The following is a 144,179-nucleotide window of genomic DNA, read 5'->3' on the forward strand; positions in this document are numbered from 1 at the left end:
TTCATTTGCAGCTGTCACCATCGTTCCTTTTACTGCTGTGACTTGGAGAGGGTGTGGGGAAAACCGAGAGTCGATTTCCCTGACCATTGTTTGTTGCACTAGCACTTCATCTCCCATCTGAAATTCTTTTGGTCGTGCCCCTCTTCTTTCATCTGTCTCTATGCGGGCTCGCTCCTTTCGCTCTGCATCTCTCCTTAAGATCTCGGGATCTACTTCTGGCTTGTTTGTTGGATGTCATATTCTTGTGCGAACTTGGTATTTCACCTTGAGTTCTGCTGGGGTCTTGTTTGAGGCCTTGTGCGGCGTGTTGCAGTAATCGTGAAGAATCCGCCATAGTGCTTGATGAGGTTCAACATTCTCAATTCGGGCTCTCTCTAACGAATTTTTGATGGAGGCCATGAACCTTTCAGCCATCCCATTGGCTTGGGGCCAGCGAGTTGTAACTTTCTGGTGTCTGAACCCCAAGTGCTTGGCGAATATTGCTAATTCATGCACGTAAAACGGCGGACCATTGTCTGACTTGATGACTTCTGGTGTCTCCATTCACTCACTACTTCGTCAAAGATGGCTGCTACTTGGGCAAATGCCGTAGACGTGGTGGACCGCTTTACAATCGGGAACTTGGAGTGTTCATCGATGAATAACAGTAGGTATTCACCTGATTCCAGTGGTCCATAAAAGTCTACTGAAACTTTTTTCCCATGGAAGTTCCGGAATTTGTGTTGGCTGCAGAGGTATAGGGGCCTCTGCTCTGGCTGTGCATTGACATACTACACAGTTTTTTACCCACCGGTCCACCATGGCATCTAGGAAGGGGAACCATACGTGGTACCGTAGCTGCCGTTTGGTATTGTCTGCACCACAATGGCCCTCATGAGCTATCTTGATGACTTCTGAACGTAGGGTGGCTGAAACCACCAGCCTGCATCCCCGTAGGAGTATGGATTTGTCTTTTATGGCCAATTCTGTATGCACTTTTGCCAATCTCTCTAGTTCATCTCTGCAGGCTCGTGGATGTGTTATTAGTGCTCGCCGATAGTCTTTCCACCTGTTGTTTTCAGTGAGGCTGATCGCCAGGGCCACGGATAGGTCTGCTGCTGATGCTGAGGCAATGGCTTCCAGTGAGATCGCTGGGGGAAGCGCATTGGTGGTGATGTAGCTGATGTACTCAATGTCACCAGGTCGTGGCACTGGCTTTCCTGTGGGGTGTCTGGATAAATAATCAACTGGGTTGTTTTCACCCCCCGGATGATGGATGATCTGGTAATCATATTCTTGCAGACAAATGCCCCATCGTTCAATTTTGGGGGGCATCTTTGTTCTGGGGTTGCCAAATAATGAAAGTAGGGCGTGGTGGTCGGTGATGAGGGTGAACTTTTTGCCTATTACAAAGTTGTGGAAATGTTCAAATGCCCATACAGCTGCCAAACTCTCTTTTTTGGCTTGGGAATATGCAGACTCGGGGAGCGCCAACGCTCTGCTGGCGTATGCCACAACATGTCTTGGGTGGGCGTCAATCCCATTGGTTTGGGCTAGTATGGCCCTTAATCCCACTGGACTGGTGTCTACAACGATTTTGGTATGCCATTCCGGGTCTAAGTAGGCAAGTTTCCTGGCCTCGGCTAGGGATTGTTTGATGATGTCAAATGCGTTCTGCCATTCTGCTGACCAGGCAAAAAGGATATATTTTTGAGGCAACCTCCTGAGGGGTTCTTTGATAGTGGCGTAGTGCGGTATATACCCGGTGCAATATCCTGCCATGCCAAGATATCATCTGACTTCCACAACTTGTCTGGGCTCCTGCAGGTTGAAAATTGTGGAGCCCTTATCAGGATCATGGGCCATGCCGTCTGCAGAGAAGATGTGCCTGAAACATTTTAATTTGGACTTGCTGAAATGTCACTTGTCGACATTGAGGGTGAGACCTGCCTCTTGGATGGCTTTGCAGGTAGCTCGAAGGGCTCTGTCATGTTCCTCCTTCGATCGTCGATACACAAGGATGTCGTCACTATAGTTCAGTGCTCTTTTTATTGGTCGGATGATTTGCCTGATGGCCTCATGAAAAATGTCCACGGCTGATGATATGCCAAAATGTAAGCGTTTGTAGCGGAAGAGACCATCGTGTGTAGCGAAGGTGGTGGTGCCTCTCGATTCCGGGTGCAGTACCATCTGGTGGTACCCTTGATTTAGGTCATGTTTGGAGAAGAGGATGGATTTATTTAGTTGGATTATCATGTCCTTGATTCTTGGACCAGGGTGTCGCTCCCTCTGGATGGCGGTGTTGGCCATTCGCATCTCTATGCAGAGTCTGAGACGCCCTCCTTCGTTTGGCACAATCACTAATGGTGAGACCCATGGGGTCGGGCCTGCTGCTGGTTCAATGATTCCGTCTTCTAAGAGTTGTCTGAGTTCAGCCGACACTGCAGCTTGCAGATGAAATCCAACTCTCCTTGGGTGTTGTGGAACAGGCCGGACTATTGGGTCATTGGGCCTCATTAGGATTCTGGCGCTAAACCATGGTGCTATTAGCACCATGGTCCATGCCGGAGTACGCCATGACAGAATGGGGAATTACCACCCCATTCCGAGGTTGGTGGGGCGGTAATTCCCCATGCCGCCATGGCCCTTCCCCATTCCCATTTTTGCCCCATAAGGCTCAATGGGAATGGGGAAGGCGCTAATTACGGTACCGCAAATTGCGGTACCGTAATTAGCACCAAGGTCCCTTTGCGGGTCCCTACTTTAACGGCTGGTAAAACCAGCCGTTAAGGTCGGGTCCCGCAAAGGGACTTCGTAATTAGGTGCTAGGTGTTTGACGGCGCTGCAGCCTTTTACGGTGCCGTTAAACACTTAGCGCCTGGGTCATAATGAGGCCCATTATGAAGTTTCACGGTCATGCCTTTCATTTTCTCTAGGCCCTTGCATATGAGTGGAAACTCGCCCATTATGGTCTCTTTTGTCATGGTACTTGTTTGAGAAGGCCAGTTCTGAATGTTGAATATGTGATCCCTTGTGTCAGGTGCTGGTGCTGTTGAGCATATTGTGTCACCTTCTCGGACATGTATGTCTATGAGCCCTAAGCAGGAGGCGGTCCGATATCTCAGGAGACATCTCCCTTTGGTCGGACTACGAATGACATCGATGAATGTCATCGTGGAGTGATTCCCATGGATGAGTCTACGTCCAAACGAGCCAATGGCGTGTAGGGGGACTGCTGCACCCCACTGAAATATCTTGGAGGCCAATGGGGTTAAAACTGTTTTTTCAGGGATCTGGTGAAACTCCTTTTAACCCATTATGTTTACAATGGCTCCCGAGTCGACTAGAAAGCAGAATTGTTTACCACCTATTTCCAAGGGTTTTGTGGGCGCTTCTCGTGCTTCCCTTTCATCCATGATGAGATTGACATATTCGTCCTGCGAATATTGGTCATATTGGTCAGCTTTGTAGTCAAATCCGTGTTGTTCTATGTATTAGTAGATCTGGTGTGATGGGGGTCCATCATATTTGTCTCTTATGCGTGAGACTTGGTCATGTATCTCATTGTCCTGCATCTCAGCGTCTGGGTAGATGTCTTCGACCACTCTGACATATCTTCTTGGGTTTTGCTGATATAGGTGCATTTGATAGACCTGTGCTTGTGGGTTTCTGTTGAATGTTTTGTATTGTGGGGTCATCGGCATTCGTGGTGTCGGAAAAGGTCTGCCTTCTCTGCAAACCGTTTGGAAATGTCCTTCTCTGCCGCAGTTTCGACTTCCCTGAAAAGCCATCCCACAGCGGTATCACTGTCGTTGTGTTCTTGGGGTAGCCGTGTAGCTGTAGTTGGAGGGTCTCTCAGTTGTTCTGGTGTTTCTTGGTTGTATTGCCACTATCAATTCGTTCTTGTCTTGTTTCGTTGAGAAGTTGCCCACAATCTGTGTTACCTGCTTATCAACCCTTTCTAGGATTCTGGACATCTCACTGACCTTATCAATGGTGAGTGGTTTCTTGAGGAGTTGCTTTTTTAGGGTTTGAGATACACGCCCCAAAATCACTCGTAGGCGGATGGCCTCCTCTAATGAGAAGACATGAATTTGGCAGTGTGCACCTTTTATTCATAGGCAAGTGATGAATTTGTCGACTGTTTCATCAATTCTTTGGGTGCACTGATTAAACATGTACCTTTCATAATCCCTGTTGGGTTCAATCACTAGCCTCTTGTTCAGAGCTGTGATGAGCGCTGGAAAGTCAGTTTGTTCAGTGGTTGGGATGGTCTTTATGAGTATTTTAACCTCATTCCCTGCTAGATTGAGGAACATGCTGCATAACCTTGGTAAGTTCTCTTTGCCTGCATCTGCAATGAAGGTGTTGAAGTCTTCTAGCCATTCCACCCACCTCTGACCTTTGTCGGCTTGCGGCATCATGGAGAAGGGGGGTGCATGTGCCAGGCAGTGGCAGCCATGTTCCCAGTGGGGGCCGGAGGAGTTGAAGGTTGTTGCACTGGTGGAGGGCTCATGTCGGTGGTGGTGGTGGCTCTGGTGCTGGGGCAGCGATTGTCCTTCTGTAGGCTGTGGTGTGGTGGTACTGCAACTGTGTTTGTGTCCTGTGAATCCTAAGCAGGTTGCTTTGTGGTTCTCTATTACTTGTGTCACGTGAGGTGGTCGGGGTAAAGTACACACTTGTGGATCCTTTATGGTCTTATCCCTCTGCTTGCTGTTATTGAAGAGCAATGGGAACAAAGGGGCGGTACCACCCACCTGAATCTCTGTTGCCTTTGTGTTGGCTGGAGCTGGATTGCAGGATTCCGGAGCGACCGCTGGCGGGTTGCCACGCAGGCGTAGTGAGGTGTGCACTCCCTGTGCACGCTTCTAGGCAGGGTTTGGCTGTGTGCCACAACCGCCGGCGGACCGCTGCGTGGTGTGTTGTGGAGGAGGAGGAGGCAGGCAGCGTGTTTCAACAGTTCTCGCCGGCATGCGTTGTCTCTTTGTGGCCACGGGGGAATGAGGAGGAAGAGGCGGGGCCCGGGATCGGGCGGTGTCACTGATGAGGCAGACAGCATGTAGCAGGGATCCCCACCGGCACGCGTGGACTCTGGGATCGGCTGGCAAGGCACACTGGAGCAGGATCACTCGTGCGGAAGGAGGAGGAGGACTCGGCGGTCCTGGAATCACCTCATCACCTGTTGTTAGGCCTTTATGGGCCGGATATAAATGAGGGACACGCCGAGGAGGTTTAATGTCTTCTTTATGCAACATACATGCGTAAACTCAAACTTCCCTTTCACCGTCCCCCTTTAGTCACAAGTCACTTGGTGAGGCTCATGTGACTCTGTGTATCTCTTAAAGGAATACTAACCAAGCAACAGGAGCTGAGCACCGCTTGGCAGTATCAACCCACAGAACAGATAGCAAAGGACATCCTGCCCCTAATGATCCTCACACGAGGAATGCAGCTTTGCCATGCTTTTCATCTGATGAGCCTGCATGCCCATTCCTGTATCTGCCAGGTGCATTGTTACTATCAGAAGAATAACCTTGTGTGTCAGAGTAGCAAATTAATTGTTAGGTCAGCTCACCGCGGATCATGAGCCCAGCAGCACCCACGTGAACAAAGATGGACAGATGAAGATGCACCAACAGCCTGGTATCCCATATGGAGAAGGTCTTACATCTATCAGCCTTAGCCAATCCATGTTGTAGAATTGTACTATATATGTTAACGTCACTAGTGATGATTATAACTTACCACACATGCCAACAAACCTGAGAACATTCTGCGGCAGCAGAGTTCCTTGTTGGTGTTTTTCTTTTTGTATGGAAATAAACACTTGTTATCCATGCAAGAGTATCTTGGGCATTTTTCCCTAGCGTTATTTTTTTCTGGTGTGACCATGCAGGGGCGTGCCTTCATTTGGTGATCCAACATGATCCCAGTGACCCCCGCACTGACAGAGGCTTCCAGGCCCCTTCTGTGAGGGTGCCGCGCCCACCTGGAGCAAGCAGTCCCAGAGGTTTGCAGGGGCCATCTTTGCAGAATTCCTGCCTGCTCTTTGAAGCAGGGCCTAACTCCGGAGAGAGTTCAGGCCAGTCTTGGAACCCTGTGACGGAGGAGTTTGGGTGAACACGCTTGTGTGAGTAGCCCCAAGCAGCCACTACAGTTTTTGAAAAGAATGAGGTCAGACAGAAGCTTAGGTGGAGACCCAGGTGAAGAGGGGTGGAGTACAGTGGAGGAATTTGAGGATAATGGTAAAGAGGAAGCAGAGCAGGCACCGGAAAGGACACACTGGGTGGAGAGTTTATGGGATGAGTTGGTTATAAGGTTTGGCCAGATGGCAGTAGTAAGGATAAAGGGAAATGCGAAGAGAAGAGAAAAAAGTAGGGTTACAAATGCTGTTGATACACAAGTGCGTGCATAGAGCACAGTATGTATCCGATTGATAAGAACAATTTGATCAAGATGCTCCCATAGTTGACAGCAGGAGCGAGAACATGGATATACGCATTTAAAGAGGTGTGCCACTCGCTGTGCGTGGTGTGAGAAACTCATTGTGAAAACAAGTAAGACAGACCGAAGTGATCACAGTACAAGGGTGTTTATTGAACAATGAATTTGGTATGTAGGTTGGAAAAATGCCTAATCTAAACCTAAATCTAAGATGGGAGCAAGTGTCAACCATCAAATGAAAAATAAAGCAGTCCTAGTGGCGGTGTGTCAAAACAAAAGTGCATATACTAAGAAACCTATTGCCCAACCTCACAACTAATACAAAAAGGGGTGTGGTATAGTTCTCAAGAAAAGAAAGAAGTGTTCTTAAATAATATGTCGGGAGGCGTTAGCTTGGGTCTCCCTTCCCCATGTTTCGAGCGCAGAGTAAGATGGAAGCTTGGAACACAGAACAGACTCGGCTTTCTCCAGCACAAAACGACAGTTCCAATGCAGCTCTCAGGACACACCTTTCGGGCACTCAGTTATCACGGCCTTCGATGGCCAAGTCTTGTTTCATTTGAAAGTGTCTTGCTTTCGAGGACCTGACGTGTTAAAACAACAAAACAAAATTTCCTTTAAAAAATGAAAGTTCTTTTCCATTGTTCGCTGGGGGATGGCATCACCCCTGGGTCCCTCACTTCTGTGTGCTGACCGTTCTCAATCGTATTCCAAAGTTTCACCTTGGGTAACAACTTCACCCCTGGGTCGCCCTCTTCTGTGCGCTGACCCTTTTCAATTGTTTATCTCAGTTTCATGTAGGGTGATGCCCTCACCTTGGGGTCACCCTCTTCTGGGCTGGCCCTTTACGTATCGTACTTCACCATATATCACAGTTATTTTCTTTATGAATTTTTGGGTGATAGCTTCATCTCCCGGATCTTCCTCTTCCAGGCTCGGACCACTCTTAACTTCAGTTCTTGGGTGATGGTTTCACCCCTGAATCTCCCTCCGTCGGGCTCGGACCTCTCCTGACTGCCAATTCTTGGGGTATAGCTTAACAGCCAGATCTCCCTCCATCGGGCACAGACCCCTCTTGCCTTTTATGGGACTCAATTCCCTTGGTTTCTTGATGTCCTTTTCCCTTTCTTTCATAGTGATTGTAGAACCAAGTCTTTCGATTGTATGAGGATTTTGCTTGACCTTCTGTATGACCACTTTGACCTATTTTGCTGGCCTTTCCTATGGCCTTCTGGTACTTGTTTATCTCATATGGGCTCACCTAGAGTCTCTCGAGTTAACACCCACGTGGTGCCAAATCCCATCTGCATCTGGTCTAACAGTTCATTCAAAGTTCAACAGCATGGGTTCAAAACATGCCACTTTGCGATTCTCACTCATCACAACCCGGTTCTTATTGGTTCTCCCCTCCACTCACTGGCTGTGTCGTACCGCTTGGCTTTCGGCTTCTCTGGAGTCAAGGCTGGTACCACAGGCGTGGGAGCTTCTCTTGCTCCTGCTTATCGGCATATGGTTGCTCCGTATACCGTTCACATCTGCTTCAAGACACTTGTGCTGTTGTTCGCGTTTTAGGCTCTTCTCCATGAAAATTCTGTTACCCTGGTACGAAAAGGTCAAGGTCACTTGTCTCCTCGCCTCCCTCTCGATTCCTGACGCCTTTCTCTTTCATTTGAACTGCTGCATGGTAGCTGTCTCACCATGCTATCTGCTGTACTCGCCATGCTCATCCAAAGCTCTCTGGCTCCACCTTTTATCCCTGTGGGGAAAAGGAAGGGCCATCAGGTGTGTGTGATTTAAGTCATGTGCCTGATTGTGCCTGACCCTTGTGTCGGGACATGTCAGGTAAACAGGTTTTACAACAGTCCATTGTCTAGGATGTAAAAAAATATTTGTGTTGGAGGGGTTGGAGTGTCAGAGTATCCCATGGGACGGGATAAGGAAGGTTTGTGTAATGGAAGATAATGACCGGGATGCAGAACAGAACATAGGATATGGTAGGAACAGTAATGTTCTGTTGTAGTAGGTTGAGATTTTGGACAATGACAATCAGAGGGACAGGATTGGTAGGGTTTGCAGGATAAGTGGGAATAGCTGGCGTCATGATATGAACAAAGGGGATTGTTGGAATCGTAGTGTTTTGTCTGATTAGGTTGGGAATGTGGAAAATGATAATCAGAGGAACAGAAAGAAGGAGGATAGGGAGTATTCGAATGGAGACCGGTGGAACAAGGATTCTGGGAGTTATGCTTTTTAGGTCTAACCGGGTTTAGGACCTTAGAGGATTGATTATGTACATAGTGGTTGTTGGATCTCGGCCGGAGAAATCTAATAGAAGGAAAGGAGGCAGATGCAATACAGCCCATGAAAGCCTCAGATATCTTGCCCTTCTCTCCTTCTCTGGCACAGTACCGCATCTCACCTGGGGTATTCCCCCTAGCATAACCATGGGTTCCCCTACCTAAGGTATCCTGCCCCACTGATCCACCCCCAGGAACTGGATCAAATAGCGATAGCCATGTCCTGGCCACCTGAATAAGGGACTCTCGAGGTCTTACTGGGAGAATACCCTCAGGTTTCTCACAGTGGTATGAAAAGTTTACTAGTAGCGAGTGTGGGGTACCAAGCAGGAGATATATGTAAGGTAAAATAAACAGTATTTTACTTGCTGTATAAGCGCCTAACAAGCAAACAATAAATAAATACAATTAAAGCTGGGTTCCCGGGAGTGAGGTCAGATGATGAAAGAAAGCGTCCCCAAAAGGCATTACCCTCCCCACAAAGAGAGGCAGTAAAGGACACACCCCAGGAGGGAATGAGAACAAGACCAAGTGCGGGTGAAAGTAAAAGGTTTTTTTATCTAGTCAAATAGGGCATGCAAAGGACTCTGCAAGCTCCAAGAGCGCTTTGTCTGACAATAGCAAAGACAGTCTTATTTATTGCAAAACCATGTCATGAGTCCTACACACTATAGGGGGCACATAGTCTTGGGGATTGGGTGGCGTCGACTAACTATAGGCGCAGCAGTGATCAGCAGCTCCAGGATTGGTGGACATCAGCGTGGTTCCAACGTGGGGCGGATGGGTCAGCTGGGCTTGTCGAGTGGGGCTGCCAGGCCAGGCACGGTCAGTGTCGTTGATAGATGGTTGCCCTAACATTCTGCCCTTGTGGCCACATACACAAACACTCATCCGTTTAGACAATTCCAGTTGTCCTGCAAATCCTGCAATATGTTACTCTAAGGGATAATAGGATACTGGAGAAACACATGCAATGTGAAGCTTTACCAATGCATCAGGGCACTGTTACTTCTGACCTGTTGACCGGGTGTCATAAACTTGGGTGTCTGGTCTAAGGGCATGAGGTGAACTGCCCTGTCATTCTGATCTTGTTAGATGCAGTGAAGAATTACTTTATGATATGTTAGTACAGGCTTGTATATCTGCTCTCCAAAGCCCATTAACTTGGGGTGAGCCGGAGTACTACTGGATCAATGAAGGTGCACCTTTGGCCCCTTGAGGCGGTGGGGTTTAGGACCAGGTTGTAAATACTTCATTTGGCCGACCATGGTGGCCTTGGATATGGGGGAGGTGAATACTTGAAGCAGGTCTAACAGAATGAGGGGACGTGAGGCTGTGCTGCCCGCGCACGAGCTAGTCCTGTCAGACCTTGGTGGGAGGAGGGGGAGATGGCCTTGTGTGTGTGTGTGAGCAATTCTCTGTGCCTGGGCTGCACACTATGCAGAATGAGGAGACGGTTAATAAAGTTAGTGGTTACACATTTCTAATGTCTATACATTCATGTAATATTTCACATACGACTATGAACGTTTGGTAGTGTTTCATACATCACTGAATATTGGAAGACTACATTTTAGCAATCACACACGGTAGCAGTTAGATAACACATGAGGTAACATTAGGTTTGGTGGTGTACTCAGGAGTTTAAAAGCAATACGTTCAAAGGTGGTAGTACATTTACATTCTTGGTCATGCATTTAAACGTGCCCCACTGCACGACACACACACACATATTCTCGGTAATGCTTTTTCTGCCTTCCTTTGTATTTTACAGCATTCGTTAGTTAGCACTAGGTGGGCTGTATCAAGCCCTGTCATTGAGTGTTCTAGGCACATGGTATCTTACACCGGCTGAGGTCATTCTTACTTTACCAATACTATGAACTTTTATCTCTTCCCCAACACGGGTGTTTATAATTAACATAGCAACCCTATGAATCGTTAGACTTTGGTGTGTGGTTGACACTTCATTTGGGGAACATCGACAGGGGTTCACACGAGGAGGGTATTGACACCATATATTTTACATGTTAGGGGTTAGATGCGGGGTCGAGGCCTGTTCTATTAGGATGTTTTTTTTTTGTTATTTTCCAGACTTGAACCACGGGTCAGGTCACTTCGGGGACAGTGATGTACTCCGGAAGGTAAATGATACAATGTTTGTTCTGATACTTGTTTGTGTCTGGTTGCTCGTGAGAACAGGCCCTCAGCGGATCTACCATGGAGTGGAGGCGCTGGGGGAGGGCATGGCTCCCTGTGCACAGTGAGTGGGGGCCAAGCTGCAGCATTCGCAGGCAGGCTGTCTCATTGGGATTTAGGTCGCTATTATCTAAAATGGAGTCCTGATGCTTCCAAAATGGAGTCCATTGTCTGTCACAGTACAACACGATTGGCCCTGTGTGTCGATCAGCAGCCACCCCGCTACCTGGGCCCTGGTAAGGGGGGGCCCCTGACAAGCCACAAACCTCACAAAGGAGGGATATGTCGGGGAGGGGGTCTTATGGACCTATCCTCCCATACATTTCCCCCTTTCGTTACTTAAGCAACAAATACTGTAACTCGCCCAACCTCTCTGCTCTTTTTCATTTGCAACAGCCTCATTCCATGCTGGTGTACCTTTTATTGGCATCCAGGCTCTACACACCCCCCTCAGGCGTTCCACCCTCCTAGCATATTCATCTGGTGTGCAGGTCATGTATATACATCCCTCATTTCCTTCCAAGTCCACCCATACCTCTGTATACCACTCCCGTTCTTGGGCTCCTTTATTGTGGTGTGGTATATAATCTACTATGTCCCCATCATAGTATAAAGGCACCATTCTATAATTTGGTTCAGGGTCCTCACCTGTTTGTACTTGAGCTGTTTGTATGATCTGTGCGACTCCTCTAGTGTTGCCCATTGTCACCATCATCATTGCGCCATTAGGCACTGCATTTGCGCAACATCGAAGACCCAGCTGGCACACGCAAAAAATCAAAAGTAAAAATACCACGACAGGCATCAGCATTTTGACCGTCAATCCAAGCCATGATGGTACCCAGGAGAAGAGGTTGTCGAACCAGGTGCTGGCGTCTGCTCTGCCTTCGTTTTTCATTCGTTCCCCCAGGATGTGTACTGCTGAGATAACATGTGACAGTGCACCATTATCAGCGTCTTCAGAAGGTACAAATGTGCAACATGCGCTCCCAATTTTTCGGCAAACACTGCCGTCCATCGCCGTTAACAGGTCTAGGACATACCTGCTCTGCATGGTCATTAACCGCAGGGCTCTTAGCTCCACCTTGAACACGTTAAACCCTTCTACAGTGTCGTTAGCCAGCTGGATCAGCTGCCAGCGTGTGATTTGGAGCCATTTTGCGTTTTCCCGTGCCTGGATGCTTGGAACAAGTGAGGCGAAGAACGTTTCTGCAGAATTGAACAATCGATACTTGTCTGGAATCTGTGCCAATAATTCTGAGGAGGCTTTGGATATGTAGTTGGATGATCTTCGCCGCCTTGATAACACCTCTTGCATATTTCCGGGGGACAGGGCATAGAGTTGTGGCTCTTCTTTTGGCTGGGTGTTTTGTTCACGTGGGGCATAAGGCACTCTTTTTCCTCCATTGATGTGGCTCTCCAGAATCACCATCAAGGCTGAATGCAACGTTTCCAAGGAGCATGTGCCCCTCCAGGTTTGCGGGAGGTGGAAATACGCCTGTTTGCCACAGACCCAGTAAGTGTCCATAAGTGCTGCTGTTCCTTTCTTCATGTCTGGGATAGTGAGTGTCCGGTTACAGTTCTTATTTACACCCATTGAGTTTTTCCCTTCGCCCTGGAAACACAGATCATATGATATTTCCTTCTGCAGCTTGAACGGCTTTTCTATGGCGGTCACCAAGGTCAGTTTCATGATGTGCTCCTTCCAAACTGGTGTGCACGTTTTCTCGATCCACTGTAGTTTTTCAGCCGCCAGTCATCGCAGTGCTTCAGCTTTGCATGATATTTCTTCGTCTTTCCATTTATTGTCCAAAAAAAATGTCCCTTTAATCACGAAAAAAGGTTATTTCAAAAATATCACTCCTTTGTCTCTTGAGTTACAGGTTTTCACATTTTGCAGCATTTCAAAAGATACTTTGTGTGCCTGAAAAGTGTTCTTAATTCTGCACAAAATGAGATGAAGGAGACACTGGGCATCTGCAAGAGGCAATTCTTTAGGCAACAGAACTTTAGGTGTACCCGAGGCGTGGGGGATCAGGGAACAGACATAACAACTCTCGTTAGTTGTCTGTCTTGTGGTGGAACTCATGTCTGCATACCACTTGTTTGACTGGTGTGGATGTCTGGGGTCTTCTATTGTGTCTAGGCCCAGGTCGGAATATTTGTCATATTTACTCCTCCGCACCTCCCTCTTCCTCCTACTGCTTCTAAGGTAGCTCTTTGCTTCTCGGGCTATATGTGATATTGGTCCCCCTTTCCCCGCGCCCCCCTTTTCCCATTCATCATATAGAGACAGAAACCTCCCTGCCGTTTTTTCATTCTCTTCCTTTCTGCCTATAGGTGGTCTAGTTTCCGCTGTTGGGGTAACTTCTGGTGAGGGCAGTATGGCAGTAGTATCGTATAACCATGATATGACAGAAATGATACGATTGTTTAGACTGTAAACATTATATTCGGAGACATTTCAGAGGGGAGTTGGATTTGTACTCAGGCTGCTATTGATGTTATTTGAGGGCTGTGCGTTGGGCGGGACTATACAATAGACCCATACAAGCTGGAATCCGTTCCATATTAAATAATCGCCCTCTTTGACCACCTTGGTTCCATTTCCCATGTTGGTTCCATTCCCTCCCCCCTCATTCATCTCGATAGAGATTAATGAAATGAACCAGTAAGTAATAAGTCCAAACATCATTGCAAAGAATAAAACAGCACACACAAACAGGCCACATTCATACCAATATCTACGTAAGTCAAATACATTTCTAACTGCCCTAATGTTATTCGTTGCAGGCTGCCCGTTCGTTGCCATGATTACTCCTATATGTTAAAACATAAAAGTGCATTAAGCATAGTAAAACAGTTGAATTCTTAATTTTATTATATGATAGAGAGAGAGGGAGAGAGAGAAAGAGAGAGAGATTTCATAATTGCAATTCAACCTTATATACATTTTCATTTTTACTTTTCATTTGGCACCAATTATTTACATTACTGTATATTTTCTTGGTATCATTCTTTTACTCTGTACCCGTTTTAATGTTAATCATTTTGCTCTCTATTTTACTCTGATATCTCTGCTGTTGTCTGTGCTTCTCCTTCTTGTTCCTCTCTGACACTGTCATATGCTTTGCGTACGTCGGTCAAATGTATCCAATATCTCAAGCCCTTTACCTTTACTGCAGTTGGGGTGCAAAATATCACCTCATAAGGGCCATGAAATCTTGAGTTATTCCACCTTCGTACGAAACTTCGTACAAAAATCATATCTCCTGGTAATAACTGCCCTTGTGGGTTTTCCTCAACAAATGTTACTGCCTCATTCGCTTCTTCTCGAGTAAAGGGTGGTGAAAGCTGCCTTGATATCATGCGGGCTGCTCTGGTGAGTTTTGTCAGATATTCATTAATTTCTTCTCCTAGTATCGTGGCGCTTTTGTGTACATCTGAATGTCTGCAGAGCGGGGAGTGTGCTGTGTGCATGCGTTTTCCCATCACGATCTCGTGCGGTGACAAATGGTGGTCCTTGCTGGGCTGATTTCTCAGCTCGAACAAAGCCAGTGGCAAACAATGAACCCAGTTCTTTTTAAGGGAAAAACACAATTTTGACAACCTACCCTTCAGAAGGCCGTTGATTTTCTCAACCACACCATTTCTTTGCGGATGATAAATCGAGCATAGCTTATGCTTGATTCCTAATAGAGCTGTTACTTCTTTAAAAAGTTAATTAACAAAATGTGTGCCATTATCCGAGCGAATCACGTCGCAAATTCCCCAGCGTGAGAATACTTCCCTCACTAAGAACTTTGCAGCACATTTGGCATCAGGTCGTGCACATGGCCCTGCTTCAACCATCTGGAGAATGGACAAACGACCACTATCATGTAACGTGCACCACTACACCTTTCTCCCATATCTGCATAATCAACATGTAGTTCTCTGAAGGGCCCTACTGGTTTGGGTATTGTTCCTCGCAGTGTCCTTAGTGTCATTCCTGAATTGTATATTTGACATGTTGTGCATTCCATTGCTACTTTTGAAATATGTTCCTGGAGGCCTGGTACAAACCAGTCCTCTTGAATCTCTGCTGCTATGTGTTGTTTAGCATTGTGGGCTGGGATGTGTAGTTTCTGGAATGCTATTTCTAAGAGTTTTAGTGGCATTACCACCTTCCTGATGGCGTTTTGATGCCACAGAAGATCTGTTGCTGATTGGCTGCAACCTCTCTTTTCCCACAGTCCTTTTTCTTCCTTACTTGCCCCTTCTTGTAACTCCAGTATTTGTAACACGGGCATGGTGTTGTATCCGTCTCGGGGCTCTTCCCCTACATTTTGCTGCATTAGTTAATCCCCTGTTAGTTCTTTCACTAAGTAGGAGGCTTTGTTGGCTGCAGCGTCCGCTGCTGCATTTCCCAAAGAGATAACGTCCGTATTGGACGTATGGGCCTGGCACTTCACTATGGCTACCATGGTAGGTTCTTTCAATGCCCCAATAAGTTATTTCAAGAGCTCTGCATGTTGTGCTGGTGACCCATCTGCTCTGTTGAACCCTCTCCGTCCCCACCTTGCCAACCCACTGTGTACTGTAGTGGTCATGTAAGCTGAGTCTGTGTAAATAGTGACTGCGCGCCCTTTCGCTGAACGTAATGCCTCAATGAGTGCTATAAGCTCTGCTGCTTGGGCTGAGTAATGGGATGGCAGGCGATGTTGTACTATCACTTCGTACTCACCTTCTTCCAATCTCACAACTGCCACCCCCACATGTTTTTCCCCCGTGTCTGGGTTTATTGATGCTGACCCATCTATGAAGAAAACTTCTCCTTCGTTTAGGGTCATTTTCGCTTACCACCGGGCCTTGCCCCCCCTCCCCCTTGTAAGTGGTACAGTCGTGTTCCTGCATGTCTTCTAATGTGCATGGTTCTGTAATGAATCTTGCTGGATTTACTGTTTTACATTGGACGATGTGTATGTTTGCACTGGACAAGATTATTTCAAAAGCAGCTGCTCTTTGAGTTGTCAGTGTGCTCTTTGATCTTTCTAATATAGCGAATAGGGAGTGTTCCACAAACAGTGTCATGGAGCAGCCCATCACTATTGTCGCACTTTTCTCAAAGGCGAACGCTGCAGCTGCGAGAGATTGCTCGCAAGCGAAATGTCCTTGCATTACTGCATCTAATGTGCCACTGTAGTAAGCAAGTGGCTTGTGCCCCAGGGATGTTTTTTGTGTCAGTACTGCTGTCATGAGGATCCCCTTGCAGTGGGAGAACAGGTAAAACTCATGTTCATAATCAGGGTTCGCGAGCACTGGCGCGTTCAAGATCAATTCCTTGAGGGAGGTAAATGTGTCACCCATTTCTGCTGACCATTGAATTTCTGTGTTCTCCCGTTGGGCCTCTTTGAGTTCCTGCAATTACAGTCTAGTGTATGCTGCGTAATCTGATATCCATGCTCAGCAGTAGTACATTCTTAAGAATTTCTGCATATCTTTCACTGTGTTGGGCCGTCTTACTGCTGTAATGGCAGCTACCCTGTCTTTTATTATCTTCTTGCCATCTTGTGAGATTAGCTGTCCCAGGTACAACACTTCTCGTTGGCAGTACTGTAGTTTTCCCCTGTCAACCTTGTAGCCTTTGTGGGCCAACAATGTCAAGAGGGCAATAGAGTCTTTTCTACATTCTTCCTCATTCTTTGCGCAGATGAGTAAATCATCTACGTATTGAATAATTGTGCTCTCTGCTGTCATGTTCCCTAGATCTTCATGGAGTATGCGGTTGAATATGCTGGGGCTCTCACAGTACCCCTGGGGTAACCTGCAATGTTTGTATCTCTTTCCTCCCAGTGTAAATGCTGTTAAATACCTGCACTCTTCTGCCAATGGTATGGAGAAGAAGGTATTTTTCAAATCAACTACTGTGAAGTGTGATGCATTCTTGGGGATGCTATACAGTAAGGATGCAGGATAAGGGACCAAAGGGAACTCTTTTTGAATGACGTCATTAAGGGGGCGTAGGTCTTGGATCATCCTCCATGCCCATCCTTTTGCTTTTTTGATTGGGTAAATGCAACTGTTACATGGCGAATTTTAAGGTACTATTATTCCTTGTGTCACCAATGCGCTTATTGTCTCTTTTATACCTTCTTCTGCTTCTCAGGGCAGAGGGTACTGTTTTACCCTTGGCAAAATAGGTCCAGGTTTGAGTTTTATTTTAACTGGGGTGAATCCATGTAATAATCCCACGTCATGGGGGCCTGTGGTCCACAAACTACTGGGCACTAATTTCATATCATCATCAAAGAAGGAAGGCGGTGCCCCCACCACTGCCATCAACTGTACTGGCACCTGCCTCTCTTGTATCATGATGTCACAGGGTATTGCTATCTCCATTATTATTTCACCATCACTTTCTGAATCTGAGAAAAGATATTCATCTAACAGGTCTCGCAATGCAATGTCGGCATTGATGCACAACACTGCGCGCCACTCGCAGCCATGTATATCCATTGCAATGACGGCTATTCGTTTAGTTGAGATCTGAACTGCATGCAAATCTAAGGACATCACTGTCCCTGGCACAATCTCTGGGCGTGCTATTGGTCGGAAGATGAACTCTGTTTTTACCCGCCATTCTAGCTTTTTCAACTCTGGCACTACCCGTGCCAATGTTTTCTGTCCTTGAATAAACACATCAGGATCTACCGGTATGCCACGCACTTCTGGTGCTGTTGCTCGCGCGTGCACCACCAGCATTACGTGCATGACAAATCCCTGGGGTCGAACAAACTATCCCTCCCTCTGTGAAGGAGATAGTCATATTAAGCTTACTGAGAAGGTCCCTTCCAAGCAAGTTAATTGGGGACTGTTCGTAATACAGTAGGGGTGCCCTCACTGTCTTACCCCCTACGGTGACATCTAAATCTTCTGTGTAAGAAACATCAACAACAGCCCCAGGGAACCCCTGCGTCTCCAATTTACGATTAGATAGCGGAAACCGGCCTTCACATAAACATGATTTTTCAGCTCTCGAGTCCACCATAAATATGAACTGTTTATTCCATATCTGCGTCCCTATCAATGGTTCCTCTGCTGCATTGTAGGTCGTAGATCGAACAGGACACGCAAGTGCTCCCTGTGGGCTGTCCTATGCTGGATGTCTCATCTTCCCCCCTTGACTGAAGACATTCCCTGATACCACCGCCACTCCGCCATACGGGGCAGGTGCACCGTTAGCGGTCATGGCGAAGGGGTTACCTTGTGTGTATTCCATATGATTGCAGCTTTGTGGATGCTGTTGTGCATTGTGAGGAGGTTATCTTCCCTGCTCTACATACCCCTGCTCTGGCTGCTCTTGTGCCCCTCCATGGGTAATCCATATGGGCTCCCCGGTGCGGATGACCACATGGTTGATCGTCTTGATATACATTATTTGATCTGCTTCTGCATTCTCGTGAGAAATGTCCCCACCTCCCACAATTCCAACAGTTCCCTTGTCCCCCCCATAGGACCTTGTCCTCCATACCCGCCATTTCCCCCGTATCCCTGACCACCTCCTCTGCGGCCCCTGTACCCACCTCGTCCTCCGCGGGGGGCCCACGCTTGCCACTGCGGACCTCCGTATTGCTCCTGTCCATTCCACTGTGGCTGCCCGTTGCCTGTCCAATTTGCTGCCATCCTCCCTTATATCACTACCAGCCCTTTCTCCTCTTCCCCCTCCCTGTCTTGGGGGAGTGCTGCTACAGCTGCAGCGACCTTTACCAGTTTCGTTTGAACTAATTTAGCCTCATCCGCCAACCTTTTATGGGCAATTTCTTTCTTTCTTTTATTCTTTTGCAGTGGTGCACTATAATGCTTTGTATTTCTGGCCACCCTTTTGCTTCGATCTCGGCTATTTTGTCGAGTGCTTTCTGTACCTCTTTTGGAAGCCCTCTCTTTATTATAAAGTAAAATAGGGATGTTGACTGATACCAGGCCGTTCCCGTTTCGACTCTCCACATCTCCTGCACCCTAAAAATGTAATCCATAACATCCTCCCCATCATTCATTGTGCACTGCATTACTGACTGTAAATCTGGTGTGTCTGGAAAGGTTTCCCTTAGTGCATCCCATACCCTTGTGCACACTGTGTTAAAGGATGCTCCATCATGGCGATCACAATCCAATGTTACTCCCGGGAAACCAGCTTTTGTCCACACTCTATCTGCCTGATCACCTACTGCCGATACTAGCAAGCTTTTAACATCCCCTACCGCCAATGGCACTCCCATGGTATGTTTCTCAAATGCATATATCCACTTACTTGCCCCCCCTGATAGCGGGGGCAATGATTTTAACAAATTGGCTTTATCCATTTGAGCCCAGGGTATGTAATTTGGTCCCCCACCTCCCCTATGTATCAATGGGAGTTGTAGTTTGCTCTTTATCGTTCTGCCAGTACTCACCTTCAATCCTTTCTTTCCCAACGGTGCCATTCTCCCCATTCTATTCCTTAACCTTCCTGTCCATTCCTCTTCCATTGTCCTTCCCAGAGGTGTTTCCTCTCGCTCCCATCGCCACACCCAGCCTTCCACTTTCTTGTTCTTCATCCTCAATATCGCACCACAGTTCTTCCATTCCCCCGGTAGTCATTCCCTCCTCACCTGTGTTTTCTTCCATCTCCTGTGGCCCCAGTTCTGTTATTCGAGTTTGCTCTTCCTGAATCCGGAACAGTATAACAGTATTTCCCCTTTCTTCAATCCTTCTTCAGATGACCTGTCGAGTGCCTGTGCTCTAATTTTTTGCTCAGTTCTAGCAACACTTGTTCCACTCTGCTCACATATATTTCTTATTCTAGAAAGCTCATTTCTTGCCATTGAGAGCCTAGAATCTAGGTCCTCTGTTAACTTCTCAATATCTACTGCTGGGGTGCTTACCTGTCCACGCTGTCTGGGGCACTCATATGGTGGTGGTGCAGTTGGTTGTGGGGTTGTCGTGGGGGCTGCGGTGAGCACATATGTGGGATCACTATATCCTTCTGCTGGCAGTGGTTTGTTTAGGAGGGGGTACAATCGCGTTACCTCTATTGATCCCTCTATTCCTGTATCCTCCATTTCATTTTCATGCACTGTTAGGGGAGTGTCAACGGTGGAGGGCAGGTTCGGTACTGATTCTTTCTTTTTTAGTGGGGGCACTTCTTCGAATGGCCTCCACAAATCTAATATTTCTCTTCTATTTTGAAACTGCTTCCCCTTATATTTCATAAATATACATGTGGCTACCATATCCAGGACACTTTTATCGAATGATCCGCCTTCTAGCCATACCTGGGGTAATCCTTCTCCTTTTAATTCTGTTACCCACTGATCGTGGTACTTTTTTATACGTTCTGCATAACGAGGTAGATTTTTACAAATGTGGGACAGGGATGTCTCCGCCCCCATATTATACTCTCAGTTTTTATCTTTCTGTACTATTTTGTGTCTAACACTGTGGATTATAGGTGCGGATGTGTGTGTGTGCGACCCTTATCTTAAACAATTCATGAACATATACAAAAGCACTTGCTCACAATATTCCTACCTTCAGATTTTACCGGGTCACACTGCAATGACCATACCACAGAACTACGCAATGTCATCAATTCAACATTATCTTTTTACAACTCACTGAAACATTGTTAATTTAGCAGGTGCAGCATGGGACAGACGTTTAACATACTTTAACATACAACACATAAAGTTTATCCCTCCCCTTTTTCCTTGCCCTGTACTTCTTTCCCTGATAAGGTCCCCTTACCCTAGATCATCACTTGCCCCTAAACCTTTTTAAAAGTTTTTATCTTTTGTTCACCACTGAGGTACCCCGACTGAAGTAGAAGAAGAAAGAAAAATAGCAGTTTCTAACGTATACACTGTGTCTCCCAATTCTCAGACACCTTTATTTTATTCTCCACTTTTCACTTATTCCCAGCACTAGTTAAGATAGCACTATGCTTTCTACCCCTTTGCAGAGCTAGGTTCCCGTCCTTATCTTCTCTTATTTCACCTTTTTTGTCCTAATGGCCATATGCAGAGAAAGTAAAGTAAATACAAGTAGCATTAATAGTTGAAAGTACCCCTTAAATGACCTTGTGTAACCTGGCTCACTTCCCCTTCTCCTTTTATAATCACTCGCACTTAATACTCACGTGCCCGTCTTGATCCGAGATTCTCCGGACTAGGTCCGTCCAGGCGGCGCTGCCTCACACTCAATGGCCGCCCCGCGGCTCTGGCGAGCGGTACTAAAGGTTTTTTTTTGGAGCGGGACCCCGTACCCTTTGTCCTATTCCGTGCACACGTCTAAGAATACCAGTTGCTGTAGTCGGGCAGCTCTCTTGAGCGGGCACAGCGTGCGTCTCCACTGCCACCCGGAATTTCTCATGCCAGAGGGGACGATGAAAAGAGAAAAAATTCAAAATGTAATCACGCTTTCGTGGTCACCACTGAAAGCCAGCGTCCCCAAAAGGAGCGTGGTAGGAAAAAATCCCTTCATGTTCCCCGGATCAAACACATACCCAGACTAGGACAGCCCACAGAGAGCGTTTCCATGCCAAGTACTATTTATGACAGTTCACCCTGATGCGGAACCCTTGGTGGACGCAGAGATAGGAAACAAACACTTAATTTTTATGGTCAACATCGGTGCCACAAAATCATGCAACAGTGAGGGAAACCTCCAGCTATCGGGCCACATTCTTGAAATGCAGGGCTCATCTGTGGCTGTCTCCATGGTTCCATACACTAATGAGGTTGACATCAAAATAGGGGGGAGAGTAGTGTGGACCCCCTATTATATTCAGAAACTTCGCCAGTGAATTTGTTGGGCAGGGATCTGGTCAGCAAGTTCAATATGACAATATCATTCACGGACAGTGGCATGGTGTGCGCAACACCAGGAATGTGCGCCATCAGGGCAATGTTGATTATTCATGCAAAGGGAACAGATGTGATGTTCCTATAGATTCGGACATGTTTGTGTATGGAATGTCAGTGCTTTTGGAGGCGGTGCTTCAGATTGATAAAGCGTGTTGGCGAGTGCCCACAGACTTTATCTTTCACCCTGTTGTGGCCCCTTAAATGGTGACAAGCACAATACTGTCCATACATTTGCATGGACTGGTGGTTTCGGCAAAGAGGATTGTTGTGATAGGAATGACCAGGACGGTTGCGAGTGGCACAGAGTATTTTGCATTGACCCTACAATATCTCTGAAAGAGGTGACTGATGCAGAATTGTTCGAAGGCAGGCCAGATGACAGAGAAATTGTACTAGCAATATGTATACCCTGTGACATAATGGTACATTACAGAAGAGTCCAGTGTCCCATGATGGCCCTTATAGTCGACCCCAGTTCGGCAGATTTGGAGCAAGGGGACAAGAGGCTATGGACTATAAACCCCCAAGACATATGTTTCCTACATGCAGTGACCCCAATACACATCACATTGAAACCAGGAGCAATACTACCTAGAGTGAAACAATACCCGCTCTCTTGGAAGGTGGAGGAAGGATTTAAAGGCGCAATTACTGCACTGCCTAGGGGTAATTTTGCCATCCACCTCACCATGTAACACAGCTATTTATCCAGTGAAAAAGGCTACGGGGCAATTGGAGAATGATTCAGGATTTGTGTCCCCTAAATGATGTTGTGCAGCAAGAGTTTCCTGTGGTTCTTAACCTTGCCACAATTTTGTGAAGCATCCCCAAGGAGGCAACATATTTTTCAGTTGTTGATCTCAGGAATGCCATCTTTTCCATACCATTACACTCAGACTCACTGTACCTCACCACCTTTACTCATGGGGGGATGAAATTCTGTGGGTACTCAAGGGTACTGTGAGAGACCTAGTATCTTTAAAAGAATATTATATGCAGACCTAGGCAACATTCAAGTGTCCATCTAATACTTGGACGACTTGCTGGTTTGCAGCGACTCTGAACAATGCGCAGACATGACTCGATAGCACTACTACAGCTTCTGGTGCATAAGGGGTATAAGGTTGACAAGACAAATCTACACTACTGTCTGTGAGAGGTTCTTTATCTCAGAGAGTTGATATCAGCACATGGCAAACGAATAATACCTGACCGAGCTGCCTCTGTGTGCTACAGCCCTAGCCCACGACAGTGAAGGAGATGCAGAAGTTTCTAGGGTTGTGCAATTACTGTAGGGCATGGATCCTACAAGGCATACACAAGGCCGCTCTTACAGGGTCTTAAGGAGGCACAAAAGACTGACAACAAATTGCACGGACTGAAGAGATGTTACAGAATTTTGACGAGCTTAAAACAGTGATCTCAACTGCTCCCATGTTGGCGACCCCAGACTATACACAGGAATTCTACTTGTACTCACACTCCAAAGGCCTGCTCATGACTGCCGTGTTGACCCTGAAATGTACAATGGGCCACAAGCCATTGAACAATTACAGTGGCACGTTAGACTCTGTAATGCAAGGGCAGTTTCCTTGGAAACAAGCACTTGCAGCTGCAGCCTTTGCTATTGAGAAAAGCTCCACAATTGTCATGGGCTGTTCGATAAAACTGTACGTGGAACATGCCGTCTTTGCCATGGTAGAAAGATCAAAATCTACACTGAATACTCAAAGAGCATCTGCATAGGAGATCATTCTCTCAAGCCCAAACATCCACATTGTAAGATGCCTAAAGGTGAACCCTGTATTGTTCATAACAGAAATGTGCACTGATGAAGACTTAGACAGACATGACTGCATCACCCATGAGGGGGAGGAGGATGGCATTCCCAAAGCAAAGGACAGACCACTTGAGGGGGGGTAGGTCCTCCATGTTGATGGGTCAGCGACGATTGACCAAGATACAGGTGTCCGTCATACTGGGGCAATGGTGATGCGACTGGTGGATGATGAATATTTGACATTAATTCTAAAAAGACGACCCATGAATTATTCGGCGCAAGCAGCAGAGCTAATCACACTAATTGAAGCATTGCAATCGTCCCAGGGGTGCCACATGACCATTTATTCAGATTCGGCATACGTCTCCACCACAACCGTGCATGCTGGTCTTTCAATGTAGAAAAGGAGGGGCTTCAGGAGGGTGGATGCATCCCCAGTACAACATGCTGTGTTATTAGACAAGCTAATATTCACACTATCCCTGCATTCTGTAGTGGCGGTCGTTAAATGCACTGCCCGTGCAAACAACACAGACAAAGTGTCACTGGGGAACACTGCCGCAGACACCACAACCAAAATAGCAGCATACCTCCCAGTTGCAACTGTAGTGGAGTATGTCATCTCGACCCACGCCCTGACCAGCCACCTATCTCATACAGCGCCTTGCCCATAGCACACATTATCGAGTTGCAAGGAAGGGCCACAGAAAAGGAAACACATTTGTGGATCAAGAGGGGGTGCACAAAATCCCCCAATTATGTATTATGGAGACAGGAATGTACAGGAAAAGCAGTAATGACACACAAACTGTTGATAATAGCATTTGATCAGCTCCATCACCCCTCCCACAGCTCCAAGCACCACATTGCTGCTGACATTCAAGAGGATTGGTTTATTCCAAACATCCAGCAACACTTAACTAGTTTAGTGATTAACTCCACCACATGTCAAAGTTTCAGCAGAGGCATGACATTGCACACACTGAGAGGCACACTGCTCCGCTCCATTAGGCCATTCCGCGAGTTGCATATCGACTACGCGGATATGGTAGAGAGGTGCAATGGTTCACAGTATTTGATCATTGTTGGCTGCCCCTTCTCACATAGGTTGGAGACGGGTCCGGATGCCAAATGCGTGGCCACATTTCTGGTCTGCAAAGTGTTCCCCTGATAGGGCATGTGTGATGTATTAAGGTCAGATAATGGCACACATTTTTTCAATGAGTTGTTTAAGGAGTTTACTGCACTGCTTTGCATTAAACACCGGATGTGTACTATTTATGACCTCCAAGCCAACGGGAACCTCAAAAGTAAACTATCCAAGCTTTGCACAAGGTTGAAGAAAAACTGGGTGCATTGCTTACCCTTGGCCCTGTTTAGCTTGAGAACACACCCCAGCAAGGACCACCGTATATCACCCGATGAGGTGGTAACTGGTCGCTGCATTCACACACCAATATCCAGCATTAGAAGAGCTTCAGACGCACATATGGCAGCAGCTGTTTTAGGAGATGGGTTGAAAGACTATTTGACAACACCAACACATGCCCTCAAATGTATTTCCCGACAGATCGCATCACCATGATCAGAAGATGTCCCAGGCTCCACAGTTGAATACAGAACTATTTCCCCACCCACTTAACCACTACTGCCAGGTGACTTCTTCTACGTACAATCATTTGTTCGCAGGTAGAACAGCTCCTGATTCAATGGACTTTCTGAGGTAGTGTAAATGGCGGTAATGTTACGGGGGCTCCGTTACAGGGTCCACCTGTCTGACGCTCAGAAGGTACCTCTGAACATTGAACCAGCATTTTAAAAGATTTGTAGTGAACATCTACCTCACTTCCCTCCACACTACCATAGTGCCCCACCATAGTGCCCCACCCACCCCAACCCGTGCAATTACACGGCTGCTAAACCAGAAGAAATTACAGTTGTACATCAGATACTTTCGAATGGATTGTGTCCTCCCACGTATTCCTCATCTTATGATAATTCGTTATCTCCAGCTTCGCTGCTTCGGAAACATTTTTTCTCTCTTGGCAGAGGGCGCTGTGCTCGAGGTCGTGGCGTCGATTGTCCCTCGACGGACTCCGTACTCTGTCGACGTCACCGATGGTATAAACAGCTCGAGCCGCACCCGTTGCTTCAGTTCCATTTTTCTGATCGCTTCGCTATCGAGAACGGCGCACTTGAGATTTTCTGTGAAGAAAATGTCGTCACCTTCGACTCCTTCGACACCCAAGACTGGGTTCAAGAAGTGCGTAGATTGTGGATCAAAAATGTCGATCACAGATCCTCACTGGGTTTGTTTCTGGTGTCTCGGTTCCAGTCACCGGACCGATGACTGTGGTTCCTGCCAATCCATGACCGAGAAAGCTCTTTGTGAGAGGAGAGGTAAACTGTCGGTGGGGAGGGAAGCCTCTAAGAAGGCTACGTCCAAAAAACATAAGAAAGCGACTGATTCAAGGGAATCAGATCACCATAGGCACTCCAAGAGATCTCGATCTAGGAGTAGATCGAGACACTCTTCTTCCTCGTCCAAAAAAATGAAGAGGAGATGTAGATCTCCCTCATCATTATCTTCAGAGTTGACCAAAGAAATTCGATGTCCAACAAAATCGGATTCTCCCAAAAAATGGGAAGAATTTCGTAAAAAGATGATGGAGGTATTCGAGAATGCGGCCCGACCCCCTTGAATGAACTTCGGAAAAGCCATACCCCTAAAGTCGTTCCATTGGACGACAAAGGGAAGTCCAAGACTACCATGGTAAAAACCATTAGTGTCGAGGATACTCGAAAAACTCAAGTCGACGCCAAGTCGTCGGGGACTCTTCGAGAGTCGAGCACCTCTCCGGTGCCATATAAAAAACATAAGTCGTCGAAGGCTTCGACGATTTGATCGACGCCGTCGGCGTCGACTGTTTCGGCATCAAAACCAAAAACAATCTCGATGCCCGTGTCGAAGTCATCTTCGAAGCCATCGAAGATTCCTTCGACAACTTCGAAGGATTTCTCTATTCCTTCGACGTGTATGGTAGAGGAAGAAAGAAGATTCACTCCGTTGCCCAGATCAGACTTTTTTAAGTCCACGTTCTTAATTTATGAGGAATATGGCTCAGAGGAAGACAAAGTTACTCCTTTTGGAGTTTCATATGGCACAAAGCAAGTCCCTGAGGAGCTTATTGATCAAGAATCTAAAATGAGAGACCTGAGTGACGCTCTACATTCTGCCAGTGGAATTGACACCTCCCCAAAATTAGAGTTTGCCAGACTTGATCCTGCAGAGCATGCAGACGCTGGGTATAGGAGTCTTATGACCAGAGTAATTGAGTATATGGGTTGGGGTAACACTTCACCCGTTTTTGAACAGGATGACATGACGGATATAATTGTCAGAGGTCCTCAAAAAGATCCAGTTCTCCCCTTTCGCAGGGTTCTTCAGAGGACGGTGGAGAAAAACTGGGAAAAGCCTGAGAGCGTTGCTGCAGTAATTTTCCCAAGAAATACAGACCAGCTGGTACGGATCCCGAATACTTAAACAAGCATCCGACTCCAGAAAGTCTAGTCATTCAGGCAGCATCCACATCAAAGCATACTGCATATCCCACTATCCCTCCAGATATAGAGGATAAAAAAGTTGATGCCTGGGCACGTAAAGTTTTCACGTCAGGCAGTATGGCCCTTAAATCTAAAAATGTCACCTGTACCCTGGCAGGGTTTACCCATACCCTGTGGGACTGTATTTCGGCGACGGCTGATCATATTCCAGAAGGCGAGGAAAGGGAAGGCTTCCTGAATATAGTCAAAGACGGGCAGGAGGCAATGGGGGAATGTCTCCAGTCTGGACTGGATACTGCTGATAGTATCAGCAGATCCATGGCTGCAAGCATTGTGCTACGCAGATTTGCCTGGTTGAGGAAGTCGGGTTTTGCACCAGACGTGCAAGCCAGACTCCTTAACATGCCCTTTGATGGCTCGAGGCTGTTTGGCAGCAAGGCTGATGAAAGCCTAGAAAAACTTCAGACCTCGAAAGCGGCAGCTAAATCACTTAGCGCCTCCATGCGCCAGCCTCTAAAACCCTATTCCGGCTCATCTTCCTGGAGGGGTTGTTCTTTTCATTACTACTCCTCATTTAGTAGAGGAAGAGGACAGGATTCTCAAAGGGGCAAAAGAAACTTCCCTCGTGGAGCATGAGGAAGAGGTGCAAAATCAGCCTCAGGAGCGGCATCTGTACCCACAGCCACTTCTGCAGCCGCCTCCAAATCCCTCTGAGACCTTGTTGCACAAAACACCAGTGGGAGGCAGGATCTCTCAGCATCTGAAGGAATGGCAGGGCATTACCTCAGATGCTTGGGCACTGGAAACAGTAGCCCAAGGTTACTGTCTCCCCTTCCTAAAAAGCCCTCAGAATCATCCACCGGGAGCCAACTCCGTCAAAATTCCAGATCCACTCCTGTTGCAGGAAATTTTAACCCTGCTAGAGAAAGGTGCCGTAGAACAGGTACCTGTAGCGGAAAGGAACAGGGGTTGGTACTCCCCATACTTTCTCATTCCATAAAAGGACAGAGGACTGAGACCCATCTTGGACTTGAGAAATTTGAACAAGTTCCTCAGGAAGGACAAGTTCAAGATGGTGACTCTTTCTCAGATACTTCAGGATCTCCAACTCCAAGATTGGTTGGTATCATTGGACCTTTAGGATGCTTACTTTCATGTGCCAATCCATCCAAAGCACAGAAAGTACCTGAGGTTCACGATTGGCAATTCTCATTATCAGTTTCGAGTTCTGCCATTCGGGTTGACCTCCGCCCCAAAGGTTTTCACCAAACTGTTGGCGGTTGTGGCAGCGAGTCTCAGGAGAGGAGGTATTCACATATATCCATACCTGGAGGACTGGTTGATCAGAGCAAGTTCTCCAATACAAGCTCAGGAACATCTTTCCATCACCTGCCATTTTCTCCACAAATGAGTCTTCTCCCTCAATTTCAAGAAGTCCCATATGATACCATCCCAAAAACTCCAGTTTATCGGAGCAGTCTTGGATACTTCCTCGGGAAAAGCCTCGCCTCCCGAAGTGAGAGCTCTCCACATCCAGCAGATGGTAACAAAGTTCCAGAATGCCCAACGTCTACCGGCCTTCGATTTTCTCTGGTTGCTCGGCCTCATGGCATCCTGCATTTTCCTGGTACCAGAGGCCAGGTTGAGAATGAGATCCCTTCAATGGGCACTCAAAACTCAGTGGTCCCAGTTCAGGGAATATGTCGGATCTTCTGCAAGTCCCGAGCGCAGTTGCTCAGGATCTTCTATGGTGGGCTTGCAACGACAACATTCTCAAGGGAGAATCTTTTTGGCAACCATGGCCGGAGATAACAGTAGTGACGGACGCCTCACTCACGGGGTGGGGAGCACACACCAACGATCTGACAATTAGCGGACGTTGGTCTCCATCGGAGTCCAAACTAAACATCAACCTTTTGGAGCTGAGGGCAATCAGACTAGCGCTGAAGGCCTTTCTGCCCTCTGTACAGGGCAAGAATGTCCTGATAATGACGGACAATACAGTGGCCATGTACTATCTCAACAAGAGAGGAGGTGTAGAGTCACTACCACTGTGCAGAGAGGCAATGCAGCTCTGGTTCTGGGTAATACGAGAGGGAATCTCTCTATCGGCAATTCACGTAGCCGGAGAGAAGAACACAGTGGCAGATGCTCTGAGTAGGCAGAGCGCAGTCTCCCACGAGTGGGAGCTAGCTCAGGAAGCCCTTCTGGAGATCTTCGCCCTTTGGGGAACCCCTCAAGTGGATCTGTTCGCCACCGAGATCAACCGGAAGTGCGATCAGTACTGCTCAAGGGAATTTCCTCAAAGAGGAGTTCTGGGAGATGTATTCGTAGTGGAGTGGAAGTTTCCACTACTGTATGCGTTTCCCTCAGTCCCCGTGATTCCTCAAGTAATCACGAGGTTGAGAAAGTTCAGGAAAACCATGATCCTAATTGCCCCGGATTGGGCCAGGAGGATGTGGTACCCGGACCTTCTAGACATGTTCATCTGCCCTCCAATATGTCTTCCGCAAAGAGAGGATCTTCTCTCGCAAGAGGAAGGTCGTGTTCTCCATCCAGAGGTCAAGACACTCAACATTCACGCATGGTTTCTGAGAGGTTGAGATACAAGGATTGGGATCTTCCGGATGACGTAATGGAAGTTTTGCCTTCGGCCAGAAGGCCAGCAACAAAATCTTTGTACCGATGTCACTGGAACAGGTTTAGTAACTGGTGCAAAGATAAGGATGTGGACCCTTTTCAATGTGGCACTCCAGTAGTGCTCTCTTTTCTATTACATCTAGCCAATCTGGGGCTCCAGATAGGAACAATCAAAGGATACCTTGCTGCGCTGTCCATTCTCAAGCGCACATCAGAAGAGGTTTCATATTTCAAAATACCATTAATATTTCAATTCTTAAAAAGGCTTACTAACGTATACCCTCCGGTACCTTTTCATGTCCCAATTTGGGATTTAAATTTAGTACTAAAATTCTTGACTTGCATACCTTTTGAGCCTCTGCACTCCTGTCCATTGAGACTTTTAACACTAAAAACTGTCCTTCTTGTGGCTCTATCATCAGCCCGCAGTGTTAGTGAACTTCAGGCTCTCTCATGCAAACCATCATATACTATTTTTTATAAGGATAAGGTAGTCCTTAAAGTTAAACCTTCCTTTTTACCAAAGGTAGTTTCGGTCTTTCATTTTTCACAAAAAATAATACTACCAACATTTTATCCTCCTCCTCATTTGGGCAAGGAATAGGAGAGACTGCATAGACTAGATCCCAAGAGGGCTCTTAGTTTTTACATCTCGAGGATGTCTAAATTACAACAAGATAACATATTGTTTGTGGGTTATACTGGTCATAAACTGTGCTTATCAGTAACAAAACAGACCATATCCCGCTGGATCATTTTGCCCATAATTGAATGTTATAGATTGACGGGAAAAGACCCACCAGATGGGCTTCGAGCTCATTCTACAAGGGGGATGGCTACTTCTGCTGCTCTAAAGAGGTGAGTCCCGGCAGCAGATATTTGTGCAGCTGCAACTTGGAAAACAATGCATACTTTTATCAAGCATTACTGCTTGGATACTGCCTCCTCCAATGAGGGGTTATTTGCCAAAGTAGTTCTGCATTCTGTACATGAAAACTGTAATTAGTACTCCCACCTCCAAAATTGCCACTGCTATGGGAGTCTATCATAAAATGAGGAATACATGGGGAGACACAATCCATTCGAAGAACAAGTTACTTACCAACTGTAACGTTCTTTCGACTGGATGTTCCTCCCACGTATTCCTCATCAACCCTCCCATCCTACCCCACAGTACAGTTTACATTTTCTTACACTTTCCTCTCACGAAGAGTGTATCAGTTATGGGGCACGCCTGGGTGTTCCTCCTATATGTTTCATCGAAAAAACAGAACTGAAGCAATGGGCGCGACTCGAGCTATTTATACCATCGGTGACGTCGACAGAGTACGGAGTCCGTCGAGGGACAATCGACGCCACGACGTCGAGCAAAACGCCCTCTGCCGAGAGAGAAATCTTTTTTCCCGAAGCAGCAAAGCTGGAGATAACGAATTATCATGAGATGAGGAATACGTGGGAGGAACATCCAGTCGAAAGAACGTTACGGTTGGTAAGTAACGTGTTCTTTCGTGTCTGTCTCTCTCTCTCTCTCTCTCTCTCTCTATCTCTCTCTCTCTCTCTCTCTCTCTCTCTCTCTCTCTCTATTTCTCTCTCTTTCTCTCTTTCTCTTTTTTTTTGTGCATTCATTTTGCCTTTCAGGTTCTTAAGAAAATGGAACCAGTGCTTTTAAATCACTCATTATTTATTAGAAAAGATTGTAGTTATAGTTTTGAGTTTAGATATTTGTATTTGTATTCGTATATGTGTGCAATGCATTATATAATAGGTTTATTTGCCCGGTCAATGTTTGGTTTAGTGATTTATTTAGGAGTATCTTTTATTTAAATTGGACATATAAAAGAGGGCGGGGTGAGATATTTCAATATCACTGTAAATAATAGGTCAAATGTCCACTTAAACAAAACTGAACATCTCTTAAATGAAAAGGAATATGTGGTGTCCACAAAGCTCAACTGTATGCATCAATAGGTCATTGATTCTGAGAATGGTAAAACTCCACCCCTTCGTACTGAATTGTTAGAAAATGTCGCTAAATCCAGCAATGGATTGCTGGAATATGTTCCTAGGTTTTCAAACTTTACGCTTCTTTTTATAACACAACTTCTATTTTGATGTAAATGAAAATGGTGATGTTATAAATGGATATATTTTATTAAAATGTATTTAGTATTATATAGTTAAATTAATAACTTTTAATACGTAAGTCATCTTTACAAAGATTAAAACTTTCAGTCATCATCAGTGTCAGAAAAGTATAAGAAGATACATTTTATGCTTCCATAGCTGTTATTATTACATATATTTCTTTGAACGGTTTAGTAAAACCGATAATACATCCCTCGTGGTTCCCAGACATAAAGATTTCACAGAGCTCATTAGGGCTAGCTGGTAAGTCAAGCCCTAGAGCTCTTGTCACTTTTGCCTGTAGAACCGTCATTGCACAGCAGTCAAAGAGGAGATGGCGGACTGTTTCCAAATGAAATTCAACACAAAACAGATAAAATCTATGGTTTCTAGCAACTTTAAGCCACAGCACAGTAAACTCAAAGGTTTTAGCCACATTAAATTAGAGGCGTAGGTAGTCCCAGATGAGGTGATTGCCAATAAAATTCGATATGAAGGATGGAATTAGCTGTCTTTCTGTAATATATGGGAAGAAGCACTCTGCTGATGATTTCAAATCAAATTGACTATCAGCTGGTCGTGGCAGTGGGCCCCAGGAGATATTCCCATGGTCCTTTTAAATTGACCTAGGGTAATTACTCAGGGGTCACCCAGAGATCTCCTGATCCATAAGTCATACAAATGTTTTAGGTTTCCCAAAGCAAACGTTTTCATGAAAACAAGCTTAGTAGAAAATGCCCCAAACAGCAACCCCATAAGAGAGCAGTTTGGTGCATGAGCTAACTTCCAATACAATGACATACATGTGTAAGGAAAGCATGGCATCAACATTAAGACAGACACAAGTGACCACAGCTCAACGGTGTTTATTGAACTTCAACAATGGTGTGATAAATGCCTATCTAACCCTAAATCTACAGATGAGAGCAAGCTATGACTATCAAATAATAATAATAATAATAATAATTCAGTCCTAGTATAGAATCTCGTCAAAGTTAAAAGGTCTATACTAAAATAAAATGATTGGCAATCATTATCGCTAAATACAAATAGTGTGGGTTAGTGTTCATGAAAAAGAAAGAAGTGTTCACAAAATGATATGTCAGGATTTTCAGGCCGTTTGCCTCCCTTCCCCACGTTTTCAGCACAGGACAAGGCAGTTCACTCGAGCAAAGCACACACTCTGACTTCTTCAGCGCGAGGATACAGTTCCATTACCAGCATCAGGGCCTTCTGTACCCAAGTCTCTTTACTTCAAAGTCTCTTGATTCAGAGAGCCTGATGTTACAAAACAAAACACAAAGCTCCTTTCTTGTTATACATACTCAATTCTTGTGATTCATCCTGGATCCCCCTCATCCGAGCTCGGATCCCTTTTATATCATGATCGTGACTGTGGATCCCCTCTTCCGGGCTCAGATCCCCCATTTTATAATGTTCAGAGAATATTCTTTCTCGAGTGACTCAAGATTCACCCTGGATCCTCCTCCGCCGGGCTCAGATCCTTCCTCTTACACAAATGAGTCTCCCTCAGCCAGGCTTAGACCAATTTCAGTTTGCATTAAATTATCAAAGACTTTCAAATGTTCACAGGGTTTAGCTTGACCCGTTGCAGGACCACTTGAATCTCCAGTTTCCCTTTTCACAGTTGCCAACCCGTTGGATACCTAACAGAGACCTTCAAATGAGCACCCACGTGGCGCCGGACCACTCTGTCAATGGTATCTTTCTAGGCTTCCAAAAGTTCAGTCACTCCTCTAGTTTTCAATTATATTTGGGTCACTCTATACATACTTTTCACACACAGTTCTCTTTAGATTTCTTCATTCAATGTTGCCGCTTGCAACCTTGGTTATAACACAGGCTGGTCTCGTTTCAGTCTCTCTGACTCACCTGTTGTGCTGTATTTACTGGCGCTGTTTTGTTGTAGGAGCCAAGAACAGTACCACTGCAGCAACTGTTCCTCCGCGCCTTGGTTATCGTTGTGGGAGTGCCTGGGTATCTCCGACATACAGTGCAGGCTTCTTCAGCTTTAATCCATGGTCTTAGATTTCTTATTCTTCAAGGTTCACAAAAGTAACGGTCTGAAAAGGTCAAGGAAACTTCTCTCCTTGCAACCCTCTGTGGTCTCACCGTCGTTCTCCTTGTATTAAAATGCCATCTTGGAACCGCTGCTTCCTTGTGTGCTTAGTATTGCTCAGAGTGTGATTTTGTGCTCTGCCTTTTATCCGTGTGGGGAAATGTGATGGAAGTCAGGTGTGCGTAATGATTAGTAATTGCCTGACCTTGCCTGACCATTGTATTGGGACATGTCAGGAATACAGATCTGGTGTTATTCCATTTTTGCTCACGGTGCGATGTCCGTGAGAAAGTGTCTGTGTCGGTAAGGGGGAGTTTGGGAGGGCATTGAGTTCCTAAGTATCCTACCTGGTGGGATGGGGAAAAATGTGTTATAGGGAAGGGAATACCTCGTCTCACCATCCGGTGTCCCACTCCCCAAAGACCCCTCATACAGGTGATCCTGCCACACTGGTCCACCCGCAGGAACTGGATTCAAAACTGATGGCCGTGTCCTGGCCACATGGATGAATATTCCCAGGGACTAGCAGGTGAGGCACCTTCAGGTTTCTCACACATGACAGCATGATTCATTCTCTTATCGGTAGTAGCACATACTCCAAATAAAGCATTTCAGAGGAAACATATAGCAGCAATCTTAATATCCTTTTAAGAGATTTCAAATCAATTCTGTAAATTGCCTCCAAAGATCCCAAAGCCCATGCTTTAGCAGCATAACAAATAAGAGGAGACATATTAATGCAACATAGTTTGACCAAAGAGCCTACAGAATACCCCCTCCTTTAGAGGCAAAAGACCAAATAGCCCCAGTTGTTTGGGCACAGTGAACCTTATGTTTATTCAAATGAGGGGGCCTGCAAATTTTGCATCAGACACAATGCTCAGATAGATATATTGGTTGACTACTTCTACAGGAGCTCCCTTAAGGTTCCAGGGAGCACAGGCCACTCGTTTCCATGGTGCTCAAATACCATCATTTTAGTTTTCCCAATGTTGATTTTAAGTGAGTTCTCTGTCAAACAAAAATGGTAGTTTGTCCAGTGAAGTGTATAGGCCTCGTGGGTGAGACTGAGAATAACAATATCATCAGCGTATCCGAACCACTGTACAACTTGGTCCCCTAGTTTGGGTGGAATACACATTAGATCTGTCAGAGCTTTGCCCATAATTGATAGATATAGATTAAACAGTGTAGGGGAGGACTGGTCCAAGAAGACCCCCCCTCGCCTACGCTTTCTCCCCAGGTGAGGACTATGGCTCTCTTGGGCGTCCCCTCATGCCACCCGGGCCCAGGTGGTGGAGGGTTCACCCACTGGAGACATTGCCCGCACGTATTAATTGCCCACATGTATTAAAATTTAGCTAGGCCTAGAAACCATTTTGTCTGATAAAGATGGTGTGAGCTCAGCGCACTGTAGCGCGGCCCCCACCCTTGGAGGGTTTCAGTCGTCCTTGTTGCCGCAGCACCCTGGCAGATCCGCTGCGAGCACGTTCCCACGAATAAGACGGACATAAGCTAATGTAATACACTAACATTGTAACAGTTCACCTCCCGCAGTGTATCATCGCTCCCAGCATGACCCGGCCAGCAGGCCTAAACAATGAAAAGAACAGTAAAATAGTCATTGGATGACAGACAATCTTTATATATTAATGTTGAGACTACTTGCAAAGGATGCTTTCTTCGACAAAATCCTTTATAGTACAAAAGCCTGTAAGATGTAGAATTACAAGAAATCATGCTTCCATGATATAAGCGATGGTGAGCCCACACCATTGCAGTTGGGTGCTAATAATAATTGAACGCACCAGGAATCTATTTGTTACGTGTATTACTGGGAAACTTACACCCCATGGGCTCGCGCCATAACTGAACTAATGCTGCTAGAGTACACGAGAAAACGAAATGTAACCATACTGTGGAACTCATGTGAAGGATGCGCAAGAAATGCACTTGTCATGTGTGTATGTCTAAGCCCCTTATGTGCCACCACCGTCACGTACAGTGGCGAATCATTTCCTATGTACTCCACCAACCCGACTACTACCTCACTTATTGCAACTGTATATGCATATAACTAAATACTGTAGTTGTTAAAACATAGTGTACGAATACAGTGTTCAGACTGGGTATAATCGAGACACATCCAGCAAAGTTGAAATGCATGTTTTAAAATGATTTGAATAAGTATTATAGAGTGTTCAAATGGTTGATGTTTTTACCTAAATCGGCAACGCACGAGGGAGATACCTTTGTGAAACACGTGCAAGGCCATTCCCCCTCCCACCCTACGAAGGCTGCCAAGGCATGAGAGCAGAGACCGCGCCGCGCTGCGTTACCTCCCCCAACCAGACTGGAGTCGCTTCAAAGATTTGTAACCCCCTCTGTAGCACCCAAGGCCACCGCCTGCCACATGCATTATTTACAGCACAGCAGTAAACCTCTGCCTGACCACACGCGCCCCCTCGTAAACCTCACAACCCACCGGACCATCCCAGACTTATGGCCCTGTGCAATCAAGACACCCAACACTTTGACATCACACAGCGGAACATCCATAACAACTTCTAACAAGGCAGAAAGACATGTACCGCCCGTCCCAGGCCCTGAAGCTTAGCCCCTCGACCTATGGCCCCGGTCAACAGGACACTGGTAACCATGCCCTGACGTATTACCTCCAGTCCCCTCACAAGGTGCATTCCTCCTGTGTTGCATTAACCTGTTGTATAACCTATTGTAAGATTTACTAAAGAAGATAATACCAAAAAATGCTTGAATGACTGCGGTGTGCATGGCCTAGGGCTAATAAGTCAGGAGAAGACATTCATCTCTGCCACTGGCCGCGATGGCCCCACAACACCGCCTGGATGAACTCCGCCACCCTGCCAGGCCCAGCCCAACCCACGAGGCTGCCCAGTGACGTCTTCCAGCCAAAGCCAACCACATCACAGCAGCACCTATAGTTAGTCGTCGCCACCCAATCCCCATGAACTTGTGCCCCCTATAGTGTGTAGGTTCTTATGACGTTTTTTGTAAATATATACGCCTGTCTTTGCTATTGTCAGACAGAGCGCTCTCGGAGTTTGCAGAGTTCTTTGCATGCCCTATTCTGATTGATAAACTCCCATTTACGCTCACCCGCACTCTGTCTTGGCCTTATTCCCATCTTGGGAGAGTCCTTCATTGTCTCTCATTGCGGGGAGGATCGTGCTGTTTGGGGACGCTTGCCTTCAGTGGTGACCCCGATAGCGTGATATTATTTCTTCCTAAACTCGTCATAACCGTCCCCTTTTGGCACGAGAATCTCCGGTCGAAAAGGGATACGCACGGTGAGCCGGCTCCGGGAGGCTACCCGCCAACGGCGACCGGTACACTAAGAAGTGCGCACTCAATAGAGAAAGGGTACGGGATCCCGGTTAAAAAATCCCCTTTGAGTACCGCTCGCCGGAGTCGGGGCTGACTGTTGAGCTGACGGCGACACTGCCTGGACGGACCCAGTTTCGGAGACTATCGGTTCAAGGCGGGCACGTGAGTACTGAGTGTGAGCGATTGTAAAGGGAGCGGGGAGAGAAGTGTAGGACAGGGAACGAAAAGGGGGTACGAAGGGATACTAAAGATTATTCTAAAAATGTCCTTTTCTTTTTCTTTGCATATGGCCATTAGGATCACGAGGTGAATAAGAGATAGAAGTGACGGGAACCTAGCTCCGAAAGGGGGTGGAAGGCGGCGCCGCATAGTGCTATATTGACTAGTACTGGGAATATATGACGAAGTGAAATACAAGATAAAAGTGTTCAGCAAAAGGGGACACTGAGAATATATTAGTGCTCGCTATTATTTCTTTCTTTTCTTTTTCTTTAAGGGTAGGGGGAGAATAAAAAAAAAAATTAAAAAAAAAAAAAAAACAAGTTCAGCACGAACCTGGGAAGAAAGTAAAAGAGAAACAGGTCCTACGAGAAGGGGGGAGAACAGGTTATATATATAAATATATGCATATGCGCATCCATCTATCTAAGTGAGACGGACAGGGACAGCCGGCTAGGGAGGAAAGGGAGGGAAGCTCGAATGGTGAATTGAATACTACCAAGAGGTGTGTGCACCTCGTATGTGTCAGAGAACGACTTTGATGTTGCGAATGTGTGAAACGGCTATAAATGTATAATTGTTAAATGGTCATGGTAAGTGTGACCGGATAAAACTTTTTGAAGGCAACGTTGATACAGTGACGTGAGTGGGTGCTTTTTCATTTCCGGGTTGATATTGTCAAAATAAATGATGGGTTGCTCTTGTATGTGTCCCCCAAAGAGAACAAAGTAGAAATTGTGTACAGTCAGTTTTGTATTGTGCAGCCAAGGGAGGGAAAGCCCAACCGAGCATAACATTGAATGTGAAGTAGAATACGAAAAATAATATTGATACTACATTCACATTGGAGTTGCAGACACACAGAGACACATAAGCACTAGGAGGGCACACAGAAATGGGGGCTGAAACACCCTTATCACATATTTGTAAAAGTCTTCCAGGGTACGCGGAGCGGATTAAGAAATATCACGACCAATGGGTAACTGAGTTGAAGGGAGAGGGGCTACCCCAGATATGGCCAGAGGGAGGGTCATTTGACAAAAGCGTTCTGGATATGGTGATGACATGCATTTTCTTGAAGTACCGAGGGAAGCAGCTGCAGAATAGGAGGGAAATATTAGATCTTTGGCGGTTATTTGAAGAGGTACCACCGCCTAAAGCGCCAGCATCAAATCCTGATCTCCCATCCACTACAGACAATCCACTGATGATACATAAAGATATCAAAGAAGTGCCAGGTGTAGCGCCACCAGTAGAGGTAATAAGTTTATATCCGATATTAAAAAAACCTGTACCCGCAGAAGGATACAGTGATCCAACGTATGTACCTCCCCCGACAACTACTACACCCCACCGGCCCACTGCACCCCCACCATATGAAAGTACAAGGGAGCGAGGCCAGGCGAGTACACAAAGGGTGGACATAGAGAAACTCACAGATGATTTAAAGTCAAGACTCTCAATAGCAAAAGATGAGCTCTCAAGAATAAAAGACATGTGCGGACAAACAGCACTTAATGCGACTAGATCAGGGCGCACGTCTAGAGCGCCAGGCGAGACAAGAAGAGCTGAAGAGGGGTGGAAGAAAGGTGAGATACTGTTCAGAATTGAGGAAGAACCAACCCGAATAATTGAAATAAAGACACGTGAGGGAGATCCTGACAATGATGAAAGGCCTATGGGGGATAGAGAGGAATTACTATGCGATATAAGGGACGAGTTAGAAGAAAGTGACAAGTTGAGCATGGCTATGGGAGAGGGAAGCGAAGAAGGGGATGGCACATGTTCAGTGAGAACACTGGACGATGAGTGGTCGGGACGACTAAGGAACAGAGTGGGGAAAATGGCATCACTAGAAGCATCAGCACCCACATCGGGTCCGGGTGCCATAAAGAAAGGGAATCTACAGCTCCCGTTGATACACAGAGGAGGAGGGAGACCTAACTATATCCCATGGGCACAAATGGACAAAGCGCTATTGCCCCCGTTATCAGGAGGGGCAAGTAAGTGGATATACGCCTTTGAAAAACATACTGCTGGAGTACCCCTAGCTGTAGGAGATGTGAAAAGTCTGCTCGTATCAGCGGTGGGCGACCAGGCTGAAAGAGTATGGGTTAAAGCCGGTTTCCCGGGAGTAACGTTAGACTGCGACCGCCATGATGGGGCCTCCTTTAACACAGTACGGGCTAGGGTGTGGGACGCCTTACGTGAAACATTTCCAGATACACCTGACTTACAGTCCGTGATGCAGTGTACAATGAACAACGGGGAGGAGGCTATGGATTACATTTTTCGGGCCCAAGAGATGTGGAGAGCGGAAACGGGCACGCCTTGGTATCAATCGACTTCTTTATTTTACTTCATTATAAAAAGAGGGCTCCCAAAGGAAGTGCAGAAAGCGCTCGACAAGATAGCAGGTATTGAAGCAAAGGGATGGCCAGAAATTCAGAGCATAATAGTACACCATTGTAAACGAATAAAGGAAAGGGAGAGGGAGGTAGCTCAGAAAAGATTGGCAGACGAAGCAAAGTTAGTACAGACAAAATTGGTGAAGGTCGCAGCGGCAGTAGCCGCACTCCCACACAGCAGGGAGGGAGACGATGAGGCGGAGGGGCTGATAGCAATACAAGGAAGGATGGCAGCTAATTGGGCGGGAGCAGGACAGCGGCAGTGGAATGAGCAAGAGCAAGGTGGAGGTCCGCAGTGGCAAGAGTGGACCCCTCGAGGGGGACGAGGTGGGTACAGGGGCCGAAGAGGAGGCGGAACGGGGTATGGGGGAATGGGAGGAAATGGATGGCAAGGCCCTAGAGGTGCACAAGGAAGTTGCTGGAACTGCGGGCGATGGGGGCACTATTCTAGAGAGTGCAGAAGCAGACCCAATAACGGGTTCCAAGAGGTAGAACAATATGGCCACCCCCACCCGGGAAGCCCATATGGCCTCCCAATGGGACAACAACAACTAAGAAACCCAAGCCAAGGTAATGCCGGCCAGCAACAGGGACCCCAATATAGAATACAGAACCACCCACAAAACATGCAAAACAACGACAGTATGCAATATACACCAGGCAACCCTTTCGCGACAGCAGCAAACGGGGCCCCCACACCAGCACCTTACAACGGCATGTCAGTGGTCTCAGGTAATGTATTCAATGAAGGGGGGGCGATGAGACACCCCGCATAGGACAGCCCACAGAGAACACTTGCGTGTCCAGTTCTATCTACCACCCACAGTGCAGCAGAGGAACCATTGGTAGGGGCGCAGATAGGAGACAGGCAATTTGTATTCATGGTTGATTCGGGAGCGGAGAAATCATGTGTCAGGGAGGGCCGGTTCCCGTTATCTAACAGGAAGTTAGAGACGCAGGGGTTCTCTGGGGCTGTAATTGAAGTTCCTTACACAGAAGTTTTAGATGTAACCGTAGGGGGCAAGACTGTAAAGGCACCCTTACTGTATTATGAACAGTCCCCGATAAATTTGCTGGGAAGGGACCTTATGAGTAAACTTAACATGACCATATCATTTACCGAAGGAGGAATAGTGTGTTCTACACCCGGGATATGCCCCTTGCGTGCAATGTTGGTAGTGCAAGCCTACACAACCACACAGGAAATACGAGGGCTGCCACAGAATGAAAAGATGTTTGTTGAAGGGCTAAAGACTTTGGCCCTTATAGTTCCCGAGCTAAAAAGCATGGATTGGAGGATTCCAGCAGAGTTCCTCTTCCGCCCCATAGTGTGTCCAAACGCAGCACCAGGATCAGTGGTGTCGTTGGATTTGCACGCTGTGCAGGTATCAACGAAACGGATCGCTGTGATTGGAATGGACAGAGAAGGATGTGAGTGGCGCACAGTGCTGTGTACAAACGCCAACCTCGTCCTACGCGAGGTAACAGATGAGGATCTCTTTTCAGACACAGAAGCAGATGGTGAGATAGTAATGGAAATAGCGATGCCCTGTGACATTTTGATCCAAGCCAGAGAGATCCCCGTCCAATTGATGGCAGTGGTAGGAACACCACCGTCATTTTTTGATGCCGACATGAGGCTAGTACCAAAAAATTTATGGACAACAGGCCCCCATGATGTAGGGCTGTTGCACGGAGTACAACCTGTGATAATAAAACTAAAACAAGGAGCTATCTTACCCCGAGTCAAACAGTACCCATTGTCCCGTGAGGCTGAGGAAGGGATAAAAGAAACGATAAAGGCACTACTAATACAAGGGATAATAGTGCCCTCAAACTCCCCATGTAACACATGTATTTATCCAATCAAAAAAGCGAAAGGGGGATCGTGGAGGATGATACAGGACTTACGCCCCCTCAATGATGTAATCCAGAAAGAGTTCCCTCTAGTCCTGAACCCGGCATCAATACTATGCAGTATACCAAAAGCAGCATCACATTTTACACTAGTGGACTTGAAAAACGCATTCTTCTCAATACCCCTGGCTGAAGAGAGTAGATACCTTACAGCGTTCACACTGGGGGGAAAAAGATATGAACACTTCAGACTGCCACAGGGATACTGTGAGAGCCCGAGCATATTCAACCGCATATTGCATGAAGACTTAGGAAACCTATCAGTAGAGAGTACGATTATTCAGTACGTGGATGATTTATTGGTGTGTGCACAAGACGAAGCAACATGTAGAAAAGATTCAACAACGCTCCTGACTTTACTAGCCAACAAAGGATACAAGGTAGACAGGGAGAAGCTACAGTATTGCCTGACTGAGGTCCTATACCTGGGACAGCTCATATCAAAAGACGGAAAGAGAATAATCCCTGACAGGGTGGAGGCAATAAGGTCAGTAGGAGAGCCCGCGACAGTGAAAGATATGCAGAAATTTTTGGGGATGTGCAATTATTGCCGAGCATGGATACTAGATTATGCAGCATACACCAGGCCCCTCCTACAAGCACTCAGAGAAGCACAACAGGAGAATGTAAAAATAAAATGGTCAAAAGAAATGAGCGTATCGTTGCAATCACTGAAAGAACTAATTTCAAGCGCTCCAGTACTAGCAAACCCTGATTATGGATGCGAATTTTACCTATTTTCACATTGCAAAGGAACACTTATGACAGCAGTACTGACACAAAAGACATCCTTAGGACACAAGCCCCTGGCTTATTATAGTGGTACTTTGGATGCCGTGATGCAGGGTCATTTCGCGTGCGAACAATCACTCGCAGCAGCCGCATTCGCGATTGAGAAAAGTGCCACAATAGTAATGGGGTGCCCTGTGACATTGTTTGTGGAACACTCATTATTTGCAATACTTGAAAGATCAAAAAGTACACTGACCACACAGCGGGCAACAGCATACGAGATTATATTGTCCAGCGCCAACATCCATATAGTGAGATGTAAAACAGTAAACCCCGCCACATTCATTACAGAAGCGTGCACATTAGAGGATATGCAAAATCACGACTGCGCAACCCACACAGGAGAAGGAGGGGAGGACACAGTGGTGTGTGAAAACCCTCTCAGCGAGGGGGAAGTGTACTTTGTGGATGGATCCGCATCAATTGATATGGACACGGGAGAAAAACATGTTGGCATGGCGGTAGTGAGATTGGAAGAAGGTGAGTTTGAAACACTAGTACAGTACCGCCTCCCGTCGCATTACTCCGCACAGGCAGCAGAACTGATTGCGCTCATAGAAGCACTACACGCAGCAAAGGGCTGTGCAGTAACAATATACACAGACTCAGCTTACATGACGACGACAGTACATGGAGGTCTAGCAAGATGGGGCCGTAGGGGATTCAGACGGGCAGACGGAACACCAGTGCAGCATGCAGAATTGTTAAAAGAATTAATTGAGGCCCTACAAAACCCTACTGCTGTAGCAATAGTGAAGTGCCAGGCCCATACATCCAACTCAGACGTTGTGTCTTTAGGGAACGCGGCAGCGGACGCTGCCGCCAAGGAGGCTTCCTATTTTCAGAAATACGACACAGGTGAGTTTATGATCAAGACCACAACAACCGAAGAACTGTCAGAAGGGTACAACATGATGTCCTTATCACAAATACTAGAAGTACAGCAAGGAGCGAGTGCAGAAGAAAAATTGACGTGGACAAAACGGGGATGCAGCCAATCAGGAACAGACCTACTATGGCGGCAAAATAACTCAGGGAAAGTGGTAATGCCACTGCAGTTACTAGAAGTTGCATTTCAACAGCTGCACTTCCCAGCACATAACACTAAACAGCACATTGCAGCAGAAATACAGGAAGAATGGTTTGTGCCCTGTCTCCAGGAGCATGTGTCTCGATTGGCAATGGAATGTACAACATGCCAAATATACAACTCAGGAATGACATTACGCACACTCCGGGGAACAATTCCAAAACCCATTGGCCCCTTCAGAGAACTGCATATAGATTATGCAGACATGGGGGAAAGGTGTAATGGCGCGCGGTACATGATCGTGGTTGTGTGCCCATTTTCAAGGTGGGTGGAAGCGGGACCATGTGCGCGACCTGATGCCAAAAGCGCCGCCAAGTTCCTAGTAAGGGAAGTGTTCCCGCGCTGGGGAATTTGTGACGTGATTCGCTCAGACAACGGCTCTCACTTTGTGAATGAACTTTTCAAGGAAGTTACCACGTTATTGGGTATAAAACATAAATTGTGTTCGATTTATCATCCCCAAAGTAATGGCGTAGTGGAAAAGATGAACGGACTGTTGAAGGGCAGGTTATCAAAACTATGCTTCTCATTAAAGAAAAGTTGGATTTACTGTCTACCCCTAGCGCTATTTGAACTGAGAAATCAGCCAAGCAAAGACCACCATTTGTCCCCGCACGAGATCGTGACTGGGAGACGAATGAACACAGCACACTCTCCACTGCGCGAACACTCAGATGCTCACAGAAGCGCCGCAATATTGGGAGATGAGTTCACAGACTATCTAAGAAAATTAACAAGGGCAGCGCGCGCAATATCAAAGCAACTCTCCCCACCCTTCACTAGAGAAGAGTGAAACGTAACAGGATCTGTCACGGAGCCAGAGCAACAGCTACAGCTGATGCCAGGTGACTCAATTTATGTTAGAAGCTTTGTGCGTCGGTGGAATGCACCACGATTCCATGGCCCATACGAAGTAATATTCTGCACGCCCACAGCAGTGAAGGTAAAGGGCTTGCGGTACTGGGTGCACTTGACCGACGTACGAAAAGCATACAGCAATGTACACGAGGAGATAGATGAGGAGGCACAGACAACAGCAAACGATGCAAATGAGTAGGATGTCTAAATATCGACTTGCGTGAGTGTGTGTGTCAGCACTGGACTTGAATGGAATAATGTCAGCACTGGAATTGAATGAAATAATGACTGACAAGGATATTCCAAAAAAAAAAAAAAAAGTGTGTGTGATTTCTTTTTTTATCTTGTTGAGTGGTATGTAATTAATGAAATAATAATATTATAGCTTGTATATACCCTTGTCTGTGAATACCCCTCCCCCGCATCCCCACCCGCTTCCATTCCCCGTCAAATGTATTGGCACAGATGGTGCCAGCAAACGTTTACATGCATGCACTTAATGCACTTTTATATCTCAAACAGGAGCTTCCATGGCATCTAACGGGCAGCCTGCAACGGATAGAATTAGTAGAATGAGAGAATTAGTATATGAGAGATGTAGATATTCGTATGAGTGTGGATTATCAGTATGCATCACATTGTTTTTTATGATAATGTTTGGCCTGGTTACATATTGGTTTATAGCGTTCATCTCTATCGAGATGTACGAGGGGGGAGGGAGTAACAACACTACTGGACCAATTAACAGTACCACCGGGCCCAATGCAACTGCAGGTGTCAATACCAGGGAAGGTCATTTTTTGATATGGGACGGAACTAAACTTGTGTGGGGGTATCATACCACACCATCCAGTGTTGTGACCTCACAAAGAGAAAAGCCACAAGGTGGAATACAGAGCAACACAGTGTCTCCACCAGGGGTATCCACGTACAATGCCCACAGTCTCAATGACCGAAACCCGTCTGCCATATCATGGTTGTATAACACCCCCACCAGCCAGCTTGCCCCCATCCCAGAAAACAATCTGCCAGATAACGTCAGGAAAGAAGACGAAAAGCTACTAGAAATGCACGAAATATTATATGATGAATGGGTCAAGGGGGGCGGGAATGAGAAAGGGGGGTCTAGTTTGTCCACTGCCCAGGGGGGTGGGAAGTACATGAGTAACAAGAACAACAGGCGAAAGAGAGAAGCAGGGAGGAGAAAGTACGATGAGTACTATGGGCTAGGTCTAGATGAGATGGAAGACCCACGACACCCCCATCAAACAAATAAGTGGTATGCAGACATGAGTGCCACAGCTAAACAGACAACAAACGAAAGCTGTTATGTCTGTTCCCTCATCCCCCATGCATCAGGTACACCCAAAGTGTTGTTACCCAAAGAGTTGCCTATTGTGGATGCCCAATGTCTCCATCATCTCACGCTGTGCAGGATTAAGAACACCTTCCAGGCACACGAAGTGACTTTTCAAATGCTGCAGAACGAGAAAACGTGTTACCCAAAAACGGCAGGAGTAGTATGTTTGAAAGAACCATTTTTTGTGATAAAAGGGACACTTTTTTCTGACAACAAGCGGAAGGATGAAGAAGTACTGTGCAAAGCGGAAGCACTAAGAGGTGTGGCACCGGATAAATTGCAGTGGATAGAGGAAACATGTACACCAGTATGGAGAGAACACATTTCAAAACTAACTTGGGTAACTGCCATTGAAAAGCCGTTCAAACTGCAGAGCGAAATGGACTATAAACTGTGCTTTAAAGGAGAAGGGAGAACCCCCATGGGAACAAACAAGAACTGCAACAAGACCCTCACCATCCCAGACCTAAGGAAAGGGACAGCGGCCCTGATGGACACGTACTGGGTGTGCGGCAAGCAGGCATACCTACACCTCCCCCAGTCATGGAGTGGCAGCTGCTCAATGGCCACTCTGCACTCAGCCCTAATGGTGATACCAGAAAGCCACGTCGATGGGACGCAGGAACACATGCAGAGTGTGGCTCAACCAACTGCAGAGACACAAATATATGTCCTGTCTTCTGGAAACAAGGAAGAAGTGCTGACCCGTAACAGGCGAGCATCAAATTACATATCAAAGGCATCATCAGAACTATTGGCTCAGATCCCAGACAAATATCGATTATTCAGCTCAGCAGAAACATTTTTTGCCTCACTCGTCTCAAGTGTCCAAGCAAGGGCAAACGCAAAATGGCTCCAGATAACACGCTGGGAATTGATTCAGCTGGCAAACGACACTGAAGAAGGATTCAATATTATCAAAGTGGAACTAAGAGCTTTACGACTAATGACCATGCAAAACAGGTATGTCCTGGACCTGTTGACGGCGCTGGACGGTGGTGTTTGCCGAAAAATAGGAAGTGCCTGCTGCACTTTCGTACCTTCTGAAGACGCAGAAAATGGCTCCCTGTCCCATGTGATTGAAGCAGTCCACAACCTAGGAGAAAAAATGAAAATGGAAGGCGGAGCAGAAGCGAGTACATGGTTCGACAACATCTTCTCCTGGGTTCCCTCATGGCTTGGAACAACTGTGAAATTTTTAATACCAGCTGTTGTGTTCCTCCTTCTACTTTTTTGCCTGTGCCAGGTGGGTCTTCGAGTTTGTGCTAATGCAGTACCAAATGGTGCAATGATGATGGTGACAATGGGCAACTCACACGGTACAATAAAAACGATGCAAGAAGCACAAGTACAAACAGGGATAGATAACTCGCCCAAGTACCAACTGGTGCCTATGTACCACGATAAAGAGATTGTAGATAAGTTGTGGCACACCACCATCAAAGAGCCCCGTATACTAGAATGGTATGAGGAAGTTTGGGTAGATTTGGAAGGAGATGGTGGGTGCATATATCTAATCTGTACCCCAGATGAATACGCCCGGAGAGGTGAGAGCTTAAGGGGGGTGTGCAGAGCATGGATGCCCATCAAAGGAACTCCTGCATGGGATGAGGCGGTGATGAACGAGGCAGAATGTAGGAGGATAGAAGATTTGAAGAATTCGTTACTTTAAGTAACGAAAGGGGGGAAATGTAGGGGAGGACTGGTCCAAGAAGACCCCCCCTCGCCTACGCTTTCTCCCCAGGTGAGGACTATGGCTCTCTTGGGCATCCCCTCATGCCACCCGGGCCCAGGTGGTGGAGGGTTCACCCACTGGAGACATTGCCCGCACGTATTAATTGCCCACATGTATTAAAATTTAGCTAGGCCTAGAAACCATTTTGTCTGATAAAGATGGTGTGAGCTCAGCGCACTGTAGCGCGGCCCCCACCCTTGGAGGGTTTCAGTCGTCCTTGTTGCCGCAGCACCCTGGCAGATCCGCTGCGAGCACGTTCCCACGAATAAGACGGACATAAGCTAATGTAATACACTAACATTGTAACAGTTCACCTCCCGCAGTGTATCATCGCTCCCAGCATGATCCGGCCAGCAGGCCTAAACAATGAAAAGAACAGTAAAATAGTCATTGGATGACAGACAATCTTTATATATTAATGTTGAGACTACTTGCAAAGGATGCTTTCTTCCACAAAATCCTTTATAGTACAAAAGCCTGTAAGATGTAGAATTACAAGAAATCATGCTTCCATGATATAAGCGATGGTGAGCCCACACCATTGCAGTTGGGTGCTAATAATAATGGAACGCACCAGGAATCTATTTGTTACGTGTATTACTGGGAAACTTACACCCCATGGGCTCGCGCCATAACTGAACTAATGCTGCTAGAGTACACGAGAAAACGAAATGTAACCATACTGTGGAACTCATGTGAAGGATGCGCAAGAAATGCACTTGTCATGTGTGTATGTCTAAGCCCCTTATGTGCCACCACCGTCACGTACAGTGGCGAATCATTTCCTATGTACTCCACCAACCCGACTACTACCTCACTTATTGCAACTGTATATGCATATAACTAAATACTGTAGTTGTTAAAACATAGTGTACGAATACAGTGTTCAGACTGGGTATAATCGAGACACATCCAGCAAAGTTGAAATGCATGTTTTAAAATGATTTGAATAAGTATTATAGAGTGTTCAAATGGTTGATGTTTTTACCTAAATCGGCAACGCACGAGGGAGATACCTTTGTGAAACACGTGCAAGGCCATTCCCCCTCCCACCCTACGAAGGCTGCCAAGGCATGAGAGCAGAGACCGCGCCGCGCTGCGTTACCTCCCCCAACCAGACTGGAGTCGCTTCAAAGATTTGTAACCCCCTCTGTAGCACCCAAGGCCACCGCCTGCCACATGCATTATTTACAGCACAGCAGTAAACCTCTGCCTGACCACACGCGCCCCCTCGTAAACCTCACAACCCACCGGACCATCCCAGACTTATGGCCCTGTGCAATCAAGACACCCAACACTTTGACATCACACAGCGGAACATCCATAACAACTTCTAACAAGGCAGAAAGACATGTACCGCCCGTCCCAGGCCCTGAAGCTTAGCCCCTCGACCTATGGCCCCGGTCAACAGGACACTGGTAACCATGCCCTGACGTATTACCTCCAGTCCCCTCACAAGGTGCATTCCTCCTGTGTTGCATTAACCTGTTGTATAACCTATTGTAAGATTTACTAAAGAAGATAATACCAAAAAATGCTTGAATGACTGCGGTGTGCATGGCCTAGGGCTAATAAGTCAGGAGAAGACATTCATCTCTGCCACTGGCCGCGATGGCCCCACAACACCACCTGGATGAACTCCGCCACCCTGCCAGGCCCAGCCCAACCCACGAGGCTGCCCAGTGACGTCTTCCAGCCAAAGCCAACCACATCACATCAGCACCTATAGTTAGTCGTCGCCACCCAATCCCCATGAACTTGTGCCCCCTATAGTGTGTAGGTTCTTATGACGTTTTTTGTAAATATATACGCCTGTCTTTGCTATTGTCAGACAGAGCGCTCTCGGAGTTTGCAGAGTTCTTTGCATGCCCTATTCTGATTGATAAACTCCCATTTACGCTCACCCGGACTCTGTCTTGGCCTTATTCCCATCTTGGGAGAGTCCTTCATTGTCTCTCATTGCGGGGAGGATCGTGCTGTTTGGGGACGCTTGCCTTCAACAGCAGGGCAGCTAAAATACAGCCCTGCTTGAGGCCCAATTTAGTATGAATCCACATGAAGTTCCACCGTTACCCTCTAACTGCAATTTGACAATTGTCTCGTTGTGTAGCGTCATTATCATCTTCAAGAGACACGATGGAATCCCCCAAATATACAACTTCCCCCACAGCCTAGCACGGCCAATCGTATCAAATGGAGCACTGTAGTCAACAAATACGGCATAGACAGGGCTACTGCAAATCTGCCATGATTGCTGAATTATGGCTGTGAGGACTAACATGTTGACAGAGGTGGAACAACCCTTTTTGAACCCAAGTTTGATTCCAAGGGATAATGTTGGGAGCATCAGCCCAGCTGGTTAATTCCTCAAGAAGGATCTTAGCAAAGATCTTTGAGGGGACTTCGAGCATTGCCAACAAGCAGTCATTATGTGGGTCAGTGTGAGAGCCCTTCTTTAGCACCAGAAACAAGATGATGATTTGCCAAGATCGTGGAAGAGTTTGCATAACTGTAACAAAGCAAAGGAGTTGATGCAGTACATTGGCCCATAAACCAACATCAGACTTTATGAGTAAATTGCAAAGGCCATCAGTGCCAGATGCCCAGGAGGACTTGCTAATTTTGATCAATCTGGCCACTTCCTCCTTGCTTTTTCGATATTGCCAAACTCCAGATAGTGGGAAGATGTTGGTAGGTTTCATGTTACAACCTCCTAGCATGTCAGTGATAAACATAATACAGTCAGCTCAGAGAGACCATTAATGCAAGAGTGATTCTTGTTGTTTCCATTTACAATCTGCCAGAATTTCCTAGAGTCATTGGTTAGAGTAGCATAAACCATAAATGGATATATAGATACCCCCACATTTACAAAGAGACAAACACTAAGGGCAATGTACGATGCCTATCATGGTCTTGACGCCATAGAAGACATGTGTCACACAGAAATGTCTAATAGTTGGTATACGGACAAGAGCAATAAAGTGAATGGTAGCTGTTGTGTTTTCATTGATACTGCATGCATCAGGGGCATGTCCTAGTGCCACAGGAAGTACCAATTCTAGAGGCACAATGCCTAGTCCATCTTGCGCTATATAGGCTCAGAGGCACTTTCCAGGCACACAACGTAAGACTCGAAGTTGCAGAACCAGATCACCAGAAATGTAACGACAATCCAAAAAGGAGCCAATGCCTAAAGAGGCCCTACCTGGTGATACAAGGACTATAATATACAAACAACAAATGGCAAGAAACAACAGTGAGCTGCATAGCAGAGGGCTTAATAGGGTCTGAAGGAGGGGTTCTGGCGAGGGTGGAAGCTGCATGTGCACCATTCTGGACTGAACACATCACAAAACTAACCTGGACTGAAGCAATGGAGAAAACAGTAAAAGTGCACTGAGAAGAAACATATGAACTTTGCTTTTACAGTGCTGGGACGATATCTGTAGGGACCAATGAACATTGCAAAACAACTTTACTCATTCCTGATCTAAAAAAAGGCAAGGCAGCAGTGGGAGTGTGGTCAACAGGCGTACTTGCACATCCCACCATCATGCAGGGGCTATCGTTCACTGGCCACACTGCACTTAGTCCTACTTGTAATCCCAGAAGTACATTTGCAAAGGTGGGGTCAGCAGACACTTTTGCCCCTACGTCCCTCCCAAACCATGAAGAAGAAACAAAAAAACCATTGTCAGCACCAGAGTTCCACACTCTGCCTGGGAAAGAAAAAGCTGTAACACTGTGGAGAAGAAAAAGATCTAACTATCTTTCCAAGGACACATCAAAGCTTGATTGAGGAAATACCAGATGAACACTGTCTCTTCACCAAAGCAAAGACCTTCTTTGCCTCATTGTTTCTGCCTGGTATGCAAGCTGTGGCTAATGCTAAATGGCTGCAGATGGTTTGCTGGGAACTAATCCAGCTGGCTAACGACACTGAACATGAGTTCAACATCATATGGTGGAAATCCACGCCTTGAGGCTGCTGACGATGCTGAACCGCTGTGTCCTCGATATGCTAACGGCCATGGAGGGAGGCACGTGCAAATGATTGGGGACTTCTGTTGCACATTTGTGCCTTCCGAAGATGCTGAGAATGGCTCCCTGTCACACATAATAGAAGCTGTACACAACCTGAGAGTGTGTATGAAGAAAGAAGCTGGAATACAAGATGGGGACTGGTTCAATTTGACTTTTTCTTGGGCTCCATCCTGTCTGGGGCGGGTGTAAAGATGCTGGTACCCATCATCATCTTTATTTGGGTTACTTTTTGCATGTGCCAAATGGGACACCGATGTTGCGCCAAAGCAGTGCCCAGTAGTGCAATGATGATGGTCTGAATGGGGGGCGCCCAAAGCACTTCACGGTACCACAGAGCACGATACCCAAACAGACGACCCAAACAAACCCTGCATGGTAGAGATTTATCACCTCCTATGCCCCGTGGCACTGTAACAACACCCCCACCACCTGATAATTATACAGAGCACTGAGCAGATTTTGCAGGAGGTGGGGGTTTTATTTATACAACACACACCCCAGAAGAATATGCCCAGTCTGAGTGAGTTTACAAGATGTTTGTAGAGCATGGGTTCCAAAGGACAGATCACCATCATTCCTGGAAGCTGGAAGTTGCCAATAACACTGGGAGTTTGTTAATATAGTATTAACAAAGGGGAGGAATGTTAGGAAGGCGAGAGGGTCTTGCCACCCCCCTAGGCTATACTGAACAAGAACTAGATGCTAATCCAGCCAGGAGGCAGGAGGGAGGTGTACACATAATGGGGTGTGCGATCACCTTGGTGCATGCATTATAAGTTATCTGGTAGATGAGGGTATGAACGCCATCTTGGGAAGAGGCAGCCATGTTAGAAGTTATGCCCAAGCGTGGCAAACAGTATCCTGTGCAATAGTATTAGGCCCCTTGCATCAGCGTGAACGCCACCCTCACCCTGGCCAAATCTGAGAGATCTACGACCTCCTCCATTGTTCAGAAAATTACAGGCCCTCAGAAAGAGGGAGGCATTCTCCCTGCAAGGTCATGTGAAGGGAGCCGAGCACCTCTTGGCAGTATCATCCCACGGAACTGATAGCAAGGCCCTCCTGCCCCAACTATCCCCACATGCGAATTACAGCTTTGCCATGCTTTCATCCCATGACCCCAGAAGGCCATGGCACCGTCCAAACCCAGACCAGCAACCATAACACTTTTACACCCCTTGATCGATCACTAAGATCAGAAGGCAATGCTATTTGGCCTTCAGAAATGGGTCATGTGATTTGTGCAGCAAGGTGCAGAGTGGCATCAGAATTTTAGCCTAAAACTAATGTGGAGGACCGTGGGGGTTGCTGATCTGTCTGGGAGTGAGTAAAGTGTGTGTGAGTTAGTGTGACCTCGGTTCTCCCCTAAGCCCATCCTTGTATCTGTCAGGTGCATTGTTATTATCAGAAGAAAACATTGTGTGTCAGAGTAGCTAATTAATTGTTAGGTCAGCTCACGGCGGATGACTAGCCCAGCAGCACCCACGTGAACAAAGATGGACAGACGAAGATGGACCAATGGCCTGGCATCCCTTATAGAGCAGGTCTTACATCTATAGAACTCGGCCTATCCATGTTGTAGAATTGTACAACATATGTTGTCGCTATTGACACATTTTGTGCTTATAACGTACCACACATGCCAACGCAGAGTTCTTTGTTGCCATTTTTGTTTTTGTATGGAAATAAACACTTGTTATCCTTGCAAGAGTTTCTTCACCCTTTTTCCCTAGCTGTTTTATAAAAAAATAATTTTCTGGTGTGAGCATGCAGGGGCGTGCCTTCACAATGATAACTGCTTGACAACAAGCTCCAGGCAGCTTAGCATAGAGACAACTAAGTGATGTGGTCCCCCTCTTCCTCTTAGCTCGCAGACCCCTCTCTCATCCAGCCTAGTCAGCTGCACTGAGCATACTTCAACCAGCAGCACAACTTCTGCGCCTGAGAACACAGTGAACTCCACCATGCAGTACATTTTGTAAAAATATTTTGTACATTCGCCCAGAGAGGTGACAGGTTGAGAGGTATGTGGATATCTTTATTTTGGTGGTGGACGGTTCTGGGGTCAGGGGTGACTGGGTCTGAATGTGATGGGTTCCTCGGTGGAGTGTTGCAAATGCCTTGTCGGCATAGAGTAATGGAAGGTCTTTGGTGTCTAGTGGTGAAATATTTTTAGTTTGGGCTATTAGGTATCGCTTACGACACCTACAAACCAAAACTATTCAATTGGTGTACAGATAGAGAGGAATGACATATGAGGACGGACACGTCTATAGGTGTTGTTTCGAGTACAGGTAGGGAAACATGCCACATGAGGAGGGACACACCGTTTGTTGTTGTTTATTTGCACACCCATTGACTGGCCATGCTAATCCATATAGTCATTGACATCCAGTTCCTACGCCTCCCTGTCCAAAACACCTCCTCGCGGGAAGTCTTTGAGCTAATTTTATTCCAGCCTTACCATCAAACTTTGTGCTCGAAGTGCCTGCCAGGGTTTTTTCAAAACGACCATGGGAGAGTTCATGGCTTAATTTGGATTGTAAACCCACGATTGGTGTAATAATACCAGGTCTGCTTCAGCTACTCAATTTATGCCCGTCTCTGGAGTCTTGTTCAAACATTGCCAAACGCCAATAGTTTTGGCTAGTGTAGAAGAGTTAGGCATTTGGCAGGTAACAAAAACCCAAACTATTAGCATTGCCAATGCTTGTTTTAGTTATTGTAATGATTGTTTTGCACAATAAAAAGCATTTCCATCCCTGTTTGGTGAATGGAAATCTGTGGCTGTCACGCTTCAAAAGAAAATCATGGCAGTGTCAGAAATTACCCAGCCACGATTTGTGCACCCTTGCGTCTGTATTAAAAGGCGCAGTGAGATGCACCTTATTTCAGGGCTTTTAAAAGTGCATTCCATTTGTGAATTCTGGTCTGACCAGGTGTTAAGGACAGGAGCCGCTAAGGGACTTCAGAGCTAATAACGATACTGCAAATTGCGGTACCGTTATTAGCTCCTTCCCCATTCCCATTGAGCCCTATGGGGGCTCGAATGGGAATGGGGAATGGTATTTGGCATGGGGACTTACCGGATCCTCCAGGGTCGGAATGACCCGGTAAGTCCCCATACCGCCTACCCGGACCCGGCATGCGGTAAGGGAGTAGCCATGCCGCTAATAGCGGCATTGGTTACCTCCTACCGTGTAATGAGGCCCCTTTTCTTCCTGGAGCCTATCTTATGAACCTTTGTGGCTTTTTAAAAAAAATAAAAACTTCCCAAAAAGGTTTGACTAAAACATTCTCTCATTGTGGCCAACACATGTTTAGCACCTTACAATACAAATAACCCATTACATAATCGAACCGAACAATATATGAAATAGGATTGTTGGGTAACTGAGACTTCCTTTTGTGTTTCCCTGCCTGTGGGAGGCAAAGTGCTGTTGGCCAGGTTGTAGAACCAATGGCTTCTTGCACCAGGGCACTTCTCTGTCCTCCAGCAATGCTTTCAGTGGAAGATAATATAAGCCCTGTCCCACAAAGGGGTATTCATTTGAAAGAACAGCTCTTTGACATCTTTATCCCAAACAGTCTTTTCAAATTGTGGGGAAGGGCGAATTGGCACCGTAGTGTTGCTGTCCCACTGAAATACCTCTTTTGAGCTAATAATCAAATAACCAGAGGGTTGGTAAACGTCTGCAATGACAATGAGCAAACAGCAAGCAGACAACAAAAGGACAGAATGACACGAACACACCCAGATCCGGAGTCCAGATCACACTAAAACGAATGACCTCCCTCCCGCTCTTATAACTTCTCATACCAAAGGTCTGTAGGTAACACGTGGCCATGTATATAATAAAAAAGGGTACCTGGTATTGATCTAAGGTCCTCCAGGTTAGTATACACATCAAGCAACAAATGGACCAGTAGATAAAATATGACAGGATTTTATGTTAAATGTTATCAATTCTTAACAATACTTAATGTTTATTTCATTTTCTGATATTGATATTCCTATTTTATTTCTATCGCACTCAAACACAAGTGTTTCAGAGCGCGACAAGGCAAGGGAGGGGAACAGGGGAGAACAAAACAGCGATCTTACTAGGACCAGTGACATAGAGAACATGCAAGTGCATGGGAGAGGGGGAAGGGAAAAGTGCATGGAAGGGGGGAGAAATGGAAAGTGCAAAACAAAGGAGAAACAGATAAATAATAATAAATGAATAAATAATATAGGCAACAAACAGTGGTAGTGCAGCCAGCAATTGGCAAGTGCTCTGTTTAAGGCAGCAGACAGGGTAGGTCTGATAAGTGCAGGAAGAAAAATGGGGGGGGGCTGTATGGGTACAGATACAGACCCCAGTGCAAGGGGTGGCCCGGAGGCAGTGCAGGACAGTGGCAGGGTGAGCAGATATCTGGGCCCGGAGAACAGAGGGTGGCCAGGTGCTCAGCGCCAAGAAAGAACAGATCAGCAGGGGAGAGCGGGAGACGGGGAGTGAAGGCAGAAGAAAAGAGGAAGGTCTTGAGGTGCTTCCAGAACCGGAGATGGTTCTCCTCAAGTTTTAGAGTGGCAGGGAGGCTGTTCCAGACGGAGGCCCCAGCTGAAGACAGAGATCGACCCCCAGCTCGTTTCTTTGAAAAACTACTGACCCTGAGGGAGTTAGAGATAGAGGAGCGAAGAGCTCAAGAGGGGAGGTATTTGCGGAGGGATAGCTGAAGGTATTTTGGACCCAGGCACCAGAAAGCCACGTGAACAATTCAGAGGGTTTTGAATTTAATCCTTGCATCCACTGGGAGCCAATGGAGAGATTTCAGAGCTGGAGAGATACAATCCCAGGGCTTGAGGCCAAGGACAAGTCTTGCAGTCCTGTTCTGGATCAGTTGCAAAGGGCGGAGAGTAGAGGCAGATAGATTTAGAAAGAAGCTGTTACAATAGTCCAACCTAGAGAGAACCAGAGCTTGGGATACTATGAGCTTCTGGGGGAAGGAGAGGAAAGGCAGAGTACCTCTGAGGAGGTGCAGTAGGAATTTTGACTTTTTATAGACTTCAGAGATGTGGGCGGAGAAGGAAAGGGTGGTGTCAAAGATGACCCTGAGGGGGTAGGAGGAAGGCCAGGGGAAGCCGGCCAGAGAGTGAGGGGAAAGGATGGTAAAGGTGTGCCGATGAGGAGGATCTCCATCTTCCTGGCATTCAGACAAAGATCATTGGCGGCACACCAACCTTGAATGGCAGTTAGGCAGTTAGGCAATCAGAGATGAGAGAGGGAGAGGAGGTGGCCAAGTGCAGCCTGGAAACGAGTTGAGTGTTATCAGCGTAGCACTGGAAATTTGAGCAGAAAATGGCAATGCAGTGGGCGAGAGATGCCAGGTATTGGTTGAAAAGCCAGGGTGAGAGGTTAGACCCCTGCGGAACACCACAGGTAGAGAGGAAGATAGATGATAGGAAGGACCCAAGTTGGACCTGGGATGGTCGATCAGAGAGGAACGAGGCTAGCCAGGCCAGAGCCAGGAGTGGTCAAAGGGATGGAGAGGGGGAGGTCAGAGAAGATCAATACAACGAGTGTGTGCCCTGCACAGTGAGTTGGGCCAGAGGGGAGGATGGACAGGGAGAGGGAGTCTCAGAGGTCACGGAAGAGCGCAGAGGAGGAACAAGGAGAGTCTAAATGTATATTGAGGTCACCAAGGAAGAGGAGTTGAGTGGTAGAGGCTAGTAGGGAGGAGGAGAGGTCCACCCACTCAGAGAGAAATGAGTTGATTTGACCAGGAATCCGGTAGAAGGTAGCCACAGTAAGAGAATGGGTAGGCGAGAGAGAAGCCTACAGACAACGCATACAAAAGAGGAGTAGGTGTTAGTGGCAATGATAGAGGCAGGAATACATTCAGGAAAGATCAGGGCTCCCCACCAGTCCGGGAGAATCTGGGTGCGGAGAGGATCTTGTAGCCATCAGGGAGGAGAGTGTCAAAGCTCGTGACAGAGCTGGCCGTGAACCATGTCTCAGTAAGACCAAGGACATCAAGGTCTAGTTCTTCAAGGAGGTGGCAGATGTCAGAGGAGTGTTTGACAGCTGAGCGAGAGTGGAGAGTGGCAATATGAAGAAGGTTGCCAGCCTTAAAGACTTTCCGGGAAGGGGTACAGATCAGAGGTATGCTCTGCGGAGGGGAAAGAGCCCTAGGAGGGGCAGAGGAGGAGGAAATAGAGGGCAGGGTAGCCAAGGGGGGAGAGGAGGGATAAGCAGGAGATGAGAGGAAATTGATGAGGTGAGGGAGTGCCTATCAAAGAGGAGGAGATTGGCCTGAGGGCATTGGACCATGACAGTGCCATTTAGGTAGACATTAATTATGACTTTAGAGGAGTCGAAGGAAGCCATGAGAACCTCCCTGCGAGTTCCACCATTATTGGGAGAGGAGGAGATAGGACAGAGCACAGAGATCATATGAGGAGTCCGTAGATCTGGCGAAGGAACGACAGAGAAGATGTCTGTGAGGGTCTGTCTGGAGGAAGCATTGGAGTAGGTGTCAGCAATAAGAAGACCAGGGTTAGAGGCCAAGATATCCCTTTTTAGCTTCTTCCTAGCAAACTTAGTGAGAAGGGAAAGATAGTCAATGGAGAAGCAGTTGGAAAAGATAGGAGAAACAGAAAGCGCCATGGGGGTGGAAGTGAGGAGAGGATTGAGAAACTGGGGGGGCTAAGGCAGGTAGGTGTGGGACAAAAGAGAGTGGTGAGGTCACTGGGTTGGAAAGTTACAGAGAAGAATCAGTATATAAGCAAAATACAGAGAATTTCGCAATGGGGAGCAACAAAACAAAAACAGCAAGATTTGACTTTTTCAGCACAAAGCAAAAACAGTAAGATTTGACTTGTTAGCACAAAGCAAAAACAGCAAGATTTGACTTTCCAATCAGGGATTCAGATGTTAGCAAATGGTTTTAGGAAACACTGTGCATCAGGATGGCAACATTGGAGTAACAAGCAGAAAGAACAGTGATACTCAAAGGTCGTAGGAGTGAGTCCATAACGAGGGAGCTAACCCATAGTTCTGGAGGAGGCAAAGTCAAGGCAGTCGGATTTCTTAGAGGAGTGAGTGATCACAAACAGTTCATTAACAAATCACAACAAAAAACTCACAACTTTTTCCCATCATTCAAACTCATTTGCATCTCATACATACCATATTAATTCCAACAAATGTTCCTAAAATAGGTGTCTATTGTCACCACAACATAATATAAAACCACAAATATGAACTTAAACTCATTTGTTTTTCAGATGTGTCTCTCTGTATGATTTACAGGAGATATATGTCTGTCAACACGTGTTTCGGTTGTAGTTCACTGAGGGCAGTAGTTCCCTGCCCAGATAGTTTTACCCAACCTTCCTCAGGACGGAGGATAACTGACAAATGTGTGTTGCCTCTGGGATGGATAGGGTGAGCCCCGTGATCTAGAAACATAATGGCAAGCTAATTACTATTTATTTCTGCATCCTTGTCATCTTATATGATTTCCTAAATACACTCAATGGCCCTCATTACAACTGAGGTGCTAAGTGCACCAACTTTACCACCATGGTGTAAACTACGTTTACACCATGGTGGATGGCGGATTTACCGCCCCATTACAAGGTGAGTGGGGAGGTAAATCCCCATTTCCCATTTTCCCTTCCCCATTCCCATGTTTGCCCCATAGGGCATAATGGGAGTGGGGAAGGCGCTAATTACGGCACCGTAAATTACGGTGCCGTAATTAGCACCAAGGTGCCTTAGCACCATGGAACTTAACGCCTGCAAAAAGCAGGCGTTAAGGTGGGAATCAGGCGTTAAGGGTTAATGGTGGCGTTAACCCTTAACGCCTGAGTTGTAATGAGGGCCAATGTAAGAACAGTAACATCTCAATAAGTTACCAATATCGAGCAAATCTCTGCTAGTATTACTGGAGTCGATGTTGATTTAATGGAACAAATCCCTGTTTAGGTTCTGTGAGCTTATAATCCGTATAGCCTTTTGTGTGTGTGTTCACTCACAGAAACCAAATATGTGTTCCAACACGGAAACATAAAATGGGAACTCAAGAACCAAACTAACTGCCTGACAAACAACGCAATACGTATCATCATGTGCCCTTGCAAGTTACTCTATGTAGGGAAAACAATGAGTAACAGCATTCAATTTCAGATTGATTGGTGGTTGGTCATCACTAATACGCATATGCACAAGTGTTTCAGATGTAACCAAGATAGGGAGGGGAGACAGAGGGAGGACAGGACAAACAATCTTGCTAGGCCTAATACATTCAAGGTCATGCAAGTGCTCAGACAGGAAGAGCAAGGGAGGGGGACAAGTGCGCCCAGTCCAGCTGTGGCCAGGGGTAGGTGCAGAGAGGTTGCCCCTCTCAAAGAAACACATTCTGAGTGCAGTAGTGCCAAGCAGAGTGCAGAGGCCCAGAGGCAAGTGCAGAACTGGCAGGGGAACCTGGGACCTGTGAGGCTCTGGATGTGCACCAGGAGACCAGTCAGTGAAACTGAGCAAGTTGGGGAGGAGAAAGAAAGTGGGAAGCAGGAAAGAAGAGAAAGGAGGTTATCAGGGGAGAGGGAGACAGAAAGAGGACGAGAAGAGGAAGGTTTTGAGGAGTTTGCAGAACTTAAGGAGGTCCAGCTCAAGATGGAGAGAGGCAGGGAGGCTGTTCAAGAGGGAGGCACCTGTAGAGGATAAAGATCTACCCCCAAATCTCTGTTTGGAGAGGAGCTCACACGTAGGGATTTGGAGGAGGCTGAATGAAGGGCTCTAGAAGGAGAGTATTTAGGAAGAAAGCATTGTAGATAGTGCGGACCCCGGCTCCAGAAAGCCTTGCGGACTATGCAGAGGGACTTGAACTTGATGTTTGCAGCCATGGGGAGCCCGTCGAGGGATTTCAGCACCAGAGAGATGTGGTCCCTGGGCTTGAGGCCAAGGATACGTCTTGTCGTTCTGTTCTGGATAAGTTGAAGAGGTTGGAGAGTAGAAGTAGGAAGATTGAGAAAGAGACTGTTGCAGTAGTCCAGTCTGGAGAGAACCAGGGCTTTGTAGATGGTGAGCCTCTGAGGGAAAGTGAGAAAGGTGAGGAGGTGCAGCTGATAGTGGGACTTTTTGGAGATGTCCGAGATGTGAGAAGAGAAGGAGCGTGTGGAGTTGAAGATGACCCCCAAATTATTTGCCTCACTGGTGCGTGAGGGTGGAAGACCAAGGGATGCTGGCCAGAGTGACAGTGGGAAAGCGGGAGCAGGGGTCCCAATGAGGACGATCTCTGTCTTACTGGCATTAAAGCAGAGATCATTGGCAGCACACCAGGACTGAATTGCAGACAGACAGTCAGAAATGAGCAAAGAGGGGGAAAAGGCTGAGGGTAGCCTGAAAGGGAGCTGTGTGTCATCTGCATAACACTGAAAGTTGGAGGTGAAGGCAGAGATTGTGTGGGCCAAAGGGGCCATGTAGACATTAAAAAACCAGGGGGATAGATTAGATCCTTGGGGGACACCACAGGTAGAGAGAAGGATATCGGAGAGAAAGGAACCACGTTCCACCTGCGAAGGACGGTCACAGAGAAAGGATGCTAGCCACGCCAGGGTATCACAGAGATGAGAAAACAGGATGTTGTGGTTTTCTATATCGAAAGCAGAGGAGGGGTCAAGAAAATTGCGGACAGAGGGAGAGTTGGCGTCAAGGTTTGAGAGCAGGTCTTCACGGGTGTTCAGAAGAGCAGTTTCTGTGCCTCAGTATGCTCTAAAGCCAGACTGATAGTCATGGAGAAAACCAACAGATTCAGTCGTTCTCCAAGAGTTTGCCCAGGAAAGGAGTGATGGAGATCGGGTGATAGTTTGCCGGAAAAGAAGTGTCGGCAGAGTTTTTTTTTTAGCAGAATGTGCACAAGAGAAGGCTCGAGGGAAGTGGGGAAAACTCGAGTGGCGAAGGAGATGTTGCAGAGGTCTGCCAAGACTGGAGATAAAGAGTCAATGTTATCCTTGATGGATTCACCTGTTTGGAAGAGGCTTTCATACACCGTACTTGTCTAGAAACCTTCTCAGGTGTGAAAGGGGAGAAGGAGGAGAGAAGAGGGGCAGTGGTGGGTGCAGCTGAGGGGGCCTAAGAGATGATGGTGCATAGGTAGGCACTGAGGAGAGAGAGGACAGAATGGCCTGTGTGTTGGCAGTGAAGTGGGCAGCCAGGGCTTAGCAAAGGGCCTGGGTGGGTGCAATAGAGGATGAGGCTGCAGTAGGGTTGGCCAGTTCCATGCAGACTTTGAAAAGTTTGGCCATGTTGTTGGATGCCACAGAGATGCTGGCTTGAATATGACCGGATGCAGAGTCTATATTGCCTTTGCAGAAGGCAGCAGGCCAGTTTGTCAAAGCGTGCACCTGAAGATCCCCACTTCTTTCTGCTGCCCTGCACTTGTGTTTAAGGTCAGCCAAGTCAGAGTCGTACCAAGAGTTGCACTTTTTGGCATGCTTCAGTTGGACCCTCATTACAGGGGCAAGGATCTCCAGAGTGTTGGAGATGGAAAGGTGAAAGTTAGAGAGGGTTGTGTCAGGGTGGGAGTCAGCCACAAGGGTAGGAGGAGGGAGAGTAGGTGGAGGTAAAGGCAGCCAATGAAACTTTTTTCATGGGCCGGGTGACCTTGAAGGTGGGAGGCAGTGCAGGCTGTGCCAGTGCTAAAGGAGAAGAAAGCTTCAAGTGAGAGGACAGCCAAGAGTGATCAGTCCAGGAGAGTGAGGTGGTGAGAGAAATAGAGAGAGGGATGTCTGTGGAGATGAGAGCATCCAAGATGTGGCCAGCAATGTGCGTCGGGCCAGAATGTACAATGGAGAGAGAGAGTCGCATAGGTTGCGGAAAGCTCCTGAAGAGTCAGGAGAGTTAAGGATGTTAAGATGCTCCAGCAGGAGGAGTTGGGAGGAGGAGGAACGGAGAGAAGAAGCCAGGTCAGCCCATTCCAAGAGGAAGAGGGGTGACTGGCCCGGCGGCCTATAGAAGGTGTCCAGAGTAAGAGAGGAGACAGGAGAGAGAGCCTGCAGACCAGGCATTCGAAAGAAGAATAGGCCTGTGTGGGAATGATGGAAACAGGGATCCACTCCGGAAAGATCAGGGCAACTCCCCCTCCTGGCCCGTTGGGCCTGGTCTCAGATAGGCTCTTGTAGCCTTCAGGGAGAAGTGTGTCAAAACTGGTAACAGAGCTGTCCTTAAGCCATGCCTCACTGAGAGCAAGAACATCAAGGTCCAGGTGTTCAAGGAGGTGGCAGATATCAGAGGAATGTTTGACTGTGGAGTGAGAGTTGAGCTTGGCAACGTGAGCAGATTGCCATTTTTGAAAGACTTATGAGGTGGGGAGGGTACGGGGGACAAAGGTCCCCCCTGTAAATGGTGCAGGTACCTGAGGGATAGTGGCAAGAGAAGGCAGAGGGACTGAAGGGAGTGCAGGCAAGGGACCCGGGACAGTGGGAGATGGCAAGGGAGCCTGCGAAGGAGGGGCTGCAAGGGGATACAGAGCTCCAGATGCATCAGCAGTGGGTAGCAAGGGCAACAGAGTGGGAGAGGCTGACAAAGTTTTCCGTGCAGAGAGTGAGGGCAAGGGAGCCAGGGTAGTAGAAGACAGCAAAGGAGCCATAGTAAGAGAAGCAGTGTGACCAGGTGGAGGCAAGGTAGCTAAGGTGGGCCTAGCAGGCAAGGACGCCAATGAGGCCATAGGTGCAGATGGCAAGGGAGCCAGTGAGGAGGAAGGTGGAATGTTGATAAGGCGAGAGAGGAGCCTTTCAAAAAGAAGGAGGTTGGCTTGAGGCCCGTGTACCAAGACGGTACCATTTTGATAGACATTTATGATGACCCTGGGGGTCAAGAAGAAGGCAAGAAGGACCTCCCAGCCAGTGCCACCATTGATGTGTGAGGAACAGTAGGGAGACAGCATATCAACCATATGTGGACTCCATAGATAGGGAGAAGGAACAACAAAGCGGATGTCGTTGAGAGTCTCTCTGGTAGATGCACTGATGTAGGTGTCAGAGATAGGAAGGCCTGGGATGTAGCCAAGTGTGTCCATGTTAAGTTTCTTCCTGACAGACTGAGCGGTGATGGATAGGAGATAGAAAAGCAGTTAAGATAGGAGAGATAGAGAGCACCATTTTGAGTAGGCACAGAATATGGTACACTTAGCCAGGCTGAGCAGCTGAGGTACAGGGGAGATAGTTGACAGGAGGGATCAAGTGCACACGGAAGCTAGCAATAGGAATGTTAAAAACTGTGGGAGCTAAGGGGGGGACAAGGGAACGAAGAACAGAAGCAGTACATAGGGCAAAGGAGTAAGTTGGATTTTTAGCAAGCTAGCAGAACAAAACAAATTGCATGAAGTGAGCACACCTAAATTCTATATTTAACTAGCAGAACAAAACAAATGCAAGATGTGAGCACACCTAAGTTGGATTTTTTAGCTGGCAGAACAAAACAAATGCAGGATGTGAGCACACCTAAATTTGATTGTATTAGGACATCCATGAATTGCAGTACAACAGTACAGAAGTGTAGACATTGGAAGTGAGAATGAGAGGATGGTATGAGAAAGTTAGAGTTTATGACCACACAGTGCAGGGCAGAAATGCCATCTGTGAAAGATTAGTGTGAATGTCAGCAGTGGCCCAGGCACAGAGTTAATGCAAGAATGAGGCGGGCAAACAGAGCAGCGGTTGGCACTCACGTAATAGCAGATGGGGGAATCCCATAGCCAAGCGGTGCGTGAATGTGGCACCCAAACTCATGGCACATATCGTTGATTGTAGTATGTTATGTGGCCCGCAAAGCCCAGACAGGCCCAAACAGGCACAGACAGGGCCTTAGCAGTAGGTCTTTGTGTGGGGGCCTGCAGATTGCCTGCTGGCTTCCGAGAGACCAAGATCAGGAAGGGCAGGCCAATCAGGAGCCTTGTTTGTAGGGCACCATGGTAATCCTCAGAGAACTCCGGTGCCAGGGAGGGAAGCCATTTTATGCAGGAGAGTGAGCCTCTGCATTGCCCACAAGGCTTCCTGGTGCCTGGGTCCAAAATACCTTCAACTATCCCTCCATAAATACCTCGCCTCTAAAGCCCTTTGTTCCTCTACTTCTATCTCCCTCAGGGTCAGCCGTTTTTCAAAGAAACGAGCTGGGGCATATCTCTGTCTTCAGCTGGTGCCTCCCTTTGGATCAGCCTCCCGGCCACCTTGAAACTTGAGGAGAGCTATCTCTGGTTACGGAAGCTCCTCAAGACCTTCCTCTTTGCATCTGCCTTTGCCCCTCTTCTCCCCTGCTGATCTGCTTCTCTCTCTCGGCACTGTGCACCTGGCCACCCTCTGACATTCGGGCCCAGGTTCCTGCTCACCCTGCCTCCCTCCTGTACTGTCTTTGGGCCACCCCTTGCACTGGGATCTGTATATGTACCCATACAGTCCCCCATTCTTCTTCTGCACTTATCAGATATACCCGATCTGACTAATCATGAACTTGCCACTTGCTGGCTGCACTACCACTTTTCACTGCATTTTCTTATTTATTTCACTTATTATTTATTCTGTTCTCTCCTCTGTTCCGCACTTTCCACTTCTCCCCCTTCCACGCACTTCCCCCCCTTTTCCCTTTTCCATGCACTTGCACATTCTTAATGTAACTGGGCCTAGTAAGATCGTTATTTTTGTTCTCCCTTGTTCCCCTCCCTTTGCTTGGTCGCACTCTGAAACACTTGTGTATGAGCGCAATATAAATAAAACATAATATCATATCACACGTGGGACTGATAGAGTGTAAATGTGCGCACTGTTGGAGCGCAATGAATTGTGCAGCCAGTAATTATAACAAAGTTCCAGAGCATGTCGCTGTACTCCAGCGCTTACCAAAAAGAAAGCGCTCCGCTGTCCTGGAGTCAGGAAACAACTCTGCTGGGTCGGAGGGGTTGAGGGAGGGAAGTTGCAGCCTGCAAGATCGAAGAAGTGGAGATGAATGATGTGGTCTCTTTGTGAGAGTTTTGAGGAGAAGTCTGGCAGCTGTGTTCTGCATTCATTGCAGTTTCCTCAGTAAATATTCTGTCATTTCAAGGTATAGACTGTGGACATGATGAGTGAGATGATGGCCAGTGGTTTGTGCGTGAAGGATGGGAATGGTAGAATCTTTTTGATCGTGTATAGATGGGAGAAGCATTTCTTAATTTTCTTAATTATCCTGTTTACTTGCAGTTCTAGGGTTAGCTTGTTGTCCATTATGATTTCAAGGTTTTTGACAACATTGGATGGTGTGGGTGGTGTTCCCAGTTCTGTGGGCCATAGGATGTCCTGGTTGTTCCTTGGTTGTCTGATGTAATCATGATTTCCGTCTTTCCCGGGTTGATTTTGAGGTCATTAGTGTTCATACAGTGGTTCCTTCATATGTGGCATAGCCAGAGTAAATGAAGGTAAATCCATTAGCAAATGTGAAAGTGACACTGTTGATAATCACACTGGTGCTGATAGAAAGATAATATTGACATTTAATAACTCAAATGAACATTGAACCCTTGTGTGTGTAACACAAAAGGCCTATAGTGGGAGCAGAAAGATTAATCGAGGCTGGTTATCATGAAAGTGTATCAAGGGAGGGAAAATTTGGAGGGCCAGTATGCAGATATTCGCAGGAATGATAACTATTACAGGACTTGGGACCACAGGACTGGGAAACCAGTTGGATGTCTCTGAAGACATCTCCCCAATCAAACATGACAGGTAAAATGGGAAATCCAGAGGTCAAATCAAGATGCACATGGGCATAGATCCCGCCATCAAAGACATTCTGGATGCAGGGATATTTCCAGGCTACATGATGAAAAGTATACTCATTGTTTGCCCACAGGTGGTTGTTTGTTCTTTCGTAGTCTTGGCAGGTGGCATTGAACCTGGAGACGACAGTTGCAATGTTAAGGAGAATCAGCAATGGCACACATTGGGTCATTGTATAACAGGCACACAAACACAATCAACTACAAGTTCCAAAGTTCCAAAGCAGTTCAGCCAGAGATTTCAATCTGAGGTTACACATAGTTCCACTTTCCAGGTGTCAAGAGTCAAACGTCAAAGGTTCCTTCTGTTCCAGGCACGCAAAGTGAGTCACCAGAGATCAAGCGAGAGAAGTATTCACCCTGAGTTAAAGAGTAATAACTAACGTTTTCCTTCAAAAAGTGCTGGAGGCAGACACAGTCAGAGGCACCCATATACCCAAAGCAGAAAAAACAAACAGCTCATGATGAAAACAATGCTTGCAGGAAAGCTGTAGCAAAAAGGGCAAAGTTCTTCCACGGGTTTCCACCAGAAACGCCCTTGCTCCTTCTCAGTGGGATGAGACATTTGGTGGAAGGGGAGGAAAAAACCTCAGCAGAAATAAATCTCCTTCCTATTTGTTACTCCCAGCTTCAAGGCCCCCTTTGGGCAAAGGTTATGTCTCCCTTGAGTGGAGAATAAATGGTTCCCGTAAAACAGTAACAATACGCTGAGCATCTCTATCGAGATTTGACTTGGCTTTTACTTGGGTGGGGAATACACTGCTTGCTGGAGTAGATGAAACAGCACTTCTTGAAGGAATCCCACTAAATTGAAAAGGTTCATCAACTGGTGGTCCCGATTCAGGAACTGGGCAAAGAAATGAAGTGAAAGTAGTGGAGTCAGCCTGTACCCCTGTTGCAGAATAGCTTGTAGGATCAGGCATAGACGATAGTGAGGCAGACTTTGTCATCTTGGGTCTTGCTGCATCAGTTCTTGCAGGTGTTGGTTGCTAGCAAATCAGTTCTGGGATTGAAGGTTCGGGGGGTCTCCCGCTCCAGAATTGGTGGCTGGATTTTCTGGCAGAGGGAAGCATACATCCAGGACGTGATTCCCTGAGATTTCACGCCCCGCTGAGTGGTGAGCTGGACCAGGTGAGGACTGTGCCTGGGGGGCTTTGTTGCTGACATTAGCTGGTGTACTTGAACACAGGCCAGGTCTCCCTGTTGCAGTGGATGGCAGGTACCAGTCGATGGTTCAGGCAAGGAAGCTCTCACCTGTGAATGGAAAGAACCAACAGATTATACATGAACCTGACTGTATTTCAAAACCATCTCATTTTCAAGATGTAAGTTTAGGCAATGACAGACAGGTGGTGATGTGCCCTTATTCATCAGGCGCCCAGTGAGAATCTCATTCCATAACAGGCAATTTTTACGGTGTGGATTGTGCACACACTTTATTTATGTCTTTACATGCATTTTTCATTGTTGCAACATAAAGTATATCAGAACTAGTTCAACAACCCAACTTCTGTCCCTAAATAAGTTGCCAATCTCCCACCACCTTGCATCCCCTCCAAAACTGGTCTGAGGCTTGGTGGAACATTGCATGGATCTTTTGTGGTGTATAGTGCCATTGTAGAAGAACTTTGATCCACATTTCCCTTACCTGAATAGAGCGTGTTCATTTTGGGATTGCTCCCCTTAGATATTTCCACTGTCTTTTTGTGATGTCTCCCCCAGTGTTTTCCCCCCAGTTCTTCATATGATTCCATTGAACTTGCTCTACTTGATGGTTCAAGAATTTATAGAGCTTCGAGACCAGGCTTTTTGAGCATGTGTGGGTGGTTATGTATTGTTCAAAGGGTATAAGCTGTCTTGTGGCCGCCTCCTTGATTGGCTGGGGTATTTCACCAGTGTTTCAGTTTGTTGTATTTAAACTTTTCAAAAACCTGAATCTGAGGTCTCGATAACGACCGGTACCGATGTCACCCAGTGGGACGTCCAGATGGAGCACGATGAAATCGTCTGTGCTCTTAACGCCTTAAAGATCTCACGGGCAGCCGGTCCAGATCTGATTTCAAATGTGGATTTAAAAAAAAAACCCAAGTGAGTGTGCACATTTTATTCAAAAACTGTTCCCGAAAATCAGCCTGACCAAAAAATTGCCTGAATCATGGAAGACTGCAATAGTGGTACCAATTCATAAGCGGGGCAGTTGGGACGATCCGAACAACTATCGGCCAATTGCCCTGCTAGACACGATTGGAAATTTTTTTGGGTCCAATCTGCGTATCAAACTTGCAAAATGGGCTGAAGACTCACAGATAAACGACATACGACAAACTGGATTCACGAAGGGTGTCGGAGTGGATGTAAATCTACTAATTCTGACAATTCTGAAATTGGAAACATTAAAGAATAATGGAAAGATACACTTTGCATTCATCAATATGAAACAGGCCTTTGATGGTGTGAATCGTAGTCGATTATGGGCGAAACTGTCAAAATGGTGCTGTCCGGCATCCATTCTAGAGCCAATTATCGCCCTTCACGACCACACATCAATCAAGTGCCGATTAAACAACAGCGATGAGCTATCCAACACCATCTTAACCCATAAAGGCGTCAAACAAGGATGCCCCTTAGCTGCAGAGCTATTTAAATTATTTCTGGCTGATTTACCATACGACCTTGCACAAGTTTCCTGCTTCTCACCCAAGATAAATCAAATTCCGATCAATTGCATCATCTACGCAGATTATCTGGTTCTGATGGATAGAACTCAAATTGGGCTCCAGCGTCTGCTAACAGGTCTACAATCGTACATGGCTCGGAATGAATTATCAATAAACACCTCAAAAACAAAAATCGTTTCAATTAGAAACGTAAGAAGCAAAAAAGACAAAGCATTTAAGTGGAAAATCGCTGACTCCAATATCGCTTCCGTCGATTCAAGAAGATACTTGGGGATACAATTTAATAATTCCATCTGCGAACAGCAATGGGTCGACGAACTAACATCAAAAATGACGAAGCTAGCTCTGCAAGGTGCAAAAATTAACAGAAACTACGGAAAGTTCTCAATGGAACCTGTCCTCAAATTTTATCAACAAAAAGTGGTCCCAATGATAATCTTTGGGGCTGAGGCTGGTTGGAACATAAGAGAGCAAACTTGGCATTTACTAGAAGGTCGCTTCTGGCGGAAAGTCTTGAGGCTCTCACCATCAACATCGACAACCCTACTGAGACATGAATTAGCTATAAATTAATTGTATATGAGAGTGGTTTGGAACTCGATTGCCACAATGCGCAAAATAGCCTTAAAATCATTGGCACCGGCATACAAAATCTTTGTCAACGATCAGTCCACAAACAACCAAAGCCTACTTAACATATGGTTCCACAAAATAATGGCTTTTCTATCGGCAGCAGACATAACTAACTACGATATTCTAACTCGCCCGCATCAGGCCAAAAAGAAATTTGATAACCGGGCTTGGATTATTAACAACGAAGCAAGACAAAAGCTGAAATCAATAAAATTGATGGGCGCCGATCATAGGAAACTAAATGAACCAGCGCGATACCTATTGAACTGCCCGTCTCATCACCATCAAGAGCAATTTCTAAGGTTTCGAGTAAAAACTCTAAAAACCAAAGAAATTCTTTGGCAAAGAAAAGATAAATCTTTACATGATAATCTCTGCCGCTTTTGTGGCCAGTCGATCGAAACATCTAAACATCTGCTAATTGAATGCTGTCAGACTGTCAAGCAACGTTCTCTACATCTCGGAAAATGTGCCCCTATAGATGAAGACATGGAGGGCTGGTGGGCTAAAATCATTTCCGGAAACAACATAAAACTCGTATGTGGTACCACGAACTACCTTGATATGATTTTGAAAGCAGATGTTTAATTCTTTGGAGTAGCTGCGCTGGTCCTTTTCTTTTTCCTTGTTCTAGAAACAAAAGTTTGAAATTTTGTGTTCAAACTGTAGTGTTTCTATAAATAAAAAAAAAATGAAATTGGTCGCTCTCCATCAGGCCTATGTCCTGGACAAATTCCTCAAATGATTTAATGGTCTGAACTTGGTACATGTCCCGTATCTTTTGACATCCCACCTTTTCAGATTTTCTGAATGCCCCTTTTTCCATCCCTGGTGGGAAATCTAGATTTCCAAACATTGTGTAGACCGGAGATGGCTTCACTGTCAGTGTCCCCCGCTCGATGGCCTTATCCCACAATTCTACCCCAACTCCCAGTATCTCACAGATCTTAACATTTGGGTGTCTATTCTGTTTATTTAGCCACATAAATCCTGAGAGGGAGGATCTCCGGTCAGCCATTCCCTCTAAACCCACAACTTGGCTGCCTCATAGTATCTATAGAATTGAGGGAAAGCAAGGCCTCCCTTGTTTATTGGGGATGTAAGTGTGGACATTGCCACCATGGGGGGTCTTTTTCCAGATCTATGATGAGACAGCTTTGTTAAGGGATCGGAAAAATGTTTTTGGGATCCTGATGGGTAGTGCCTGAAAGTGATATAAAAGCCTCTGCAATACCACCATTTTTATCAACGTTATTCTTCCCCACCATGTGATTGCAAGGGGATTCCATTTCATCAGATCGCTCTTATCTTGTCTAGCAACTGAGAGTAGTTTTCTCTGTACATTTGTTTTATTTTCTTTGTGAGGGTTATGCCTAAATACTTTATACCTTCTTCCGTCTGTTTTAATTGCACCCCCTTCCCTAGCTTATGTATCACTTTGGGGTCCACCGTTAGGTTTAGGATTTCCCATTTCTGCCTATTGATTTTTAGCCCGGTATCGCACCAAACGTTTGCAACTCTTTCAGTAATATCGGTAATGATCTTACCGGGTCTGATAGCGCTACTAACATATCATTGGCAAATGCTGTTGCTTTATGAGGCACACCTGCCATTCCTATTCCCGTCAGTCATTCCAATTCACAAATTCTAATCAATAGGGGTTCTAAATAGTTTGCATATAGTAGCGGGGATAGTGGGCAGCCTTGTTTGTACCCTGTCCTAGGCTTACTTTTTCTGACACTACTCCATTGAGGGTTATACGTATTGTTGGTAAATTATAGCTTGCCTGCACCATTTGTAGGATTTCTGGGCCAAATCCCATATGTTTTATGTGTGGACTAGCAGGGACCATTCAACTCTATCAAATGCTTTTCTGCCTCCAAAGATACTAATATTGCAGTGTCTTGTGTTATTCCCATCTTTTCTATTAGATGGCATATTCTGCGGGTTCTATGGCCCTCATTACAACTCAGGCGTTAAGGGTTTAACGGCGCCGTCGGCGCCGTTAACCCTTAACGCCTGATTACAAGTGTCCCTTTGCGGGTTGGTGTTTAACGCCTGCTTTTAGCAGGCGTTAAAAATCCAACCCGCAAAGGGACTTTGGAGCTAATTACGGCACCGTAATTTACAGTGCCGTAATTAGCGCCTTCCCCATTCCCATTATGCCCTATGGGGGCAAAAATGGGAATGGGGAAGGGCAAATGGTGAATGGGGAATTACCGCCCCACTCACCTTGGAATGGGGCGGTAATTCCGCCATCTACCATGGCGGAATCTTAACCTTAGGGGCATGGACCAATAGCACCATGGTCCTCCGCCAAGGTTGTAATGAGGGCCTATGTCCTTTAATCGCCTGGCATTTCAAAGCCTGCATTTTAAACATGCATAAAATAACCAAAAACTCATCACCTATTTCTAACTATACCTGACCCACCATACCCCTTATCTGCGTAATTGCCCCTTTGTTTTAAATTTATTTAATAATTTTGTGAGGATCGAGGTCAGTATATCCCTAAACTTTTTATAGAATCTTGCCTGATACCCATCTGGCCCTGGGGCTTTTTATTTGGCAATTCTGCGATGGCCTTGTGTACTTCTTGTTCCCTTATTTCCCTATCCAGATATGTCCTTTCTTCCTCTGATCGCTGTGGGAGAGGATGTCTCACTAAGTATTCCTGTTGTTTAATTTCCAATGGGCTATCTGTCTTATATAGTGTCTGATAGTATTCTCTAAATATTTCCCCCATTTCCTCATTTGTCGTCCTGTCCTAGCCTTGGTTATTCAGGAGTTTAATGATTGTTCGAGTCCCCTTTTTTCTTTTCATTGTCTGGCAAGGTGTCTGTCTGCTTTGTTGGCTTTCACATAGTGCCATTGTTTAAGGTATAATAGTGCTGTTTCAGCCCTTTTCGTTCTACGTGTCTCTAATTGTCCCCAAATGTGTCATAATGCCCTTTTTAGCTTATTGTTCAGGGTTTTTATCATTTCCCCCTGTATGTCTCTTAGCTTCCCTTCCAATTCTTCTTCCCACTGCCGTCTTTGCTCATCCCTCCCTGCCTTTATCGCTATAAGATGTCCCCACATTACCACTTTGAAAGCGTCCCATATCATTTCTTGTGGTATGTACCTGGTTTCATTGTCTCTAAAATACTGTTCAATCTTTTCCCTGATTGTTCCAGTTCCATAGCCCTCCCTTCCTGTTTTCCACCCTAATGTTCATCCATATCAGTGCGTGGTCTGACGGGTAATGGATCCTAGCTGTATATTTCATACTTTCCCCAAGAGCCCTGTGGATGTCCAGATATTTGCTATCCGCGACATTGAGGAGTGTACATGCATGGGTATATATCCCTGCTCTTCCCCTCTTATTTCCCTCCATACATCTTGAAGGGCCAAAGTGGCCATCTTCCGCCGTAATGCTTTGGATGGGGCTTGTCCTCCTTGTACTATCGTCCCTTTCCTATCTTGTCTGGGAACCCACACCATGTTGAAAACTCCTGCTAGGATAATTTCCCTTTTTGCAAAGTTCTTTAGTTTCGACAGGATATCCCTCAGGAAGCTGTCCCGTCCCACATTTGAGGCATATATCGATGCCAGTGTGACCATTTGGCCTCTAATGGATACATTTAGAAATGTGTACCTTCCTTCCTTGTCCAATATGGAGTCTTTCACTTGTGCTCCCACCCTGTCGTGCAGTGCAATCAGTACCCCTGCTTTCTTCTCCCCTGCATTTTCTTGATATATTTGTGTGTATCCTTTAAGTTTAAGTTTCCACTTGTCTAGTTTGTGTATGTGTGTCTCTTGATACATGAGAATGTCTATGTGTTCTAGCCTCAGATATTGTTCCACTTTTTTCCTTTTTATTGGGGTGTTGAGTCCCCTAAAATTGTACTTTAATACCTTAAGATCCTTTATCTTGGTGTCTGCCTTTTCTTTTCTCCTGACTCTGAGTTACTTGCCCCCTGAATTCCCCACCTGTCTCCCCCCCTTCCCACCCATTTCCGTACCCCTCTCCCCAACTGTTAACATAAATTCCCAACTTGAACACCCCCCTCCCATCCCTCCCTTCCCCTAAGGAGGGCCCAGGTTTCTATGATCGCTCAGATGATGAGTCCACTGCACCTCACCCTCATACCATCCCAGGGAGATCAGGGACATCATTATGGGGATTACTAAGCCACACTAAGGACTCCAAGTTGTGCCCTCTCTTCCCAGTCCTATGGGCGGCAAACTTATATTATGGAATAACCGTCTTACCCTTTCTCCGTGGTACGTCTTATGTTAATTTCTCCTCCTGTTATAGGCCACCTCTCATCTGATGTTCTCGTTCTCAGCCTGTTTTTTCTCTTTCTCTGTCAGGTCTTACTTCCACCTTTGCTCTTTTTCGTCACCGTTTTCCATTCCCATGGTTTCCTGCGTCTTTCATCCCCTCTCCATTGTTCCTCGTTGTTCTCTCCTAATTCTCCTTGTAGGTTTAATATCTGTTCTCCTTCCTCACATGTCGTGATCCTGTGTTGTCATCCTTCCCATGTGAAGATTAGACCAAAGGGAAATGTCCACTTGTATCTTATTTGTTTCATTGTCAGGAATTTGACCACTGGGCCCATCTGACTCCTTTTAACGAGCGTGGATTGTGCAAGCTTTTGATACAGTTGCACCTCTTCTCCGTTTATTCGCACTTGCCCTGCTTGTCTCTTTTTCCATAAGATCTGCTCCCTCTGGTCGTATGATGTAACTGCCACTAATACATCCCTTGGTCGTGTGGGCCCACTCAATGTATTCTGTCCACCTGAATTATTTCTTCCTTGTATTGTGCCAGAATTTCTGCAAAAAGTTGTTGGGCTGTACTTTTCAGATCCTTATCTTCCACCATTTCTGAGAGGTTTTTTTATCTGAATATTTGATCGCCTTGAGTGGTTTTTAAGGTCCTCACATCGGATCTCAGGTTTCTGTTATAAGCGTGCAAGATGCTCTAATGTTTCATCCATTTTTTGCGTCTTCTTCCATGCATTGTGCTGATTTTACCAGTGTGTCCGTTCTTTCTTCTAGTTTTGCTACGCCGCTTCTCAATTCTTATACTGATTGCTTAATTTCGTCTTTCAGCATTTCGAATTGTGACTGGAAGGAGTCCATGAATTGGCTTTGAAACTCCTTGAACCAGCTTTGCATATCTTCATTGCATGCCATTGCTCCCTCTTCTCTGCCCATCAGTGTGGGTGGGCTCTGACTGCTTTCACCTCTCCTGGGGTGCGTTCTGTTCTCCGAGATCCACAGTTGCTTAAGGCAAGTTTCCTGTTTTCCCTCGTGTGTCTGTTGGGTTGGTGGCACAGTTTTCCACCTTGTCTTGGACATGTAGGAATTATTGTGGTTCCTTTTATTGTTTCTCCAATCTCTATTTTAGTGCCCCGTTCTAATGGTGATGCTCCTGGGTCTTGAAACGTTAACAAGTTATGGACTTAATGTTTGAGCCACAACCCAGGCTGAGATGTGCTAAGGGGCGATTTGAGACGACCATGGGCATTTTTAAACCGTCAGTAGACCAGTTTCCTGAACTCACATGCTGAATTATAAAATGATAGTACAGTTGCTGCCTTCCCCTGGCACCCATGAGCTTTGTTTCCTGACCTCGAATGTATCGAGAGCTGTTCAGTTCTTCCTGCAAGAGTCTGGGACTGTGGCCCTCATTACGACCCAGGCGGTAAGGGGTTTACGCCGGCGTAAACTTCGCCGACCCTTACCGCCTGAGTACGAGTTCCTGTAGCGCCATGGTGATTTTACCGCCTGCTTTTTGCAGGCGTTAAAATCCATGGCGCTAAGGGACCTTGTTGTTAATTACGCCACCGTAATTTACGGTGGCGTAATTAACGCCTTCCCCACTCCCATTATGCCCTATGGGGCAAAAATGGGAATGGGGAAGGGTAAATGGGGATTGGAGACTTACCGCCCCGCCAAGGTCGGAATGGGGCGGTAAGTCCGCCAACCACCATGGCGGAGTTGGCAACTTAGCGCCATGGACCATGGTGCTAATAGCACCATGGTTCTCCGCCAAGGTCGTAATGAGGGCCTGTGTGTTTAACAATTTGCTGCCAAATCCTACCACTGCTAGGCAAATTAATAAAAGTGTGAATTTATTTCGTGAACGTGAGCACCCAGGCCTGTTTGTAATGGTAAATCTACTGTTATGTCCCACATACTGCAATTTTAAGCCTCATTATTGTACATTATTTAGTTGAAACGCCATTAATAAGGGACATTTTCCAGCCTGATGCATAACCCTACGCGGCCATCACTAAAGCCCACCTCCCCTTTTGGTGGGCTGTTTCCGCTGCTGATAAGTTTGCGCCTTTTCTCCATGCAGAACTTGTGCCCCCAATACATTATCAACACAGTAGTATAGGATAGGCATTAGTGAGACAGTTCACTAGGGTAAAGGGTACAGGGCTGAGTTAAACATGCAATACATTGCAGCACAATTCTAAATTTCACACAACACCAGCAAACTAGCAAGGATGAAGAGAAAAGAGAACAACATAGTACACATTTCGAAAAACAGGGAGTTGTATTTATAAATGAAACATAGGGCCTCATTACACGGTAGGCGGAGAACCATGGCGCAATGAGCGCCATGGTTCATGCCGGTAAAATACCGGCACCGCCTTGGTGGAAAGGGGAATTACCGCCTCATTCCAAGGTTGGCGGGGCGGTAATTCCCCCTTCCACCATTGCCCTTCCCCATTCCCATTTTTGCCCCATAGGGCATAATGGGAAAGGGGAAGGTGCTAATTACGGCACTGCAAATTGCAGTACCATAATTAGCTCCCTGGGTCCCTTTGCGGGTTGGTTTTTAACGCCTGCTAAAAGCAGGCATTAAATTCCCCAACCCGCAAAGGGACCTCGTAGTAAGACGGTAAGGATTTACCGGTACCGATAAACCCTTACCGCCTACCGTGTAATGAGGCCCATAGTCGTTTAACTGCCAATCTGCATGCCTGACCTCCATTTTCACTATAAACTCAATAATAATCACTCACAGAAATATCAGAAGGTTCAGAGCAGGATGTGATACCTTTTTGAGACTGTTCTACTGCTATTGAAAAAATCTTAATCTTGAGCCTGGCATGAGGTCTACTCTTTTAAACAGTGAACACACATTTGCTTCTTCCCATTTTTTCTTGGAAAAGTGGAATCTGAATGTCAATCAGATGTGCTTATAAATAGTGTGAGCTTGGAGTCTTTTGTTTGAATTTCTTTTCGTTTGGGGCTATTTTATAATATCTCCTTTTCTTGGGATTTCATCAGCTCCATCATTCAGGACCCTTCAGGATATGGACAGAACAAGTCTCCTGACAATCCTGGACATCTGTGCCACCTCCTATCCCGACATAACTGCCATCTCCTGCTGTAACTTCTTGGTACATCCTCATGAAGTAAGTCTGCTCATTCCACATTAGCACATAAAGTTGACCCATGGTAGGAAGGGGACAGTCACTTGTGAGGGAAGCAGTGCATTTTGGAAATGGATGTTAAAGGGGAGCTTTACATGGGCAATGGTGGAAAAGCTATGTTTATAACCAGATCTCCTTCCTGTTTCAGCTGAGATGGGAGGAGAAGCAGCGCGTGATGGAAACCCTTCTCACCATCCTTCAGACTTCAGAAATCAGCACGAAGAATCGCCTCTACATCGTCACTGCCATCACTAAGTTTCTGCAGCAACCGGTATGTTGTTTAATGGTTGTTTTGATAGGTGCAGGGTGAGGGTGAGCTTTTCAGAGCATGGGAGAACCTCAGCAAAATACTTGAATTATACTTCACTGCTAGATAATGGGCCTCATCAGGGCCTTGCTGGTATCCTGGCGGTAATCGTGCCGGGATACCGCCAATGCTATTAGCATTACCGCAACTCGGTCTGGCGCAATTTGCGCCAGATCCCGATTTGCGGTGGGGCTGTATCTCCCCATTTATTTAGAGTCCATAGGACTCTGTGGGGTTTTTCGCTGCTATTAACACCAGTGGTAATAGCACCAGCGGTAATAGCACTGAAAATGGGCGGAAAGCTGGAGAGTTACCTCCAGCTAGAAGCTGGAGGTAAATCTCCAGCTTTTTGCCGAAACTCGGGATTGGGCAGAGCGGTAATGCAGTGTTAATAGCATTACTGCCGCATTTTTGCCACTACGCCCAACCCGTGATGAGGCCCAATGTCTGTAAATTACTGGGTATTTCACCTCTTTTGGTAGTGTTGGCAAAGTCTAAGCCTCTCTTGTGAAGCAGAAATGTTCAAGAGGTAAGTGTAGTTACAATTATAGACTGAATACAAAGGATTGTACTCCAAACAGGTCAGATGCAAGTGGCAACTAGATCTACCATACACATGCAATTGATGGCTAATGGAACCTGAGTTTCGTCGACAAGGTAGACAGGAGAACTAGGAGGAAATCTATAATAAATGCAGAAGGCAGACAGTTTCTGAAGACTTGGATCTTTCTGAAATTAAGTTTTTAACAGTCAGTTGATTTGTTTTCTTACCATGACCGAGGTAAATGAAGGGAGTGAATTCAAAAGCAATATGAAAAATTGAGCTTCTTGAGGATCCGATCACACAGCAATTGAAACCCATAAACAGAACTCACATTTTTTTTCTTTTTAAGGCAAATTTCTTTTCATGAATGGAAAACATTGCGACAGCACTATTGTTGTCCAGTTGTACATTCAGAAAAGTGTATGAAAACAGGACTGGCTGTCACTGCTTCCTCCACACTATTGATGCCCTGAAATATGGCCCAAAATGTGGATTGTTCTTGCAAGTTCATATCTGATACAATGATACTGCTTGTGTCTCACTTTGAGCTGTTGAACCGTGATGACTGAGTTAAAGCTATAAACTCTACCTTAGAATCCCCAAATCACCTGGACTGTGCCTCTTAATACTGCTGAGACAAGTTAAGGAGTTAATGTATGTCCAAACATATGGTTTCAATAGAGGCCCGGGACTGAAAGCAGCAAAAGCAGCAGAAAAGCAGCTGAGCCCTTTGGATGATTGTTTCCTGCAAGACCTATAGAAAACTGTGACTTCCGCTCCCCTTATTGTTCATTTCCAAAATCTCTTCATGAATGCCACACTCACAAGCAAAATGTACGAAGGGGAGTCAAAAAGAGTTCTAGAAATACGTTTACCTAATGCCCTTAAATAGAAACAGTAAGAACCATCTGCAATAACCATGCTGTACTAGGGTGAAAGGTCGAGCCTCTTTTTTGAAGAAGCGCTGTGCCTCAATCTTCTTATACAGCCTGTGGCCAACTGGCATCTTTTTTATTTATTTTTGCATTGACTAGATCGCACAAAGCCCTTGGCCATCCAGGCGCTAGTTACAGAAAGTGAATAGTACATAGGTGAAGTACAAGAATACGTGCATAGGTTACAGACAGAATTAGTGTGTGTATACATACAGACAAGTAGGAGCGAGTACACAGATTGGCAGAGCCTAACCTCATGGTACGGGGGCTACACCAGGCATGCAGTTCCAGGAGAATAGAATGTGGCGTAGTAAGCAGTCAAAGATCAACTTCAGTTATGTAGTTACAGGTGGCTAGTACAAACTAGCTCACCTCCCCGAATGGAGGGGAGGCTACTTCATGTGGGCAGACAGGCATGAATGACAAAAATAAAATCGGTGCACACAGACTTGCAAAGCATAACGTCGTATAGCAGCGGGCTACGTCATGCGTACCAGTGCACACAGCAGACGTTAGTGAAGGTGCGCAACTTGGTCTGGCTTCACCCCATGGTAAGGAAAATGAGTAGTTCATTGTGCAGTTAAATGGTTGAATGGTTGCATTGTTCAGAGAATGTAATGAAAGCTAGTGAATCGCCGGCAGTATAAGTAGCGGACGATTGATGTTCAGTTGTAATATGGGTGATTTTCATGGCAAGCTCTTCTTGTTGGGTCCATAACGATAGCTCGCAGGGGTGCAGCGCAGCAGTGGAGAGTCAGAGCAGATCGGCTATGCCTCAACCCGTGAGAGTTGAAGCCGAGCAGTCGTCCATGAGCAGATAGTGGTGTGGCTCTGAGGTGCCGTCCGTGCCAGCCAGGCCCAGACAGAGGTTTGAATTATAACTATATAGGGATCCCTTGCAGGGGCCGGCGCCACCTCCCGACTCCCAAGGCAGGAGTCAGGCATCATTCCAGCGTTCTCTCCCAGGAGTCTAGAGTTCCACAAGTAAACAATCTATGATGGTGCCATCATCCAAGGAAAGGATACAACATTTCTTTCTTATTGCCAATGGAAATCAATAATGACACACTTGGGAACAACCAAAACAAAATGGGAGATGGATAACCAAGAAGAAAACAATTAGATCTTTTTGGGTTCACACGCAGATGCTTTCTGTCTTTGACACTGCAAGTAACCCAGGATTGAAAAGGAGTGTGGGAGCCCCTCTACTGAGAACGAACATGGGTTAAATTCCCTGTTCTATGGAATGTATTTCACTCAGGAGGGTCTACAACCACGTTATAGATCACTGTACCCTTCACAGGGGAAAAATATCCAGTAGAGGGGCTCCCACACCCTTGTTGCCTTTTTTCCAGGAGTTTCACCACATCTCCTCTAATGTTACTTGTGGATGTAAAGCCAGAGAATCGTAGGTTCTTTGGGCCTCATTACACGGATGGCGGAGAACCATGGCGCTATTAGCGCCATGTTTCATGCCGGTAAAATACTGGCACCGCTTTGGCGGAAAGGGGAATTACTGCCCCATTCCAAGGTTGGTGGGGTGGTAATTCCCCCTTCCACCACTGCCCTTCCCATTCCCATTTTTGCCCCATAGGGCTCAATGGGAATGGGGAAGGCGCTAATTATGGTACCGCAAATTGCGGTACCGTAATTAGCTCCCTGGGTCCCTTTGCGGGTTGGTTTTTAACGCCTGCAAAAAGCAGGCGTTAAATCCCCCAACCCGCAAAGGGACCTCGTAGTAAGGCGGTAAGGATTTACCGGTACCAGTATTTTACCGGTACCGGTAAATCCTTACCGCCATCCGTGTAATGAGGCCCTATGATGATGAAGTGGTGTAAATGGGCCACACAATGGTTAAAGATGAAATCAAAAGATAGCCTAGTAAAAATCATAGATAGGAAAGCGACACCCACAAGCAACTTTCAATTTCTTCCTGGGTCTTTGCAAATATTAAACCAAATTTGTCAAGACTTTCCCCAAGATGATTGAATCTATGAGCAGGCTAGTTAAGAAAGATGCTGGGCCTCATTCCGAGTATGGCGGTAAGGGATAGCGGCCACCGCTAACGAGAGCGGTGGCGGTAATCCCTTACCGCCATACTCCGAGTTCCCTTAGCGCCATGGTGCTTTTAACACCTGCTTTTAGCAGGCGTTAAATACCATGGCGCTAAGGGACCTTGATGTTAATTACGCCACCGTAATTTACGGTGGCGTAATTGACGCCTTCCCCACTCCCATTATGCCCTATGGGGCAAGAATGGGAATGGGGAAGGGTAAATGGGGATTGGGGAATTACCGCCCCGCCAACCTTGGAATGGGGCGGTAATTCCGCCAACCACCAAGGCGCTGCCGGTCCGGGTACGGCGTCAACCAAGGCGTTAATAGCGCCATTGGTTAGCGCCGTACTCGGAATGAGGCCCGCTGTCTTTCATTGAGACCAAGAGCAGGAGAGGCCTCTCACCAAGCCAAATTGAACATTTTATGTGCTTCCATACTGAACCGCTTTGATACTGCCAGGCCTTCAATACCCAGGGCCTCATCACGAGTTTGGCGGTAACCCTTAAATGCGGCAGTAGCGCTATTACAGCCACATTTAAGGGTCTGCCAAATCACGGGTTTGGCAGATTTCCCCCCAGCTCAGAGCTGGGGGGAAATTCGCCGATATTTTGCGCTCTTACTGCCGGCGGGAAATCTGCCGGCAGTGAGAGCGTGAAAATTCCCCATTGAGCCCAATGGGGAATGGGGAATTCCCGAATGTGCTCAGTGGGGAATGGGCAATACCTGTTCCGCCAAACCCGCGATCCGGCGCTCCTAGCGCCGGGGGGTTTGGCGGTAGGGGTATTAACGCCAGCACTACCCCACCAGCAGCAAGTGATTGTGAGCTGGCCTCTCCCAGGTACAGCAGGGACATGAAGTCATAATAGCGTTCCTCTCATGCTGGCTAACTGAAGTAGAGAGAAACTCTTTGGTGATAGAGCACAAGGTGTTAGCTTGTACTGGGGAGCTCATAGCTTTCTGTCAGTTCATGGGGGTGCCAAGTTTACGGTGAATACTGACTTACAAGAATCTTCTCAAGTATTAAAGGTGTGGGGCTGAGTTTTCTGTGTGCATACCCAGCATCACCTCAAGGTTAGTGGAGTTCAGGCATGTTGTGAAACAAAAGCCAGAGACCACCAGCATAGTGGCAGATTGCCTGCCTATATTGCTATTGCAGTCGGTGAGAGACAAAGGTAGGAACGGCATTGAAGTGTGTTTATGTGACACATAGGATTACAATTCATTAGTGAAGCCATTACTGTGGAATAGTGGTTTTACAAATAAAAGGTGAACTCTATACCCTGCACTGTCAATCAGCGGTTAGCCATGGGGTGGCCTGTAACAGAAACATTAGGAGATACCATGACACCCTTCGCTCATATTGCTGATGAAATGAGCATTGAGGCAAATGTCTAATGGTAGGGTGAGCAGAGTATTCCACCTGAAGGGTTAGAGCAAGGAATCTTAGAGAACAATGACCTTTGTCAGAGATCACTATAGATAGCAAGGAGTTGACCGAGATGTGGACAATTTTTTGAGGAGCTGCTATTAAGGCCAACAGAGGGACACAGGGCCTCATAAGTATGGTGGAGCAGTAAAAATGGTAGTAAAACTGAGGTAACTGTTTCAGCCACATTACCGCATGGCTGTACTATAGTCTTGGTGGTGAAATGGAGCAAAAACCTCTAGCAAAATTGTGAAGGTAAATCTGCCGCCTTACCCCTAGAAATCTGCAAAATCGCCTGGTAGTAATTATGGGGACACTGCCATACCACCACTTATTCCGCCAGACCAAGTGGTGGTAACAGTTAATCGTGTGGTGGTATTCCAGCAGATTTACCACCAGAATACCACCAAACATGTAATGAGGCCCATAGTTCTTTGCATTTAGGCAACCCTGTAACTCCATTTAAATTACTGTGGACCATGACGGAAAGTAACTTTGGACATCATTGGGCTTTTCTACATCCTAGCCAAGCAGATAAGGGTCTGTCTAGTGGTGATCAATTACTTATGCCATTGGATGTAGGTCAAGTTCATAGAGGAAGTGATTAGTGGAAATGTTTTGGGTTTCGTAGGGGTGTTTATATTTATGAGAGACGGCAAACCCAGCACTAAGGTTTCTGGTCACAGAGGAACTGACAGCAAATAATATATAGCAAGAACCCTTTCACTCTTCGACTAGGTTACATCTACAAAAGAGCAAGCAAAACATCCTCTCGCAATGGATTCCTGTATGATGCCGCTAGGAGCACAGAAGCGAATGAGGCAATCTCCTTGTTCTTATGAAATACATATGAGATAGCGTGACTATCAACCTCTGAAGGTGTAGATCTGTCCCAGAATAGCCCACCTTCCCATCTGTGGGGCACCACCCACGGAACTGAGCCATACAGCATGACAAAATACCAGTCTAGTTACAAAGAACAGCACCAGGAAACAGATTCACGACTCGCATTTCAGGACACACTAATCTAAGACAGAAATATATCCTCTCCAATATGATTTGCGCAGTCGCACAATCGCGATAAGGCCTCCAGCTTGAGTAAACTTGATGACGTGAACACTCCCAGTGCCCACAGACACCCTTATTATTGATGATATCACATAGCCAATGAAAATGATTTCAACAATCAATAATTTCCTTTGCGGTACTACCAAAAAAGGGTCAGAGGTTGTGTGCCTATGAGCAATGCAGCAAAACATCAGACATCCCGCTGGATGTTCATTGGTAAAGGGGATGAAATGCCTGTCAATCTTCTATGGTTAAGAAGCGCTATTGCGGTCCCCTTCCTTGATGTGATGCCTGAAGTACCATGAAGAGTGGGAAAAGTGGGCTCAAGCTGGACTTCTGGTCCCTCCAAACACTTTTCTGCTTTAAACCTTATCTCCATTGATTTGCTTTCTGTATATCATGATGGCAGCTGATTTATGCCTCTCCTATAATGTCTAAGTGTAGTTAGCTATATTGATTGTATCTCTGTACTACTTCAACAGTAATTTGTATATTGCACATTTTTCATGATTGTGTTAATTGCAAGCATTTCTTTCATGAAAGATATCAGGTTGCATCACTTGACTTAAATATGAAATGGCTTGCTGCCTATCAAATGGACGTATGTAGACTTCAAAACGGATACAACATATGAATGGTTCTCTGGAGCCAGTGACAGCTGTGGGCTGCAGAATATTAATTCACAGTTTTACACATTCATCATCATAACAAACTGTATTTCTGCAATATGTAATGAAAGTTGTATACAAACACGACACAAATTCTACTAAAAGGAGCATAAAATGGAGAAGAACCCCCATTCAGATTGATCCACTTGTGTATGGGTGTGATATAAATAAACTATCTTATCATATGGTATCCAATAAAAACAGGATACATAAAATCACACATACAGGCAATAAAACATAAGAGGAATAATACATGTATACATTTGATTCTCCGCACCAAGCATGCAGTAACCAGAAAGAAGTAATTTATTTATTTCTTTAGCAGATTATATTCAGTTAACATTTTCTTCGTCTCAATGCGCTTGCTGAATATGTTGAAACAGCACAAATCACATCTATTGATCTTCCATTCTTGCATACATTTTCTTTAACAATCAATGTCAGAATGTCCCTATTAATTAAACAAGCCTTCAAATGCATTTTCCTAATATAAGTATATATGGGACACAAATAAAGGAAATGCTGTAAGGACTCCCTAGCGGCAATACAAAAAGGGCGCATAGGTGAACTTTCTTTAACCCACCTGGCCGTAACCCCGGCTGAAGGTAAATTACCTAGCTGCGTCTTCACAAATAGGGAGCGCTTTAACTGGTCCTTGCTCATAAACAGATATGTTTCTCGAGCAAAGCTAACTTTGTAATACAAATAATCATACCCCATTCACAATTGTATACATTTTGTTGAATATTCACCCCACATCCAATTGGCGTAGGCATCTACAGCAATTTCTCTGGTACCCCTATTGATAGACTGTGGTGAGTGCCATAGTTTGTCTAGTTCCAATGCATGCGGCAAGCTCCTTATGTGGGAAAACCATGCAAGGGAACTCGCCCTCTCATACGAAATCTCAAATCGCAACTTCAAGAGATACTCGGTAGAACAAAATGCACCCAGAATAAAATCTGTTTAACTACTATTTGGTCTGTGATGCATAGTTGGCCTAGTTCCATATATAAGGGGACTTGGGTGTACTATAGTGGCCCCTTAACAACATTTTCAAAGAGTTGTTTTCCGTAACTGAAAGAGCACTTGTCTTAGATGGACCCCATAACTCGGCTCCAGAAAGTGCTCCTGCTAGCACCTGTGCCCTATAGATGTCCAGTTCTGGTGCTATGGAGTACACGTGGCTCTATTTGGAACCTGCAAAATTCCATTTAATTTAGTTCCTAACGCAGTATTGACCTTTAACACATGTTTCGCCCATGAGCCATCAGCAGCAATTCTTATACCTAGATAGTCGAAGTAATCTACTTCTTCAATCTTCTCCCCTTCAATGATTATATTGAGTCATTTCCAATGCCCTCTCCTCTTACCACACCTCATAACCTTTGCTTTATTAGCGTTAACCTCCAGTCCATGTGACCTACAGAAATGAACAAAGGTGGTTGTTTGTGTGCGTAACCCAATTGGCATACCTGACAGCATAACAACGTCATCTGCAAAAAAAAAGAATTCCGATTTGTACACCAGTTAGAGATGGTGCATCGGATGCATCCATAGGGAATTCCAAAAGCAATCTATCAAAAAAGGGGCAAGTATACACCCTTGTCTTATCCCCTTTTCAACACGAAAAATCTTAGTAGCTTCACAGCCCAGACCCCATCTCACTCTGGCAGACTAATCCCTGTAAATCTCCATGATTGCTTTCAGCACAGGGATGGACATTCCCTTAGCAGATAGAGCTTTCCATAGCGCTAATCTTGGATGCTATCAAATGCGGCACTTAAATCTGCAAAGGGAAGGTGAAGATTCCCCCCTTTAATAGACACATATTTATCCACCAGCAAGATAAATCTAAAAAGGTTTATAGTCATTCCATCGAGAGCCAAAACATCTAATGCCATACCATCTATAAAAAAAAGCATCTAATGCATTTTTGTTATTTTTATTTAATGGGGAGGGGCCCCCAACTCCAACCTCCCTAACCCCCCTTTTCTTAACCTTTAAAACCCATTTCTAATAAGCTAAACCCTTTTCCATCTAAAAAAAATGCATGATATGATTTTTTTATTTTTTAGATGCTTTTTTTTAAATGGTATGGCAGTCGATGCTTTGGTTGTCGATGCAATGACCTGATACTATCTAATGAGAACCTTGTAAAGTGTACTAAAAACCTTTGCAAAGCGTGCTTGCAAGTGGCTCAGGGCCTCCTGCTCCTGAACCCAACTTTCCAATTTAATTTGGAGTACTTTCCCATAAGAGGTTCTGCTGGCGTCTATCAGGGAAATCAGCTGGTAATTGTCAGTATCCCCTTGATAACCCTTTTAAAAAATTGGGACAATTTCCACCAGAGAGGTTTTTTCTGCCAGTATTGAGAATAACATTTAATAACATATATAAAATGACAGGTTCACACATCGCCCCCCCCTGCCCCTTCGGCTGACTCCCACCCTGACACAGCCCTCTCCATGCTCCACTCTGCTATATCTGTTACTCTTGATATCCTTGCCCCCGTCATGAGAATCCGCCTGAAGCCCAAAGCCAAATGTAACTCCTGGTATGACTCGGATCTCGCCACCCTAAAACGCAAGTGCAGGGTTGCAGAGAGGGAATGGCGTGCTTCATGTTCATCCTCAGACAAACTGGCCTGCCGCCTGCTCCAAAGGCAGTATCGGCTCTCCGTTCTCACCAAGAAGAGAGCCCTTATCCAAGCCCGCATCTCTGCGGCATCTAACAACTCCGCCGAACTCTTTAAAATCTGCAAGGAGCTGGCCAACCCTGCTGCAGTCTCTACCTCTCCTGTCCCCTCCCAGGCCCTCTGCACTGCATTGGCCTCTCACTTCATCTCTAAAACTCAGGACATCCTGTCCTCGCTCTCCTCCTTTCACCTCCCTCCCTCCCTTCCCGGCTCTTCCTCTGGCCCTTCTGCAGTCACCCCTCCTCCCTCTTTCTCTGCCTTTCCACTTTTCTCTGCTGACGAGGTTTCCAGACAAGTCCGATCTATGAAAGTCTCGTCTAAACAGGTTCACCCCTGTTCCTCCAAAACTATCAAGGACCACATCGACTCCCTGGCTCCTGCCCTGGCTGACCTTTGCAACCACTCCTTCGCCTCTGGAGTCTTCCCTTCCCCACTCAAGCACTCCCTTGTGCAACCTCTTCTCAAGAAACCCTCTTCCGACCCCTCCTTCCCGGCTAACTATCGCCCTATCTCCATCACTCCCTTCCTGGGCAAGCTCCTGGAGAAACTGGCCATCTCCCAGCTTAACCTCCATGCTGAATCTGTTGGTAGTCTTCATGACCATCAATCTGGTTTCAGAGCTGCCAGAAGCACGGAAACTGCTCTCCTGAACATCCGTGAAGACCTGCTCTTGAACCTCGATTCCAACACTCCGTGTGTTCTCATTCTGCTCGATCTCTCCTCTGCCTTTGACACTGTCAACCATGCCATCCTGCTCAACCGTCTCCGTGAAAACCTGGGTATCACTGGTCAGGCTCTGGCGTGGCTGACCTCTTTCCTTTCAAATCGACCCTCCCAGGTCCAACTGGGGTCCTTCCTCTCCGACATCTTTTTCTCCACCTGCGGTGTCCCCCAGGGATCTAATCTCTCTCCCTGGCTGTTCAACCAGTATCTGGCACTCCTTGCCCACCGCATCGCCGCTCTCTGCCCTAATTTCCAGTGCTATGCGGACGATACCCAGCTCATTTTCAGGCTACCCTCAGCCTCCCCTTCTCCTTCCCTCATCCCTGACTGTCTGTCTGCTATCCAGGAATGGTGTGCCGCCAATGACCTCTGCCTTAATGCCAGTAAGACTGAGATTCTACTCATCGGTACACCCACTCCCTCCTTCCCTGCAGCTCTCTGGCCTGCCTCCCTTGGCCCCCTCCCTGCTCCTACCTGCAATGCAAAAAACCTTGGGGTCATCTTCGACTCCACACTCTCCTTCTCTCCTCATATTTCTGACGTCGCTATGATGTCACACTACCAGCTGCACCTCCTCAGAGGTATTCTTCCCTTCCTCTCCTTCCCCCAGAAGCTCACTGTCTCCCGAGCCCCGGTTCTCTCGAAGCTTGATTACTGTAACAGCCTCTATCTTAATCTGCCTGCCTCCACTCTCCGCCCTCTGCAACTCATCCAGAACAGAACTGCGAGACTTGTCCTTGGCCTCAAGCCCAGGGACCGTATCTCTCCAGGACTGAAATCTCTACACTGGCTCCCAGTGGCTGCGAGGATAAAGTTCAAAACCCTCTGCATTGTCCACAAGGCCTTCTGGGGCCTTGGTCCTAAATACCTTCAACTCTCTCTTCCCAAATATCTTCCTTCCCGAGCCCTTCGCTCATCCGCCTCCAACTCCCTCAGGGTCAGCCGCTTCTCGAAGCAACGAGCTGGGGGTAGATCTCTCTCCACGGCAGGGGCATCCCTCTGGAACAGCCTTCCTGCCTCCCTGAAACTTGAGGAGAACCATCTCCGGTTCCGGAAGCACCTCAAAACCTTCCTCTTTGCTTCTGCTTTCTCTCTCCCTCTCCCCTGCTGAACAGCTAATATTCTTCACTGAAACTGCACTGATTCTGCAACTGGACCATTCTTAACGGCCTCGGTCCTGGGCCCAGCCACTCTCCGTTTGCACTGATGCCCTGGAATCCCCTCTGCACTGCGGGACTGTCTCTGTATCCCTACAGCCCCCCCTTTCCAGCACTTGTTCTGCACTTACCTTGCACTTGCCACCAGCTGGCCCTATTTATGTATTACTTTACGCCACTTACCTTGTACTGCACTTCCCCCCTTCCCTTCCCCTTGCACTTTTCCCCCTCCCCCACCCCTGCACTTGCACGATCTGAATGACACCTGGCCTAGTAGGATCGTTGTCTGTCTCCCCTTGTTCCTCCCCTCCCTGCCTCGTCGCGCCTTGAAACACCTGTGTATAGGCGCGTTATAAATGCCATATCATATCATATCATATCATATCATATCATATCATTAAAGTTGTCATTGACCCAGAGATATTATGCTATTTAATGGTGATATAATGGGGCCTGAAAGAGAGGGGGGTCAGGTAGGTTAATGGAAGGAGAGGAAAATGCTCACTAGATTTCTTTGGTGTTGGGTGTATCTGTGGCCTAAGTTCTCTATGTCGGTATGTTTCTAGGTGTTCTATGCTGAAGGCATAGATGCATTTGTATTAAGATAGGAGCTTTGTGGTGTTACTATACATTGGCAGACACTGTGATATGCAAGTATCCCTATTTCCCATCCATCCGTCCGCTTCCCATCTCCCACCCTGATTGGACAACTAACGGGAAACAGTTAAAGCCAGGGTCTACCCCCCCGTAGCTCTGCCAGCTTGCCACTTTCTATCCGGCGCTGCAGCTGAGTATTTCCTTCCTGAAATCCCAGTGCCCCCCTGGCCTTGCCTGCTTTTTTTGGGGCCTTCCTATCAAACTTATCACCCATCGTGTATCAGAGCTCCGGCTCCACTCCCATCAACCAGCTTCCCTGTTTCCCATACCCCACACTCGAATTTGACAACAGAAGCCAATTTAGAGGAACCATCCAGTGCAGCCCCTTGCCCGTGCAGCCCCTGCCGTGAAGGACCCCAAGGAAAAGGACTGCTCCAGCAGAAACAGCACCAGACTGTGTTGGCCCATGTTAGCCCGGGAGCCTGCAGCCGTCTACATTTGCTACTGTGCCCCCATTTTAGGTGTTTCTCCCACTATCCAAGTGTCACAATTCTAGGTATTGCTACATTTATTACTGTGCCCCCATTTCAGGCATCTGAATCCTAGGTGTTTTTTTCATTTGCTAGTGTCCACCCCATTTTAGGCATCTCAATCTTAGGTGTTGCTGCATTTGCTACTGTCCCCCCATTTTAGACATCGCAATCCTAGGTGTTGCATTTGCTACTGTGCCCCCATTTTAGGTCTTTCTCCCACTATCCAAGTGTCACAATTCTAGATGTTGCTGCATGTATTACTGTGCCCCCATTTTAGGCATCTCAATCCTATGTGTTGTTGCATTTGCTACTGTGCCCCCATTTTAGGTGTTTCTCCCACTATCTAGGTGTCTCAATCCAAGGTGTTGTTGCATTTACTACTTGCCCCATTTTATGCATCTCAATCCTAGGTGTTGTTGCTTTGCTACTCTGCACCCATTTTAGGCATCTCAATACTGGGTGCTGTCAAATTTGCTACTGTTCCCCCATTTTAGGCATCTCAATCCCAGGTGTTGTTGCATTTGCTACTGTGCCCCCATTTTAGGTATTTCTCTCACTATCCAAGTGTCACAATTCTAGGTGTTGTTGAATGTATTAATGTGCCCTGTTTTAGGCATCTCAATCCTAGGTGTTGTTGCGTTAGCTAGGTGGATTTCTTCGCAGATGATGGTGTGGTATGGGTAAGAGGGCGGAATTTGTTGTTGGTGCAGAGTCGGTTGCAAGCTGCGATAGTACGCATGGAAGAGTGGTGTGGGAAATGGGGCTTTTTGGTGTCTGTGGATAAAAGCGTGAGTATGGTGTTCTTGAGGAGAAGATTGCAGCAGGAGTTGAACTTGGTTTTGAAAGGTGTGAGGGTGAAGAGTGTGGAGGAATTTCGGTACTTGGGGGTGATTCTGGATACAAAAGTTGAATTGGAATGTGCAAGTGGATGGTGTGGTGGATAAGTGTAAACGCAGGCTGAATTTGTTGCGGGCGGTGACTGGGAAAGAGTGGGGTGCGCAACAGAAGTGTTTACGAATATTGTATAAGGGGTTGATTTTGAGTGTGTTAGATTTTGGATGTCAAGTGGCAGTCGGTTTCACAGTGAGTCAGAAGTTGCGATTAGATTGGGTGCAGGCGAGGACATTGAGGGTGTGTTCGGGTGTGATGAGGTCCTCTCCAGTGAATGCGGTTCAGGTACTTGTGGGGGAGATGCCGTTGGGGTTGAGGAGAGATGTGTTGAATATGAGGTGGTGGGTGAAGTGCAGTGCGAAGAGTGTGGCTCATCCGGTGCGTGAATGTTTGTTGTATAATTGGAGGTTTGACTATTATGTGGACCGGTGGAGGAGGAAAGGGGGCACTTTGGGGTTTCACATGTGGGAGAAGGGGGTAAAGTGGGGAGTGGACGAGTTGATGGCTGTGACGGATATGGATTTGGTGAGATGTCCGATGTGGATGATGGGGTCTCCTAAGGTGTGTTTGGAGTTGGCGAGTGTGGTGTCAAAGAAGCGGGGATTGCGGGGTGAGATCAAAGCTTTGGGTCAGGCGTATGTGGCAGGGAAGGAAGGATGCAGGGTGTTCACGGATGGTTCAAATGATCTGGTGTCTGGGAGAGTGGGTATGGCGTATTATTTGGAAAGCACTGGGGAGTATAAAGTGGGGCGTCTGACGAACGATGTGTCAATTTGTACGGCTGAGTTGGTGGCGATAGCATTGGCGATTGATAGGGTGTGCGAGTTGAGGTTTGAGAAGGTAGTGGTGTTTTCAGATTCATTGAGTGGGTTGCAGGCGATTGTGGCAGGGGATGGTGATAGGAAGGATGTGATTTTGGCTATCAGGAGAAAGATTGTTCGGTGTGTGCGTGGGGGGATGAATCTGGAGTTGGCGTGGGTCCCCAGTCACAGCGGTATTTTGGGTAATGAGTTGGTGGATCGGGCGGCGGGTGAGGGTATGAGAAGGGAAGCGGTTGATGTGAGGTTGCCTTTGAGTGTGGACGAGGTGAAGGCTGTGATGGTGAGACGGGTCATGGATGAGTGGCAGGAGAGGTGGGTGAGTGGGGTGAAGGGCAGGTGGATGTTTGGTGTTCGTGGGAAAGTGTCGAAGAAGGTAGATGCGGGAAGTCTGGAATGAAGAAGGGGGGAGGAGGTGATGCTGAATCGATTGAGGATAGGGCATGTGGGACTGAATGATTGTTTGTTCCGAGTGGGGAAGCGAGAGTCGAGGGACTGTGCGGTGTGTGGGGTGCCTGAGACAGTGGGACATTTTCTACTTAGATGTGAGAGACATGTTGCAGAAAGAGAATTGATGAGAGTTCGGATGTCTGCGCTGGGTGTGGCTGAGTTGAGTGGGAAGGCTTTGTTGGGAGGTGACGGGGTGAGTGGCAGGAAGAAGAGCAGTGTGTTGTTGGATTTTGTGAGGCAGACGGGGAGGTAGGAGGAACTATGAGTTTATGTAAGTTAAATAATGATTGGTGGCTTAGGTGCACATCATCCATTAGGATGGGAAAGCGCCTGCGTGGGTCCGCCCACGCTTTCAATAATTTTAAGAAAGAAAGCTACTGTGCCCCCACTTTATGCATCCCAACCCTAGGTGTTGTTGTATTTGACACAGTACTCCTATTTTAGGCATCTCAAACCTAAGTGCTGTTGCATCTGCTACTGTGCCCCCATTTTAGGTGTTTCTCCCACTATCCAGGTGTAACAATTCTATGTGTTGCTGCATTTGCTCCTGTGCCCCCATGTAAGGCATCTCAATCCTATGTGTTGTTGCATTTGCTACTGTCCCCCCATTGTAGGCATCTTAATTGTAGGTGTTGTTGTATTGTCTACTTTGCCCCCATGTTATGCATCTCAATCCTAGGTGATGTTGCATTTGCTATTGGGCCCCCATTGTAGGTGTTCCTCACACTATCCAACTGTCACAATTCTAGGTATTGCTACATTTATTACTATGCCCCCATTTCAGGCATCTCAATGCCAGGTGTTTTTGCATTTGCTAATGGCCCCGCATTTTAGGCATCTCAATACTAGGTGTTGCTGCATTTGATACTGCCCCCCCCCATTTTAGGCATCTCAATCTTAGGTGTTGTTGCATTTGCTACTCTGCCCCCATTTTAGGTATTTCTCCCACTATCCAATTGTCACAATTCTAGATGTTGCTGCATGTATTACTGTGCCCCCATTTTAGGCATCTCAGTCCTATGTGTTGTTGCATTTGCTACTGTGCCCCCATTTTAGATGTTTCTCCCACTATCTAGGTGTCTCAATCCTGGGTGTTGTTGCATTTGCTACTGTCCCCCCATTGTAGGCATCTTAATCGTAGGTGTTGTTGTATTGTCTACTTTGCCCCCATGTTATGCATCTCAATCCTAGGTGATGTTGCATTTGCTATTGTGCCCGCATTGTAGGTGTTTCTCCCACTATCTAGGTGTCTCAATCCTAGGTGTTGTTGCATTAGCTACTGTGCCCCCACTTTAGGCATCCCAATCCTAGGTGTTGTTGCATTTGACACAGTGCCCCTATTTTAGGAATCTCAAACCTATGTGCTGTTGCATTTGCTACTGTGCCCCCATTCTAGGCATCTCAAATCTATGTATTGTTGCATCTGTTACTGTGTCCCCATTTTAGGTGTTTCTCACACTATCCAGGTGTCACAATTCTATGGGTTGCTGCATTTGCTACTGTGCCCTCATTTAAGGCATCTCAATCCTAGATGTTTTTGCATTTGCTACTGTCCCCCCATTTAAGGCATCTCAATCCTAGGTGTTGTTGCATTTGCTACTGTCCTCCATTTTAGGCGCCTCAATCTTAGGTGTTGTTGCATTGAGATGCCTACTTTGCCCCCATTTTAGTCATCTCAAACCTAGGAGTTGATGCATTTGCTACTGTGCCCCCATTTTAGTCATCTCAATCCTAGGTGTTATTGTGTTTGCTACTGTGCCTCCATTTTAGGTGTTTCTCCCACTATCTTAGTGTCACAATTCTAGGTGTTGCTGCATCTGTTACTGGGCCACCATATTAGGCATCTCAATCCTAGGTGTTGCTGCATTTGCTACTGTGCCACCATTTTCAGTGTTTTTCCCACTATCTAGGTGTCTCAATCCTGGGTGTTGTTGCATTAACTACTGTGCCTCATGTTATGCATCACAATCCTAGGTGTTGTTTCTTGCACTACTGTGCCCCATGTAAGGCATCTCTATCCTAGGTGTTGTTGCTTTGCTACTCTGCACCCATTTTAGGCATCTCAATCCGAGGTGCTGTCACATTTGCTACTGTGCCTCCATTTTAGGTCTTTTTCCCAATATCACAGTATCACAATTCTAGGTGTTGCTGCATTTATCACTATGCCCTCGTTTTAGGCATCTGAATATTAGGTGTTTTTGCATTTGCTACTGTGCCCCCATTTTAAGTGTTTCTCCCACTATCCATGTGTCACAATTCTAGGTGTTGCTGCATTTACTACTATGCCCCATTTTCGGCTTCTCAATCTTACGTGTTGTTGCATTTACTACTGTGCCCCCATGTTAGGCATCACAATCCTAGGTATTGTTGCTTTGCTTGTGTGCACCCATTTGAGGTATCTCAATCCTAGGCATTGTTGCATTAGCTACTGTGTCTCCTCTTTATGCATCTCAATCCTAGGTGTTGTTGCATTTGCTACTGTGCCCTTTTCTAGGCATCTCAAATCTAGGTATTGTTACATGTGCTACTGTGCCCCCATTTTAGGTGTTTCTCCCACTATCCAGGTGTCACAATTCTACATGTTGCTGCATTTGCTAATGTGCCCCCCTTTTAGGCATCTCAATCCTAGGTGTTGTTGCATCTGCTACTGTGCCTCGATTTTAGGCATCTCAATCCTAGGTGTTGTTGCATCTGCTACTGTACCCCCATTTTAGGTGTTTTTCCCACTATCCGGATGTCACAACTGTAGGTAATGCTGCATTTATTACTGTGTCCCTATTTTAAGCATCTCAAACCTAGGTGTTGTTGCCTTTGCTACTGTGCCCCGCTTTTAAGGTGTTTTCTCCAAGTATCCAGGTTTCACAATTCTAGGTGTTGCTACATTTACTATCGGACCTCCATTTTAGGCATCTCAAACCTAGGTGCTGTTGAATTTGATACTGTGCCCCCATTTCGGGTCTTTTCTCCTGCCGTTCAGATGTCCCAGTTCTGGGTGTTGCTGAATTTGCTACTGCACCCCCATATTAGGCATCTCAAATCTAGGTGTTGTTGCATTTGGTACCATTGCATATACTACTGTCCCAAATCTATTTATCTGGCGGTTACAGCATTTACTGGACTTGAGTGACTCGCTCCAACAAAATACCCCTGACCACAGCGCTCCCTACCTGCAGCAACCCACCCAGGCCCATCAACTCCACCTGCCTCAATGCTCCCCCTCACGGTATCAAAAGCAACATTTCCAACCTGACAAAAACAGAGCGAGAACAAAGTCCTCCTCTCCGCGCCCTCAAGGATGACCCAGCAACTACACAGCCACTCAGAACAGCAATCCCGCACACAGCCTTTCTACTCACACTCCCCAACCAACAAATGAAAGAAGCACACTGGCAAGCAAATAAACTGCAATGCCCGACCCATCACTGTGTTTCTAGCAACTTAATTCTCAAACTCCATCCACATACCGCCACTCATCTCTACCCACAACCCCAGAAGCATCCCACACTCTGACGTCCTACTTCCTTCACGCTCTCACCACACCACCTCCATCCCTCAGACCAGAGGAGCCATCTGGCCCACCAAAAACCATCCCCGCCCTACCAAGCCCCTGCTCATCTCTGCTCATGCTCCGCCCTTGCACATCACCTCCACCTGGCCCCAGCACACACAAACTACAACATCTAGTGATGGGGGCAATGGGTCACTTGTCCCACTCATGTCCCTGAGAATCCCCAATGCGAGCTTTGATCATCCCCCCGACTTATCAGCGTGCCTCAGTGATAAAGACCAATCGATGACTAAAACCACTTCCTTCTCAACCCAGGGAAAACAGAGATCATGGTATGAGGAAATGCAGATCTACTCCCGCAACCACTCCCAAGGCCTCCCTTCCACTCTTGGTTCTACCTCCCCGTATGCCCCCCCATCCTCCACCTACACACAGTCAAAAACCTTGGCTGCACATTGGACTCGGGCTTACCCCTGTCCCACCAGATCAATATTGTATCCAAATCCTGCCACTACCACCTCATGCTGCTGAGACGTATCTTCCCTTATCTCGCCTTCCCCAACAGATTGACCTCTATTATGTCAATTGTCATGTCCAGACTGGACTATGCAAACTCCATGTACCTCAGTGCTCAGGCATACCAACTTAGCAAACTCCAAAGAGTCTGAAACGCAGCTGCTAAACTTCTTCTTGCTCTGGGATGAAGAGACGACATCTCTCCTGCTCTCCGCACCCTCCACTGGCTACCAATTGGACGAAGATCCACTTTCAAAATCCTGTGCATCACTCACTGAGCAGTGTTCCAGGCCAACCCAACATACCTCCAAGAGAGGACTATGCGCTACCGCCCAACATACATGCTAAGGTCAAGCACGGCCCTCCTACTAATGATCCCAGCCTCCAATTCAGCCAGTATTGGAGATTCAGCTTTCTTGACTTTGGCACCAACTCTATGGAATTCGGTACCTCCCCATATTCGACACATCCAGGGCTGCATGGCCTTCCATAAAGCGGTAAAAACATGGCTCTTCCTAAATCCGTGAAAGGGTCTGGCCAAGGCCCTAAACCCATCCCCAATAACCAAACTACTGTGAGAAGCAGCACTAATCTGAAATACAACAGTAGAGTCAAAGAAGACGGCTGACCAATTAATTAATTAACTCAACCCAGAAAAGCAGGAACAGTCAGGGCACAGAATTCGGCCTATGGGCCAAGGACTTCTGCCTATGCAGCTGCAAGCCGCACGCACCTAGCTCAACCACCAAAGCATAGCTGGTGCTATATGATCAATAGGGACAGACCCTGCCTACCTAGGAATAAGAACCTACAACCCTGCACAGGCAACACAGAAGTAACTATGCTTGGTTAAACTCCCCTGAGAATTATACAATAACCCAAGAAGCACCCAGAAACCCATTTTAAAATTCCTCCAGGGACCCAGAAAATGGGCCCTCTGAGTCTGATTACAGAGTGACTGGAAAAGGATGGCCTGACCGAGATAACACAACTTACCCCACCGACCAGTTTACCTCTCTCTGAAAATCTGAAATCCACTACCACAAACCCCCAGGGCAGGCACTGAGCTACAAAAGCATCCCAAGTATGGGGGCCGCCTACTGATAACCGCATACACTCATTCCTACCAATATGCTCACTCTCCACTTTACATCAACAAACAATAGAACGCAGCTACACCCCTCGATCAATTTGGCCTAGCTGCACACATACCTACATCGCTCATAGAACACTTGAACAGCCTGGTAGAACGCAGCTATACCCCACCAAAAACATGGCCTGCGGCACACATAATTTCTTACACATGCCCCACGGCAGCCAGAATGCAGATTCGAAGACCACCCTCCTTGCTGCGCACATAACTCTGATCTCCCACATACATCCACTGCACCACGCTTAGCTTTAGAATGCAGCCAACCCGCGCAAACCACTCTGGCTGCTAACATACCAAGTGCACCCAAGCACTATATGCTACACTGATCTCTCAACTGATATGGACCACGGTGCCCGAGGGCGTTCAAACCACAGAGCTTTGAGATTATACCAATGGTACATAAGGCGCTATACAAATGTACTATAACATAACATTTAGGTGTAGCTTTCTGTTGTTTGATGTCTGTTGGGCAGCTTATCCAATAGTTGTGTGTGAGAGGCATAGATGGAATTCATTGTGTGTTTGAGTGAAAAACTACAGGATGTCAGTGCGTGCGAGTACGTGATAGCTCTAGTGGGCAATATAGAGCCTCCATCAAGTTTGGCAATGGCAATGTCTCAATAGGGGTTCTCTTGGATGACTTCTCGATAGTGGTTCCCTATGGGTACAGCACCTTTTGAGATGTCCCTAGATACCTTGAAATGTGCTTGTATCTGGCAGTGGGCAGTGTACAGTGACTTGTCCTGGATGGGACTGGGGGGCCACGCAGAGGAGTGGAAGACAATGGGAGAATATAGCAGTGGGTACCAAGTAGAGAGTGGTTTAGAATAGCTCCAGAGAAGCGTACAGAGTAGGGCTTGCAGAGAAACCCGAGTCCTGGTGGAGTCCCTAAGAACAGATCATCATGTTACAAGATCAAGGTGTGACATCTAGGAGGCAGTCAAATATTTTACATTGAGCATCGTGAAGCAAAGAACACTGCATCGTGCTAAATGCATTAGGCACCAGGGGGTGAAATCACAGTGGGTCTCCAGGGAGAAAAACCTCAGAGCTAGAAAATTACAGTGAGGCACATGAGCAAAATTACATTTGGAAAAATTGAAAAAATCTCACGCAGTTATACAGTGGGGCATCCTTGAACTGTATGATTTAGGATAGAAAGTAAAATAATGAACAGGTTAGGCAGGAGTTAGAACAATCATGTTACCTACAGCATGGCATAACACGGCATAACAAAGAATGACAAAGTCATGACAAGCTAGAACAATTAATTAGATGTCCTAGCAGAGCATGAAAAGACTTACCAAGGCAAAACACCTTAGTCTCCTCCCCAGACTCTAATCAATGGACTTTGCACTTTCTCACTTCGCTATTACTAACCCCGAAGCTCACTCTCTCTGTCTTTCTCTCTCTCTCTGTCACTTTTCGTTCTGTCATTCACACATAGATTCACTCATTCTCAACTCTCGCTCTGCTGTCAAACACTCTTGTGACATCTATTGCCTCCTCGAAGAACTGGACCTTGATGTCCTTTGTCTTACTGAGAAATGGTTCACGGCCAGCTCTGTCATGAGCTTTGACACTCTTCTCTCTGATGGCTTCAAGATCCTCTCTGTGCCCAGATCTACCGTGCCCCGGAGGTGGTGTAGCCCTGATCTTTCCTGAGTGGATTCCTGCCACTATCATTCCCACTCAGATCTACTCCTCTTTCGAATGCCTTGTCTGCAGGCTCTCAATCTCTCCTAGTCACTCTCTTACGGTGGCTACTCTCTGGTCAAATCACCTCTTTTCTCTCTGAGTGGGTGGACCTCTCCTCCTCTCTCCAGACATCAACTATTTGACTCCTCTTCCTTGTTAACCTCAACATCCATCTCAATTCTGCCTGTCCCTCATCTTTGCTCTTTTGCGACCTCTGCGATTCCCTCGCTCTCTCTCTCTCTCTCTCTCTCTCTATCCTCCCCTCTGGCTGACTCATTCTGCAGGTCACATACTTGATGTCTTGATCTCCTCCGGCCTCCCCTCTCCATCCCTCTGACCACTCCTCTCTCATGGAGTGACCATTGTCTCCTCTCCTCTCATCTCTCTTCCCCACAAGCCAAGCCTACCCCTACACTGCCACCTACCTTCTCAGACATCCAGCCGATGAAGCGCATGTCAGTTGAGGCTTTTGCTTCCACCTTCTCCCCCCTTCCTCCTCTGGGTGACTCACACTTGGACACAGCTCTATCCCTTCTCTACTCTTCTATTTCTGATACTCTTGATGCTCTTGCCCCTGTCATGAGGATCCGCTTGAAGTCCAAAGACAGGTGCAATTCCTTGTTTTACTCCGACCTAGCTACACTTAAACGTAAGTGCAGGGTGACTGAGAGGAAATGGAGGACTTCTTGTTCATCCTCTGACAAACTGGCCTGTTGCCTGCTCCAAAGACACTACCAACTCTCTGTCCACACCAAGAAGAGAGTCCACATTCAAGTCCGTGTCTCAGCGTCATCTACCAACTCGGCCAAACTCTTTGAAATCTGCAAGGAGCTGGCCAACCCTGCTGCAGTCTCTACCACTCCTGTTGCCTCCCAGCCTCTTTGCAATGCCCTTGCCTCTCACTTTATCTCAAAAACCCAGGACATCCTTTCCACCATCTCCTTCTCTTCCCCTCCTCTCCCCTCTCCATCTGTGCTTGTTGACTCTCCCTCAGCCATCCCCCACCTTCTTCTTATCCTTTCCTCTATGAGGTCACTAGACAAGTCCGATCTATGAAAGCCTTGTCAAAACAGGTTTATCCCTGTTCCTCCAAAACCATCAAGGACCACATTGACACCATTGCTATGGACCTTGCTGGTTTCTGCAACCACTCCTTTGCCTCAAGGATCCTTCCCCTCCCCTCCGAAGCACTCCCTTGTGCATCCTCTGTTCAAGAAACCCACAGTTGATCCTTCTTGTCCCGCTAATTATTGCCCAATTTCCATTACTCCCTTTCTGGGCAAACTCCTGGAAAAGCGGCCCATCTCCCAGCTTAACCTTCATTCCGATTCTGTTGCTGTCTCCACGACCACCAGTCTGGCTTCAGAGCGGCCAGAAGCACGGAAGCTGCTCTCCTAAACATCCGTGAAGACCTGCTCTCCAGCCTTGACCCTTGCATTCCCTCTGTCCTCATCCTACTCGATCTCTCTTCTGCCTTTGACACGGTCAACCGTACCATCCTGCTCAACCGTCTCTGTGATAAACTGGGTATCACTGATCAGGCTCTGGCCTGGCTGACCTCTTTCCTCTCTGATCAACCCTCTCAGGTCATACTGGGGTCCTTCCTATCATCTATTTCCCTCTCTACCTGTGGTGTTCCCCAGGGGTCCAACCTCTCGCCATGGCTGTTCAACCAATACCTGGCAACTCTCACCCATTGCATTGCCATTTTCTGCTCAAATTTGCAGTGATACACCATCGACACTCAACTCATTTTCAGGCTGCCCTCGGCCACCTCCTCTACCTCTCTCATCTCTGCTTGCCTTACTGCCAATCAAGATTGGTGTTCCGCAAATGATCTTTGCCTGAACGCCAGCAAGAATGAGATCCTCCTCATCAGCACACCTTCTCCATCCTTTCCCCTCACTGTCTAGCCAGCCTCCCTTGGCCCTCCTCGTACACCCACCTGCAAGGCTAAGAATCTCAGGGTCATGTTTTAATCCACACTCTCCTTCTCCGCCCATATCTCTGATGTCTCTGAAAAGTCAAACTTCCTACTGCACCTCCTCAGAGGTACTCTACCCTTCCTCTCCTTCCCCCAGAAGCTCACTGTCTCCTAAACTCTGGTTCTCTCTAGGTTGGACTATTGTAACAGCCTCTTTCTAAACCTACCTAATGCTTCTCTCTGTCCACTACTCCAACTAATACAGAACAGGACTACAAGACTTGTCCTTGGACTCAAGCCCTGGGATCGTTTCTCTCCTGCTCTGAAATAACTCCATTCGCTCCCAGTGGATGCAAGGATTAAATTCAAAACCCACTGCATTGTCCACAAGGCTTTCTGGGGCCTGGGTCCAAAATACCTTCAGCTATACCTCAGCAAATACCTCCCCTCTCGAGCTCTTTGCTCCTCTACCTCGAACTCCCTCAGGGTCAGTCGTTTTTCAAAGAAACGAGCTGGGGGTAGATCTCTGTCTTCAGCTGGTGCCTCCCTCTGGAACAGCCTCCCTGCCACCCTGAAACTTGAGGAGAACCTTCTCCGGTTCCAGAAGCACCTCAAGACCTTCCTCTTTGCTTCTGCCTTCGCCCCCTCCCTCCCTGCTGATATGCTCTCTCTTAGCACCGTGCACCTGGCCACCCTCTGTCCTCCGGGCCCAGGTTACTGCTCAAACTGCCATCCTCCCTCACTGCCTCCGGGCCACCCCTTGCACTAGGGCCTGCATCTGTACCCATGCAGTGCCCCCTTTTTGCACTTATCTGACCTACCCTGTCTGCTGTCTTAAACTCAGCACTTGCCACTTGCTGGCTGCACTACCACTTTTGTTTGATTTTATTATCTATTTATTTATTTTTCTTAGTATTTATTCTGTTTTCCTTTTGCTCCGCACTTTCCACTTTCTCCACCCTCCTTGCACTTTTACCCTCCTGCTCCCCCTTGCACTTGCGCCTTCTCAATGTCACTGGGCCTATTAAGATCGTTGTTTTGTTCTCCCCTATTTCCCCTCCCTTGTCTTGTCGCGCTCTGAATCACCTGTGTATTAGCCCGATAGAAATACAATATCAATTCAATAGATACATTATGCACTGTGTGCAACAAGGATATTATAATTGGCCGATAACATACTTGCCAACATTCTGTGACCAAAAAGATGTAGGATTTTTAAAGTTTTAAAAATAATGCTGACAACACAGCAAAATACAAACATACATTGTTGGCACCACTGGAGCATTCTAAAATGCACAATCCTTCAAACAACACGACATGGAAAGATGTACACATGTTTAAAATGTATACTTCTGAATAGTAAGTTAACACCAAATTCAATTACCTAACTTCACAGAAGATAATCACACAGATGGTAGGCAACGCTTGCCACTGCCCTGTAGCAGCACCCTGGAAGTATTCCTGCAGTGGAAGTTGAATACTGAACGACAGACTGATACCCTCCTCCGTCTGATAGGCAGATTCTGTGTTATGGTGGTACGCTCTGCCACTTGTCTTCACTGGTGGTTCACTGAAAGTCTGTCTCGGCAAGAGTGCAGGGCAGAGTCACGTAGCTGTCAGGTCAATGGATTTATCTGAGCCGATCACTCAAAGTAATCACTTACACACCCACTGCACAGACAGACAAATGAATGTGCTGCATGCTTTGTCCTAGGCCTGGTCTCAAACAGCCTGCCTAAGAGTCACATAAATTACCTGCCACTGGTAAAAGCAGTAGTATCTGTCACCCAAATCTGTAGACGGTAGGCCTGCCTAAAAAGCAGTAGCCTACCTCCTAAATCAGAATGGTTGATAAGCATGAGATAGGGGTATGGGGCAATCTGGAGACTCCACTCATTACCATTAAAGGAATGCTAATAATAGTGTGAGCTCTGAACATTTGGTTTAGAAAAATGGCTGCCTTCTGTGACCCTAGAGTGCGCATAGGTCAAGAGGCTGCAGGGGAGAAGCGTGACAAGCTGTTGCGTGTCAGACCCTGGTACAACAGTCAGGACTACAGTTGGTGAATATAGTAACATGCAGCCAATGATCATGCTGAGTTCCTTGTTAAACCACAGTAACAGACCAGTAAAAGAATGTACATCATGATTGTATTGTTTTTGTAAATGCTCAGCATATAAACAGGAGTTCCCAAACTATGACTCAGATCGGCCTAATCAGTTGAAAGTTGGCAGACCTGGTGAGTGGAAATGGGGCAGTGGAGTGGGGGCAGTAGGCATACAATGGAAATACGAGCAAACAATAATAGTATTTGCTAGAAGTACTGCATGTTTGATGTTTGGCATACATCTCTGGGTCATAGCTCACTGTTGATGTGCTTCAATACCATTAAATGCATAGTGAGGCTGGACAAACAGCCATGACAAGGGATTTTTCGGTGCAGCATCTATACCAGACAATCATTAATCCCACACCCTCTTGTCCAGATTTTACAGTTTACATACCTTGAAGCTACTGGTTGTCTAGTGCTGATAGAGCTTGCTCGTTGTCATCCGAATGAGGTACTGTGGAACATCTTGAAGTTCTTTGGAATTGAAGCGATCCCTCATGCTGCTGTGGCTTGGTGCTTCCAACGTTTCATTCAGTTGCAAGGTAAGCCACCTTGTATCTTATATAGACCTTTGAATTATTGGGGGAAGGGTATCTATGGGGGGAAGCTACAGCACAATAACACATTTCTTTTAGGCTGTTGTTACTGTTCAGGGAGAGAAGGGATCTCTTTCCAATGTCCTTAAGATCTCAAATGTGTGCATCCTTGTAGGTACAGGGGGTAGAATTATACTACTTAAAATGTCCATCAGCCCCATTACGTCAGCCATTTTGAGGTTTATCTCAAGCAAGATTTTAGCATCTGCAAGATCTCTTGTAACACTATGTAGATGGTCCATCGGCTGAATCCTGCATCGTTATTATTACAAGTATTGTTAGGGTTTTTATTGAGTCTGGACCAAGCTACAGGAAGCAACGGAACGCTTTGCAAATCATAAGAGGAACCGAGATACAAGGAAGAAGGAAGCTACAAACAGGGGATGGGAGGGCAATTTGGCAGCAAGGGGTCTTCAATCAACCGAGAGCGGAAATCACCCAGACTACACAGTCTTAGGTTGGGTGGGGATTAGAGGTTGTGTGGACAATGGTATTAGGGAGGTACCATTCTTTGAAGAGGATCGTCTTGAGCTCCTTCCTGAAATGTAGAAGCAAGAGGGTGAGTCTGGTGTTGATGTGGCAGAGGTTCCAAAGTCTGGGAGCGTGGACAGAGAAGTCCTGTCTTTTGGTTCTTTCCTTGCTGCACTGTCTGAGTTCAAGTCTGCTCATGTCCTTATTTATGGTGGATCATAGACCACCGGAGATGGTGATTCTCTCAGTGAGGCAGCTTGGGGACTACGGGGAGGCATTAAGATAATGCATCAGGATTGGAAGGAGATACTTGTTTGCAGAATGCGCCAGTGAATTTCGATGAGGGTCAGGGTGATGTTGTCGAATATGCAACGTTCTTTAATGAGTGGTGCATGACCTTCCATTGTCACCATCCAGATGGGAGAGGACCAAGGCAGAACTGAAGTTATTTTCTGGAATGAAGGGCTTGATTTTACGCAGGAGAGAAAATTGCTATGAAGCCATTTGTGTCTTCCTTGCTATGTGTGGCTAAAATGAGACAACAAACCCAAGAGACTTGGATCAGAGGGCCAGCTGTTGTGTGAAGCCCTTGAGGTTCATAGCAGAGGGCCAGGTGTGTAATCATGTGTAAAACGACTTGGGGTTATAAAGTTAATTGAAGCGCAAACACACTCACACCCCCGAAAGTTGCTTTACTTTAGTTAATTATATGTGGGAAGAATAAATGACAAGGGAATTAAGTGCCTAGTGAGCTTTACTGTCTCATTTTGAGTGAAAACGCACTGCTTTGCTTACTGTATGAAAATAATTCCCAATGGAAAAGTATGAAAACAGGACGCTGTTTTTTTTTAAGGACTTACCTGAATCGCCATTTCACAAAATAACCATTTTTGGACTGTCGCTAGGCAAGTGAGGGGGGTGGTGCTCACTGGTTACCTTGCAGCCAGGACATCTGTCATTCTCATGGTCACCTTGAAAAATGGGCTGGTACTGGGGAAATATTGTTCCTTTACTGAAAGATTCTCAGGGAAGTGGGTCCCTTGCACGGGCAGGCCACCTCTTGGGACCCTAAAGAATAATGGGGAGGGGCACTACTAAGCGTTCTCACTAATGTGGGTATGTTTCCTTGATTGCAAGCAAATACATTTCAAATGACTTCAACGGGATACTTAAGGTGCACATGGGACTAGTCTCCGGGCCTATGGAGACTCAGAAATACAGCTACCAACCTAAACAGCCTGTTGTTGCCAACAGGTAACCCGTGTGCACTCCCTCAGGACATATAGTGGGTCATTGCAAGGTAGGAGTTAACCATGCCGCTAATTACCGGGTACCAGGTCCGGGTTCCTTGAATGAGGAATTACCGGGACATTCCGACCGTGGAGGGCCCAGTAATTCCTCATTCAAGGAAACCATCCCCATTCCCATTCGAGCCCCCATAGGGCTCAATGGGAATGGGTAGGGTGCTAACAACGGGCCTGTTATTAGTGCACCCGTTGTTAGCACCCTGGTCTGCTCGCGGGACCCGCTAAGGGCACCTGGTAAAACCAGGAGTCCTTAGCGGGTTTCCGCAAGCAGACTCGTAATGGGGCGGTAAGGGGTTGACGGCTCAGGCACCTTTACCGGTGCTGTTAACCCCTTACCACCCAACTCGGAATGACCCTCATAGTCTTTGTAAAATTTCATGGACTAAATAATATATAACCTTCAGTACTTCATAACTTGTTTTTCTAGAAAATATTAAGATGATTTAACAACATTGTGTGCTCACACCTCCATTAAGAGAAAAATTAAATTGTTGGTTAACTTTATCTAACTATACATTTCACATATCCAAAGCAAAGTAAATCATCACTTCATATTGTTGTAAATCAAAACAAATCTTTCATGGTTTTAGTGTTTTTACACAGTCAACTCTAGTGAATTGTTGCTGATGCGTTTCGGACACATAGGATCCATCTTCCGGGCATTTAGAGTTGAATCTTTCACGAAAATAGAAAATTGCATTTGTATATTCTTCTGTAAGCCTACAGCAAATCACAAACCATAGTGTCACAACGTAGGTATGTATACTCTATAACAGTTATATATACTGTTATATGATTAGGTACCATAAACTCCTTAACACTAACCTCAATGGTAGAAAGTTGAGCTAGAGGGCATTCAACCTGTAAAATAGAACATAATGCTGTGTTTATTAACCGTTACTCTCCCTATGTACTCAACAGGTGTGGATTCTAGAGGATAATGAACTCAGTAACACTCACCCTGTGATCTCAGAGGGAAGGTCACTTGTCAAATATTAGGCACGCCGGGCTGTCTCAAACTGGTCTACTAGCTCTCCTAAATATAAGTGTTTCAGCCCATCATACAAAACACTTGTGTCAAAACACTCATATAATCAACAATAGGAACCGTGCTACATTGTCGGTATAAACACATATGGTAATGCGGTCACAGTAGCGGCTGTAGTAAATCAGTCTCAGGGGATTGCAGGAGATCGCCATTCACTACGCTCCCTGTAAGGCAGCATTTCATGCAAAAACTGTTTCTTGTCCACACAAGCCAACCGAGTGATCATGTTGTGAACGATTGCTTCGATGGCTACTTGATTCTGCAATTAACACAGTTTTGAATGGATTGTGTCCTCCCACGTATTCCTCATCTTGTGATATAATTTGTTATCTCCAGCTTCGCTGCTTCGGAAAAAGAAATTCTCGGCAGAGGGCGCTGTGCTCGAGGTCGTGGTGTTGATTGTACCTCGACGGACTCCGTACTCTGTCGACGTCACCAATGGTATAAATAGCTCGAGCCGCGCCCGTTGCTTCAGTTCCGTTTTTCCGATCGCTTCACTATCGAGAACGGCGCGCTTCTATTTTCTGTGAAGAAAATGTCGTCATCTTCAACTTCTTCGACACCCAAGACGGGGTTCAAGAAGTGTGTAGATTGGGGATCTAAAATGTCGATCACCGATCCCCAACGGATTTGTCTCTGGTGTCTTGGTTCCAGACACCGAACCGACGACTGCGGGTCCTGTCAATCCATGACCGAGAAAGCTCTTCGTGAGAGGAGAGGTAAACTGTCGGTGGGGAGGGAAGCCTCTAAGAAGACTATGTCAAAATGACATAAGAAAGCGACTGATTCGAAGGAATCAGATCACCATATGCACTCAAAGAGATCTCAATCTAGGAGTAGATCGAGACATTCTTTGTCATCTTCTAAAAAAATGAAGAGGAGACATAGATCTCCCTCATCATCATCTTCTTCTTCGGAGTCGACCGAAGAAATTCGATGTCGGACTAAATCGGATTTTCCCAGTAAGTGGGAAGAATTCTGCAAAAAGATGATGGAGGTTTTCGATAATGCGGCCTGACCCCCTCGAAAGACCCTTGAAAAAGCCATACCCCTAAAGTCGCTCCATTGGACGACAAAGGGAAGTCCACGACTACCATGGCAAAGACCGGTAGCGTCGAGGAATCTAAAAGAACTCGAGTCGACGTAAATCCATCAAAGACTCTTCGAGAGTCGAGCACTTCTCCAGCGCCATGCAAAAACACAAGCCGTCGAAGACTTCGACGACTTCGTCGACGCCCTCGGCATCGATAATTTCGACTCCAAAACCAAAAACATCCTCGACGCCAGTATCAAAGTCATCTGCGAAGTCTTCGAAGTCTTCGAAGACCCCTTCGACAATTTCAAAGGATTTATCAATTCCTTTGACGCGGATAGTAGAGGAAGACAGGAGATTCATTCCATTGCCCAATTCAGACTTCTTCAAGTCTATGTCAGCAATTTATGAAGAATCTGCTTCAGAAGAGGACGAAGTTACTCCTCTTGGAGTTTCCTATGGTACAAGACAAGTTCCTGAGGAACTTATTGATCAGGAATCCAGAATGAGAGACCTGAGTGATACTCTACATTCTGCCAGTGGAATTGACACATCCCCAGAATTAGAGTTCACCAGACCTGATCCTGCAGAGCATGCAGATGCTGGGTACAGGGGTCTTATGACCAGGGTAATTGAGTATATGGGTTGGGGTAATACTTCACCCATTTTTGAACAAGATGACATGACGAATATAATCGTCAAGGGACCTCAGAAAGATCCTGTTCTCCCTTTCCACAAGGCCCTTCAAAGGACTGTGGAGAAAAACTGGGAGAAACCAGAGAGTATTGCTGCTGCAGATAGCACTTTTCCAAAGAATTATAGACCAGCTGGAACGGATCCTGAATATTTGAATAAACATCCGACTCCAGAGAGTTTAGTCATTCAGGCAGCATCCACTTCAAAACAAACTGCTTATCCAACTATCCCTCCAGATAGAGAGGGTAAAAAAGTTGATGCCTGGGCACGTAAAGTTTTCACGTCAGGCAGTATGGCACTTAAGTCGGCAAATGTCACCTGTACCCTAGCATACCCTGTGGGACTGTATTTCGGCGGCGGCTGATCATATTCCGGAAGGCGAGGAAAGGGAAGGCTTCCTGAATATAGTTAAAGACGGAAGGAGGCAATGGGGGAATGTCTCCAGTCTGGACTGGATACTGCTCATAGTATCAGCAGATCCATGGCTGCAAGCGTTGTGCTATGCAGATTTGCGTGGTTGAGGAAGTCGGGGTTTGCACCAGACGTGCAAGCTAGACTCCTCAACATGCCCTTTGATGGCTCGAGGCTCTTTGGCAGAAAGGCTGATGAAAGCCTAGAAAAACTTCAGACCTCGAAAGCGGCAGCTAAATCACTTAGCGCCTCTTTGCACCAGCCTCTAAAACCCTATTCCGGCTCATCTTCCTGGAGGGGTCGTTCTTTTCGATACTACTCCTCTTTTGGTAGAGGAAGAGGACAGGCTTCTCAAAGGGGCAAAAGAAACTTCCCTCGTGGAGCACGAAGAAGAGGTGCAAAATCAGCCTCAGGAGCGGCATCTGTACCCTCAGCCACTCCTGCAGCTACCTCCAAATCCCTCTGAGACCTTGTTGCACAAAACACCAGTGGGAGGCAGGATCTCTCAGCATCTGAAGGAATGGCGTGGCATTACCTCAGATGCTTGGGCACTGGAAACAGTAGCCCAAGGTTACTGCCTCCCCTTCCAAAAAAGGCCACAGAATCATCCACCGGGAGCCAACTCCGCCAAAATTCCGGATCCGATCCTGTTGCAGGAAATTTAAACCCTGCTAGAGAAAGATGCCATAGAACTGGTACCTGTAGCGGAGAGGAACAGGGGTTGCTACTCCCCATATTTTCTCATCCCAAAAAAGGACGGAGGACTGAGACCCATCTTGGACTTGAGAAACTTGAACAAATTCCTCAGGAAGGACAAGTTCAAGATGGTGACTCTTTCTCAGATCCTTCAGGCTCTCCAACTCCAAGATTGGTTGGTATCATTGGACCTTCAGGATGCTTACTTTCATGTGCCAATTCATCCAAAGCACAGAAAGTACCTGAGGTTCGCGATTGGCAATTCTCATTATCAATTTCGAGTTCTGCCATTCGGGTTGCCCTCCGCCCGAGGGTTTTCACCAAACTGTTGGCGGTTGTTGCAGCAAGTCTCAGGAGATGGGGCATTCACATCTACCTCTACCTGGACGATTGGTTGATCAGAGCAAGTTCTCCAGAACAAGCTCAGGAACATCTTTCGATCACCTGCCACTTCCTCCACAAATTGGGCTTCTCCCTCAATTTCAAGAAGTCCCACATGATACCATGCCAGAAGCTCCAGTTTATCGGAGCAGTCTTGGACACTTCCTCGGGAAAAGCCTCGCCTCCCGAGGTGAGAGCTCTCCACATCCAGCAGATGGTAACAAAATTCCAGAATGCCCAATGTCTACCGGCCTTCGATTTTCTCACGTTGCTTGGCCTCATGGCATCCTGCATTTTCCTAGTACCAGAGGCCAGGTTGAGAATGAGATCCCTTCAATGGGCACTCAGAACTCAGTGGTCCCAGTTCTCAGGCAATATGTCGGATCTTCTGCAAGTCCCGAGCGCAGTTGCTCAGGATCTTCTATGGTGGGCTTGCAACGATAACATTCTGAAGGGAGAGTCTTTTTGGCAACCATGGCCGGAGATAACAGTAGTGACGGACACCTCACTCACGGGGTGGGGAGCACACACCAACGATCTGACAATCAGCGGTCGTTGGTCTCCATCGGAGTCCAAACTACACATCAACCTTTTGCAGCTGAGGGCAATCAGACTAGCTCTGAAGGCCTTTCTGCCCTCTTTACAGGGAAAGAATGTCCCGATAATGACAGACAACACGGTGGCCATGTACTACCTCAACAAAAGAGGAGGAGTAGGGTCACTGCCACTGTGCAGAGAGGCAATGCAGCTATGGTTCTGGGGAATACAAGAAGGAATCTCTCTATCAGCAATTCACCTAGCCGGAGAGAAGAACACAGCGGCAGACACTCTGAGCAGGCAGAGCACGGTCTCTGACGAGTGGGAGCTGGCTCAGGACGTCCTTCTGGATATCTTCGCCATTGGGGAACCCCTCAAGTGGATCTGTTTGCCACTGCGATCAACCGGAAGTGCGATCAGTACTGCTCAAGGGAATTTCCTCAAAGAGGAGCTCTGGGAGACGCATTCGTAGTGGAGTGGAAGTTTCCACTGCTGTACGCGTTTCCCCCAGTACCTGTGATTCCTCAATTAATCAGGAGGTTGAGAAAGTTCAGGAGAACCATGATCCTAATTGCCCCAGATTGGGCCTGGAGGACGTGGTACCCGGACCTTCTGGACATGTCCATCTGCCCTCCAATACGTCTTCCGCAAAGAGAGGATCTTCTCTCGCAAGAGGAAGGTCGGGTTCTCCATCCAGAGGTCAAGACACTCAACCTTCACGCATGGTTTCTGAGAGGTTGAGATATAAGGATTGGGATCTTCCGGATGACTTAATGGAAATCTTCCTTTCGGCCAGAAGACCAGCAACAAAATCTTTGTATCGATGTCGCTGGAACAGGTTTAGTAACTGGTGCAAAGACAAGGATGTGGACCCCTTTCAGTGTGGCACCCCAATGGTGCTTTCTTTTCTATTACATCTATCTAATCTGGGGCTCCAGATAGGAACAATCAAAGGATACCTTGCTGCGCTGTCCATTTTCAAGCGCTCCTCGGAAGAAGTTTCATATTTCAAAATACTGTTAATCATTCAATTCTAAAAAGGGCTTACTAATATATACCCTCCAGTACCTTTTCATGTACCAACTTGGGATTTAAATTTAGTACTAAAATTCTTGACTTGCATACCTTTTGAGCCTCTGCATTCATGTCCATTGAGGCTTTTAACTCTAAAAACTGTCCTTCTTGTGGCCCTATCATCAGCCCGCAGGGTTAGTGAACTTCAGGCTCTCTCATGCAAACCACCATATACTATTTTTTATAAGGATAAGGTAGTCCTTAAAGTTAAACCTTCGTTCTTACCAAAAGTAGTCTCGGACTTCCATTTGTCACAAAAAATAGTACTACCAACTTTTTATCCTCCTCCTCATCTGGGCAAGGAAGAGGAACGATTTCCCAGACTAGATCCCAAGAGGGCTCTTAGTTTTTAAATCTCAAGGATGGCTAAATTGAGACAAGATGACCAACTATTTGTGGGTTATACTGGTCATAAATTAGGCTTATCTGTAACAAAACAGACCATTTCCCGCTGGATAATATTAGCCATAGTTGAATGCTACAGATTAGCGGGAAAAGAACCACCAGATGGGCTTCGTGCCCATTCTACAAGGGGAATGGCTACTTCTGCGGCTCTAAAGGGGGGAGTCCCGGCAGCAGATATTTGTGCAGCTGCAACCTGGAAAATAATGCATACTTTTGTTAAACATTATTGTTTGGATACTGCCTCCTCTAATGAGGGTTTATTTGCCAAGGCAGTTCTGCATTCTGTCCGCGAAAACTGAAATTAGTACTCCCGCCTCCAAAATTGCTACTGCTATGGGAGCCTATCACAAGATGAGGAATACGTGGGAGGACACAATCCATTCGAAGAACAAGTTACTTACCAACTGTAACGTTCTTTCGACTAGATGTTCCTCCCACGTATTCCTCATTGACCCTCCCATCCTACCCCACAGTACAGTTTACGTTTTCTTACACTTTCCTCTCACGAAGAATGTATCGGTCATGGGGCACGCCTGGGTGTTCCTCCTATATGTTTCATCAAAAAAACAGAACTGAAGCAACGGGCGCGGCTCGAGCTATTTATACCATTGGTGACGTCGACAGAGTACGGAGTCCGTCGAGGTACAATCGACGCCACGACCTCGAGCACAGCACACTCTGGCAATAATTTTATTTTCCGGAACCGCGAAGCTGGAGATAACGAATTATATCACAAGATGAGGAATACGTGGGAGGAACATCCAGTTGAAAGAACGTTACAGTTGGTAAGTAACTTGTTCATCTAGACAAGTACTTACTTTTAGGCAACTTCGTCACGGGACGTGAGGCAAAGGACCGCAAAACCGTCCTGTTATCCCACTCCCGTTTGTACATACTGTGTGGCCATGGCAACCCTGCGCATGCTTCTGAGGGGAGTGGGTCTCCTGCACGGGCAGGCCACTTATTGTGACCCTGTAAACCTCTTTGCAGTCCTTACTGGGACACGGGCTTGCTACCTCCCGATTTACTTGTCGGCCTTGAGCTACCCGTCTCCGGGGAAGTTCTAATTTGGCCTGGCCTCTATATATGACCATCACTGTACTGCACCATCTCCCTCTACACTTCCGGATGGTGGACAAACTATGGGGGTCAATCCAAGTTTGGAGGTAATGGAAAAATGGTGCCGGTAAAGGATTACCGGCATCGCCTACGGCTCTGGCCTATTCCGACCTAAGACCCCGCTATTAGAGGTACTGTTATTAATGGTGCCTCTAATAGCGGCATGGCCGCGGGTATGCAGCCCATCATACCGGCAATACCGGCATGTTGTTAATCAGAGGAAATCAAAAGTTAGGCGGACGAGCAAATACCGGCATCATGAAGGTGCTAATAGGGGATACTGCCATGCCGCTAATACCGGCATCGCGAACCAACCGTAAAATGCTATGTGCAGTGTTCCCAACTGCCACAGGTGCACACAATCAGCACAGGTGGAGGCAATGGAGTCTGGGCTAGTACAAAAGGAGCACACCCACACACCACACCCCTTCCCACACCAAGATGATTCCAATAGTAGTAGCAATACTGGAGATAGAGGACAGGGTTGCATTGCCTCACCAGCAACAACAACAACAACAACAGCAAAAGCAGGCACCACAGAGGAGACACAGGAGGAGAAGGAGGGTGAGACAGGCCCAGCATACCCCAACTGTGCAGCCAGCATTACCACGCAGGCAGCCCCCAATCCCTCGCATCAGAGCCAGTCCTTTCAACCTAACCCCTGAGCAGATCCACAGCCTGTACCGTCTGGACCGGGACACCATCACCACCATCGTGGACATGATAGACAACGACATTGTCAGCCTCATTGAAATACGCATCGCCATCCCCCCTCTCCTGAAGGTAGTGTCTGTGCTCCACTTCCTTGCCACAGGCACCCATCAGCTCACAGTGGGGCACATACATGGTATATCACAACCCTTATTTTCTTGCATTCTGAAGCAAGTGCTGGATTTCCTCCTCAAGCACACAAGGGACTACATACATATCCCTACCACAAACTCCCCAGGAGATTTTTGGTACAAAAGTTGGCTTCCATGCACTGGCAGGCATGCCAACTTGTATAGGTGCCCTCGACTGCACCCACGTGGAGTTGGTGGTCCCGCATGCCATGGAGGTGGTGTACCGCAACTGCAAGCAATACCACTCCATCAATGTGCAGATGGTATGCAACGCCAGCAAGATCATCACACATTGTTGTGCCCGATATCCCGACTCATGACTCTATGGTCCTGAGGAACTCCACGCTACCACGCTTCATGCAGCGACATGCTGGACGACGTGCCTGGCTGCTTGGTAAGTTGCATGACCGGCACATGGCATTGGAATGGGGGGAGAGATGCACACACCACCCTGGTGTCATTGGTGTGGTTACGGCACAATGTCCATACTACAAAACATTGTGACCCAAAGCATCCCAAACTGAACATGACACCCAAATCCCATAGGAATCAAGTAAGGTCGACATCTATCACAACATGACTAACAGTAAATCACCCCACATCCCACAACACGTGTACCACTCATCAGCGGACCTCACCCTCCGTAACACCATCCAGCAACATGCAGTGTATATACACTATGTTGCTGACTCCAGCAAATCACCACACAGGACAAGCATCCTTGGGAGTGCATTGAACTGAACCACCAAAGGAATCCACTGTCTGTCACAGGGCTGCCACAAGCACAGGAATGCTGCATGTTACCATGTGAAAAATCAGCGCTGAATGCCTAATATTGCAGAGACTACTGCCATCACAATTTGACACGAACACAGCTGTATGCGTACACAAGGCATGAGCAACAAGATGCAGTGCACACCGTGTATCATCTTGAAGATGCAACACACACCATGATTCCATGGCACAGGACACATTGAGGGCCTAAACATGGTGTGCATACAACCAGGGGCATGTGCATGTGACAAATGGCAATATGCAGGCATGTGTGACTAGTACAGCTGGCCATCATGATTCTACTGGCATATACCTTTCCTTGCCTCCCTTGCAGGTGACCGTGGCTATCCCTTGAAGCCGTGGCTCCTCACCCCTGTCCAAAACCCACAGAACAGGCACGAGGAGGACTACAATCAATCCCACACCCGTACCTGTGTGGTCATTGTCCAGACCTTTCTCCTTTGGCCTGTTGAAGGCATGGTTCCGCTGCCACAGCTACATCTTGGTGGCCTAATCCCACATTTCCCCCCTTCCCCTCCCAAGATGCCAACCCTCTGGACTGGGAGGAAGCCCGCTCTGGTGGGTTAGGCAGTAGGCTGAACGCCATCATCCCAGGCCATTGACTACCCCCGCTGCTGAGGCTACAGCAGATCCGGCTGCGGTTGTGAGTAGCCAGGGAGCCCTGCGGTGCCCCGTACATAGGTAGACACTGTGATCATGTCTGGAGGCACACAATTTCTTTGGGGGACAGCCACTTGGCCACACTAAACTCCTGTGGTGGCGAAGACCAGGTCATAATGGACCTTGAAGCCCAGTTGCCTCCTGCATCTCTGTGGCTGCTCAGGAACCTTTGGAGTCCATCTTTGTCAATATAAATATAGACAAGGCTGTAAACAATTGACAAGCTCTCATTCAATAAGAACCCTCCCAAAAAGAGGTCTGACAGAGACTGGGGTATGGAGAACCCTGTGGATGCGCAGCCTGATCCTGGGGAACTCACCAGCAGCAACTCAGACATTAAGGAGATGTTCCTTCAGTTGAAAGCAGGAATTGGGGCACTGGACACCAAACTAGATAATCTTACTTGCAAGGTGGAATCCTCCCTCGATAAGCATGGAGACAGTGTGGATACAGCAGAAGGGAGTGTCTCCATGGCAGACGATGATATAACAACACTGACTTTTGAGCTCACTAAGGCACCACCCCTCCTGAAACATGTGCCAATGAAAAACAAGGATCTCAAGAACAGAAACTGCATAAATAATATCTGTATCCTTGGGATAGGACCATCGCAATGCACACAGACGATGGAACTGTGTGTTGAATCACTGCTCAAAGACTTGGTCCTGACCCATTTTCAGCGGTGTTCTTGGTCGACAGGGCCCACAGAATACCAGCAGCCAGATCCATCCTAGGAAACTCACTTCGCCACATCATTGGTAGGCTTTAAAACACTCGGGAACACAAAACAGCGCTGCACCTCACCAGGGAAAGAGGTAACCTGTCTTACAAAGGCGACACATTGTGCGTTTTTCCTGATTTTTCCTCCACCATGTAACCCTCCAGTATATCCTTCATTGGTGTCAATAAAATTCTCAGAGCTAAAAATGTCAAATATACAATGATGTACCGCGAGGATGAGAGTTGTATACAATGGGAAAGCACATTCCTTTAACAATCCCAAAGCAGTTTCTAACTTTGTCGACACTTTAAAGTCTAAGCCATCCACCGGGGACACCTGCATCCTTGGAGATGCCGCCACTTCAAACCCCCATATCAGAGAGGCCCAAGCACACCACTGATGGCTAAGTGGACGAAGGCCAGGAAGTTAGCACACTTCACTTGGCAAAATTTCATCAGTTACTCAAGTTAAGGAGTTGGAATTGGGATACGCGCGCCTGGTAGTTCCAGCCACTCTAGCTCAGCTTAGACAAGCCACACAATACTTCCCTGAAACAGTTGACAAAGAGGTCAAGTTTCTTGGCCAGCACATCGGGCCAGGAAATGTCTTGCAGGCATAGTGCAGCAAGGGCGACAGCATACCCCCATAGCAGCTATAACAAATGAAAACTGTATTATGCCAAATAGGCATTAAGACATTATAAATGCATTTGCTATGTATTACACTGCACTGCACTCATCCACCGCTAGTATGAGTGAGGCACAGAAGGGGCAATATTTAAATTCACTGGAGGTACACAACATATGAGATGGGAAGTATTAACAGGCCCATCACATTATACAAAATAAAAAACGCAATAAGCGATCTCCCCGTGGGCAAGCCGCCCCTGGCACTAATGGACTCCCTGTGGTGTTATATAGAGCCTTCAATGAAATCTTAGGTCCACATCTCCCAAGGAAGGCGTGGTTGAAATCTCACCCTCAGTTAAACATGCCAATATTTTCTTAAACCTTTCCCATATATATCCGGGGCTTAGCTTTAGGTCTTGGCTCACCATGACATTGTGGAAGTCTCAAAGTCTGGCCATAGACAGATTTAGGGCCCCATTACGAGGTTGGCGGTAACCCACTGGCTGCCGCAGACCTCGTAACACCGTTTGTGATGCCTTATATCCCGGTGCCAGCGGGATGTTACAAGTGGTTGCGGACCGGGATTTGTGGTGGCGGAAACTGTAAGTCCCCATTCCCGTGGAGTCCCATAGGATAGCTATAAGGTATTTGAGGCTTGTCCCATAGGACTCCACGGGAATGGGGGTCAGGGAAGCATTTGCACCATTGTTAATGGTGCTTCCATGTAAAACATGCCTGCAGGGGCCGGTAGTCTCCGCCGGTCAGACCTGCCAGGAGTTCCTGGCCCCTGCAGGCAGTCTCGTAGTCTGGCGGTCTGGAAAGGGTGCTGGTATGTTGCTACCGGCACCCTTATTTCAGGACCGCCAGACTTGAATGAGGCCCATGCTTATGTAGGTGCCTTTCCCTGGCTTACTACGTGAGAGAGAAAATAAAATACCGACACAACCCCTTGTCAGGGAAGGAGGCACCGAGTCCCGGCTGCAAGAGTTCAAAGGATGGTTTATTTCTCCAGCTAGGAAATAACCCAAAAAACTTCCACCCCTCATTTACATCACACTTATATTTATATCAATTAAAGTAACTCTAACAAAAAATGGTAAATGGACCCGATTGGCCAGGCGATATGGTGCTGTAGGTGTGGGTAGCATCTCTTCCTCTTGGTTGGCTGAGTGGCTGACGAGATGACAGACGTCAAACATCTTGTGCTCCACGCAGGTCAGGGTCCGGTCACTGTGGTCACTACCTAAGCTAATAAGTTACACATTCAATAACAAATTATCTAAAACATTTTATGCTACTTTTCACATTTCTACATAAGTCACACACAATGCTTACTGTCAGTACAATTGGGTCATTCGTGGCTTGTAATTAAGGGCCTTGACCTTACTGTGCATGTAAAAGAATCAAGCTATGTTTCGCATCTCTCCTAAGTTTCAGACCTATTAGTAAAAACATATATTGTAGTCATTATTGCTTAAGGTTAGTAGTGAGTGTGTTGGGTGGGTTTTGCAGCATAGGCGGGGGTCTGGTACTTGAAAGAAATACCTTACTGGGAGCGCAGCGTCAGGATGGCAATAAATTGTTCTAATGGGGGTGGGTGGCTTGCACGTTTATGAGGACGAATCGAGCAGAAAGTGCTTAGCTCATTCTGGTTCACATGCTGGTTCTCAGGCGAGCAGTGATCTCAGAGGAAGAAAACTGTATCATATTGGTTGTTGCAACTTTCTCCGGCTTCTGCTTGAGAATGGAAGCGCAGAGCTTTCCTTCTCAGGGGGAGTGCAAGGGTGGGGGCCAGCGCCTGCCTGCGCGCTTTGTGTGTGTGTCTCTGTCCTTGACTGCTGCGGTGGAAGGGGAGCTGAGCATTGCTGTACTATCGCAGTGAGGCCTGTTTACCCAAGATGGAGTCGAAAGGGAGCACAAAAGATGGATGCCCTGTGTCCTGCTCAGTAGTCCCATCTATGTAGCGGTCAACCGTAGTTAACTTTACATAAGGGCGAGGGGCAATCCCACTACCGGAGGCACATGGTTCAAGCTCTGTACTGAGGAGCGGACGACGCGAGGGGGCCTGGGGACCCCTCGCTCCCATACACTTTTCAGGGAGCTTTGGCACATTTGGATTTCTGGAATACAACCCCTACCAAACCCCTCCCAAATGTTGTTGGGGCCTAGGGAAGTAACGTAAGGGCTTTGCCGTATGTGGTTTCTTGGGCATGACTTCACCATGCCCAAGTTTACCATGCAATTAGTAATTTTCAGACATACCCCACCCCCTTGTACACAGAACACTAGCTATCTCTCCTCTTGGTGCTGCGCCCCATAGAATACAGTTGAGTCCCATGATAAAATTGGTCCAATTGTATACATTGCTCCTCTTCCTTTTCCTTCTAATGCCATCCTGTGCATCTACAGCCTTTACTGTACTCCATTAAAACCCCACCACTCTTATTACCTATTATAATAAAGCTGATATATGATTGTCAGACATATCTCACATTTAGCCAAATTGTCTAAGGTCACTTTACCAAGCTTTTAGCCCATTTGTGATAGTCAGCCATATCTCACATTTAGCCAAATTGTGCAAGGCTGCTTTACCTTGCTTTTAGCCCATTTGTGATAGTCAGCCATATCTAGTGTGTATCCAAATTGTGTAAGGCTGCTTTACCTTACTTTTAGCCCCTTTGTGATGGCCAGCCATATCTTACTTTTAGCCAAATTGTGTAAGGTAGACATATTCTTCACTTAGCCAAAGTATGCAAGACAGCAATTTTCTGCACTCAGCTTCTCAAGGACTAACCAAGCATCACACTTAAATAGATTTGTGAAGAGTAGCCACACGGCACATCTAGATGTAATTGTGAAGATTAGCCATGAGTCACAGTTAGATAGAATTTTGAAGATTAGTCATCCGTCACACTTAGAATTGTGAAGATTAGCAACATGTCATATTTAGAAGCGTGAAGATTAGCCATGCGCCACACTTAGATAGAATTGTGAAGATTAGCCACGTGTCACATTTAGATATAATTGTGAAGATTAGCCATGTGTCACACTGAGAGAAGAATTGTAAAGATTAGCCATGCGCCAAACGTGCCTAGAATTGTGAAGATTAGCGATGTGTCATACTTAGAATCGTGAAGATTAGCCATGCACCACACTTAGGTAGAATTGTGAAGATTAACCATGTCTCACAGGTAGATAGATGGGGAGGAAGGATAGCTCAGGGGCAAAGTGTTTATCATGGAAGCAAGACAACACAGTGCAGCACAGGTTCGAATCCCGATCCTGTGCTTAGAAACCACTCATTGGTATTAAGTGTGTTATAAGTCTCGGGAGGGTAGCTCAGGGCAACACGCTCGCCTTGGAAGCAAGACGATACGGAGCAACACAGGTTCAATCCCCGGTACCGCACTTAGAAACCTGTTTGTGCCCACCCTGACTCACACGTGTGAAATGAATGAAACAGACACTCCCTGGGCAGGGAATAAGGCCCAAAAGAGCAGGCTGCGAGAGTTCAAGGAAACATTTATATAGATCTCTGAGAGCACTCTGGCCACATCAAGGATACAACACATTTATATAGTACATCTACATTTTTAACATATGATGCTACGTTGGACCGGGATTGGTCAGCCGCGGTGGTGATTTAGGTGGGAGCATCAGATCTTCCTCCGGGTTGGTTGCTTGGTTGGCGGGAGGATTGACATCAGACATTTGCGCTCCGGATGGGTGAAGGTCAGGCCACTGTGAAACACGATGGTTACTATCTAAGCTAAGACAATACATTCTGAGTAATGCATGCACTAAATAACAGTTAATCAAAAGACTCTTAGTAGTGTATCATGTCATTATACAAATCACTCAAGAGTTTATGTTATCTACACACTTGGGTTATACAGGTCACAGGTTTATGGGCCTTGACCACTATAATACTGTCATTGAACTATAGGGTTAGTCTCACAAGAATCTCAGGTATGTGGCACTTGTTAGTATTGGGCACAATATACTGCACAGGGGTCTAATGTTAGTTGGGGGGTCTGTTGGGTGGGCTTCATAGCAAGGTTGGCAGTCTGGCACATGAAAGGGATGCCTTGCAAGGCCACAGGGTTAGAATGGCAATAAGTTTCAACTGGCGAGGGTAAGAGGGCAAGGACACTTTTGTGGAGATGGACGAGCTCTGTGCTTGGCTCATGTTGGTTCACATTCAGGACAGTGGCCTCAGAGGAAAAGGGATGTGTTACATTTATTATTTGTTGCAAGCAGCTCCGGGCTCTGCGTGAGAATGGAGCTGCAGAGTTTTCCAGTTGGAGTGGGGACGAGGGTGGGGGCCATGTGCTCCGAGCTACAGCGGCGGGCAAAAGGCAGAGATGCGTTTTGTATTATCGCAGTGAGGCCTGGTTACCAAGATGGAGTCGGAAGGGGGCACAAAAAATGGATGCCCTGTGTCCTGCTTGGTGGTCCCATCTACTCGAATGTAACTCGGTGGTCCCATCTACTCGCTCCCACACATTCCCCCCTTTCGTTACATCTAAAGTAACAAATACTTATACTTTTTATTCTTTTCATTTTCCCTTCGGTAGTACTCAGCTTCTGCCACCGCCTCGTCCCATGCTGGGGTGCCTTTTATGGGCATCCATGCTCTACAAATGCTTCTAAGGCTGTTTCCTCTTGTAGCATATTCATCTGGTGCACACATTAGGTAAAGAAGTCCATCCCCATCTAGATCTACCCATACTTCTTGGTACCATTGCAGCTCTCTTGGTTTGTTTTATCGTTGTATGATGCAAATCATCCACTATATCCCCATATTGCCTGTAAATTGCTGTCATCCTATATTTTGGTGTAGTGTATTCCCCTGTTTGCATTTGTGCATCTATCATAGTGGCTACCGTTGTCGGTCGGCCCATTGTTACCATCATCATAGTCGTGGTTGGCATGCTTTTCTCACAACACGGTAGTCCCAGTTGGCACACACAAAAGAACAGGAGCACAAAAACGATGATGGGGATCAGTATTTTCATTGCCACATTTACCCATGATGGTATCCAGCTGAACAAACTGTCGAACCATGTGCTTTCTTCTGCTCCTCCTTCCGCTCTCATTCTCTCCCCTAAATTGTGCACTGTGTTTATCACATGGGAGAGTGTCCCGTTATCAGCATCTTCACTTGGCACGAATGTGCAACACACCCCCCCAATTTTTCTGCAAACACCACCGTCCATCGCCGTGAGGAGATCTAGGACATATCTGTTTTGCATTGTCATTAGGCGCAGCGCGTGGAGCTCTATCTTTATCACATTGAACCCTTCTTCAGTGTCGTTGGCCAGTTGAATGAGCTCCCAGCGCACTATCTGCAACCATTTGGCGTTTTCTCGTGCTTGCAGTCCCGGGGCAAGAAGTGAGGTGAAGAATGTCTCTGCTGATGAAAAGAGCTTGTATTTCAGCGTGATCTCTGCAAGGAGCTTCGATGATTTGGATGAGATGTAGTTGGAGGACCTTTTATTCCACGTCAATCTTTTCTTTAGTTCATATTCTGACAATAGTTCGTATGCTGGAGCTTCTGTTCTTATTAGTTGGGGTGCTGTCGATGGTTCAGCCGATTGCCCTGCTGCCCCTTGGATATGGCTTTCTGGTATTACCATCAGGGCTGTGTGGAGGGTTACTGGAGCACAAGTTCCTTTCCACGATGCAGGGAGGTGCAGGTAAGCTTGTTTGCCGCAAACCCAATACATGTCCATTAGTGCAGCTGTGCCTTTCTTCATGTCGGGTATTATTACTGTTTTGTTACATCTCCTTGCTTCCCCCATGTTCACTTTCCCTTCCCCACGGGAACACAGTTCATGTGGTACTTCTTTTTGTATTTTGATAGATTTTTCTAATGCTGTGACCCATGTAAGCCTTGCGACATGTTGCGACCAGATGGGGTCACATGCCTTTTTTATCCATTGGAAAGTGCCATTTGGTAGGCTCGAAGTGCTTCGGCTTTGCATTGGATTGTTTCTTCGTGCCATTTATTTTCTGCATATCGTGTCCCCTTGATGACAAGAAATGGTTCCTCAAGGCAAATTACTCCTTGGCGCCGGCTTGTGCATGTTTTCTCATTCTCCAGTTTTTCCAGTGTGACAGTGTGCGCCTGGAACGTGCTCTTTATTCTGCATAAAACCAGATGAATTAAACATTGGGCCTCCGACAAGGGATGAGTGAACAGACGTAGCAGCTTTCATTTGTTGCTTGCTTCGCCGTGGCACTCATGTCAGAATACCATTTATTTGATTGATCAGGGTGGCGGGGATCTTCTATTTCATTTAACCCCAGGTCGTGATAGATGTCGTATCTTTTCCCTCCCACCCCCCTTTTTCTCCTCCTCTTCCCTTCCTGGTCATTGTTTTTCACCCTTTTGTAATGTATTGGAAACATCCCAGCCCATGTTGTATCATTACTATTCAATATGTCATATGGATCATCATCAATAGCAGCAATATTGTGTGAGGTAGGGTGTATGATTGTCTGTTCATTAATACTAGTGTTAATTTAATCATTTGTCCAATAATAATCTCCATCATATTCGTTATATCCATAAGCATTACTCATATTTACATCGAAGTTTAACACTGGCACACTTATCGATCCCACAGTGATGTAGTCTGAGGGTTGCATTCCATCTGTTTTGTTAACATCAATTTCATGTGACTCCTGCCATATAGTCTTCACCCCAGCCCATATCATTTGTGAACCCTCTCTTATCATGTTAGCCCCGCTTCCCCCCCTTTGCATGTCATTACCAAGAGATAAAAGGGTATAGTACCAAGCTGCAAAAAACAACATTACTGACATCAGAATTGCAGCACATTTCAAAACGCACTGAACCTTTTAGCCCTAATGGCGACCTTATCGCTATCTAGCATTAATTTGTTCTCTCTGATCGTAGGTCGTTGGGCCATTGTTCACCTGGAGGGGCGATATAAATTCGTTAAGTCATGATAATATATACATATATTTACATTCTTGTTTAACTTCACATTTAATCATCATTTTCAGCCAGGCTTGTTCTTTTACCCTATTACTGCTGTACTTTTGTTATAGAGATAACAATCAAAATGAAGGTGTGAGATAGAGGGAGAGATAATTGAGGTGTATAGACAATATGTCGGCCGATTAAAGAGGAGAGGAGGAAGAGACAGAAAAGAAGGAAGGAGGAGATAAGCTGTGCAAAAAAAAAATTACATATCATCAATTTTATCTTTACATGTTCTCCTTTACTGATGATTTTGTTATTTGCTTTCAACCTCATTTGTTGTCCCAGTGGCGCTGTCTCGCTCCTCCTGGGGGATTGTACTATTGTGTGCCCTCCTCACATCGGATAAGTGCACCCAATACTTCAATCCCTTTACCTTCACCGTCGTGGGTGTACTATAAATGACCTCGTAGGGGCCATGAAACCTGGGTGAATTCCACCTTCTCACAAAGCTGCGGACATATACATGTGCCCCCGGCATCAGTGGCCCGCTTGAACTGTCTGTGGCTGGTGTGGTAGTATTGGTCATCACATTTTCAGTAAAAGGCGGTGCTATTTGTTGCGCTATGCTGCATACTGCACGTGTTAGCTGTGTTAGGTATTCCTTGAACTCTTCCACAAGCACTGTGGCAGCCCTGTGCACATCCGAGGCTCTTCTAATCGGGGATACTGGCGTGTGTATTCTCCTCCCAGTTACAATTTCGTGGGGGCTTAGATGGTGGTCTTTACATGGTTGCGTCCTGAGCTGGAACAGTGCTAGGGGCGAGCAATGTACCCAATTCTTTTTTAATGTGTTACTTAACTTAGACAACTTACTCTTCAATAATCCATTGATCTTTTCTACCACTCCATTCGCCATTGGGTGATAAATTGAGCATAATTTGTGCTTTACCCCCAAGACTGATGTCACTTCCTTAAAGAGGTCATTCACAAAGTGCGCACCATTGTCTGACCTAATCACATCGCATATCCCCCAACGTGAAAACACCTCCCGCACGAGGAACTTGGCCGCACATTTTGCATCTGGGTGGGGACATGGGCCTGCTTCCACCCACCTTGAAAAGGGGCACACCACCACAATCAAATATCTTGCTCCATTACACAGCTCTCCCATATCAGCATAGTCTATGTGAAGCTCTCTAAATGGTCCTATTGGTCGGGGCAGGGTACCATGCAGCGTTCTTAATGTCATTCCTGAATTATATGTTTGGCATGTTATACAGTCTACAATTAATTTTGACAGGTGCTCTTGCAAATTAGGGACGAACCAGTGTTCCTGGATGTCTGCAGCAATGTGTTGTTTTGCTACATGGCCAGGGAAATGCAACTGTTGGAATGCTATTTCTAGTAACTCAATGGGGATTACAACCTTTCCTGTCGTCTCTTGCCTCCAAATAAGATCTGTGGCTGATTGTTTACATCCCTGTTTTTCTCCACAGTTCTTGCTCCTCTTGGGACGCTCTTCTTTGTAACTCTATTATCTGTGCAATTGGGGTATTATTGTATGCTTCCTCTTGTGGATCTGTGGTGATTGTTTTTGTGATGCATTCGAGTGTTGGTATCACATTGAAATACAAGTCCTCCTTCGCTGCTGCGTCGGCTGCCGCGTTTCCCAATGAGATTGCGTCTGTGTTGTTGGTATGGGCTTGCCATTTCACCACTGCCACTACCGATGGTACAACTAATGCATCTATCAGCTCATTCAACAATGTTGCATGCTGTACTGGAGATATGTCTGCCCTCCTGAATCCTCTTCTACGCCACCATGACAGCCCTGAGTGCACTGTGGTAGTTGCATAGGCTGAGTCTGAGTATATTGTCACCACACAGCCTTTGGCTGTGCGCAGGGCTTCAATCAGGCCATTTAATTCTGCTGATGGGAGGCGCTTTTGTACAATTATCTCATATTCATCTTCTTCCATGCGTACTACTGCCATTCCAACATGTTTTTCCCCTGTTTCGGGTTCTATTGATGCTGACCCATCTAAGAAATATATTTCTCCTCCTGTAGGGCATTCTCTCTTGCTTTCGGGATGTTGTCACCTTCCCCCTCATATGTGGCACAACCGTGTTCCTGTATGTCCTCTGTTGTGCATGGTTCTGTAATAAACGTTGTTGGGTTCACTGTCTTGCACCTCACAATGAGTACGTTGGGGCTTGAAATTATTACTTCGTATGCTGTTGCTCTTTGTGTCATTACTGTTGATTTTGATCGCTCAAGGATGGCGAACAGGGAATGCTCTGCATATAGCGTTACCGAACATCCCATGAGAATGGTGGCGCTTTTTTCAATTGCAAAGGGCGCAGCTGCGAGAGCCTGTTTGCACGCGAAATGACCTTGCATTACTGGATCTAATGTCCCACTGTAGTAAGCCAATGGTTTGTGACCTAGTGATGTCTTCTGTGTCAGTACTGCTGTCATCAGTGTCCCGTTGCAGTGCGAAAACAAGAAAAATTCCCTCTCATAATCTGGGTTTGAGAGGACTGGGGCGTCAGCGATGAGGTCTTTTAATTTCGAATACTGTGTTATCATTTCCTGCGTCCATTTTATTGCCGCTTTATTTTCCTGTGCCTCTTTTAATGCTTGTAGTAGGGGGCGTGTATATGCCACATAATCAAGGATCCATGCTCAGCAATAATTACAAATGCCAAGAAATTTTTGCATGTCTTTCACAGTTTTTTGTATTATTATGTTGCATATAGCAGTTGCACTGTCTGGAAGTATTCGCTTCCCATCTTTTGATATTAACTGTCCGAGGTATACAACCTCGGTGAGACAGTATTGTAACTTCCCTTTATCTACCTTGTATCCTTTGGTAGCTAGCACATTCAGTAGTGCTATCAAGTCTTCGCGGCACTTTTCTTCTGTATGGCTACAGACGAGCAAATCGTCTACGTATTGAATGATGGTGCTCTTTACATCTATGTTTCCAATGCCTTCCCATAACACCCTGTTAAAAATGCTGGGCCTTTCACAATACCCTTTGCGGGAGTCGGCGGTGTTCATACCTGTTGTTCCCTATTGTGAACTCTGTGAGGTACTGAGATCCTGGGTCGAGTGGTATGGAGAAGAAAGCGTTCTTCAAGTCAATTACAGTGAAACATGTTGATTCTTTTGGCACACTGCACAATATTGATGCCGGGTTAGGCACTAATGGGAACTCCTTTTGAATGACGTCATTGAGTGGGCGGAGATCCTGGATCATCCTCCACGCCCCTCCCTTTGCTTTTTTGATCGGGAAAATCGCTGTATTACATGGGGAGGTTGATTGCACTATGGTGCCTTGTTTCAGGAGTGCATTTATGGTCTCTCTAATTCCCTCCTCCGCTTCTCTTGATATGGGATATTGTTTCACTCTCGGCAGCATTGCACCTGGTTTGAGTTTTATTTTTTTTGGTGTCACCTCATGCAGCAGCCCTACATCGTGGGGCCCGGTGGTCCAAATTTCAGGTGCTACTTTTGCCATGTCTTCCTCAAATATAGTCAGTGGGGCTTTAACGCTAGCCATCAATGGGTTATGTACCTCTCTGTATTGGACCATAATGTCACATGGTATGCTTATCTCCATTATTATTTCTCCATCATCCTCATCATCAGTGAATATTTCCTCATCTGTTATTTCTCGTAGCATTATGTTTGGGTCTATGCATAACACAGTCCTCCACTCCCACCCTTGCGCGTCCAGCCCTATGATCACAATACGTTTGCTAGATACTTGAACTGCCTCAATGTCTATGGAAATTATCGTGCCTGGCACAATGTCTGTGTGTGCAATTGGGCGGAATATAAAATCTGATGGTGTTCTCCATTCTTTTCCCGTTATCTCTGGCACCACTTGTGCTAATACCTTGATACCATATACAAACATGCTTATATCAATGGGTATTCCTCACACCACAACTTTGTTCATTACTGTGCTGATCATCAACATCGCTCGTACTGGGCATACTCCTGGTGTTGAGCACACTATTCCTCGTTCTGTAAACGAGATCGTCATATTCAATTTGCTTAACAAATCTCTCCGCAGCAAGTTGATTGGCGCGTCTTCGTGGTACAGTAAGGGTGCACGCACGGTTTTTCCCCCACTGTTATATCAAGATCTTTAGTGTAAGGAATTTTTAAAATAGCCCTAGAGAACCCCTGCGTCTCTAAATTCCTGCCTGATAGCGGAAACCGCCCTTCCATAAGACCTGATTTCTCCGCTCCAGAGTCTACCATAAAGATAAACTGCTTATTTCCTATCTCTGCCCCCACTAGTGGTTCCTCTTCTGCACATAGGGTGGTGGATAGGACTGGACACGCAAGTGTTCCCTGTGGGCTGTCCTAATCTGCATGTCTTTCTTGCCCTGGCACTGAGAAGACATTATCTCCGATCACGGTCACGCCACGGTACGGTGCGTGCGCACCATTTGCAGATGTTGCATAACAATTATTGGTTGCGCTTCCCACTGCATTTTGTCTTGGTTGTGGTGGTGGTTGCTGTCCTTGCTGTACCTGGGGTTCGTTATAGCAGTAGTCTTGCTGTCTCCCACTTCCCATCGGTAGTCCATAGGGGCTACCTGGGTGTGGACACCCCCAACCTTGTTCGTTCTCCAAGGGCTGTTGCCCCTCGAAATATCCTGAAGGCCGCATTCTACAATCTCTAGAGTAGTGTCCCCATCTCCCACAGTTCCAACATGACCCTTGTGGTCCACCTCTCATTCCTTGGCCACCAAATCCCCTATTTCCCATACGTCCAAACCCCCCTCTCTGGCCACGGTACCCACCTCTTCCTCTTGCTGGTCTTTCTTGCCACTGCTGCCCACCGTATTGCTCTTCTCCGTTCCACTGCCCTTGTCCTCCTGCGTCCCGCAGTGCTGCTATTGTTGCTGGTCTATTTTCCGCTCCTTCGCCCGCCTCGTTTTCTCTGTCTGTGGTTGCACTGGCGTTGACGGCGGCGACCTTCAATAATTTGTTCTGCACCAGCTTCGCCTCGCCTGCCAGCCTTTTTTGTACTATCTCCTTTTCTCTCTCTTTGATCCTCCTGCAGTGGTGCACAATTATACTCTGTATTTCAGGCCAGCCCTTGGCTTATATCCCAGCTATTTTGTCCAAGGCCTTCTGCACCTCCTTCGGGAGCCCCTTTTTGATGATAAAATAAAACAAGGCAGTGGACTGGTTCCACGCTGTGCCAGTTTCACTTCTCCATAAATCCTGCACCCGCAGTATGAATTGCGTAGGATCCTCATTCTCCTCCATTGTGCACTGCATCACTAAATGTAAATCCGGAATATCTGGAAACGTGCGCCTCAATGCATCCCATATTGTGCTTGAACGTTATTGAACGCCGATCCATCGTGGCGGTCACAACTCATTGTTACTCTGGGGAAACTGGCCTTTTTCCCACACTGCGTCTGCTTGGTCACCAATTGCTGACGCTAATAAGCTCTTCACATCCCCTATCGCTAGCGGCACTCCTGCTGTGTTTTTCTCAAAGGCGTGTATCCATTTCCCAGCCACGACCGACAGATGGGGGAGGACCTTTAGCAAGTTGTTTTTATCCATTTGCGCCCATGGAATGTAATGTGGCCTACCTGCTCCTTTATGTATCAATGGCATTTGTAACTTGTGCTTCTTCCCTACCTTACTTACCGCACCTTTCTTTATTTTACTTACCATCATATTTCCCCCTCGCTGTCTCAGTCTACCCTGCCATAGTGGTGGCGATGGTGTGTCTGGGTACCAGCGATTTGGCAGTGGGGACCCGGTCTCGGCCGCTGCATCTTCATATTCGTCAAAGTCGCTCCACACCTCTTCTATTTCTGATTCTTGCTCATTGTTCCCTTCACATCCTTCCCCTCTCTCACTTTCTGGGGTGGGTGGGCGTATAATCCTCACGGGTTTGTCATTTAGATGGAATAGGAACTCCCCTGACCGCCACTCTTTCTCTTGTCCTTGTCGTATGCGGGTTCCTTGTGATGATACTGACCGTGCTGGTTCTGAGATCGCTTGCGCCACTTCCCTGCTGTGCTCAATGTTGGCATTAGATCCGCCATGGATAATGGTGGCACCTCTCCTCCCCCTGGCAGCATTTGGCTCCTGTCACACAACGCTAGTAGCCGTGTTATCTCCATCTGTGCATGCTCTAGCTGCCGGTCTAATTCTCCAGTGATATGTGCCAAATTCACGGGGGGTGCACTTGTTGGGCCATACAAACCTCCTTTATCATAGGGGGGTGGTGCTGTGGCAACTGCTCCGGTTGTGGGTGTAGGAGTTGGACATGCTGGTATGTACAGTGGCTCACTATATCCTACTGCTGGTCTGGACATTAAAGGATATATTTTAGTTGCATCATCTTCAGCTGTAGTGGTTGGGCACTCGCCCTTTGGCGTTCGATTTACCTCTTCCTGCGTTTTCTGTGTTTCATTCACTTTCTCTTTATTTACCTCTGCTGTAGACGTAACTTCTTCAAACATTCGCCATAGGTCTAGTACTTCCCTTCTGTTTTGCAGTTGTTTCCCCTTATACCTTGCTAACAAGTGGGTAGATACTAAATCCAATACTCTCTTGTCGAATGACCCACCCTCTGGCCAGATTGGCGTCACACTGCCCCCTTTTATCTCCGTCAACCATTGATCGTGGTATTTTTGTATTTTCTCACTATATAACGGAAGGTGCTGACAAATATCGCTAGTGGTGTTATTCCCCCCATGACGGTGTGTTTCCTTATCTCCCTTTGTCTGTGCTTACCTTCGACCTCCCTTCCCCTTAATCACTTCTTCACTTGTTGGATAATATACCACGAGTCTTATCAATTACTTGTAATTTGTATACACATATATGTATCAAGATTTATATATATCAACCCCTTTTTCAACGTTAACCTTTTAGTTATTGCATGTTCAAATTCAACAGTTCATTATTGCATATTTTCCCACTTTAACCACAAATTAACAACAATACTTGGATATCCTTGACAAAAAATGGACAGAACACAAAAGCACATATAACACTTATCATGCACATGCACTACCTGCGTGCGTTTTCTCCCTGTTGCCCTTTTTGCCACCCCTTTCCCGTTTTGCCTACTCTTCTCATTCACTCCCCACCTCTTACACCCTCTTACTCTTTTCCAAGAATCCTTTCGTACTCAGAAAAGAATGTTCTAAATAACTACTCTGAGTCTACTCAATATACGAGACTCCTACTATTTTCTCTGTATCTTCACTTATTTATTCTGCACTGGAGGAGACAATGCTATGCGGTGCCGCCTTCTACCCCGTTCGGGCGAGGATACCACTTCTCTTTTTCTCTTCACCTCTTACAAAAACCTAATGGCCATATAAAGGACAGATCAGAAAAGCCTCGTCATCACTCACACAGGCCCTACTCTTCCCTATCACCCGTTACCACCTGTCTCCCCTATTTTCCCCCTTACCTTTCCTTCATAACCTTCGCAACCGCCACTCACATGTTCGTTCAGGTGACTCGAGGGTCACCGACCGCAGTCCGACCCCAGTCAGGCTCGCACCCCAACCAAGTCATGGCCAGCCTTGGCGAGCAGCTTTTCAGTCGGGTATTCGTCAACTGGAACCCTTGACCCTTCTTCGTAGTGCGCACAGGCTGGTCGGCCGCGGAGGCGATGGTTTCGCTGGGGGGTGTCCTGGATCTCGCCGCTTGGTGCCGGCCTCGAGGCACCTCTCCGATCACGTTGCAAGGGGTCACCAAATGTTTGTGCCCACCCTGACTCACACGTGTGAAATGAATGAAACAGACACTCCCTGGCCAGGGAATAAGGCACAAAAGAGCAGGCTGCGAGAGTTTAAGGAAAGGTTTATCTAGATCTCTGAGAGTGCTTTGGCCACATCAAGGTTACAACACATTTATATAGTACATCTACATTTTTAACATATGATGCTACGTTGGACCGGGATTGGTCAGCCGTGGTGGTGATTTAGGTGTGAGCATCATCTCTTCCTCCGGTTTGGTTGCTTGGTTGGTGGGAGGATTGACGTCAGACATTTGCGCTCCGGATGGGTGAAGGTCAGGCCGCTGTGAAACACGATGGTCACTATCTAAGCTAAGATAATACATTCTGAGTAATGCATGCACTAAATAACAGTTGATCAAAAGACTCTTAGTAGTGTATCATGTCATTATACAAATCACTCAAGAGTTTATGTTATCTACACACTTGGGTTATACAGGTCACAGGTTTATGGGCCTTGACCACTATAATACTTTCATTGAACTATAGGGTTAGTCTCACAAGAATCTCAGGTATGTGGCACTTGTTAGTATTGGGCACGATATCCTGCACAGGGGTCTAATGTTAGTAGGGGGGTCTGTTGGGTGGGCTTCATAGCAAGGTTGGCAGTCTGGCACATGAAATGGATGCCTTGCAAGGACACAAGGTTAGAATGGCAATAAGTTTCAACTGGCGAGGTAAGAGGGCAAGGACACTTTTGTGGAGATGGACGAGCTCTGTGCTTGGCTCATGTTGGTTCACATGCAGGACAGTGACCTCAGAGGAAAAGGGATGTGTTACATTTATTATTTGTTGCAAGCAGCTCCGGCCTCAGCGTGAGAATGGAGCTGCAGAGTTTTCCATTTGGAGTGGGGACGAGGGTGGGGGCCACGTGCTCCGAGCTACAGCGGCGGGCAAAAGGGAGAGATTTGTTTTGTACTATCGCAGTGAGGCCTGGTTACCAAGATGGAGTCGGAAGGGGGCACAAAAAATAGATGCCCTGTGTCCTGCTCGGTGGTCCCATCAACGCGAATGTAACCAATGGTTAGCATCACATAAGGGCGAGAGGCGTACCCAACACTAGAGGCACTTGGTCCAATTTTTTTACTGAGAAGTGATGGTAGAGAGGGGCCCATTGGCCCCTCGCTCCCACACAAACCTCTGGGTATTAAGCGTTTTATAAATAGCCAATTACAATTACAATTTGACCTGAGAATAAAAGAACAATTATAGTGATAATGATTATGAAATTAAAGTAACCACATGTATTACTAGAAAGCTTTGGGCAGTCAACCATGCACCACATCAGATAGAATTGTGTAGATTAGTCACCTAAAAGAACTTGAAGAGTAGCCAATGTACTAACCACCCTCCTCCTACTCCCCTCCAACATACCACCCAAGTACTATACATGCCGTCTGGGCTATCCAATTCATACACAAACACCAAACATAACATAAGCAAGACTCGCATACAACAACAATCCCTGACACTGCACCAAACCCATACGGATACAACAGGCCAGTACACACAAGCACCACCTTAAATACCAGTCAATCTACACATAAAACACACACAGACACACCCTAACACAACAAGTATTCACATCGAAACAACCCAGTCATTGGGCCTTACCCGCATGGATACAAAAAGCCAGTGCACACAATCCACCATCTGCAAACCAACACACACAGACACCAGTTTCTCCTGGTTCTGGACCAATCATTTCAATCTACCCTTACTAACCAACACCCGGACTCTTTCTTCCCATGGGGGGTAGTGGTGTGTGGTGTAGGTCAACATAACATCTTATCTATCCATCATCCCAGGGTTCTCCCAGACTGTGTTTCACCCTCTCCCTACTACTGAATGTTCTATCATACTCCTCTCTGACAATCAAGATCAACGCCATTATGGCAAATGCAAATCCTAACAACAAATCCAAGGGTGAAAAAGAACCTTCTAAAATGATTGGTGCAATAATAAAATGAAAATAAGTCATTTTTAAAATTAAAATGAATATGATACTGTGGCAAAATCAGATTTTGTCCAGATTTAATTGCAGACACTTGTGTACACTATTCTTGCATTTTACAACAAATTGCTTAGGCACACTGGAAACCTATGGTCCGATACAAAACATTCCACATGCAGAGAGAGGCATTGATTATGTAACAGAATGGACATTGTAGAATCAGGGAAAATCTTTTGACAGATTGTAAAAAAAAAAATGGAGACAAGGGGGAGAGTGTTTTCAAGATTTGTTTATGATGAATCACAGATTACACATCATGCATTTGGTTATGTCTCATAGCAGGAAGACAGATTTCATTGATGCTAGACACAATTAACATTATTAAAAATCTTGGATGTATTACAGGAGCAATTTCAACTGTGTTTTAGAATAGCTATAAGGTATTTGAGGCTTGTTTCTTGTTTTTCTCTGTATTTTATAAATATGTCTCATCATTCAAATCTTTAACTATATTCATGGTAATTGTGAATGTTTTTCTTTGTTAACCAGATCACAATTAAATTAAAAAAAAAGAAAAAGGAAATGCACAATTAATGGTGTGGCACCCACCACGTTCCCAAGTCACTGCTGTCCCCTCCCAAAGATCAGGAGATTGTGACTCTCCCACAAGCTGCCCTCAAGAGATATCAGGCTCCTCCTCCTCCTCATAGGTTTCACCCAGTGGCACGTGTCTCATTCACTCGCTTCAAAAGATGTAGACTGGCTGGTGTGTCACTTCCCATCCCAAATCCCTGAACGTTCCACACAACGCTGCCCAAGAAAAACGAATCTGCCATACGCTAGCACTCCCTGCCCTTCCTCCTACAAATACAACTTTAAGAACTTTTAGGATTGGTCCCTATCCAGTTTGTTAGCAATTCTTGTGTGATAGTGGCCGGTTTTTTGTATTGCATTGTTCCATATGTTGCTTGACCCTTATTGTAACCTACAGATCATCAAATACAATCCACTTCTGCTTGGTATTCTTTTGTTCTTTTTCGCTCAGAGGCCACATAAAAAGGTATTTACAGTAACAATACTGGAACAAATTGGGCACAGGCAGCTTGAACAAATGTTTTTTACAGTGGTATTATGCACATTACAGTCAGTGGTGTATGTTGGGAACCGACTTCCATGGAAATCTGGCATAGATTTTTGGGAAAGGCTGCAAGGTTTTTCTTTGATCAAAGCTAGTGTGAAAATATGTTGTAAAATGCCCTTGTGCGCTGTTGTACCCTGGCATCGATTGGAGGTTTTCATGTCTACCACAGCAGCCTGTACATTGCATAGCTTTTTTGCCCAGTTTTTCTGAAATTCATTCTGTAAAATGTGGCAATTCATTCCTGTTTCTAAAGATATTTCTCAGGATGAGTATTCCCAGAAAACCCACAAACTCTCTGTACATGCACCAATTCAGAGACAAGATATATAGCCCCTTCTTGACATTTCTCAAGTCACTGCTGTTAACTTCACAATTCAAGAATGCAAACTATTTAACTTTAAAACTGGACCTGTGTGAAATAATGCAGCTCTTTAAACACCCTTTAATAAGATGCTTTAATAGCCTTTTTGTTTTCATTGACGAAAGCTCTGCTTTTATTCACCAAACAATCACATGCAGACTTGGCTATTAACCAATGTTCTGGTACAAAGCTTGGCAGAAAACGTAACAAACAAGACTCCAACTCCCCATTGAAAATGGCCCACATCACCCATACAGATTACTAGATTCCATGAGCACACAGAAGTTGTGAGGAAACATTGCCATGGGAGTACACATTGGGCTATATTCTTACGTGGTATAGATAGACCAGGCTGCTACTTCACACTGTAGGGCCATGCATTTGCAGTGGTGTGTATTTGCAACAGAATGGACAACCCAGTACTCTGTGTCCTGTTCTTCATATCTCAGTTGTTTTGTTTCCTCCGTTGCAGGGTCACAAGTGAAGGCAAGTCTGGGATGCATTTTAACTAATATTCTGCCTGTGATGGAAAAGGCAAAATATTTTAATCACCGCTTGTGGTTCAGCCGTGGTAAGTAAATCTGTTTTTCTATCTGGTGAGGTAGGAGATGGGTCAGAGGAGGGGTGGCTGGGCACTGGTGTGAGGAATGAAACAAATCTACATTCTCTCAAAAATGTCCATACATTTCCATCACCACTACCTGGAGTGTTTGGTGCAGATGTTTGTCAAATGGCAAGTATTCACATTGGCGCATGTAAGTAAAACAAGTGCAGATTATGACTTTTTTCACTTGTGTGATTCCGAGAAATGTGTTAGTCACTATATTTGCAAAGGTGACCTACATAGTTCATGGGGGCCAGAATACTGCACAAATGATTTTATGGTCACCACCACTTGTACCCATTAGTGTTAGCCACGCACCCAGACCCTAATGAAACAGAGGCTTCCATCACCCACCTGGGCTCTTTGCACACATACATGATGGCGCATAAAAAGGGGCTCTTAATGGGTTATCATGGTAAAAATCCAGAAAAAAGAACACTTCATATGTCATCCCTATATGAGTAATAGAAATGAAACTATGACAGCATCAGAACATACCACTTCCATCTCAACAAAATAGAAATGCTGCATTAGGCATCCCAAGCCTCTCTCAAACAGAATGTATCTTTTCTTTTTTATGTATTTAAAAGGACATCCTATTTGTGAATAAGATGTGTTTGCGAAATGTGTGGAAATGTTGCCTTCTGCAGGTTTTCACAATTGTGTACAGTGGGGAAATTAGATGCATTTGAATGTGTGCATTCCTTTTGGAATTGGGCACTTTTTGGCACGATGGAAGGGGGTGCTCCAATGCATCCCTTTTACTTGTGTCAAACCGTTCTGTACATTAGGTCCAACGTTTTTCAGGTTTGCTAGATGTTCCATTTTCATGTAAAATGAAGTTGTTCCAACCTGATTTCTTTATAAAGGTGTATTGTCTGTGAAACTGTTGTGCTCTGCATTACATGTAAGATATAAAATGTACCTAACACAAGAAGTTAAGTCTTGAGGATGGCAAGAAGTTATATGTTGCTAAAGGGCCTTAATAGGTCCCTTGTCCTCTGTCATATTATGATGTTGGTAGGTGGGGGTGAAATAGGCGAAATTATCTACTTGATTTCCCAGGCAGTGCACATTCATTTCTCATTTCGTCACTTGTGGGTGAATTTCATTTTTGAGCTGATCTGCTTTAGACAATCTTATACTTCAGCCAATTAGGCAGCTGAAATGTTTTGCAGCCACCTAACTTGCCAACATATCTGTGCATGTCAAGCAAACTACATCTAAGAAACGTAATTTCAGGTACAATATAAGCAATTTAGCTCCTCAGGAAAATTATGAAGTAGGTTGATTTTGCCTAAAATTCACAATTTTTACTTTGGAGAGAAATGTGGCTGTTTGCCCACACCTACCTGTGGGAGGTGTGCATTTTTTGGCAGTGATGACAGTGATGGAATGATGATCCTGTTCCATGGGGGAAAATGAGGATATGAGTCAGACAGCAGGAACGTGTATTTAGACTGAATTTATTTGTATTTTCTATGCAGCATTCCAGAGCTTGGCCCAGGCATTCAGTCTCCGCATGGAGGAGGCGCTTGTGCCACTTATGATGAAGGGATATGCAATCTGCAAATCATACTTGGAAGTCCCTTGCGCCAGTATCACAGAAGTATCCAAGGTGAGTTTTTGATTAAGGAAGACTTCACTATCTCCTTTCTCTCCTGTGCACCACATTCATGGCCATATGCAGAGACATGTGCTTACACCTCACTAATAGCCAGCAGTCTCTTCATATTTGCACATGCAGCAAAGGAATATCATCTCTTGTGTGTTGCTTCCTGTAGATCCGCCAGGATGTTCTGCTGACTATTAGCCATATGGCCCCGCTATTCCACCCAGACCAGCTGGGGGTGGAAATGGATTGGGTGTCCCAAGAGGTGCTGAGGCTTCACGGAGACCCACAGCAGTAAAGATCTTCCAGCCGGATGCAAGCAAGTATGGGTTTTGGAAACAAACAGGTAGAAAACAATGAAATGTTTTATTTAGGTAACATTTACCAGTAACACATGTAAGTATCACTAAGCGTTTTCACAGTTGGTAATTTCAGGTAATCATTAATATTCAAATATGGTATGCAGGAGGGAACGGAAGAGGTAGTGAGAGAATTAGGGAGGATCAGGAGGATCAGGGCTGAATATAGAGACAGAATGTGGGAAGGGCCAAAGACTTGCTGGGTGTCAACATGACAAAGGATATGCTGATTGGTCAAGGAGGCAGGTAGGATTAATGTCTGTCATAGTAAATAATAGAAGAAGTTTCTTATGTTTCAGAGCTGAGGGATAGTGAAGAATGACCTAAAGGAGGGGACCAAGTGATAGCAGAGAACATTGCGCAATATTATACATGTCAGGTCTCACAGGTCAACTGTAGCAGTACATTGGGTTGTTTTTCCCAGGGATGTGTCAGATGAGGTGAGTTTTAGTTTAGCAGTAGTCACCATTTTATCCTATGTGTTTTTGAGAAGATATCTTAATTGGAGTCAGGTTGGTTAGTGAAAAAGGTGATCCTTGATTTCTATTGCAAGAGGGGGGCCTGTTCCCAATTCAAGATGGAGGAAAGCCATCCGAAGATTTAATAAATACTTATGCAGATTGGAATGAAATCAACATTCTAAACTGCCTTTCATCTGAAAATGTTCTTGCAGCAGGTCCTGTTACTCTGGGGCTCATTCTTAGGTGCCTAAAAGCTAAGTCCAGTTTACTAGTTTAAGTAAGAGGTCCTGCAGTCATGAAAGAGTCAGCCTCGGACCTTAGAAACTTGAAGATAGGGCACATAAAAAGGTCACTATAATCATACTTGCAAGGTTCACTCAGCTTTCATATCTGTGTGAGGCATATTAATGATTGCCAAAGAGGTGAAGGACAATTTTAACTATGCTCAAAAATATTATATTAATGTGAGCATTTCAACGCACAATGGAAGTTGTTTTCTGGTCCCAGCATCCGTTATGAGAATGAGCACCTTTAGAAAGCTGCTCCCTTTGGCAATTAGCCTCTCACCACTGCACAATATCCTAATTATTTATCTCGAGACACCACCAAGCTCTCGCTCTGAGTGCCCAGTTTCCGCTGCAACGGGGGGTGAATTCCGCGAGGAAATTTACCAAAGACTTTGAAATGTGTAAATAATTCAGCAAATGCAAAATTTACATTTGTAAGTAACAAAAGGTAATAAGGAGTTAAAGCAATATTCTAAACTGAGAATATTATTCACTAGAACAGTATTAATATAGGGTCAGTTAGTTAGTTGTGGTTTCTTGGAACAATTCAGAAAAGAAATCGGAACACTTGACATAAACTGTATATTTAATTAAAAAAACTAAATTGCAAATACGTGAACATATAAAAAAGACTATCCCAATTTAAGAAAGAGAAAGAAGGAAGGGAACACTGCAGAGAAACTAAACAGTGTTGGTGTAAAGACCATAAAAGAAGGAGAATATACTTTCCAAGCCAGCTCTAAAAATTATTCTCCTAGAGACATCCAGAAATTGAAAATAAATCTCCTGGCCAACAATCTTCCATTTTATGTGAATCATCAATTAAGTGTATAGGATAGTTTGGGGCTACATGCATCTGCTCCCAGCTTCATGCAGAGGAATTCAGGCAAACGGGGATTAATTGTTGGGGAAGAGAAGAAATAAATTAAGTCTAGATTCAGTTAATGAAATTATGAATTTAAAGTATGTTTTTCAACAGCAGAGGGCACTGTACATCGTCGAATCGAGGTCCTTGGGTGGCTTGCATCCTCGCACTCAGACATGACATCAACGTTGGTATAAATAGCATGCAGCATGCCCTTTGCCTCAGTTCTGTTTTTCCGCATGCACAGTTTAGGTTTTCGAGAGGTCTACTCTGAAAACTGGTTTTGAGAGGTGTGCGGAATGTGATTCGAAAACGTTGTTCTCAGATCTGCACAGATTATGACTCTGGTGCCTTGGCATGGATCACAAGGTCGACAATTGCAGGTCATGCCAAATCATGATTAGCAAGACAGCAAGACTTTGAATAGGGAGGAAGGTAAACATCACTGTTGGCCGGTTGGTGTCCAAGTCTCCTACTTCCACTCCCTTGAAGAGGGGATTTTGTGAAGAACAAAAGGGTTCAGGGACGTTTCCCCTTAGAGACCAAAGAAATGCTAGAAACATTCATAGCACTCCGGGTCCAGGAGAGATTCACGGAACTCTTCATCGATCTCATCTCGACAAAAATCAAAGAAAAGATGCCATCACTCATCGTCATCATCAGGCTCATCGCTTGAGAGGAAAAAGTTAAGAATTGTGGGTAAGTCTGCCTTCAAAGCAGATTGAGAGGTATCTGTCTTTAAATGATGGAGGTGTTCTCAGAGACTGCCCTAGCCGGTCCTTCAAAAGAACCAAAGATAGCTTCAGACCCCATTGCGCCTCCCAAGCCAATGGGGAGTGATCGAAGACTACTTCTCGGATGGCAAAGAGCCTGAGTAGTCTGTCGAAGAAGCATCCTCGAGTGGCATTAACAGAATTGTTGACATGAAAAAATTTGAGGCCACACCTCCTTTTGTTACACTGTCTAAGCACTAGGCGTCAAAGCCCTCGACGTAGATGCCGTTGACGTCGTACTCTGACACATCAACAGTTTCTAAGCCATTGTCTAAAAAATACTTATTTAAGTCTATGGGGTCCATTTTTTAGGAGGAAGAGAAACAGGATGATAATCCTCTTTTTGGTTTAAGGTATGGCACACCTAATGTACCGGAGGAACTCATCCCAGATGACTCCAGGCTAAGATTTAGCTGAGTGCTTAAAAGATTCTAGTGGTATTGACATTACACCTGAAGTAGAATTTACAAATACAGATCCAACTGGCCAACCATTCTAGTGGTCTGTTATGAACAAGGTGAAAGAATACTTGGGTTTGTTGGTGTCGTTTTATGGTCTTTCCATCGAAAAGATTTCCAACAAAACCTTTTCCACTAAAAATTATCCATTAACATTTTTTGCATCAAACCTCCTGTTTTTTACTGTTATAAACCCACCCAACAAAAATGAACCCTTGACCCCACCCATATATGCACTTGATGCACATTTTTTCAATGGATAATTTTCGTTGGAAAAGGTTTCGTTGGAAACCTTTTCAATGGAAAGACCAGATACCGTTGCCGTCCTGACAAGGACAAAGAGCTTGATGATCTGACTGGAATTCTGGACAAGGGACTCCGCAAGTAGCTTGTTTTGCCATTCCATTTAGCTTTGAGGAACAAAATCCTAGAAAACTGGCAAAAACAAGACACCATGTCAGCTGCCATAGGAGATTTGGTTATAAAGATATACCATTGTCTATTGACCCAGATTTTCTCTGTAGGCACCCTAACCCTGAAAGTGTAGTGGTGCAAGCAGCTAATACATCAAAGGCAGTTGCTTACCCTACAATCCATCCTGACAGGGATGGAAAAGTTTGTCTTGGGGAAAAGAGTTTTCTCAGCTGGAAGTATGGTGCTGAAGGCCACAAATGCCTCTTGTGCATTTGCAAAGTAAACCCACACCTTGTCGGCTTTCATAGCCCAAGCAGCTGAAAATATCCAGAAGGGGAAATGAGAGTGCGATTTCTCAATATCATCCAGGGTAGTAAAGAACCAGCGTATCAATCCTTGCAATCAGGTTTAGATGATTCTGATTGTGTGGGCCATTCCATGGCTGCTAGCAAAGTCACAGGAAGGTTTGCGTGGCTGTGTAAGTCAGGATCTGCCCCAAGTGTGCAATCCAGGCTTTTGGACATGCTATTTTATGTGTCTCACCTTTTTGGCATTAAGGCTGAGGAGAGTCTTGAAAAACTACAAGCCTCCAAGGCGGATGCTAAATATTTAGGGGCAACAATCAGCCAACCTCAGCAAAGCCAGCCAACTTTTCATAGTTGGAGAGAGTGCTCCTTACGCTTTTACTCCTCAGTCAGATGGACCAGGGGCCAGATTGCCCAGAGCGGCCAAAGAATATTTCTTCATAGAGCACAAGGTTGTGGAGGTAGAGCTACCAAAGAAATCTCAACCTCTTTACCTTCCAATGCAGCCCTAGATCAAAACCACTTTGAATCCTTTACCCACAAGTCTGTAGTGGGAGGCAGATAAACTCAGCACCTCAAATAATGGCAAAGCATTACTTCAGATGATTGGGCTCTGCAGACAGTGGGCCAAGGGTACGGCCTTCCATTCCTGAAAAGATCTCCAGATTGTCCCGTGACCAAACAATGTCTTCAGAACCAAACCCGCTTCTTCTGCAGGAGATTCTCTCCCTGCTGGAGAAAGATGCCGTGGAAAGGGTACCAGTAGCAGAGCAATACCACGGCTGGTACTCCACTTATTTTCTGGCTCCCAAAAAAGACAGAGGACTGCAACCCATCTTGGACCTGAGACACTTGAACAAGTTCCTCAGGAAGGACAGATTCAAGAGGTTCACTCTTTTGCAGATTCTCCAGGCCCTTCAGCACCGGGATTGGATGATGTCACTTGATCTTTAGGATGCTTACTTTCATTTGCCTCTACATCCCAAGCATAGGAAGTACCAACGGTTTGCCATTGGCAATTCTTACTTTCAGTTTAGAGTATTGCCTTTCGTGGCTCACCTCCACCCGAGGGTCTTCACCAAGTTGATGGTGGTGATGGCAGACAATCTGAGAAGGGGAGAGATCCACATCTTTTTCTACCTAGATGAAAAGTTGATCAGAGTTTGCTCTCCCGAACAAGCTCTGGAACATCTAAACAGCACCTGCCACTATCTCTACAAACTGAGCTTCTCCTTCAACTTCAAGAAGCCCCAGGTGACACCTTCCCAGAATCTGCAATTCGTTGGAGCAATCCTGGACTCTTCTTCAGGGAAAGAATTGCTCCCCAAGTTGAGGGCTCAGCATATTTTGCAGATGGTGGAAAAGTTTAAAAATGCCCAAAATCTACCCGCCTTCGATTTTCTGAGGTTGTTCGGCCTTGTCACATTCTGCATTTTCCTGGTGCCAGATGCCCGCCTGAGGATGAGGTCCCGCCAGATGCGCTCAGATCCCAATGGCCACAGTTCTCCGTCAGATTGATGGACCTTCTTTCCTGAGCAAGGTCACAGAGGATCTCCTGTAGTGGGCCTACAAGGAGAATGTGATGATACAGGAACCTTTTTGGCAACCTTGGCTGGAAATAACAGTGGTCACTGACTCCTCCATCATGGGTATGGGGAGCTCACAAGAATGGTCTAACAATCAGTGGTCGCTGATCTCCATTGGAATCCAAACTACACATAAACCTTTTAGAGCTGAGGGCAATTAGACTAGCGCTGATGGCCTTTTTGCCTTCTGTATGGGGGAGGAATGTCCGGATAATGATGGACAACACAGTGGCTCTGCATTATCTCAACAAGAGAGAAGGTGTAGAGTCACTACCACTGTGCAGAGAGGCAATGCAGTTCTAGTTTCGGGCACTTCATGAAGGAGTCTCTCTGTCGGCCGTTCACCTAGCAGTAGAAGAGAATACGATGACGGACACTCTGAGCAGGCAGAACACAGTCTCCCACAAGTGGGAGTTAGCTCTGGATTTCCTTCTAGAGGTCATCAGCCTTTGGGGAATCCCTCAAGAGGATCTGTTTGTGTTCTGTATCAACAGGTAGTGCGACCTGTTCTGCTCCATGGAATATCCTCAGAGAAGAGTGCTGTTTCCTCAGTCCCTGTCATTCCTCATGTCATTAGGAGGTTGAGGAAGTTTGGGAAACCCATGATCCTGATTGTTTCATATTGGGAAAGGAGGACATGTATCCAGATCTTCAGCACATGTCTATCTGCCCTCCAATCTGTCGCCCTCAAAGAGCAGACCTGCTCACCCAGAACTCATAACTCTGAACCTTCACGCTTGGTTTCTGAGAGGTTAAAATACCAAGTCTGGGATCTCCCGGAAGATGTGATGGAGGTGTTTCTTTTGGCCAGGAGGCCAGCAACTAAATCACTATAACACTGCCGTTGGAACACATTTTGTAGTTGGTGTAGAGCTGTAGAAATGACCCCTTTTACTTGTGACACTCCTACTGTATTATCTTTTGTGTTACATCTGGCCCACCTAGGGGCTACAGGCATCTACTGCCAACTGTTACCTGGCAGCACTATCTATTTTCAAGCGCACGTCAGAACAAGGCTCATACTTTAAGGTTCCCATTGTCTGTTTCTCATGGGACTAACAAATCTTTCCACCGGCCCTTCATAGTTCCGGCTTTGGATCTTAACTTGGTTTTAAATGTCCTACTGGGGGCCCCATTTGATCCTCTCCTTTCCTGTTTGCTTAGGTTATTGACTCTAAAGACAATTTTTCTAATGGGTATCACTTCTGCCCGCACATTGAGTAAGCTTCAGGCTCTATCGTGCAAACCTCCCTTCACGATTATTTCCAAAGAGAAGGTTGTTTTGAGGGTTTGACCCTCCTTCCTTCCTAAGGTAGTGCTGGAATTTCACCCAACACAAAAAAATAGTTTTATTAGCTGTTTACCCACCTCTGCATCTTTGCAAGTATAAAGAGTGGTCATATCGGTTAGATCCTAAAAGAGCTTTAAGCTTCTACATAAGCAGATTAGCTAACATTAGACAGACAAGACAACCAACCTTTTGTTTGTTATACTGGACATAGAGTTAGGCAGGCTGTGACCAAACAGACTTTTCCACAATGGAATATTCTGTGCATTTCAGAATGCTATTCCTTGGTCGGTAAGGATGTTCCTGATCATTTAAGGGCACATTCTACCAGGGGGTGGCAACCACTTCAGCCATAGATAGAGGAGCACCGGTGCAGGATATCTGTAATGCTGCAACCTGGTCCTCATTACACAGCATCTCA

Source organism: Ambystoma mexicanum, chromosome 8, assembly GCF_040938575.1.
Source record: "Ambystoma mexicanum isolate Mex_15411 chromosome 8, UKY_AmexF1_1, whole genome shotgun sequence".
NCBI lineage: Eukaryota > Metazoa > Chordata > Amphibia > Caudata > Ambystomatidae > Ambystoma > Ambystoma mexicanum.